The 144,179-nt window shown below is 34.2% G+C and overlaps 1 protein-coding gene across 1 annotated transcript; it reads left to right on the top strand.

The window, feature by feature from the left end:
* The first annotated feature begins 43,138 nt into the window (after window positions 1–43,138).
* Window positions 43,139–126,606, top strand: LOC132743686 (structural maintenance of chromosomes protein 2-like). Its single transcript, XM_060732240.1, has 7 exons — window positions 43,139–43,341; window positions 67,691–68,127; window positions 79,638–79,709; window positions 97,458–97,905; window positions 120,223–120,306; window positions 122,132–122,197; window positions 125,732–126,606. The coding sequence occupies exons 2-7, from the start codon at window positions 67,726–67,728 to the stop codon at window positions 125,830–125,832; spliced, it is 1,173 nt and encodes a 390-aa protein (XP_060588223.1). The 5' UTR covers window positions 43,139–43,341; window positions 67,691–67,725; the 3' UTR covers window positions 125,833–126,606.
* The last annotated feature ends 17,573 nt before the right edge of the window (window positions 126,607–144,179 follow it).

Below are 144,179 nucleotides of genomic sequence, written 5' to 3'. Positions count from 1 at the left end.
GACTATTGTATTTCATTTTATTAATGATAATATCTGTATTTCACTGTACAATTATCTTAAGGAAGGTTTTGGGAAAACTTGGCATATTGCTAGGAAAATTATAATAGAAGCATTTTAAGTGAAACAGATTTGGGGTCACCGCTGTCACTTCTGAGTTATCTGCCCTTGAATCAGACTTTTTTTACTAACATAAGGTCATTTCACGGGTAGATAACTTATACATATGTCTACATCATCTTTTTTTTACTTCTTGGTTATGTTTTTCGTCTTTCTAATGTTGATCACAATACATAATTACAGTTAATTCCATATCTTATTTCTGTTAAAATGTTTCAGTTCGAATAAAGGGATTTAATTTTTCTGTAAATAAGAAATTTCTTACCAAAAATGATACAGATTTAGGAAAGAAGAGGAAAATAGCAAATCCATTCTTTATTCTGTATAGACTTTTGTCACATGGACTTAAACAGAAGTAAACTGTACATAGAAATCAACAATAGGTATATTAGATATATTTAGGCTTCAAACCCATAAAAATTGTGTCATTAATTTGCCTGAGTGTGCATTTAAAGTCACTAGAAATTACACTTAATGCATTGCCGTTTTTATATCGGTTGATTAACTGTTGCACTTTGGCTCCACGTATCGGCGGAGGAGACCCTGAAGATTTATGTTACACCAGTTTCCCTATTCCATATCTGATTGTTAAATATCATGCGTGCATAGTCGTTGAGCCTGATTCATCTCGCTTTTTATATGGGCTTTGTATTTTTGTGGTATTTGGTGTGATCGAATCCTCGGCTGCTGGATGACTAGTCCAGCGTGGTACCACGGAACCGAGATTTCACTCCTGTTTGAGAATGGTCATATACACATGGTGTTTTGGCAAACGATTTGTTATAGACTAAGTGTTGCAGTATATGAAACCAGTTAGTATCGAGGATATAACACTGGTTGGCCGATATCGAGGGATGTTTCTGCTAAAAACATGTCAAAGCCTTAAGTCGCCCCAGCCAGTGTTATAACCCTGTAACTAACAAGTTTCATATATTTTAACTGTTTTATCATTTCATTTTTTGTAATAGAAATCTGTAAAAAAAAAACAACAAAGCAAAGCAAGGATCGCTTGTCATGCGGATTAAGATCCAGACAAGAGCAAGCAGTTGTTCTACTAAAGAAGAAACTTTACACTTATTATTTCGTACTGGTTTATTCAATGATTGTATATGATAGTGTTTCTTAAAGCTTATTGCTTCCTACACCAATCGAACTAAATAAATACTGTATAAACTAAAGTAAGAAAACAAATAAGAAATGCTAGGTCTTCAAATACTAGGTAAAACACGCAGGAAAATCTAATTTGATATAACATTAGTACAGAAAATTATTGTATTGATTGGGCTATTTTACTTCATTCTTAAATATGATATCAATTTTTATTATCAATTTTTACATATACTTATAAAGCAAAATTAAGGTTCTGCTAGTTCACGAAATTTCACTTTGTGACAATAATTGTCAAATTAGTTTTAGACAGTAAGGGAACTAATTTTATATAGAATTATTACAAGTAAGCCGATACTCTCCCTTTAAACATCACTGTAAGCTATTTATAAGTGGTGTATTTCTATGAAGGAGATGAATACGTAAATGTGAGGAATTTTAAGTGTCTGAAACAATTGTATTGATTAAAAAAACACTATAATTGTGATAAAGAGCTTTACATCCGGGTATCTAAAATACTTCATGTATGTCAATATGAATAACTTTTATTGAGACTGGATGGAGGGTGACTATATTAATTTTCACCTAGATGTCAAAAGCATTCCGAATTTACTATGGACGAGACCATCTTAATATTATATGGAGGGCGTTCGTTGCCAAAATTCCAGACATGTAAAGTGTTCCTTTTTAAAATGACTTTTGAAAATGTAAACTTGTATGCCTACCATTTTTTATTGTACCCGTGCATAGCACATAATATGCCTCTTAATTCAATCTTTTAATTGAAGGTTTCCGCCTTTATATAACAAGTTTACATATATATCGTAACAACTCACCTGACATCTAAAACAACAAGAAATTTACAAGTTCGTATCTTCCATTGCATGCAATACATATGCATGTTTGCACACTTATAGATCTGAGATATACAAATGAAATGTAAATCTTAAATACAGAAAATAGAGTTTAAGAAAACGTGTTACCAGTTGTAGAACTACAAGAGTACGTTAACCGATAACATGTTTAAAATGACAAAAGTAGATTTACAAAGTTAAACGATTTTAAGTCAAGCATAATGCCCCGCCCCTCTCGGAGTATTTACGAACTTCTATTGCGGACAGGTATAAAACAGCGTCTCTCCCATATTTCTAAATAAAACTGAAGGACAAAATACGGCATTTTTCATAACATATAGTTGTTACATTTGTTACAAACGTTTTGTCTTTAACAACATCACTTTAAAATTGATGATTTTATCATTTATGATGAAGATAACTTATGCATTAACTTATTATTTAACATCGTGTTCTTATCAGTTACAAATTATTTGTGTTTTGTTTGGGGTCCGCCTGGGCTCCTTGCCACTTGTTCTTGTTGCTGGGTCATATGGGGTTGCGTTCATTGAGCGTTGATCTTGTTTATCATATATTTCTGAGAAACATCGGCGATTAGGAAATTTTTAGGGGAAACTATGACCAACTTCAAGGGAGAAATTTTATTGATAATCTAAAAACCATCCAATATTTTTATTGGTATCATTGAAAAATGTATTGAAACAAATTTCATTTTCAACAAAAACTATGCAAATATTTGCAAAAATAGGATTCTAAAGCGGCCACCGAGATTTCCTTTCCGAAATCAAGAAAATACTTATTCGTACAAATATGTAAAATCTTTAATAAGATATTTTCAGTATGAATAAAAACTTTTTGCACTTGTTCATTATCCCTCATGTACAGACTCAATCAAACCGAGTCTGCAATTCTTATGTAAATTTGTTGTGATTAATGCTTCCGAGGGGATCACTTTGTTTCCAGATTTTATACTTCACAACAGCAGGTGTCAAGTGCTGCCAGCCGTGTGGCAGCTGTAAAAGTTGTCCCGTACTTCACTTTAGTGTTGTTATATTTTTCTGGTCCTTCGGGATCATTGATGCCAGCGCTATTAAGTGTTGAGAATTGAGTACCGTTCAAGCCGGTGCTAGGGGGCGTGAGGGGATGTTGCACATGTTCATTTTCCCTTATGTACAGACTCAATAAAACCGAGTCTGCAATTCTTATGTAATTTTGTTGTGATTTATGCTTCCGAGGGATCACTTTGTTTCCAGATTTTTAATATACTTGTTCAAAGCTACGTCTTCACTGTCATTCAATATTCATTTTCTTTTTTGAATAAAGTATCTGAAGGAAGCGATGTGATTTTCTAATACTTCTACGTAATCAATTTTCATTTTTAAGGCATCACTAGAAAGTTCATAAAGGATTCTTTTACTTGAGTCTAAAATTATCAAAAAATATTTATAAACAAGATCATCAAGGAAAGGCGGCGTTCAATGAATGTAGCCCCCACCCGACCCAGCAACAAGAGCCAGCGGCAAGGACCCCAAGAGGACCCCAAAGAAAAACAGGAAAGGGCACAAGACAGAGCACGGGCAGGCAAACCACAACATAAGAGTAAATAATTAGAAACTGATAAGGAACTAACAGAAAACAAATAAATAATTGAATATTAGGCCCATAAATAAATAATTAGGCCCCTTAAATGATCAAAACTGACCAACAAATGAAAAAAGTAAGTAGGGGCGCCATGTTTCTCTTATTGAATTTCAGAGTGTGTTTTGTTTTTTTACTTGGGGACCATATGCCGTTTTTCATAGTATGGCACTTACGTGTCACATTGAAGGTTCCATGATAATCGCCATATGAACACATCTGCGGATGTTTCAAAATTCAAAATTGTACCAGTTCATGTTGAATTTTGCTTAAGCCGGTGCTAGGGGGCATGGACGGTAACTTGCTCTTTTCATTACCGTCCATGAACAGGCTCATTCAAACTGAGCCTGCAACATTCTCAATTTTATCGTTTTGAGCGTTCTTCAGGGATTCTTATTTCTCTTATTTTACAGAAAGTAACATGATAAACTGTTTAACGAAAAGTTAATTCATTTTGATTCAATTCATTTTTTATTTTTTTTAGGTATTATATAATCATATATCATCAATCGTATGAAGCACACTTTTATTTTCAATCCAAAATTATCAAAATTGATTACGAAATAAAAAAAAAAGGTTTGGAGCGAACGCCGTCTTTTTCTTACCAATTCGAGAGTGTTATTTTTAGAGGAAAAAATGATATAAATTTTGAAACAAATATTTCAATACATCTATTTAATTCATTTTTATTTCCGAGGCACTCATAGAAAGCATATGGAGTAATCTTTCATTTGATACCAAAAAATATTTGACTTTTTATAGAAATAAAAAAAAAACAAAGTTAGAATGGACGCCGTGTTTTCCTTCACTTTATTGAGAAATAGGAGAGAGGCGACGGGTATTATACCTGTCCGTACATTTCTATAAAAGATCGTAAATACTCAGAGAGGGGCGGGGCGTCATGCATGACTTAAAATCGTTTAACTTTGTGAATCTACTTTTGTCATTTTAAACATGTTACTGTGTAAACGTACTGTTGTAGTTCTACGACTGCAAACACGTTTTATTAAATTATATTTTCTGTATTCGAGTTTTACATTTCATTTGTGTTTTTCAGGTACAGATAGATATCTACAAGTGTGTAAACATGCTTATGTATTATATGCATTGGAAGATACGAACTTGTAAATTTGTTGTTGTTCTCCATGTTAGGTCAGTTGTTAAGATTTACATATAGAATCTAAACTTGTTATTTAAAAGCGGTTGCCTTCAATTAAAAGATTGGATTAAGAGGCATATCATTTTCTGTGCACGAATACAATCAAAAAATGCTAGACATACATGTTCGCATTTCAAAAAGTAGTTTTCAAAAGGAACATATTACATGTCTGGAATTTTGGCAACGATCGCCCTCCATAATATTATAGTTGAATTCGCTATTCCTTTCATTATCTGTTTACATCAAATTGACATAAAGGGGTGACGATAATACTCATATAAAAGCTGGTCAAAGTGTTCAAATGACGTTGCACGGTCGCCCATATGGGCTTTCCGGCGGCGACCTTAACGTTACGTTAAAAATTTACGCCAATTCTTTAAATTATACGAAACGCTTTTCCAAAACAGAAATGTGCAGTTTTTAAACAGTGCGCACATCAGTTGTATGTAAACAAAATAGCAATTCGTTTCTGCGCTAAAAAAAATGATGACCGGTTTCCGCAGTTTCAAGATATGAGTACAATGACTCATTTTTACATTTTTTAAGGTTAAGTACAAACTGCACTGATAAACTTGTACTTGTAACATGGAACCTCGCTGAATCGTATCTTAAGTACCAAGAAAGAGATTTCAAGGAAAATATGAGCTAATAAATCTTATTTCATCTATTCAAACGACTCTTGACATATTGTCCTTGCAACAGAAAAAAAACTGTCAGGTATTTTATTTCAAGTTCCGAGATGTTTTCCAAGTATTTCTCTTTATTGTCGTGGTTGATATGTATATAAACTGGAATAAACATTTTAATGTTAACAGAACAAGGAAGATAACACATCACATGGATATCATTGTTTTATAGAACGGACACTCCAAACAAGAGTATATAATTGAGAGACAATTGTTACGTTTAGTAGATGTGTGCTTAAGACGCTTGAAGTTGTTGAAATCTCGTCCTGCTTTATATAAAATTAAGGGGAAAACCAAATTTCCTTGAAATTAAATCATTAAACATAATGTAAAGTAGCATGCCTTAAGATCCATACGTATTTTCATAACAATTAGGAAAAATGTATTTTAAAGTAAAATATTGTAAAGCGTACAAAGGAAGTTAATTACTGATTGCATACAATCCACGTAAATTACCAATAGGGCAAAAATAAGCTCCTACTGCATCAGTCACGCAGAAGACATATGGTGATATTTTATTTTGCAAATATTTTGCGTTATTTTAAATGTACTCTGTCAAGTCGTAATCGTTGTAATAGTTTATGCTAGTAAGTGAATGTCTGCGTTTCTTTTTAGTGAGATAAAACCCAAATCACTCAGAGTATATCACTCATGGCGTTGTGAACAAAAGTTTTTATCGATTTTTTTGTGGCCTACGTATTATTTTATGATACCGTAAATGTCCTAAAAATGCATTGTGTATCTTTAAATCATATTTTTTTAATTCAAGGACAATACCTGCGCTAAAAAAATAAGATTAACTTCTTTTGTTTTTGCACACTACTTAGTACGCGTAGCCGTTGGTCTGTATGAACTATTCATCATGCTTAAAAAAGTGTTGATGTTAATGTTTTTTACGTGAATATGCTATACGTGTATATGACCACACAACGACTTGATAAAAAACATTATTATGTTAGGGTGTTTTTGTGCACATTCATTTCTTGAGTATGTCATGATAGCCTGGCTATTTTCCGCAATCTTTTTGCGCGCTTTCATTTATGACATAATCTTGCGTAACAGTCAGGCGCTGTAAATGCGTTAATGCGTTAACCAAAAGTGCATCGGCAAAGATGAAAAGCTGCCACATATTCCGAATTCTGTTATAAGTATGATAAGTATGGGGCACTATGCGTTTATTTTCAATATATGCAAAAGTCCTACAATAGCGGGAAACATAAGCAAACTTGCGACATACATAAATGCATACATACATACATACTTACATAGAATCACATAACATAATGTAGTAGAAAACAGCTATTGAGATTTTCAAGAACAGAGCCTAACACATTCATATTTATTTAGGCTATAAAATTGAGCTGCGTATATATAATATAAGTGAAAAGAATAAATATTACAAAATTCAATCATCAAAGACACACAAAAAGAAAAAAGGTCATTACTTATCTTTTGCATATAGTAATTTAAGACATGATTTAAAATTGTCTAGTTAAACACATCAAGTTCTAATAAAATGTTGCATTATTTTCATACAAAAAATACTAAGATTCTTTAGTTTATTTGTATTTTCCGATGTGACCAGGCTTACAAATTTAAACATAGATCTACTTGGTCTATTTATGTAAAAATTATCTATTTTAAAAAAGTATCCAGACACGAGGTTATTAATCTGTGTAGGAAGCAAACAACGAACGAACATTCAATCTATCAGACATTAATAAATTTATAAACAAAATTTGTAGATGCTTTTAAAAAGGGTTTTTACAGACCCCCCTGTATGTTTCTGTACATATAACCCTATAAACAATACAAATTCATTTTTTACCGCTGGGAAAAAACCACAAAAAATTTAAATTTAAAATTGGAATTGTCCCTAAAATTTCCCGGGGCTATTTCCCTTTTGTAAACACGTTGTCCAAAACTGGTATGAATGTAAAATTAATCTTTCAAAAATTCAAAGGGAAGATAAACAGGGAAAAAAAAGACTGGGTTTTAAAAAGAAAAATACATTTTTTTAACAAAAAATTTCAAAAATGCTTCCTTGTATTTTATCTCTTTTCTAACACGATCCGCATTTTCCTCCATTGAACATAGAAGAAACCGAAATTGTGTATTATTATGCTATAAAAATCACAGTTTGACTTCTATTTTTTTGACATTGTGACGTAATCATTATACACGTGATGTAACCACTAAAAATGCGACGCGCAGAAAATAAGTACGGAAACAATTCAGGCTCAATTTAGCTGTTGTATCAGGTACGGCAGCATTGTTTGTTGATATCGTGTTAGAATCGAAATAATATATCCAAATCGGTGATTTTGTCGCTTGATAACATAACTGTTTGTCGTTCGGATGCGCATCATTATATCACTCGTTCTACGCCCTCGTTATATAATTCCTCGCATCCGAACTCAAAACAGTGATGTTATTGAGCAATAAAATCACTGTTTGGTATATATTATTTCTCAAATATCAACAGTTCAGTGGTCAATATTTTGATATACGTTTTAGAGATAGCTACTTTTCTTTATCCCATATTTGAAAAAGTTAGCACTTTACGCCTACATTATGAAATGAACTAAATAAGAAATTATATCCCAGTATTCAAATTACCAAGTATGAGTAACGTATCCGTTTTTTGTACTCATACTCCTTGTCCGAAGATTGACGGAAAAAGCCGAAAAACTGCGACTGATTTTCAGATTGAAAGATGGATGAGTCTATTTAAGATAGATAGGTAGGGGTTAAGGAAGCTTAAGCGGCCAAACGTTTGCTTTTAAAATCGTACTTTTTACATTATATTCATCCTAAATAAATCGCGATGTCTCACTTATGGGTCATCTTGTTATATCCTAAAATTGATAATTGACAGTTCCACATTTCTATTTAAATAATTCAGTAAGTTAAAAGTCCCATAAATAATTTAACATTTAATCCGCTGGTGACAACTGATATTACCCGTGCGATCAGTGCAGGCCAAGATCATCCGACATTCGTACTTATTCTATAAATCTCCCTACAATAATTAATGGTTTTGTCAAGAATTAAGAATGGACAAGTTCATCTCTGTCTACTGTTTCGGCGTTGAAAGTGTTAAAGGATGATTATGAGTCAACATCTTTTTTAATTAAACCTTATTTCTTCACAATGAACCAGGAACTCTTTCGGGTCTACTTACATGAAACAATAAGATATGTGCGTAAAGTTCATTTGCACACTTGTATTTATTTCCTGTCTTAAGTTATTTTCAAAGTAGTTCTCATTGTATGACCCGGATGATATATTTGTAAGTATTAACTGCTCCTTATAAATATAATAAGTAGGAGTTATTGTTAAAAGAGTTAGCGAATGACCTGAAACTTTGCACGTGGAGACCGATATAAAATTAATTAAGTATCTCATTAAAGTACTTTGGCACAGAAGTGACATTTGTTCGTTTTTGTATTTTCTGGTCGAAGATCAGTAAATACAAAGCTGACATTCAATCTCTGAAACAGCGGTTTAAAAACAAGCCTAACAACAAGTAGTTTTCAAAACAGCTTAAAACTAGCGATTCAAAAGAAAGAAATATTTTTATTTTGTTACAAGTATCCAACAACCTACAACGCATTCAAAGTTTAAAAGTAGCGTTGGTTTATAGCATTGTCAATCATAATCACAAATTACGCGGATGAATATGATTTTAATCAATGAAAATGCTATTTTTAGCAATGTCGATTAACGAATACTACACAAATAAATCTGACTGCCGAGTAGTAGAATATATAGATTCTACATGTCGAACTGTTTGGGCGGGAAGATTTTCGCTAAATTATTTACTTCAATTTTAAAACAACAGATTTATCCTGAACAATATACCTCGAAATATTTAGGATTACAAACCCGAAATGTAATGGAAATTCTAAATTTAGAATGACTTGTTTTTATTCAGGCATTGTTTGCATAACTTCTCCCTGAAGCAGGGTAACGCACTCGTTTAGTGTGTGAGAGGTCTGGTGTTCAAATCCCAGTCGAGGCAATTTTTTTAAAATTCCTTTTTAAGTGTCTTTTTTTAAGAAAGTAGCTATGATATGCAAGGATAAAGTGTGGCTGTCATAAAAAATGAACATAAATGATTTTTTGAGTATCAAACTCTGGTGCCCTGCAAGACGAATTATAGTACATAAAAATTGAACTTATACAGAAAAATACACACAGATATACAGTACGATTTACATTGCAAATTTCAGAAAATACCTCAGAGCTTGCAGCCCTTTGATTATTTTATCTTGTGCGCACGATATACTTTGTCGTTGTCACGATCTACTATATATAAGTCATGCGGACGAAATATTTCAAATTAGAAAAAAAAAGTTCATTAATGAGTGTTATCTCCCTTGAAATTGTTTAACAGACTGTCATGTTCAGAACAAAAGACATTTTCAAATCAAAAAGAGTCTTGATATTGTTTCGTACTTTTTAAAATAACATCGATCACACAAATGTAATGTTAACAAGATTGAACTAAGTACCAATCAAAGATTTAATTTAATACCAATCAATCTTGTACCAATTATATATTATTTTTCATGTAAACAGGTTTAATAAAATAGGGTTAATACACTTGCTTTAACAGTAAAAATAACTCCCAGAGGCCTATGGGAAATTAGCATTACGAAAAAAGTGAGGGGTAATAATAATGAATGTTATGGTTGTAGAAACAGAAAGTACAAATTAATTTTCTGTTGATATTTATTTGGATTTGGTTATAATCAGTGAGCATTTAAAAATTGATGATATTATTATTGTCAGACATGTGTTCAATCGAAATTTTACCGAACTAGATTTTATTTCCCTTTGGAGATTACACCCTCTGTGTTTACATCTAAACCCACGTGTTGAAACTACTTATAACGTGTTGAAAAAACCTGTAATACGTAATTAAATGATTTTTCGGTTTAAATGTTAGCTATTGAAATTGACTACATAAATTGACCTCATTTAAATATATCGTATCCGTTCTGTGTACCCGAATTTTGACGGAAAGAGCTGAAAATGCTTATGATGTCTCAATTGATGATAGATGAGATTGGCTTTTTCAGATAATTAGAAAATGAAATGGCCTTACATTTGCTTTTAAAACTGTACTTTGATGAAATGTATATTGATCCTAAATATAATGAAGAGTGAATATGATTTAGTTAGCCGTGAAGTCTCATCAGACTGTATACGTTTGGTTCATCTTGATATCCCTTAATTGATAACGGACTGTTACAAAAATGAAAGTTGGAATAGTCAATTTAGTAATTTAGTTGGTTGTAAAACATCAAGCAATTAACGATTAGCTTCCTTCTGACATTACATTACCCGTACGACCAATGAAGACCACGATTAGCCGGCACATCTTACAGTACTCGTGCGACCAGTGCAGGCCACGATCAGCTGGCATAACTTACATTAGCCTTGCGACCATTGCAGGCCACGATCCGCCGGCATAAGTTACATAAGCCGTGCGACCATTGCAGGCCACGAGCAGCCGGCATGATTTACATTAGCCGTGCGACCAGTGCAGGCCACGATCCACCGACACAACTTACATTAGCCGTGCGACCAGTGCATGCCACGATCAGCCGGCACAATAGCATTAGCCGTGCGACCGGTGCAGACCACGATCAGCCGGCACAACTTACATTAGCCGTTCGACCAGTGCAGGCCACGATCAGCCGGCACAACTTACATTACACATGCGACCAGTGCAGACCACGATCAGTCGGCACAACTAACATTAGTTGTGCGACCAGTGCAGACCACGATCAGTCGGCACAACTTACATTACCCGAGCGACCAGTGCAGACCACAATCAAACGGGCACAACTTATATTACCCTTGCGAACAGTGCAGGCCACGATCAGTTGGCACAAACTTACATTACCCGAGCGACCAGTGCAGGCCACGATAAGCCGGCACAACTTTCATAACCCGTGTAACCAGTGCAGGCCACGATCAGCCGGCACAACTTACATTAGCCGTGCGACCAGTGCAGACCACGATCAGTCGGCACAACTTACATAAGCCGTGCGACCAGTGCAGGCCACGATCAGCCGGTACAACCAACATTACACGTGCAACAAGTACATGCCTTAATAAGCCAGCACAACTTACATAGCCCGTGCCACCAGTGCAGGCCATGATCAGCCAGCACAACTGACATTTCCCGTGCGTCCAGTTCAGGCCACGATTAGCCGCCACAACTTGCATTTCCCGTGCGACCAGTGCAGGCCACGATCAGCCGGTATAACTAACATTTTCCGAGCGACAAGTGCAAGCCACGATCAGCTGGCATAACTAACATTACCCGAGCGACCAGTGCAGGCCACAATCACCCGGCATAACTTTCATTAGCCGTGCGACCAGTGCGATTTCACGATCAGCCGGCACAACTAACATTACACTTGCGACCAGTTCAGGCCACGATAAGCCCGCACAACTTACATTACCCTTGCGACCAGTGCAGGCGACGATCAGCCGGAACAACTAACATAACCCTTGCGACCAGTGCAGGCCACGATCACCCTGCAAATCTTACATAAGCCATGCGACCAGTGCATTTCACGATCAGCCGGCACAACTTACACTACCCTTGCGACCAGTGCATTTTACGATCAGCCGGCACAACTTACATTACCCTTGCGACCAGTGCAGGCCATGATAAGCTGGCACAACTTACATTACCCGTGCGACCAGTGCAGGCTACGATCACCCGGCATAACTTACATTAGCCGTGTGACCAGTGCATTTCACAATCAGACGGCACAAGTTACATTACCCTTGCGACCAGTGCAGGCCACGATCAGCCGGCACAACTTACATTACCCTTGCGACCAGTGCAGGCCACGATAATCCGGAACAACTTTCATAACCCGTGTGACCAGTGCAGACCACGATCACCCGGCATAACTTACATAAGCCGTGCAACCAGTGTAGGCAATGATCAGCCACACGACTTACACTACCCTTGCGACCAGCGCATTTTACGATCAGCCGGAACAACTTTCATAACCCGTGTGACCAGTGCAGGCCTCGATCACCCGGCATAACTTACATAAGCCGTGAAACCAGTGCAGGCAATGATCAGCCGGCACAACTTACACTACCCTTGCGACCAGCGCATTTTACGATCAGCCGGCACAACTTACATTACCCTTGCGACCAGTGCAGGACACGATCAGCCGGCACAACTAGCATTATCCTTACGACCAGTGCAAGCCACGATCAACTGGCACAACTTACATTACCTTGCGACCAGTGCAGGCCACGATTAGCCGGCACAACTTACATAAGATTATTAACCGTACTTATTCTGTTTTTTTTTCCCTTAAATGTTTAAGGGAATTTAAATGTTGTTTGATTTTTTTGTCAATAATTAACAATGGACTAGTTCATCTAAGATATTTTTTGGCGTTGTAAGTTTAACCAACGCATGATTTCTTCTTCATACACCCAAGAAGTCTTCCGGGTTAACATTCGTAAGACAATTAAAACATGTACGTAAAGTCAATTTGTACATTTCCTGTATCAACATATTTTCTAAGTATTTCGATTTCTTTATCTAATGTATATCCAGGCTGATTTACCGTTAAGTATTTACTGCGTTTTATAGATAAAATAAAGAAGGATGCGACAATTTGATAAGAATAAGTAGAGCTATCCTAGTCACCCGAGCGTTGGCGTAAAATTTGCGTACCACTTCAAATATTAACATCTGGCTATGAATCAAGTTGAAATTTTATACACTTCTTTAAGAGCAGTGCAGGCCACGATCAGCTGGCACAACTGTCATTACCTTGCGACAAGTGCAGTCCACGATCACCAAGCATAACTTACATAAAACTGTGCGACCAGTGCAGACCACGATCAGCCGGCACAACTTGCATTACCGTGCGACCAGTGCAGACCACGACCAGCCGGCACAACTTACATTACCCGAGCGACCAGTGCAGACCACAATTAGCCGGCATAATTACATTACCCTTGCGACAAGTGCAGGACACGATCAGCGGCACACTTACATTCCCGTGCGTCCAGTGCAGACCACGATCAGCTGGCACAATTTACATACCATTGCGGCCAGTGCAGGCAACGATTAGCCGGCACAACTAAACATAACCCGTGCGAAACCAGTGCAGGGCAACGATAAGCCGGCACAATTAAAATAACCCATTGCGACCACAAGTGCATGTACGAGTAACCGGCACAACTAACATAACCCTTGCGACCAATGCAGGCCACGATTAGCCGGCACAACTTACATAACCCTTGACCAGTACAGGCAATGATTAGCGGCACAACTAACATAACCCTTGCGACCAGTGCATGCAACGATTTAGCCGGCAACAACTAACATAACCCTTGCGACCAGTGCAGGCACGATTAAGCCGGCACTTTTACATAACCCGAGCGACAAGTGCAGGCCACGATCATCAAGCACAACTTACATTGCTTCGTACGACTTGTTCAGACCATGATCAACCGGCACAACCATACATTACCCGTAGACACTAACAGCTGGCATGTGCCGTACTTACTTTGTTTTTTCCCCCTAAAATGACGTAATGTTGTTTGATTTTTTTGTCAATAATTAACAATTGGACATGCTTATTTAAGATTTGGCGTTTTAAGTTTAACAAACCGCTTGATTTCTTCTTCATACACCAATATCTCTTCCAGGTTGACTTTCTTAAAACAACAAAAGAATGTATATAAAGTCAATTTCCACATTTGTATTTATTTCCTGTATCAACATATTTCTAATAATTTTGATATCTTTATCTATTTGTTCATCCCGTAAAGTAACTTTACTGCATTTTTATAGATAAAATAAGGAAGGATGTGACTTCTAGTATTTGATAAGAAGTGGAAGAGCTATCCTAGTCACCCAAGCGTTGCGTAAAGTTTGCGTACCAACACATATTCTGAGTCCATTGACATATGGATTTGAAACTTTGCACATTTGTTCATCATTATAGTCCCAACAGATCACTTATGGTGACAGAATTATGCTCCATTTTGACTTAAAATATACTTTAAATTTTGCGTACCACCTCAAATATTATCATATTGTATTGACATAATATGACTTCGAAATTTTGCAAACTTGTACACCCATCATGCCCCAAACCTTATAAACAGATGGAGGTAACTCTGAACAAACATTTTGACAGATTATGCCCCGTTTTGCTTAGAATTTATGTTAAAATGTGTGTGTCTTCTTATATACTTTTCATATTGTGTTGAAAAATGGCTTTGAAACTTTGAACACTTATTCACGAGCATGCCCCCAACCTTTTTAAAAAGACAGAAGGAAGTAACTCTATCAAGAAATCTTAATAGAATTACGTCCCTTCTTGACTTAGAATTTACGTTAAAGTTGGCTACTATCTCAAATATTTTCATATTTTATACAATCTGGCTATGAAACGAGTTGAAGTTTATGCACTTCTTTGAGAGCAGAAAATGACACTCTCTAAGGCCTATAAATGTAACCTGGATTTAAAAACAAAGCATTCGAGGCTCCTTTTGAACATTAATCAAGGCTATTCTGCTATTTAGCACTGAGAATAGTCAAGCGTGATGTCCTTTCCGGCAGCTCTTGTTTTTAATAAAGGAAGAGGACCGAAAGCCTAAAAACATAAAACTTGGAAACCTTAAATATATATCAAAACTGCAATCTATTAAGAAAGGACACAGTACATTTGTGAAACATTTGATATGTAAACACGTTTAAACACGCTTTTTATTTGCACCATGAAGAGTAATGAAGTTACGAATGATTTGAAATTTTGCACACAAGTTATAATACAGACCGATATAAAATGGTTTTCAATTTCTCGAACAAATATTTCCCATTCCGCCATGTCAGTAACCACATTGTCATACTGGACACTTCCCATCAAATAAAGTAGTGCACTTAAGAGCCGATAAGATTCATTAAGTTTGTGAGCACTTGAAGTTGTTGAACAGTTCATCATGCTCTAAAAACAATTTGCCATAACAATAGAAATTTCCCACATCAAAAGAGTGTTGATATTTCCCTGTACTTGTTCTTTGTTTGTGTCTAGAGCTTGTTTCTGTTAACTTTTGACCAACTTTTAAGATTTGTGGTTGTTGTTTTCATTATATTCACATGCCTTTTCATCTGTACATAGTTTTCAGCTTATCTAAATTCTTCAGAAATTGAAAGGGACTGTTGTTATGTGGTAACGACCGATAAAATCGAAGTGCTTATTGACCAAACGTACTCAAAATAGCTAGAATGCAGATACTTGAACAAGAAACTCAACACACCACATACAATATAAATTTAAGAAAGAAGATCAACAACACCACCAACACTACCATCTTCTTGCTATAGATTTAAAAAAAGGAGTTCAGGATACTTCTAACATGAAAGTTAAAGGATCGATTTTCCGTTAAAAAAATCAAAATGAAAGGATATTTCTAATCTACGACATGTACAGCAATTTTCTAACTTTCTAGCTCAATGGCTAAGATGTTTTAAGTTTGTTTGATTATACTCTCCGCACAAAACCTTTACATTCGTTAAGCATCTCATAAATTTCATGTGAAAATTTATTTTACAGAAAGAACTACTGCGTTGATTTTCATAAGAAATTCCGAGATTTGAAAATTTCTTTAAAATAACTAAACCACCAAGAACGTTCACGACCCTGCTAAGTGTACTCTCATGTATTGTTATCTCGAAAAAAAACACAACAATCACAAAAACGTAAACTTATCAAGGTACCCTGTAGTCTTATACGTTCAATCAGTGTCCAATACTGCCCCCCTTTATAACCACTCACTACCTAACCTCCATCCAGCTCTGCACTAAATATCTATAATTTTCATATATTATTTGCAATATTATCATTTTTTCCTAATATATATTTCTTGTGACTACGTTATGGACACGTTAGATTGGGCAACCTGAAAAGTTGATACCTACCTGTTTAGTGATCACATATTTTGGCCACGTTATCTCTTACGATACTGTATTGGATGTAGAAATTAGGTTTTCTTACCGGAATTCAAGATAGTTCATCCTAGGAACATCATTACAGTGACAAACAAGATAATAATCATATATGAAATCGTACCATTTATTATTAATGTCAATTTAAAATGTGATTTTTAACCTAAACACACAACTACCTTTTACATACAACACTCATACAATTCATACACACGGTATTTTCTCTATCATGGTACGTGTTACAAAATCCGTGAATTTATATACCAACAAAACGTTCTCATTTAGAACCTTCCTGTAAATTTATATTTAAATAAATTTTGATTGTTTACGTAATTCCCTACGCCACACACACAAAATCATTATATCTAAAACATAAACAATTTACATCGCGAGTAAAACATGAACTGTAAAGAAAATATTAGTAACCACTCAACTTACAATCACTCAGCAACTGGAATGTTAAATTTGACGTCAGCCAAGACAAGTCACGAAAATGTATGTTGAGATCGGGCTATTAACCACTTTTGGGTCCATCATCTAGTTATCAAACATGGCAGGCCACCCCACAGCTGCACACTGTCATTACAACTTACGCGCAAAAGTCAGTCCACGCCATCACCAAGCATCAACTACCCTAGACATCCTGGTGTAAACAAACAGCGCGTATATCTATCGGAGATTCAGCCGGCAACAACTGAAGTACTCCGTGCGACCAGTTGCAACCACGACCAGCCACCCACTACTCCCACTCTCACAACGACGACCATGCAGCCCCCAATTAGCCGGCACTAACTTACTAATGAACCTTGCGACAAGTGCAGACACGATCAGCGGCACAAACTTACATTACCCGTGCCGTCCAGTCAGACTCACGATCAGCCCCTACAATTGTACATTACCCAATTTGCGGCCAGTGCAGGCAACGATTCGCCGGCACCTAACATAACCCGTGGCGACCAGTGTCCGGCAACGAATTAAGACCGGCCCATTAACATAACCCAGTTGCGATCAAGTGCAGGTACCGAGTACCGCAACTTTACAATAACCCGAGCGACAATGGCAGGCCGCACGACATCAGTTCACAACTGTACATTGCTCGTACGACTTATTCAGTACCATGATCAACCGGCACAACTTACATTACCCGTTGACCACTAACAGCTGGCATGTCCGTACTTTCTCTGTTTTTTCCCTAAAATGATTTATGTTGTTTGATTTTTTTGTCAATAATTAACAATGGACATGTTTATTTCAAGATATTTGGCGTTTTAAGTTTTTACACGCTTGATTTCGTCTTCAATTACAGCCTAAGATTCTCTTCCAGGTTGCACTTTCTCTACCAACATAATAAAACATGTATATAAAGTCAATTTTCACATTTGTATTTATATGTCCTGTATCCATATTTTTCCTTAATAATGCGTTTGATATCTTTATCTATTGTTTCATCCCCGTAGAAGTATTTACTGCTTTTGTAGATAAAAGGAAGGATGTGACTACTAGTATTTGATAAAAGTGGAAGAGCTCCATCCCTAGTCACCAAGCGTTGCGTAAAGTTTGCGTACCAACCATATGCTGAGTCCTTGACATTATGGATTTGAAACTTTGCACATTTGTTCATCATATAGTCCCAACAGATCACATTATGGTGACAGAATATGCCCATTTTGACTTAAAATATACTTAAATTTTTGCGTCCACCAGAATATTATCATATTGTACTTGACATAATATGACTTCGAAATTTTGCAACACTTGTACACCATCATGCCCCAGAGACTTATAACAGAATGGAGGTACTCTGCAACAAACATATCTTGACCAGATTTAGCCCCGTTTGCTTAGAATTAAAAACAAGCCAGAAATGTTAAATGATAGTGGTCTCTATACTATACTTTTCTATTGTGTCTGAAAAATGGCTTTGAAAACTTCGAACACTTATTCACGGAGCATGCCCAAACCTTAAAAGACAGAAGGAAGTAAACTCTATCAAGCATCTTAACAGAAATACGTCCCTTCTTGACTTAGAATTTTATGTTAAAGTTAGCTACCATCTCAAATATTTTCATATTTTATTAACATCTGGCTATGAAACGAGTTGAAGTGTTATGCCACTTCTTTGAGAGCAGAATATGACACTCTCTAAGGCCTATAAATGTAACCTGGATTTAAAAACAAAGCATTTCGGCTCCTTTTTGAACATTACCAAGGCTATTCTGCTATTTAGCACTGAGAATAGTCGAGCGTGATGTCCTTTCCGGCAGCTCTTGTTTTTAATAAAGGAAGAGGACCGAAAGCCTAAAAACATAAAACTTGGAAACCTTAAATATATCAAAACTGCAAATCTATAAGAAAGGACACAGTAACAGGTTTGTTGAAACTTGATATTGTACAACCGTTTAAGGCGCGCTGTTTTATTGCACCATGAAGAGTCAGCTAGTTACGAAGATTGAAAATTTGGTCACACAATGTTATACAGTAGCAGACCGTATCACGATGTTTTCAATTCTCCGAACTAATATATTCCCATTTCTGCCATGCTTCAGTAACCACAGCTTGTATACTGGACACTTCAAAAATAAGTGAGTGCAATAAGGAGCCGATAAGATGTCATTAAGTTGTGACCACTTGAAGTTGTTGAACAGTTCATTCATGCTCTAAACAATTTGCCGATACACAAATCGAATTCCACATCCCCAAAAAGAGTGTTGATATCGCCGTACTTGTGTCTTTGTTTGTGTCTAAGCTGTTTTCTGTTAAATGTTTTGACCACTATTTAAGATGTGGTTGTTTGTTTTATTATATATGCATGCCTTTTCATCTGTACAATAGTTTCAGCTTATCTAAATCTTTTCAGAAATTGAAAGGGGCTTGTTGTTATGTTGGTAAACGACGATTAAAAATTAAGTGATATTGACCAAACGTTACTCAGAAATAGAGAATATGCAGATACGTTGACAGAGAAACATCACACAAAAGCCAGTTATAAAAATATTTTAAGAAAGAAATCAAAGATATTCTTAGGATAGTTCTTGCTATAATTCCAAAAAGAGTTCAGGATACTTCTAACATGAAATGTAAAGGATCGATTTTGCCGTTAAAAAATAAATGTAAAGGATATTTCTAATATAGAATGTACAGTAATTTTTCTAACTTTCTAGCTCAAAATGGCTAAGATGTTTAAGTTTTGTTTGAATTATACTTCCCCACAAAACATTTTACCATTCGTTGAGATCTCGAAACATTTTCATGTGAAAATTTTATTTTACAGAAGAACTTACTGAGTTGATTTTACATAAGAACTTCCGGAGATTTAAAATTTCTTTAAAATAACTAGACCACCAAGAACGTTCACGATCCTCTAAGTGTACTCATGTACTTTTAAATATCGAAAAAAACACACACACACACACAAACTGAACTTATCAGGTACCCTTAGTTTATGACGTTCAATAAGTGTCCAATACCTTATATGATCATTTATATGATCAGTTGATATAATATCTATTAATTTTTTCATATATTTTTGCATATTAATCAAGTTTTTCTATATATATATATATATATATATATATATATATATATATATATATATACTAATATATATATATATATATATATATATATATATATATATATATATATATATATATGCCTTGTGACTGCGTTATGGACACGTTAATTGGGCACCTGAAAGTTGATACCTACCTGTGTTAGTGTATGTATTTTGTCCACTTTATCTGTTACGTATTGGTGTTAGAAATTAGGTTCCCTTACCGAATCAAGATAGTTCATCTAGGAACACATGCTATTACAGTGTTCTATTTTTCAAGATAAATAATACCATTGATAAAATCGTACCATTTATTATTATGTCAATTTTAACAAATTAATTTTTTTTTTCTTTTTTTTTTTTTTTTTTTTTTTTTTTTTTTTTTTTTTTTTTTTTTTTTTTTTTTTACATAACCCACCGGTTTTCTAGCCACACTCCATTCGGCTTTTCAATGTGCGGTATTTTCTCTACAGGTACGTGTTTAAAAATCCGTGAATTTATTATACCAAACAACGTTCTCATTTAGAAACTACTTCCTGTAAATTTATATTTTAATAAATTTTGATTGTTTACGTAATTCCCTAACGAATCTAAAATATGCATTCATTATATAAACATAAACAATTTACATCGCGAGTAAAAATGAACTGTTTAAAGAAAATATCTAGTTAAAAATAAATTGTTCTTTTGTAAGTGGAAGTTAAATTTGACGTCAGACCCAAGAAAGTCACAAATGTATGTTTGTAGATCGGGCTAATGAACCACTTTTAGGTCCATCTCTAGTTATCAAATTGGTTGCTTGTAAACAACCACACACACCTAAACAGTTTCACATAGTGGTTCAAAGTGTTTTCTAGTTTATACAAATTATTTCTCAGTTCGAATTGTGTTGGAAGTAAGCAGCATTGGAAACAACTCTAACAATCACACTTCCTTGAACAACCAGTCTAAAGCACGTGATGTAAATTTCTTGCTCAAGCGCAACAGCTTGCCCCTGAAAGGTATGAGCCCATCGCGGTCAGAATCCTTAGATTACTAGTCCGACGCGTAACATTAATCACTCTGGCCATCGCCGCCACTCATTTCAAGTAATTCTGCCCAAGTTTGAATAATATATTTCAAAAGTATTATAAAGTAAATGCTAAAAAATCGTAAGAAATGGGGCACCTAACTAAAATGCTGTGAAAAATAGAAGTTGTGCTACTTTCTAGAGACGTACATATTAATATGCTTATAACTTTGTGTGCTACAAGACATGATTATGTCATTGTGATGCAAATATTTCTCACATTCTAACTTTGTATCGAAATCTTTGAAATAACATATGGAAATTAACAAAGTTTTACTTTGGGCCGAGTACTAGTATCATTTTAAGATACTTATTGTAATTTTTGTTATTCTACTTCGCAAAAATGATCAATAACCCACTTGACCCAGCGGAAATTATAGAAGTATCATTAAGAATATATCTGTAATGAGCAATGGATTGAAAAAAAGTGGGACAGTCCTTTTATATTATAAAGCAGATGTTTTTTGTTTGGCTATTTATCACTTGACATAGTAACCGTTTATTCGAGATCGCGCGGTCTACTTTGTTTGGTCAGTTACCAAACCACCTGCTCGGAACGTAATAGATCATTCATGTCACGTACGCGTTCGAAAGTAGTTTCAATAGATATATTTTAATAAACATTATTACGCATCGGAACTGCCGCACTTTGCTACTCGTACTTATCAGGGGAATTTATCGTTTTGATAACGGTGCTGCGTTAGGGCCAGTGCGTTTGTCTGAGAACGAAAGTGCAAAAGCATGATGGTGACAGTACGACAAGTAAAATAGCGAAACACGACAGTACTGTGGTGACAGTCCATCGTTTTGTCATAATCGTATGCCATACTGTCACAATCGTACTGTAAACACCCGGGTAACAGCATTTTCTTTCTGGATATTTTAAACTTGTCCTGTAATTTGTAAAGTTGATAACGATATTTGTGTTCTGTCCCTTAATGAGACGATTCCAAAATGAGATCATCCTTGTTTTAATTATGATAGATATTGGATACCTTCCAAGTTCGCCCATTAGCATGTATAGGGGGTCGATTTACGAGATTTGGTCATTTTACGTAGAAATTTATTATGAACTTTTTCTAATATATCTGCATTTTCAAATCCAAATATTTCCGAACCAGATGTCAAAATAGGTAAAACAGTGTAGTGTGGTCAAATAGTTTTAATAATAAGATCTAGCAGTAAGTCTGAGTTATTTGATTTAGTAAATAGTAAATACATTGCCTTAGTTGCTTGATGGACTACGTGCTTTCTAGCTTTAAGGAAGGAAACCATTGCAAGAGGATGTCACACCTAAGTAATGGTAAGAGTCAGATATCTCACTATTTTCATCTCCTAGGTAAAATCTAAAATTCCAAGTTTGTCTAGCACCAAAAATTACTATTGTTGTTTTGTTTATGTTCACCTTTAAATACCAATTTTTACAGTAATCATTAAAATTGTTCAAGCAAATTTGGAGATTGTCTGCAGTGTTCGATAACAGAATAGTGTCGTCTGCATAGAGAACTAATACTAAAGTCATGTTTTTGTTGATAATACATGTACTATTCTAATGACTGATAATTTAATTAGTATCGGCACGCGCCGCCGGTGTTAATCCTATTACGTGTCACTGAATAAACACATACATGTATGACCGATAATTTGATTATTTAACGACACGCGCCGGTGTTTATCCTATCACGTGTCACTGGTTTAAACACATACATCTATGACGTTAAACCAGCACACGGGTGATGTATGATGATAACTTATTAAAGTCATTTTCATTTTTGTAGTCAAAATATGTATGAAAGTGATTAAATGTGTATCAAAAATAAATCCTTTATTATTTAATTATTTTTTATTGGATACAGTTTGAAGCACGCTCATTCTAATTTTCACTTTGCAAAAACGAATTCTAATTGTTTTTGTAGTGAGTCATGTATATGTTTTGTAAATATCTGACAGACCAAGTCAATAAATATATCTTCAACTATATCATTTACCTATAATTACTGATATATGTTGTTGTTTTTTTTTATAAATATGGGTGTCAGCTTCCATAAATTATTACGCAGTCAATAATTACATTCCTGTAAACTATTACACACAATTCAATATTTCTTTCAGTATAAACGTTCATTGCCAATGTAACATTATTATGGCTTACAAAACAATAAAGTGAAGTTTACAAATTTCTAGTTATTATTAATAAAAAAAATAATTGCGAAATTGCTAATGCGAAATTATAAATTAGCACCATTACATTAAAAAATATAATAAACCACGGGACTTTAATCCGATTTTAGTACGTAATTAAACAAATGAAAACTGTGATTGGTTTATTAATCACCAAAATTAAATTTTAAAAAATGTAAATTTTGCAACTGATATTTCAGAAAAAAACATATAAATTTAAACAAAAAAAACTTAAAATATTATATTGTATGTCTTACAATATATTTCAAAATATATTAACGGGTCTTTTAAAGTCAACATTTAAAACAGGGGTCGAAATGTCTTAGTCAGTAGGGGTCGAAAAGTCATCTTACAGGGGGTCTAAGAGTCAAGGGGTCTTAGATGTCATCTTGATATCCTAAGGGGTCGAGAAGTCAAGGGGTCTAGATGTCTTAGGGCTTGCCTTGTGCCAGTCAGGCATGTTATTAGATACAACACAAAACCTGAAGTAACAAATGATGGTTAAAAGATCGGTCACTTTAATGGTTGAATATAAGTTAAATAATAATTTTTGACATTCCTTCATCTTCAATCAAAATGCAATCTTAAATTACTGTAATCATGAGTTGATAAGAGGCATGTTTTACGTTACTTAAGAGAGAAACATCGGAAAATAGCATTAAGGTTATGCAGTGGCTCACTCCTTTAGCTTAGTTGGGTTATGAGAAACACAATTGAAGGCATTAAGAATCATGGTACATTTCCTACATCCCCAAGAGCCTATATTTGAAAGACATGCAAATGTATGATGCCGACTTGCGAGAGATTTGTCGTAACCGATAAATTATGTGAACTGCTTTCAAAACCCTAACAATGTTGTTTGAAATGGGCTTTAACTGACCGAACAATTTAATCTTGAAGTAGACTGTACAATGCTTTTGTGAGGCAATAAAACATTTCTACCTTTTCGAATGGACGGGGAGCACTACTTAATTGCAGAAAACGAAGAAATAAAATAAACAAGAAAGAATAGCAATATATTTTCCATCTCATTGCAGTAAATAAACTTTGCTGTGTTTGTTTCGTTTTGTTCAATGATCACAAATAATTTAACTAATTTCTGTCGTCTGCAACTATTCAAGTGATGACTAACACAGTTCTTCCATGAGTAAGAAGAATAATGTATTACAAATATAAATGTTTGACATCAAAAGAAAAATAAAGTATTTGTATTTGTTGGTAAAATTATGATTGAAACTGTGTCTAACAATAATAATCAGTTTTAAAAATCACACAGATGAACAATTATAAACATATTCGAATTCATGACGACATGTAGACATAGAGGATATTTGTTTAGTTCAGTGTAAGATCGGAATATATTTCACCGAGTGAGCACCAAAAGGTATATTTCACGAGTGGCGCAGCCACGAGTGAAATATGAACTTTTGGTGTTCACAAGGTGAAATATATTTCGATCTTACACTAAACAAATTTTCTTTTTATTATATGCAAAGAAACGTTTTAAAAAGACATTAAACCTAATACTGAATGTAAAGCGCGCCAAATAATAATACAACGTGACGTCATTTACGACGTCACGTCATTAAGTTGGTACCCAGTTCTGTGCACGCTGGTATTTCACTGAAACAACGTAAGGTGCTTAAATTCAAAACAGTGAAATTATCAAAGTGGTAATTTCACTGTTTCAAACAGTGAAATTACCCGTTTTATATCACTGATATATTTCTATAAACCAGCGAAAAGCATGTAATAAATTTAGTTCGTTCTGTTTCTAAAACCATGACAATAAGTGTATAAACAAAGTTCTGTATAAATGTACTTAAATGAAATGGACTTAGATGTAAGGGACATATTCGAACTCTGGCCCGGTCAAATTTATAATTCTAACACTATCGGTTGTTTTTTCTATATAAACAAAGAAGGCCCGAAGCGTGCATTATTCTACAACAATGCACTCGCCGTTCTTATTACCTCCCTGTGTATTTTCACATTGAGGGCGCCATTTTGTTAAAAAAATCTGATAATTAAAAACATTTTTTGTCGAATTTTGTTGTGAAAGCTATCTAGAATGAAAGAAAATGGTCTAACTAAGAAAATAAATCCGAACACCAATATGTTTTATGCAGTCGTTAACGCTGTACAGACGTTTAAAGTGTTGTTTACGTGACGTCACATTATAGCGCCAAACAGCACGCGCAAAACAATCAAATCAAGTACGCTATTTATGTGTCGCAAACAAGTTAAGTTTTACATTTATTTCACTATTAAAAATTTGTATTTCGCTTGAAAAAATATAGAGTGAAATAAAATAAACAAACAAAGTTTTACCAACGTTTTCAAAATTTGTTATTCTCAAAATGTTTCTACACACGGTATATTTATCGACAGTTTTTTTCAACCCACTGGAATAGCCTTTAAAGAACGTTTCTATGGGAAACTCTGAGGCGAAAACAAATTTAAACACCAAACATAGAGTCCAACTTTATAATAATAATTATATTTTTTCTTGACGTGTTAGAATGGAAATAGATATTAATTCTTCGTGCATTATTGTATATTCTAACACGTCCCACATTTTCCCCTATTGAACATAGAAGAACAGAAAGTGTGTGTTATTATGCAACAAATGCACAGTTTGACGTTCTATATTTAGACATGTGACGTAATCATATATTTACGTGACGTAACCACTAAAAATCCGACGCGCTGAAAATAAGTACGGAAACAAATTAGGCGCAAATTGCTTATCTATCAAGTACGGCAACGTGTATTTGTTGATTTCGTGTTAGAATCGAAATAATATATCCAAATCAGTGATTTTATCTCTTGATAACATCACTGTTTGTCGTTCGGATGCGCATCATTATATCACTCGGGCTACGCCCTCGTGATATAATTTCTCGCATCCGAACTCCAAACAATGATGTTATTGAGCGATAAAATCACTGTTTGACATTGTGATATATTATTTCTTAAATAATGCACGTTTTTTCGTTCAAATGCTTATCCTATCGGCCTTCGTGATTATATTACTACGCATTTGAACTCAAACTACAACAATGCACTCAGAATTGATATCTATTTCCTAATTCTAACACTATCGGAATTTTTTCTATATAGACAAAGAAGGCCGGAAGCGTGCATTATTCTACAACAATGCACTCGCCGTTCTTATTATCTCCCTGTGTATTTTCACATTGAAGGCGCCATTTTGTTTAAAAAATCTGATAAATTAAAACAATTTTTTTCGAATTTTGTTGTAAAAACTATCTAGAATGAAAGAAAATGGTCTAACTAAGAAAATTAATCCGAACACCAATATCTTTAATTCAGTCGTTAACGCTGTACAGACGTTTAAAGTGTTGTTTACGTGACGTCACAATGTAGCGCCAAACAGCACGTGCAAAACAATCAAATCAAGTTCGCTATTTAATGTCGCAAACGAGTTTAGTTTTACATTTATTTCACTTTTAATAATTTGCATTTCGCTTGGAAAATTATAAACTGAAATAAATAAACAAACAAAGTTGTATCAACGTTTTCAAAATTCGTTATTTTCAAAATGTTTCTACACACGGTAGATTTAACAGTTTTTTTTCAACCCACTGGAACGGCCTCTAAAGAACGTTTCTATTGGAAACTCTGAGGCGAAAACAAATTCAACCACCAAACATAAAGTCCAACGTTATAATAAAAATTATATTTTTTCTTGACGTATTAGAATGGAAATAGATATCAATTCTTCGTGCATTATTGTATAATAATGCACGTTTTTCGTTCAAATGCTTTGTAATTAATCACTCAGGCCTATCGGCCTTCGTGATTATATTACTACGCATTTGAACTCAAAACCGTGCATTATTCTACAACAATGCATTTAGAATTGATATCTATTTCTTAAATAAGACAGAAGTTTTGAAGATAATTTATTTTTTCATTGAAATTCTTTGTTATTTATTTGTAGGAATTGGTCCGATTTTTAAGTAATTAACCGAAGCTTAACATCTTGGTTGCTTTGTATGTATTTGTGATTTCGAATGGATGTTTAAAAGTTGAAAATTAGGCATTGACAATTTGCACTAAACAAATAGAAACTTTGGATAAATTTTGTGAAAACAATCTACACATATGACTGACAGTTAATTGGGCATTTTTGAAATTGCAATTGATTGCACTGTGTGTAAGTGATATTTCTATGTGAATCGGGTAGTGTCTGGAGTATCCTGCATAAAGTATCATCAAGACGGCCCATATTGGTTCTTTATTTTAGGAACAATGCACGCAAACTGTTTTTTTTCGATGTATGTCCTATATCATTGACTAATACTGTGCAACTGGTTATCTGCCTGTGTAAAAGCTTTTTAAATATTTCGAATTGATTTTTGGCCACACTGAACTTGAAAATTGCTTATTTTTAGGTAAACTGATCTCCAACCCACCTTATCCTATGTTTGACGGAAAGGCCGAGAAGATGCCTTTACGGGGTAAATACTGATTAAAAGTACTTTTTACACATGAGTTTAGATGTAAATGAAAACAGAGAGTTTAATCTTTGATAAGGTATAACGAATGGATATATTTGACATACAGAGAAAAATAACGTCAGTGTTCCGGTAGACAATGACAGAAAATATTTCTGACACTCATGATTTAACAAATTACATCATTTTGACAAAAAGATATGCGTACTCCACTGGGTGTGACGTGGCGTTTAACTCAAAAGGGGGTCATGAGTGAATTTTTTATGTGTGATTTTCACAAACAAACAAAAACAAGAGGGCCATGATGGTCCTGAGTCGCTCACCAGAAACAACTGCTTTTCAGTGTTGGAAATTATCCATTGTCAATATTTTCTGATATCTAATTTGAGCTAATCAAATTAATATGAGCAAACTTGATAAAAGACTACCTAATAATGCTACAATGTTTGGTGATCATCTATCAATTATTTCAGTAGGGAATGATGTTCAAAGGTTTTTTCTATTTTTGGCTTTAGTGGCCCCTAAAAGGTGCCAATCAAATTAATATGAGCAAACTTGATAAAAGAGTACCTAAGATTGCTACAAACAAAGTTTGGTGATCATCCATCCATAAGTTCTTTAGAAATAAGACGTTTAAAGGTATTTCTATTTTAGCTTTAGCGGCCCCTGGCCAATCAAAGTAATATGATCGAACTTGATAAAAGACTACCCAAGAATACTACAGACAAAATTTGGTGATCATTCATCAATTAGTTCTGTAGAAGAAGACGCTTATTTTTTTTCTATTTCAAGCTTTGGAGTTCCCTAAAAGGGGCCAATCAAATTAATATGAGCAAATTTGATAAAATACTACCCAAGAATACTACAGACAAAGTTTGGTGAGCATCCATCAATTAGTTCTCTAGATATAGATGTTTAAAGGTATTTCTATTTTTAGCTTTAGCGGTCTCTAAAAGGGGCCAATCAAATTATTATGAGCACACTTGATAAAAGACTAACAAAGAATGATACAGACAAAGATTGCTTAAAGGGGCCAATCAAATTAATATGAGCATATTTATTAAAATACTACAGACAAAGTTTGGTGATCATCCATCAATAAGTTCTCTAAATATAGATGTTTAAAGGTATTTCTATTTTTAGCTTTAGCGGCCCCTAAAAGGGGCCAATCAAATTAATATGAGCATAATTGATAAAAGACTACCCAAGAATGATAGAGACAAAGTTTGCTGATCATCCATCCATTAGTTCTGTAGAAGAAGATGTCTAAAGGTTTTTTTTCTATTTTTAGCCCTAGAGACCCCTAAAAGGGGCCAATCAAATTAATATGAGCAAAGTTGACAAAAGACTACCCAAGAATGCTATAGACAAAGGTTGATGATCATTTATCAATTAGTTCTGTAGTAGAAGATGTTTAAAGGTTTTTCTATTTTTAGCTCTGTTGACCCTTAAAAGGGGCCAATTAAAATGGCATGAGCAAATTCAAGTATGACTGTCACAAGGATGCTACAGACCAAATTTGAAGTAAATCTGCAGAAGAAGTTGTTGACGCATGACGACGGACGACGGACGCCGGATTATCCCCCTTTGATACTAATAGCTCACCCTGAGCCTTCGGCTCTGGTGAGCTAAAAAACGTAAATAAATGTTCGAATATAATTATAACTATACTAAAACAAAATCCCCGTTGGTACATTTGTAGGGGCCATCTTGCCGATGTCGAGCCTCATGCTGTCTGAGAGAAGAAGATTCACTGGCAAAGAATTCACCACAAAATCGACACACATTCATTTTCTTAAATAAGATATAAATTTGACTGTAAGAAGTAATTTATTTTGAAATGTAGAGTATAAAAACATTATCAAGATAGACAATTATTCACCAGGTTTTACATAAATACCTAAACAAATTGCATAAATAAATGTTAATTCTAAACATTTTCTAGGATGTAGATTTTAAATAATTTTTCAAATGGGACACCCATGTAATCCGCTTTATCATTTTATAAACCTTAGACTGCTTCGAATAGAATGTACTTTCTATCAATTGCATAGTTATGTGTACGCAGTATCTGGTTTTTAGAGTGTACGCAATATCATAATCTCTGTTTTCTGTAAATAGTGCGTTTAAATACATTTTAAGTACAGATGAATAGGAACGAAGGTTGAAAATATATTTTTGAAAAGGATTCTACAACAGTATAACTTCCAGCCGTTTAAATCGACCAGTTTAATCGATATTTGCTCATTTTCTGTAACATATCAACGCCGGGTGTACGCACTATCCAGAATCAAAATCGCATTCAACGCGAAATACTGACAAAACAGGAAAGAGTTACTTCAAGACATTTTGTAGATAAAAACTAGAAGTTAGGACATCTTCTTTGCAAAACAAATTAAATTCATACCTTTTCTGATTTCTTCACACCACCCGTTTTTCTTCGAAATACCGGCCTATGAAGTGTTCGCAGTATCAGAACTTTAAGGATGCGCGCGCATGGATTAACCCCCTTGTATAAGATGGGACGAAATAGCTGCTTCGCTTGGAATTTTTTCCCACAATGTTCACCCTTCGTGCATTTTGGAGTGTCTGTAAAGATTGCATTTATACCTGAATGCTTTGCCACACTTTCCACATTTACTACACCATGAGGACACGCTACTGCAGTTTCTATAGCATATTCAGTAAAACTGTAGGTTAGGCTACCCCCTCTCCCCGTGATTTAAAATTAGAATTGTTTATTATGACGATTTACTTTATAAATACTACTGTTATATAGCAATTCAACCTTTTTTTATTTTTCAAGTACAAATGTTGCAAATTGTTTCACATTGTTTTGATTTAACATGCAATTGAATAAAAGGCAATCACTAAAGAACGTCCAAGACGGCAAAAAAATGAATTTTCCAGGGGGCCGTTTTATTAACGTGTCGTAGTCTACGACAATTTTTTGTCGGTGTCGTTCGTCTGCGACAACGTCGTACGACCGTTTTATGAAACGTGTCGCAGACGTTGTTTTTCTGCAGCCTTTGTCGTAGACAATAATTCACGCGAGACGCAGTCTAGTCAGTGCGCGCTTTGACGTCACATATGAAATCAAAGTACTAAAAGTACTGATGGGATTAACATGATTATAATCAAGCGGATAAATTTACATGATTATTATAAAACGGATAAATACTTTTTAGTGTCATGCAAAGAACAATTTTATTGAGAAAAACAGCTAATATTTTCTGCACTCGATTCACCCCTCAAAATATTATGCCACGCTACGGTTCCACCCTTAATGCCTGGTCTGTACTGAATTATGTCTCAGAAGCGAGTTTTTTTTCCAGAGCAAACACGCAGGTTTAATAACGTTTAAATAACGATTTTAAAGCAAGAAGTTGCTTATCACTTGAAGAAAATAGCGATGAATGTAAATTTGTTTGTAATAATTAACCAAAATGTAAACAGGTAATATTTGATTTCGATATAAAATACTAAATAACTATAACAACTAAATTGCCAAAAAATAACAGACGCAAAAGGTGGTTTATGTTAATGACCGATCAATCACTCTTGGAATTAAAACAGACAACTAAAAAATCAAAAGCATTTTAAGAAACGCCAAAAATATGATAGTAAATTAAAAGCTAGCTGTCAATTTTTAAATACCACCGGACTTTTCGCGATCAATCGTAACGTCACGGCTATTGTCTATAATAACCTCGAAGTTAATACGGACTGAAAGTATTTATACCACGTGGTGTCAGATGAGAGTGTAATATATGATAGTGTATTTAAAACGAATGTATATATATGATATCTAAAGGACAATAAAGTCTGTTTCTGTACAATTTTGATTGAAAACGTCCAACAATATTTTTTAATTTAAATACGCCCATGCACTGGTGTACAATGTTAAACAAACTGACTTAATGTCAACAGGTTGGCATTTTGTATTTTCGGTTTCTATATAAAAATAACAATCAATATGTAAATAATGTTTTGGTTTACTTGATATTGAACATAGCGTAGGATAGACCGAAATACCGTATCCGTTCTGTGTATTCGTACTATTGTGTTCAGAAGACTGACGGAAAGGGCCGAAAAGTTGCGATAATAATAATAATAATAAAGACTTTATTTACTTTATTTAACTAGAGAACTCATTTGAACAAACATATCAATCTTCCATGAGGCCCTCAACAAGGAACAATTTAAGCCTAACATTATCAATAATTAATATATCATGCAGTTTCTGCAGACTTATCAAATGCATTTTTGTTTTGCCTGTATTTCTGAAGAAAGTAGTGGTGAATGTGAAATTATTAAAGTTGTTATTGTAGCAAAATTTAATTTCCATACAAATACCGAAATCATTATCACCGTATTCGGCAAAAAATTAAAAGAAGCAAACGATAGTTCAGGTTATTGATCGACAAGTAACTAACGGAAATAATAATAATAATAATAATAATATATTAATAAAAAGCTTTTAAAAGATAAAGCATTTCTAGGACCTAATTGGCCTTTATGAACAATAGAACAGAACTGTTCTGTTCTGTTCTGCCTTTATGAAAGGATTTTTGTGCGTGTTAGAAACAATTATAACTGCTTTCTTAAAAAACGCCAAAATTATGTTTAAAGCACTGTAAATTAAAAGCAAGCTGTCAGGATAAAACCAATGATTTCTTTCAAGTGTGTGCATAATATAAATTACTTAAATGGCACCCAATTGTGAGGCGCACATTTTGCTCATTTTCCGAGGAATATAATACAAGATAAGAACAAGCTATTTCTAACTAGTTCTGTTCTTTCTCGTTGTTTGAAAGAAATATATATCATAAATTTTATAGATTTACTTTTGCTAATGTATCGAAATAATGAATTGCTGTTTTGACATTTTTTGTAAAGAAATATTAAGATGGTAAGGAACACGCACTGCTTTTTTAATTGAAACTTAACACGCTGTTTTTGTTTTGTTTTGTTCTGACTTGTAATTTATATGAAATATTTAACTTTAAAATGTAGTATGTTTTTTCTTTTTTTGTTGTTGTTGTTTTCGAAAAGCGGATTATTTTTTTCTTAGATATAAATACGTATATCTCATGTAGTAGTAGTATACTAAATATTCCCCCACAACCGGGATTGCAAATTACGTAGTTACAGTTCGGATTCTAGATTTTTAAAAAAATTAAAATACATTATTAATACACCATGTAAATTGTGCAGACTTAATTATTTGTGTATCTATACTGTGCATTGCAGTTTGTCACTAAATTTGATAACTTAAACATTAGTGTTTTTCATCCACGGTAACTTTTAGTTATTGCCGCCTTTTCTTGTTGATCGTTTTCATATTATAATATGTTGACTGAGTTTTTTTCATTTTTATTTTTTTTTCGGTTTCATGACCACGGTAACTTTTCGGTGTCCTTTACTTGATACCATATGGGTTTTCCTTAAAGAAATATCTTAATTGATGTAAAATCTAGTAAAGATATTATGATTTATCAAGATTTGAAAAAAAGATGTGAGTAAATTTAAGCGAAATTTTTTTAATTTAATTAATTTTATTTAATTTTTATTCTTTTTTTCCACAGAAATCTTTGGAACTCATTATTAATAGAATAGAGTATAACCGTAAGGGAATATTTCCTCCAAATGAACGATATTATAGACATTTTATGGGGTATAAAATTTGTATGTTCAGTTTCTTTCTTAAACTTAGAGCGCATGTATAGAGTCCCTATTTAGCGTTTGGCATTAAAAGAAAACAAATAAATACAATTGAAATATGTTTTTATTCTAAAAAAGTTATTTCATTAAAAGTAACGTGCTGATCATGTATACATGTAAACAGTGATCACCAGTCTTGACGTCACAGAAACGTCGTACGACAGCACCAACCCTGTCGTAGAGCTGCGACATTTTCTTAACGTTCTGCGACATGTCTGCGACAAAAAACTAGCCTACGACCTGTCGTAGAGCGTTGATAAAACGGCCCCCAGGCTCGGTTGGATTGAGTCTGTTTATGGCCAGAAGCTACCGTCTACCCGGCAACCCCCACCTCAGCACTCACTTTTGAAACAGATTGTTATTTTGTCTGTGTGTTAATGCTGAATATACTAGCAAAATTTCCATTGTTGGTTAATGTATGGCTTTAAATAAAAATTGTAAAAATCCCAACACTAGACGCCTATATTTTAAAGTTTGAGCATTTATAAGAATTGTAGGTGTCAAATTTTATTGTTAAATACATGCGCTTATATGATTTAAGCAATAATCATGGTTATAAATCTATTTAGCTGCATTATACATAAATCCATTGTTATTACTGCGGAAAAAAGTTCTAATAGCTGCAAGCCTCCAGATTAATGCTATTTCCAATGAAAATTATGAATATGTTTATAATAGTCTAATTTTATGGAGCAATTTACACATTTTATACGACAATCCATGTAAATTACAAACAAGTCGTTAAACAGATACAAAACAGCCCTTGCTCCGTTAGTCACACAGTCAAAAATATCGTAATAGATTCTTAAATATCAGTCATCTATCGCACATAAAATGTTGATCATAACTTGAATTTTAAATTATTTTATGTTTCTTTAAATTCTGAATTTTTCCTAAATATGTTTCTCAAATTTGATTTTCTTGAAATATTTTGGCTGTTCTGGAGACATGCGGCTAAGTAACTTTATACTAATATACATAACATATAAAAGACTTTAAAATGAATTATCAAATATAAATCACTTTAAAAATGAAACTCTTATATTCAGTTTGATGGCAATGAGGATATAACTTTAGTATTTTCTTCCTTAAAACTCTTTTGTTATCATTATTCCTAGAAAGATATGATATTTTCTGAGATAAAAAAGTTACGCGACCGAAACAGTCACTATATGTGTAACGTTATATATGATCAAGGAAATACATGTATCTACTTCATTATGTCAGCCAGTTTAAGACGGGGGACAGGAAAAAAGCTTTTATCCTCATTACATTGTTTGATAAGTGTCGAAATCTGAAACATTTATGATACATGCAATGATAATTAAAGTGTCTTAATTGTAACAGGATATGTTTTCAACCATACTTTCCTGTTGATCAGTTTGTAGTTTGCCGCTATATATTTCTGAACATAGCTTAGTTTATGCTATGTACAATCATTATAAAACATAATTTATATATATTGGATAAATATATATGAGAATATTAGTGTTATATTTTTCAAACATTATCTTATTACTGATATTGAACTGATACTTCTGTTTTACGCAGCAGGATCTCATATGTTACCTGTATCTAAATTTGGAGGATCGAATACAATTTCTGTATTTATTGCAGCAGTATCCATTGTGTGTCCTGTATTTTATTATCCATTACAAACTTTTTTAATATCTGCCTGCAGGAGCCAATATAATTCTCGTATTGAACGCTGCAAGATCACAAACATTACTTATAAATAACTGCCATATCTAATATAATTGCAGTAGATAAGGCTGTAAGATTACAAACATTTCCAGTATCTGACTGCAGGATTAAATTTAATTCTTGATCGGATCACAAACATTTCTTGTACTTAATGCTGCTATATTACATATATTCCCTGTATCTGACTTCATGATCAAATACACTTCCTTGTTAAACGTTGCAGGATAAAATTTGGTTTCCTGTATCTGCTCACAGGATATATTTCATGTATTTATCGCAGCAGGCTCAAATACCATTCCGGATCACATTTTTTTCTGTATTTGTTTGCAGGATCCAATATAATTCCTGTCTTGAACTCTGCAGGATCACTAATATTGCAGGATCCAATATATTTCTTGTATATTTTTCGCAATAGGATTCAATACCTTTCCTGTATCTGACTGCAGGTCCATATGCATTTCTAGTATCTGACTGCAAGATCCAATATAATTTCTGTAATGAATGCTGCAGGACTGCCTATATTTCCTGTATCTGACAGCAGGATCCAACATATATATTCTGTAGTTACGTTGCATGATTACATACATTTCCAGTTTCTGACTGCAAGGTCAAATATTATTCATGAAGTTACATGTAACATTGTATCTGACTGCAGGGGTCAATATAATTCCTTTAGTTAAGGCTGCAGGATCATATAAATAAAACGCTGCAGGATAAATTTTGTTTCCTGTATCTGCCTTCAAGATATATTTCTTGTATTCACTCTCTAAAACTCTCTCTTCATAATAGCAGGCTCAAATACGATTCCTGTATTTGACTGCCGGATCACAAATATTGTTTTTGTCTCCAGGATTCAATACATTCCTTGTTTTATCGCTGTAGGAACACTTATATGACAATAGCATTGAATTGGTCCTTACTGTCAAGGTCAAGTTATTGATTGACCTTACTTTGTTATTTACTTGCATATTATATTCATTTTTCGACTAAACAACACATGGCAAAACCAATATGAGTTTGACCTTTAATTGAACTTGACCGTGAAGTTAAAAAAAAGAAAAGAAATTTATTTGTTACAAAGAAATGATATTTTGTAGGAGAAGTCTTTACTATAAAAATTTTCCTCTGTTGTATTTTATTTAAGAAATAAGAAAAAAGTCTAGCGTGACCCCTTCTAGACGATGGCTCTTGCTAAAATCATTACAATAAATGAATACGTATTAGAAATACTAATATTCTTTCTAAATGTTTTAATAATAATTACATGGTATAAGAAAAGTTATTAAACGCACAGATTTTAGGAGCCTCGTAAGCCAACGATCGGTCAGGATGTGACGGTGTTTATAAAAGGTTGAGGTACATTTAACGGTTATCATTTGTACAAATACGGAAAAAATCAGGTAAAACAGTGATCTATCGTAAGGTAGAAGAAACTAAATTACATCAAAAATGTAGACGCAGTTTGTTCATGAGGAACAATGGACAAGTGCAACATGCCTAACACCCTAAGCGCTGTCTTAAATATTATTCCATCTATTAATTGGTACATATTTCATTAATATTAAGTCATCTATTTTATAATGATATGTAACGATTTAGTCAGCAAAGCAAAGCAATAATGAAATAATAAAAGTAAAGATGAAGCTAGTCTTGGTTTAAGTTTGTTTAGAAGATTTAATGCACTACTCCTTCAAAATATAAATATTTAAGCTAAGTATCAACAATTCTATATGTGTTTCATTTGCATACAGCTGAATCATTAGTTTGAGATTTTGACATAAATGTATTAAAAGTATGTAAGAATGAATGTTTGTTCTTTCTGGCCATAATTTCCGAACTTATAAACTTCGCATCAAGTGTGCTTACATTAAATTTGACACTGAGACATCTGAAACATAACAAAAAGTCTGAACAATTATTCAACAAAAGTTGTTCCATTGATGAATGGGGTTGTCTATATCGCGGCCCTATGTTAACATAATCTAAGCAAATTATCAACCTACACGAAGCCTGAATATCAATTTGAACTGTGCCAGATTTCAACATAATTATTTAAACTGAGACCAGTATCAACAGAATTTAGCTGGATATGAACATTAATTTAGCCAAATATTAGCATAAACTAAGCTGGAATTCAACATAAACTTAATCTGATATTAACATGAACTTAACACGATGGACCGATATCAACATCAACTAAGTCTGATGAACCAGATCAAAAATGAACTAAGTCCGATATCAACATAAACTAAGTCTGATATCAACATAACCTAAGTCCGATATCAGCATAAACTTAGTCCAATATCAACATAAACTAGACCTGATTGACACGATATCAACATATACTAATTTTGATATTATCATAGACTTAGTCCGATATCAACATATACTTAGTCTGATATCAACATAAACTAAGTCATATATCAACATAAACTAAGCCTGATATGAACATGAACTAAGTTCGTTGTGAACATGAACTAAGTCCAATATCAACATAAACTAGACATGATTGACATAATATCAACATAAACTAAGTCCGATATTAACATAAATTAAGTCTGATATGAAGATAAAATAAGTTGGATATCTTTAAACCTCAGCATAAACTAAACACGATGGACCCAATAACAACATAAACTAAGTTCAATATCAAAATAAACTAAGTCCGATATCACATAGATCAGGCAGATATCACCATAGATCTATTCCGATATCAACATAAATTAAGTCCGATATCAACATAAACTAAGTCCGATAGGAACATAGACTTAGTTCGATATCAACATAAACTAAGTGCGATATCACTATAATCTAAGTCCGATATTAACATATACTAAGTCCGATATCATCATAAACTTATTTTGATATCAACTTAACCTTAGTTCGATATAACCCAAAGCTAAGTCTGATGGACCCAATACATCAACATAACTATGTCCAATATTAAATAAATTGAGTCCGACATGAAACAATACGTCCATTATCAACATCGGCCAAGTCCGATATCAAGATAAACTAAGTCCGCATTGAAAACAAAGCAAGAAGTTTGAAATAATTTATAGGCTTGGATTTTCCCTTTGCTATATTTATAAATTTTCAAAAAAAAACAGTTTAGCTAATATGTGCATTATTATTATCATCATTAGAGATATCCATCTCTTTCCTTGAAAAGGTTTTACAAAATTTCAAGATTATAAACGATGTGCTGAACAATATTTAGTAATTTAAAATAAGCGTTTAAAATTATGCTACATAAACATCCTTATTGTCTTGATATTTTAAAGCTTAAGTTTATTTTGTTTGTATCAATTTACTTAATTGTATTACAATATTATATTTTCGTATAGAGAATAAAATTTCGTTCAGATAATTCAGATTGTATCTATGAAATATTTGCTTTCAATGATACTATTTATTTATATTTCACGTTCTTCTGCTAATTGATTTAAATTTGCTGTTTGCTTGTATATTGCAAATTTAAACAAAGCTGTACAACAGAATCTACAAGTACTGCAAACACTTAATCATTAATGGGATCAGGCATGTAAATTTCTCTTTAAACCGTGCCTTTTTTTATTTATTACAGAAATTTACCCCCACAATTTTATATGATAAAGATCTCCGGCAATCATCTATAAAATCAAATCTGGAAAGCATGATAACCCCTTGGAAGCAATATATAAGACATTCAGTGACTATCTAACTTGTAGTCAGAAGTAACATTTATCAGTCTTCTTGCATGCATTACTTATTGCAACCTAATCTTCCCAGATCAAAAAAAGATCCTGCACAAATTTGTATGTTTTAAGATTTAAAAAGATAACCATTTCAATTTTATATGGCATGCGGAAAAAGAGATAGCCTCATGTTTTGATTTTATATTAAGAATCGTCTTATGTTTTCTGTATCTGACTGCAGGACCCAATATATTTCTTGTATATTTTTCGCAATTATAGGAGCCAATACCTTCCCTGTATCTGACTGCAGGTTCACATGCATTTCTAGTATCTGACTGCAAGATCCAATATAATTTATGTATAGAACGCTGCAGGACTGCCTATATTTTCTGTTTCTAACTGCAGGATCCAATATATATTCTGTAGTTACGTTGACTAATCACATACATTTCCAGTTTATGACTGCAGGAGGGGTCAATATAATTCCTTTAGTTAAGGCTGCAGGATAAATTTTGTTTCCTGTATCTGACTTCAGGATATATTTCTTGTATTCATCGCAGCAGACTCCAATACGATTCCTGTTTCTGACTGCCGGATCACAAATATTTCTGTTTTTGTCTTCAGGATCCAATACAATTGTTTTTATCGCCGTAGGAACATTCTTATGACAATGGCATTGAAATGGTCCTGACTGTCAAGGTCAAGTTATTGATTGTCCTTTAACTTTGTTATTTGTTCGCATATTAGATTCATACTTCGACTAAAGAACACATGGTAAAATCGAATTATTCTGATATGAGTTTAACCTTTAATTGACCTTGACCGTGAAGTTCAAAAAAAGAAAGAAATTTATTTGTTACAAAGAAATGATGTTTTGTAGGAGAAGTCTTTACTATATAATTTTTCCTCTGTTGTATTTTATTTAAGAAATAAGAAAAAGTCTAGTGTGACCCCTGCTAGACGGTGGCTCTTGTTAAAATCATTGCAATAAATGAATATACGTATTAGAAAGACTAATATTCTTTCTAAATGTTTTAATTATAATTTCATGGCATTGTGGAAAACTTATTAAACGCATAGTTTTAAGGAGCCTTGTAAGCCATTGATCGGTCAGGATGTGACGGTGTTTATAAAAAGTTGAGGTACATTTAGCGGTTGTCATTTGTACAAATATGGAAAAAATTGAAGTAAAGGAATTATCTATCGGAAGGTAGAGGAAACAAAATTACATCAAAAATGTAGACGCAGTTTGTTCATGAGGAATAATGGACAAGTGCAACATGCCTAACACCCTAAACGCTGTCTTAAATAGTATTCCATCTATTAATGGGTACATGTTTCATTAATATTAAGTCATCTCTTTCATAATGATATGTAACAATTGAGTCAGCAAAGCAAATTAAGCAATAATGAAATAATAAAAGTAAAGATGAAGCTAGTCTTGGTTTAAGTTTGTTTAGAAAATTTAATGCATTACTCCTTCAAAATATAAATATTTAAGCTAAGTATCGACAATTCTATATGTGTTTCATTTGCATACAGCTGAATCATTAGTTTGAGATTTTGACATATATGTATTAAAAGTATGTAAGAATGAATGTTTGTTCTTTCTGGCCATAATTTCCGAACTTATAACTTCGCATCAAGTGTGCTTACATTAAATTTGACACTGAGACATCTGAAACATAACAAAAAGTCTGGACGATTATTCAACAGAAGTTGTTCTCATTGATGAATGGGGTTGTCTATATCGCGGCCCTATGTTAACATAATCTAAGCCAATTATCAACCTACACGAAGCCTGATATCAATTTGAACTGTGCCAGTTTTCAACATAACTATTTAAACTGAGACCAGTATCAACAGAATTTAGCTGGATATGAACATTAATTTAGCCAAATATTAGCATAAACTAAGCTGGAATTCAACATAAACTTAATCTGATATTAACATGAACTTAACACGATGGACCCGATATCAACATCAACTAAGTCTGATGAACCAGATCAAAAATGAACTAAGTCCGATATCAGCATAAACTTAGTCCAATATCAACATAAACTAGACCTGATTGACACGATATCAACATAAACTAAGTCCGATATTAACATAAACTAAGTCTGATATCAAAATAAAATAAGTCGGATATCTAAAAACCTCAGCATAAACTCAACACAATGAACCCAATATCAACATAAACTAAGTCCAATATCAAAATAAATTAAGTCCGATATCACATAGATCAGGCTGATTTCACCATAGATCTATTCCGATATCAACATAAATTAAGTCTGATATCAACATAAACTAAGTCCGATACGAACATAGACTTAGTTCGATATCAACATAAACTAAGTGCAATATCACTATAAACTAAGTCCGATATTAACATAGACTAAGTCTGATATCATCATAAACTTATTTTGATAACCTTAGTCCGATATAACCCAAAGCTAAGTCTGATGGACCCGATACATGAACATAACTAAGTCCAATATCAAATAAAGTGAGTCAGACATGAATAAATACGTCCCATATCAACATCGACCAAGTCCGATATCAAGATAAACTAAGTCCGCATTGAAAACAAAGCAAGAAGTTTGAAATAATTTATAGGCTTGGATTTTCCCTGTGCTATATTTATAAATTTTCAAGATAAACAGTAAATAAGCTTATGTGCATTATTATCATTATTATTATCATCATTAGAGATACCCATCTCTCTCCTTGAAAAGGTTTACAAAATTTCAAGATTCTAAACGATATGCTGGACAATATTTAGTAATTTAAAATAAGCGTCTAAAATTATGCTACATAAACATTCTTATAGTCTTAATATTTTAAAGCTTAAGTTTATTTTGCTTGTATAAATTTACTTAATTGTATTACTATATTATATTTTCTTATAGAGAATACAATTTCGTTCAGATAATTCAGATCATACGAGTATATATGAGATATTTGCTTTTAATGATACTCTTTATTTATATTTCATGTTCTTCTGCTCATTGATTTTAATTTGCTGTTAGCTTGTACATTACAAATTTAAAGAAAGCTGTACAACAGAACTACAAGTACTGCAAACACTTAATCATTAATGGGATCAGGCATGTGAATTTCTCTTTAAACCGTGTCTTTTTATTTATTACAGAAATTACAGAAATTTACCCCCCCCCCCCCCGGCAATCATCTTTTAAATAAAATCTGGAAAGCATGATAACCCCTTGGAAGCAATATATAAGACATTCAGTGACTATCTAACTTGTAGTCAGAAGTAACATTTATCAGTCTTCTTTAGTGATGTTCCGATTGTCGCATGTCGTCGATAATCAGTTACTGTTATGTAAAGCGACAATAATCGATTCACAAAAATTTGTTCCGCGACGTCGTCGAAAATGTTTAAAGTATCAAAGGGAATTAATTCTGACGGTAATTTCCTTTTAGGAACACCTTACCGATCGCAAAGAAAATATCTCAGAGACAATTTGGAGTTGAACAGGACCAATACGTGATGTAAACAATAGTTATACAATGTGATGTCAATGTTATTATTTGACATCCATTGGAAAATAAAAGCTTTTTCGTAAAATTATGACTATATAAGTTTAAAACTGTGTTGAAAAGAGCTATATGAAGTTCACGTAACTGAATATAATAAAGTGCCTTGGGAAGAATTGTTTCTTCCCTATTTCTTTTTAACGCGACTTTATTCGAAAAGTTATCGATTATGCCCCATCCGATTGAACCGATGATCGATTGGGACAAATACCATCCGATTTCCATCACTAGTCTTCTTACATGCATTACTTATTGCAACCTAATCTTCCCAGATCAAAAAAAGATCCTGCACAAATTTGTATGTTTTAAGATTTAAAAAGATAACCATTTCAATTTTATATGGCATGCGGATAAAGAGATAGCCTCATGTTTTGATTTGATATTAAGATTATTTTAATTTTTATGAGATAAACATTTACAATGGCAATACATTTTATCATGGTAAAATACGGAATTGAACATCCAATTTTGCCAGTGCAATGTTTGCAATTTATATCATTCTTGATATATGAAATGTTGAAAATGTAGATCTAATGATAGTAAATATATCCTGCGCTCAAATTAACCAATCCGCTTCGACTCACATACTTTTAAGCGTCGTCACTCTAAAGTATGCATATTGTTTGATCGAAAGCTGCTTAAGCAATAAGGAAGTTTTTTTTTATATACACACAGAGATTTTATACACTAAAATGACATACTTGTGCTATATATATATATGCTTTGGACAGTATGTAAAGTAAGTCACCCAATCAACAGAGGAACAAACTATTCGTAAAAAGAAAAAAAATTTTGTGTTAAATAGCGATGGAGGTAAGTTTTGTACAATTATTATTTTTAATTATAAACCTGGTCACTGGGACAAATCAATGATTATGTGTTTTATTTACTTTCAATGCCGCATAAACTTTTAAACCCCCCATTTGTTACCCTTCCCACCTTTTTGTTCATCTTGATAGCCCTTGTCCCTTTAATTCCCATATGGGTCCTTTTTAGTTTTTATTATTTCACACAGTGTCCCTTTTCTCCCCCGTTGCCGCGCTTGTCTACTCCTGGTTTTGGTTTGGTGCCTTCTGGATGCCCTGCTGTGGTGGCTTGGGTGTGTCGGGGGGGGGGGGGGGGGTGAGGGGCCGTGTCCTATGAACGTTGCCTTGTTGATCTTTGTTCTCGTTGTCTATGCAGAGTGTGACCGATACATTCAGTTATTAGATGCCAAATGCTGTATTTCCTTTCTGAAAAAGGTGGGTTCACAACCAAGAAGATGCATTTTTAGCTCACCTGAGCTAGCTCAAATTGAGCTTTTAAGATCGTTGAATGTCCGTCATCTGTCGTCCGTCGTCTGTCGTCTGTCCACACTTGTTTGTTAACCCTCTTAGGCGTTCACATTTTTGCCTCAATCATCCTAAAACTTTGTCAGGATGCTTGTCTAGGTAATAGCTCGGATGAGTTCGAACATGGGTCATCTCGGATGAAAAACAAGGTCACAGGAGCTTAAAATAGAAAGTTAGTTAGTAAGTAAGTATAACGACTTTCTTTTATGAGGCTAACACATTCAGTTTCCCGATCTTCCATGCGGGCCTCAGTATATACAAAACAACATAAAATACAATCACAATCAACATTTAGACAACATAAATATGTACATTAAACATCATATCAATACAATAAGTAAACATTTTCTTTTCTTCTTACATAGAGCAGTGACATTTTCATAACTTCAGCATGGAAAGTATATGTTCTTGAAACAATATGTACAAACAATTTGTTAGAAAATTGCCACTGGATATATCAGGGTATCAGAATTTCGAATATGTATTAGTATGCTGTTCTATACCACAGGACCAGAGTAATTAAGTGATTTTCTAAAAAATTCTGTTTTTGGTTTGGGTACAGTTAGTTTTTCTTTTTGTATAGATCTTAAGTTAAAGTCATGTTTGTCATTTACTGTTTGGCATTTATTTTTCATATAAATAGGAAAGGATGGTTCATTTATAGATTTATACATGAGGATTGCCTTGTTGTACATAATTCATTGGTCAAAGGACATCCAATTTAATTCTTTAAATAGAATATTTGATGGAGTATGAAAACTTTTGTCTAAAATAATTCTTGTAGCTCTTTTTTGAAAGTTGACAATTTGTGAAAGTAATTCACTACTGCAGTTTCCCCAAATAGTGCAACAACAGTCAATATGTGGCAAAATATAAGCATTAAAAAAGAGTTTTCTGGAGTAGAGATCGAGGTACTGTTTGATTTTAAGAAGCAAATAGAGCTGTGAATTGCATTTTTAGCTCGACTATTCGCAGAATTATCGAGCTAATGCAGTCACCCATTTGTCGGCGTCGGCGTCCCTGTGGTTAAGTTTTTGCGTGCAAGCTGGTATCTCCATAGCTATAGAAGGGAATGGCTTGAAACTTCACACACTTGTTCTCTGTGATTATCTTACATGATTGGCAAAAGTCCAATAACTCTGATTTGCTTTTTTACATAATTATGCCCCTTTTTAGACTTAGAAATTCTTGGTTAAGTTTTTGCGTGCAAGCTGGTATCTCCATAACTACTGAAGGGAATGGATTGAAACTTCACACCCTTGTTCTCTGTGATTAACTTAAATGATTGGAATAAGTCCCATAACTCTGATTTGCTTTTTTGCATAATTATGCCCCTTTTTCGACTTAGAAATTCTTGGTTAAGTTTTTGTGTGCAAGCTGGTACCTCCATAACTACTGAAGGGAATGGATTGAAACTTCACACACTTGTTCTCTGTGATTATCTAACATGATTGGAAAAAGTCCCATAATTCTGATTTGCTTTTTTGCATAATTATGCCCCTTTTTCGACTTAGAAATTCCTGGTTAAGTTTTTGCGTGCAAGCTGGTATCTCCATAACTACTGAAGGGAATAACTTGAAACTTCACACACTTGTTCTCTGTGATTATCTAACATGATTGGCATAAGTCCAATAACTATGATTTGCTTTTTGCATAATTATGCCCCTTTTTCTACTTAGAAATTCTTGGCTAAGCCTTTTTTGAACAATTTTATGCATTCATAATAATAAAGCAGTGATTTACTTGATAAAACATCTTAATAACAAGCTTTTGTACCTTTTCGGACAATTTTATGTATTCATATAGGTAAGCATTTTTATACTCAATGAAACACACTTGTGACAACTTTTCGAATAGTCGAGCGTTACTGTCCTGCGACAGTTCTTGTTTAATAATATTTTGAATTTGTGTTTTCCATTTAAGATTTTGTCAACCTGGACTCCTAGCAGTTTTTCAGTGTCTGTAAATTCTATCTCTTTGATTTGAAGGTGCAGAGTAAATGAAGCAGTATTTTTTGATTTAGTATTTTTTATAGAGAAATTTTTGGTGGTTTACTAAATCAAAGGCTTTTGATAAATCTAGAAAAAAAGTTCCGACAAGTTTGTCATCATTCAGCACACTGATCCAATTATCAATTATATTTGTAAGAGCTGTCTCACATGAATGATGTGCCCTGAAACCTGATTGAGCAGTGTAAAGTAAATGGTTTGTTTCTAAATAGAGCTTTAAGTTGTCTGATACATGTTTTTCAATTATTTTAGAGATAAGGGGAAGTACTGAAATTGGTCTGTAATTATTTTTGTCTCCCTTTGGTCCTTTTTTGTAAATTGGTGTTACCTTTGACTGTTTTAGCTGAGTTGGAAATTTTTCGACTTTTTATGCTTAAATTTATAATACTACATAGAGGTTTACTTATGACATCAGCTGCTGTTTTTAGGAATTTTGCACCACTCTAGTGGTCACATTTTTGACTCAATTGTCATCAAACTTGGTCAGAATGCTTGTCTAGGTAATTGCTCAGATAATTTTTTAACATATCTCATCTCGAATGAAAAACTAGGTCGCAGGAGCTAAAAATAGAAAAAATCTTGCTAACACTCTAGTGGCTACTGTTTTGATCCAAATATCCTGGAAATTGGTCGGAAAGTTTGTTTTGATGATTACTAGGTCAAGTTTGATTATGGGTCACTAGGGGTCACTCTATTAAAGTAAAAAGAAAATCAAGTCCTTTACACAAATATGCCACAGGAGCTAAAAAGGTCTCTAAAATTAAAATATTCTACTAAGGTATTACCATTTTAAGGGCTTAGATATTCTACTGAGGTACAACAATACCAAGGGCTTAGATATTCTACTGAGGTATAACAATACCAAGGGCTTAGATATTCTACTGAGGTACAACAATACCAAGGGCTTAGATATTCTACTGAGGTATAACAATACCAAGGGCTTAGATATTCTACTGAGGTATAACAATACCAAGGGCTTAGATATTCTACTGAGGTATAACAATACCAAGGGCTTAGATATTCTACTGAGGTACAACAATACCAAGGGCTTAGATATTTTACTGAGGTACAACAATACCAGGGGCTTAGATATTCTACTGAGGTACAACAATACCAAGGGCTTAGATATTCTACTGAGGTACAACAATACCAAGGGCTTAGATATTCTATTGAGGTATAACAATACCAAGGGCTTAGATATTCTACTGAGGTACAACAATATTAAGGGCTTAGATATTCTACTGAGGTATAACAATACCAAAGGCTTAGATATTCTACTGAGGTACAACAATATTAAGGGCTAAGATATTAACCAACCTCAGCCATTAGCTGGTACTTAAATAAATGATGATATAAAACATATCGGCCCCTCCTCCTGGTGGTCACTTAGTCTATATGGACAAATATAGGAAGAAGCTTTTTAGTCTTTTTGGATTTTTGAAATTTTAACTCAGACTGTAGACCTCTATAAAAAAAATCGTGTTCCTAGGGTTAAAATTGGCACGCTCGAGGGTTTCTCTTTGTTCATACATATATTTAATGGTAAATTCATCTTGAAAATATTTCTCCTGAAACTAAAATGCTCAGAGCAAAGATATCTGGCACAGATCATAACCTTTTGGTTCTATACAAAAGGAATTTATGTATAGTCTATGCCACTGGGGTAAGAATAACCATGTTCTACTGGTAATTTATTTTTAGCTCGACTATTCGATAAGAATAAGTAGAGCTATTGCAGTCACCCGAGCGTCGGCGTAACCACTTATGTTAAAGTTTTTGTAATAGTTCAAATATTTTCAAAGTCCATAGACATATGGCTTTGAAACTTTGCACACTTGTTCACCATCATGACCCCAACCTGTAGACAGGAGGAGGTAACTCTATCAAGCATTTTGACTGAATTATGCCCCTTTTTCGACTTAGAATTTACGTTAAAGTTTTTGTAATAGTTCAAATATTTTCAAAGTCCATTGACATATGGCTTTGAAACTTTACACACTTGTTTACCATCATGACCCCAACATGGAAACAGAAGGAGGTAACTCTATCAAGCATTTTGACAGAATTATGCCCCTTTTTCGACTTAGAATTTACGTTAAAGTTTTTGTAATAGTTCAAATATTTTCAAAGTCCATTGACATATGGCTTTGAAACTTTGCACACTTGTTCACCATCATGACCCCAACCTGTAAACAGGAGGAGGTAACTCTATTAAGCATTTTGACAGAATTATGCCCCTTTTTCGACTTAGAATTTACGTTAAAGTTTTTGTAATAGTTCAAATATTTTCAAAGTCCATTGACATATGGCTTTGAAACTTTGCACACTTGTTCACCATCATGACCCCAACCTGTAAACTGGAGGAGGTAACTCTATTAAGCATTTTGACAGAATTATGCCCCTTTTTCGACTTAGAATTTACGTTAAAGTTTTTGTAATAGTTCAAATATTTTCAAAGTCCATTGACATATGGCTTTGAAACTTTACACACTTGTTCACCATCATGACCCCAACCTGTAAACAGGAGGAGGTAACTTTATCAAGCATTTTGACAGAATTATGCCCCTTTTTCGACTTAGAATTTACGTTAAAGTTTTTGTAATAGTTCAAATATTTTCAAAGTCCATTGACATATGGCTTTGAAACTTTGCACACTTGTTCACCATCATGACCCCAACCCGTAAACAGGAGGAGGTAACTCTATCAAGCATTTTTTTTACTATCAAGCACTAAGAATAGTCGAGCGTTGCTGTCCTACCGACAGCTCTTGTAAGTTAACCTATACAAATGTATATGAAATATTACACTCAAGTCTTCATGAATAAACTACAATGCTTGGAGCTTGTATTAAGGATGCAACATTGCCTTGTAGACCTCTATATATCTTAATATATAAATCTTGCTCCGATGTCAAAACTTTCCCGTCCTGAGGTCACTTAATTCATCTAGATTTATATGTACATGTATAGGAATATAGACACAGATATTTGACTTGCTGGTCCGATCCTGGAGGTCATTTATTTTATCCAGATTTATATAGTAAACATGTCTAAAGATCTCCTTCCTAATAAAGTATTATAATTGTCCAGATCATAAAATAGATAATAATTAAATATTTGGCCCATTGCACCGACTTGTGGCCCTGACTCAAGATATATAAAACAAGTCCGAGAAATTTGGGTGATCATATAATAGAGACCTATATTCATTTGTGGAGGTACAATGCCTACAAATAGTTTATAAATCAGTCAGCAACTTGGGGCTAAGAATGGTACACGTAATGTGACCTTACAACTTACGTTTGCATTACAGTGTACAAGGATGTAAATACATGTATATCACGTTACAAATCATTGTGCGTTTGCATGATTTTATAATTAATGTTACATCCGATTTTTAAGTATTTAAGAGCTTTAACGTTAGACCTTAAATAGAAAAGTGTTTCCGCTGCCACTCATAAACATGTCAACTATACACAACATCTTTTACTTTAAACGATATTTAAATATCCTGTATGTTGTGATCAAGGTGGTAAACCACACTTAGTGAAATTATATATATGTACATAATTCTGCAAATAAAACAATTTTTAAACATCCAAGAGTATGTAAATATGCTCTGCAAATATTTATGCATATTATATGTAATCATTAAGATGTATGCATTCATTCTTTATTGTAAAATTTATCTCAAATTTATAGAAAATGATTTTTATTACCTCCTTTTATTTACATGAAATGTTAAATTCGGTAATATCTTTATAAATAATGCTTTTTGGAACCGACAATATTGATAAATCTTAATTTGAGCATCATATTTATAATTTAAAAACATAAAAAATTGTGTTACAGGATCTTTAAAATTTGTTCCCATACAGAAGTTAAATCTTCTTCAGCATGAAATATTTTCACTCCCCTCCTAGAGGACATTGATTTTTCTTATATGTATATAGTTAGGTATTCAAATTTTCTTTAAAAAAAACAATATGCTATAGATAAGATAAGAAGCATGTGAGACTATTCTAACTTGTATTTTGAAAAATTTTCAGGAAAGAGAAAAAATATGTTATTTCATTTTGATTTCATTTTTTTTTTAAAAATCCACAACCAATCTTATCAAAAAATAGAAGTAAGTTGTGTACATGTTCATTTTTTCAAGAAAAGTGTAAAATATGCATTTTATTGCCTACATGCTAACATAGCCTAGTATTGCACTAAAGTCTAGAAAAGCTACTTTTTCCAGAATATTTATTGTGCAAAACTATTCTATCTTAAGTTAGAATACTTTAACACTATAAAATAGGTCCCTTTGATTCCTAAATCTTGTGCAAAACTATTCTATCTTAAGATAGATTATTTTTGCAATAACTTGAAAGTTTAGAATATCTTTTATCTATCAAGTAAGAATATATGATTACTTTTTAAAAGTAAAATTGATTTCTTAAATAATATGTTGAAGGATAATTAGGGTTTGGAGCTGTTCTTAGACCATAATATATAACTATAATTTGATATTGTTACATATTTGCATAATTATTGGTAATTTATACCCTACTAAAATATATAGTAGGTACAAGTGATAGCAACCTTGACTTATTATCTCATACAAACACAAAAATCAGGTAATAATTTTCATTCCAGTCATTATCTTTTGTGTTTATACAAATTCTTAAAAGTGAAATCTGCAGATTCTTAATATTAATCCTCATGTTGAAGCAAAAGCCCTTGTTGCAAGTTTTTTATATGCATGACTTAGGGCACCATGTAAAAATAACTGATTGCAATGACACAAAAAATAAAATTATGAATATATGGTACTTTGTGCTAGAAAGCATGGCTGTGAATGCATCCTTGTTGATGCACAATTAAAGGACTGCTTTAACCCTCCATTATAGGAATTTTACTATCCTTTAAAGCTGCATGCCTCCAGACTCATGCTCATTTTCATGAAAAATTTGAAAATGTATTATAAAGTAAAACACTGTGAAGTGAAAAAAGAAAATAACTCACTTTGTAAACAGTACTTACAACCCATGTAAATTACCAAAAAGAGGTCAAAATATGCTAAAATAGCCCTTACTGCATAAGTAATGCAATAGAACTAAGGTTGAAAAATACTGCAAAATCGTCATAATTCGCACATAACATGGAAATTATTACATTTATCTTGAATCTTTTAACTTTTCATTTCAATTTGCCCCTTTTAGGGGTCAGCAGAGCTAAAAATAGAAAAAAACTTTAAACATCTTCTTCTATAGAACTAATTGATGGATGATCACCAAACTTTGTCTGTAGCATTCTTGGGTAGTCTTTTATCAAGTTTGCTCATATTAATTTGATTGGCCCCTTTTATGGGCCGCTAAAGCTAAATATAGAAATACCTTTAAATGTCTATTTCTAGAGAACTAATTGATGGATAATCACCAAACTTTGTCTGTAGCATTCTTGGGTAGTCTTTTTTCAAGTTTGCTAATATTATTTTGATTGGCCCCTTTTAGGGGTCTCTAGGGCTAAAAATAGAAAAACCTTTAAACATTTTCTTCTACAGAACTAATGGATGGATGATCACCAAACTTTGTCTGTAGCATTCTTGGGTAGGTTTTTATCAAGTTTGCTAATTATATTATTTTGATTGGCCCCTTTTAGGGGTCTCTAGGGCTAAAATCAGAAAAAACCTTTACATCTTCTCCTACAGAACTAATTGATGGTTGATCTCCAAACTTTGTCAGTAGCATTCTCGGGTAGTGTTTTATCAAGTTTGCTCATATTAATTTGATTGGCCCCTTATAGGGGCCGCAAAAGCTAAAAATTGAAATACCTTTAAATGTCTATTTCTAGAGAACTAATGGATGGATGATCACCAAACCTTGTCTGTAGCATTCTTAGGTAGTCTTTTATCAAGTTTGCTAATATTATTTTGATTGGCCCCTTTTAGGGGCGGCAAAAGCTAAAAATAGAAATACCTTTAAATGTTTATTTCTACAGAACTAATTGATGGATGATCCCCAAACTTTGTCTGTAGCATTGTTGGGTAGTCTTTTATCAAGTTTGCTCATGTTATTTTAGGGGTCGCTAAAATTAGAAATTGATATACATTGAAACGTCTATTACTACAGAACTAATGGATGGATGATCACCAAACTTTGTCTGTAGCATTGTTGGGTAGTCTTTTATTAAGTTTGCTCATATTAATTTGATTAGCCCCTTTTAGGGGCCGCTATGATTAAAAATAGAAATACGTTTAAACATCTTTTTTTACAGAACTAATTAAAAGATGATCACCTAACTTTGTCTATAACACTTTTGGGTAATCTTTTATCAAGTTTGAACATGGGTCATCTCGGATGAAAAAGTAGGTCACCGGAGCTAATAATAGAAAAACCTTGTTAACACTCTAGCGGTCACATTTTTGCATCAATCATCATCAAGCTTGGTCAAGATGCTTGTCTAGGTGATAGCTCGGATGAGTTCGAACATGGGTCATTTCGGATGAAAAAGTAGGTCACCGGAGCTAAAAATAGAAAAACCTTGTTAACACTCTAGCGGTCACATTTTTGCATCAATCATCATCAAACTTGTTCAAGATGCTTGTCTAGGTGATAGCTCGAATGAGTTCGAACATGGGTCATCTCGGATGAAAAAGTAGGTCACCGGAGCTAAAAATAGAAAAACCTTGTTAACACTCTAGCGGTCACATTTTTGCATCAGTCATCATCAAACTTGGTCAAGATGCTTGTCTAGGTGAAAGCTCGGATGAGTTCGAACATGTGTCATCTCTGATGAAAAAGTAGGTCACCGGAGCTAAAAATAGAAAAACCTTGTTAACACTCTAGCGGTCACATTTTTGCATCAATCATCATCAAACCTGATCAAGATGCTTGTCTTGGTGATAGCTCGGATGAGTTCGAACATGGGTCATCTCGGATGAGAAACTAGGTCACAGGAGCTAAAACTAGAAAAACCATGTTAACACTCTAGTGGTCACAATTTTGACTCAATTGTCACCAAACTTGGTCAGGAAACTTGTCTAGGTCATTGCTGGGAATAAATTGAACATGTGTCATCTCTCGAATGAAAAAGTAGTGGTCACAATTTTTTTCGAACATCAATTATCATTCTTAAACTTCGGTGCAGTGTACTGTCACAAAATTGTACGGAGCTAAAAGATATAAAGTCTTAGTTAGGACACTTCTTAGGGTGACTGAGCGTTCTTGATAACAAGTTGGTCCTGGGAATATTTTGTCTGTGAAAGTATATTTGAGAATGAGTTTTCTTAGCGTCAAAGTATTTGACATTAATGATGTCACCACCTTTGTGAACGTTAAACCAAAACGGGGATAGGTTTCGCACTAGACTCAAATATGGAACTATCCTGTAGTAGTACACACTGTACTGTCGTCCATCATTTATTAGTTGTATGCTCCTCACCTGTCATTGATCGGTACATGTCAGTCTCAAGAATAGCTCTATACATAAGAGATAAATTGTTTGAGTGCACTGTGTACATTGAATATATAATAGTACATTGTGTAAGGATCTGACAATCTAGCGGCTCATCATGGGCCTACTTGTGTTTATCTCTCTCGGTTATTAGATCTATTCATCTCGTTTCCTCATTAATCTGTACTGTTCTGCCATTACATAATACGAATTTATTTCAGTCTCATCTGAGAGTTGACTGTCATACAAAATACATGATGTTACAAGACATAGTATCTTGATGAAACATTAATCACATGTAAAACTTATTTATCTCGAACAATAATATGTGAACTTCATGTGTTTTAATATGAATGCGCCAGAACTCTCAAGGTCTTGATTTGTAGATAATCATAGAAAGAATGATGATGGTTTATGTGTTTCTCCTGTGCTATGTGTACAAAGCACTTTTTACTCATAATGGGTATCTGCTTGTAATTCAGTAACAAACTGTTGGAGGAATTCCTCTCCAGCTCCGATATGTACTTTTATACATGAAGTTAGATTAAGCATTCTAATGCCTACATATCTCCTTCACTCCGCACTTATCAGGCAAGATGAGAGACAACCTCTGCCAAGCATATCTCGATACTCAAAGTAGAATAATTTAAATATTAATTTCACTGGTCCATCTAAAAAGCATGTAATAAATGGAAATATTGTGAGAATCACTTAAGTTTATAGATATAATGTGATAATGCATGAGAAGCATGCTTATAAATATGTTCCTTGCAGATCATATCTGTTAAAAATCAAGAGCATATAAGGTTACATAGAATAATTGAACTTACTAATCTCAGATGGCGGATGTTCTCTAACTACTATGATTATGTCTCGACAATCGAAATTAATTAGTGGTCATATAAGTATGTAAAGCAAGTAAGATGACAATAAAATAATAGAACAGATGATAAAGGGATACCCACATTACATAAAAAACTAATTCAAATTTGAGCTATGTGAACCCTCTAAAAAAACATAGGTTCCGGAGCAATAAGCATGGGGTTAAAATTTGTTGGTATTATTTTGCATTTTGTTTATTAGAAATATGGCTTAATAATCATATTAACATAAACATATATCACGTGGAGTTTCAAGTTTAAAGTTATATGTACAACTAGTTCGAAGTAGCATAAACACACACAGCGCAAATGTGTAATATCATTTAGACCAGCGGTTGGTGGGCCCTGCTCGTGTCAATTCAAAGCACAAATAACTATAATAAAACATTTATTTTACATACATTAAAAAAACACTCTAAGTAATAAGCTATTCTGTGACAGTGAATATGAATACTACTATTTTTTATGATATCTAGAGTAGTAGGTTTCTACAAATCTATAAAGAAATGCGGCTCTCAATATAAATAACGTAACACCGAACTTTAAAGATACTGGAATATCCTATTATAGTTCTTAAAGTGTCGTAACACCAGTCTTGATATCTACTTCTAATGAGAAGTAATTAACAAATATAAAATTGTACATCAGGGAACACCTCATAACCTTATCGCCTATATAACTTTGCAATAAATAGATGAGGACAACTATTGAAACATCAAACCTCCAGAAAAATGGTTGTGAATCTCTAGAATTACTTGATACACAGAAAAGTCACTTGGTATTGAGTTACAAAGTTTGCCAATCAAATAAGAACAAACTCATAACACACAATTTCTTAGAAACTGACACATCTCAATTAAACAAGAAAATGGGGTGATTATAATTGAATAAAATAATACAAAACAAACAAACAATTACCTGGATAGACCAAGTTCTCTCTATATACAACTTTAGAAACCTAACATGGTCTTTAGTTCGTCATTTGGAGTTGAACTCTGTCATATATGACTCTAAGCTTTTGTAGTATTTACTATAAACAATAATTATGCATAATGTAAATGAAAGAGATGAGTAGACTTGTATAGCACTCGTGGTAAACAAATTCAATCTCGTGCACCCGAAAAATATTTAACTAAAGTGAGAAAAATAAATATAACCGAAAACAATCATAAACAATTGTCACCAAATACATTAACAAGTGGTTAGTCTAGAGTAATAACTCAATAAATTACAATGAAGAGTTTTAGGCACAAGTTTTCAAAACTTAAAAATTTGCTCAAGAGAAAATCTTCAGGACAGATGGTGCATAGCACAATAAAACTACTGAAGTTAAATTGTGTTATAGTTTTAGATTAGTCTCAATCAAGTACTCCTGAAGTATAGCTATTCTGTTTATCAAACATACAAAAGCATATAAGGGCGGGGTGAAGGGACCCAGATAGTCCTCGACGGGAAAAACCAATTATATGTGACTAGGCGAGATAGTTGTGTAATAAAACACCTTAAATCAATGCTATTTAAGCGTGGTAATAAAAATAAAAACGAATTCTTTAGTAAGTCCTGATAGTAAAAAATACAGCTGTGGTAACATAAATTAGAGCAGATGATCTAAGGATCTGACGTGTTACACGGCATCTCACAAATTGGTTCGTCTATACGCTGATCTCGGTAAGCTCCTTTCCACCACAGCACTTATCATACTCGGTGCTACTGTCAAACAAAAATATGATTTGTGAAAGCAGATTATTCAAAAATATGGCCCAGCTCCATGGTTTCCGGGGTCATTGAACTGCTTTTCCTCTCTAAATTATGTTCTTATGGCGGATCTTGATAAAAATATAGTTTATGAGAGAAACTTAAAAAAATCTTTCTTTTAAAGAACTCAAAGAGCTATGAAACTATAATAGATACTCTCTAGCATGAAACATGATATACATTAACTGGTGTTAAAACGAAATTTCTCTCAACAAGTTTGTCGTATAGACAATATAAGAGGCCCTGGGACGAGCAAAATATGGTTCTGTCAAAACCTCGCCTCTCCGTCACCTCACACGATGGCCCTGTGCCTCATGCAGTCTTATCAGTGTTAATCTCAGCTGTAGTTAGATGTTATATATGTCAAAAACTAGAGAACGAACAATCTTGAAATTAACAACCAAAGATGCAATGGGACTGCAAAATAGTAGCTAGAGATTTTAGATAATTTAAACAAGACATTCAGTTAAAACAACGTACATTCTTATAAAGTTTTTGATTGTCATAAACAAACAAGAGGTTTTGGTTCACTAAAATATACTGCAAGCAACTTGGCTTGAGTAAATACAGTATAACAATTCACCCCTCTGTGGCTCTCACTCACCCGCATGGGAGTCAGTGATTGCAATGACTTGTTTAACAAGTGTGCTATAAGTTCTAAATGCAGCTCATAGTTCAATATACAAACTGGGTACATGTGCTAATCTTTTTTAAGGAAAACTTCCAACAATAGAACTAGAAGTATCTAGACATATATAGAGTCGTGATGAATTACAGCCTTCGGTCTGTCACTCAGTCTGCGAACCGGCTCCGTGGACCGTCCTACAGCGCGAGGTTGTATGTACTATCAAGAACTAAATGATAGACCTTTGTTCTGTAATCGGAATATTGAGCCTAAAAAGTGACAAAAAATTGCCCCTGCCCTTGAGAGAGGCTGGGGGGGAAATGGGAAGGCGTAATTTTTTTACGTAATTAACATACTTGTGTGTAGTGAAGTAGACGACCTACATAACTTGTCATAAGCCCACAATACTTACTATCATGTGTGCTGTGCGGGACAGGGTCTATTGCGCAAGATAATTAGTGTCTACAGCATGACCAAGAAGGCTCACATGTGGGCTTAACTAAACGTAACCTAGTCCGGTGTCCATTGTTCAATAACGAAAAAACAGAAGATGATAGTGACGCTGACTCAAGAATAAAAATGAATTACACCAACTCAGAATGACCATAGAGTAAGAACCTACTTTCTAAAAGGTCAGACAGCGATATGTCGTATGAGCCCTCCTCGATAAGGTATTAGATACTCATAACTTAGGAAAGACCAATTTGTAACACAGATTTTGTTTGTCTTCGTGCATATAGCTTTACTTTTTAGTGCATTGAGTATTAATTTTTTGACCTCGCTCCCGACAGAAAAAAAAGTTCAGATCGGGACCTGCAATAATGTTTATCCTCTCGGCTTAGATACCGTCAGTCCGTCCGATCACTACTCCGTGATAATCGTGGTCTCGCGCCGACACACCATAAACAACTTTTTGTACTTTCTGAAGTTACTGATTATTAAATTACTACGGATTCACGGAGGAAAAAAAATGCTATATACGTATTCTGTAACATCTCTGAGCCGACGTGTCGCGCGCAATATTTGGGCTGGTCAGTTTACACACTTGAAGGTTGCATGTGCCAGCACAACTGAACCTTTGGCACTGTTAAAAGTCGGTGTTATCTGTTATACATGTATTTGTCCCGGGTATCCATTAACTTTGTGTGAGTTTTGCCATAGTCGGATTTTTATTGACACAATACTCTTTTACACAGGATATAGCGAACTGCACTACACACAATTTGAGGACGATGTGTCGCGCCGCGAACTCTGGGTTCGCTTTGGTCACTTGAAGCCGCGGACTCATTCTCCAAAATATTTTCCACAGCTTACCGTATTCTCAGCTAATACTAAGATGCAGTGTTTAATACTTTTGTCTTCACAATTTATCACTCTGACGACTTAGTCAAGTATGAGCGAGATTTAAAAATATTTTGGCACAAGAAACTGTGTATCAACCATATTGAGATGAATGGACAGTGACACTCTGATCTTGCGCGTGGCTACGCAACATTAGGTGTGCGAGCTGGATGACCTGCAAGGGTGCGAAGCACAAAGCGTCTACCATGACAGGGTCGAAGGTCAAAGGCAATGAACCTATGCAGCAAACAAACGTATCGGCCCATTACATTTTGTTATTTGAAGCGGATTTTAAAAAACTTTTTCACAGGAATGATCACCATATTAGACAATGTGTTGTGCACAATATTAGGGTTGTTTTTTCAGTTTGAACTTTGTCTGTGGCATAACTCTGACACAACAAGAGGTATACCTTCCTGTGTCCAAAACCTATTCGGGAAGCATCACCAGGTTCAACCGGCTCTTGTTTTAATAGTTTTCTTATGGTCATTGTGTTGTATCTTTTTTATCTGTATTCGTATTATCATTTCTGTTCTTTAGTTATTGACAATGGACAATTGTAAGAATTTATCTTGGCGCTGTGATTTATTCATTAACCCTGTCCCGCCAAACAGAACATATTTGGGCTTAAAACAAGTTGTGTCGCGTCTACAACCAGGTTATACTCACCAGTTTAGATTTTGCTTTTTAGCTCAACTATTCGATAAGAATAAGTACAGCTATTGTAGTCACCCGAGCGTCGGCGTTGGCGTCCGCGAAGGCGTAATCACTTATGTTTAAGTTTTTGTAATACCTCAAATATTTTCAAAGCCCATTGACTTATGGCTTTAGAACTTTGCACACTTGTTAAACATCATGACCCCAACCTGTAGACAGGGGGAGGTAACTGTATCAAGCATTTTGACAGAATTATGCCACTTTTTCAACTTATAATTTACGTTAAAGTTTTTGTAATACCTCAAATATTTTCAAAGTCCATTGACATATGGCTTTGAAACTTTGCACACTAATTCACCAGCATGACCTTAACCTGTAGACAGGGGGAGGTAACTGTATCAAGCATTTTGACAGAATTTTGCCCCTTCTTCGACTTAGAATTTTCGTTAAAGTTTTTGTTATACCTCAAATATTTTCAAAGTCCATTGACATACCGGTATGGCTTTGAAATTTTATAATCTTCTTTGCGAACATAATTGGACTCTCTCCAAGGCCTTTATCTGTAATGTCATTTACCCTTTTCTTTACTTAAATTTTTTTACATTATCAAGGCTTTTTAACTATCAAGCACTAAGAATAGTCGAGCATACTGTCCTACCGCCAGCTCTTGTTGAAGTTCCAATGCGGTACCCTTATGCTTTTTCCTCAGTCACATGTGCTTGTGTCTTAATTATTGTGACATGTTCTGTATGGTGACACATTTTATGATGTCTTATGTTGTAAATTGTTTTCAGCGGTTTAAGCAGCATTGAATTTCAAGTTTCATTCATTAACCATCTTTTGCTTACCAAAAATTTGTCAAATTTGTCCCCAAGACAGACCTTGATTGATAACTGTCACGGTTTTTGACAGTTTTCTCCCTTTTCGTTTGTTGCCTTTGTGTCATCTCCCATGTTTTAGCTCAGTACCTTTCTGGGTGCCATGCAAGGGTGGTTGGGTTGTGTCGAGGCTGCGTTTTGTTTATGTCACATTTCCTTATTGACATTCTTCTCATTAAAGAAAGACTTAGTAAAAAAAATCTAGCTGTGAGCATTAAAAAAATCAGGAATTCCTCTCGTGCTTTTTTCTGCTTTTCTTTGGTAGAACTACACCGCAGATATAATGTTATCTCTTGTCAAGACTTTCAAAGAGTGTTATTTTAAAGAAAATTTAAAATAAGTTATAATAAAGTTATTGTGCATTGAAGTGCCCTTATAAGTTTAATATGATGTTTAATAGTTCAGTCTAGTTGACAAATTACTATCCCACGTGTATATGATTGCAATATTATTAAGAATTCTAAAACAAAACAAATACACGTGCAAGCTGACATTGCTACTATAAATCAGTAAAGTAGGTCCTTTATGTCTTTTCTTCTTTTGCATCTGCTTTACATACTAAACATAATTTAAGCGACAAATTAGTGTTAGCTCACAACTAGTCAAATATTGTAAAACTAACACCAGTGACTGCAGAGAGAATACACATATAAACACCATTTTTTTCTTGTTGTGTGCATGTTTCCAATAATGAATCAGTCACGGGAGTGTGTAAGATAAAAGTAAGATATCGCTGCGATTTCACATGTAATATGCAGTACCTAGTCAAGAAAAGCCAACTCATTAACTTATATATCAAACTGTCTGCGCCCTTTACATGAGTTGAATTGTATCATATTTCTTAGTCTCTCTTATAGTGAATCTAATGGATAAATAATGTAGTGACAGATTAATGAGCGTGTAACTTATTAAACATTGGCATAATACGTTGTCAATCTAAAACTTTATTTGTAGGCACTTTACTTTGTTTTGCCTGATAAGAGACAAGCAACTAATGTATGAAAGGACTTCAGTTATTCCCCTTTGGTAGTTAGATGTTATGATTAACTTAGTTAAAAAAAAACAATTTTAGACTTCCAAATTCCTGCAAGTGCAACACTAAATTTCTGGATATGATTTACACATTTTGCTTGTAGTAATGCCCTGTGGACTTCAACAAGAACGATATTAATCTAGCCCCTCTAATCAGTATTGTAAAAAGAACACATTTAAAGTATTAACATGTGATACTATAGAGCTTATATAGTTGACAAATGCTATTGCCAAGTAGACCTATCATTTATAACTCATGCATCTAGAGTTATAATACAACCACTATGGGTGTTCAATTGATTCTCCCCTAACTGAAAGAATATTTGAGTTCGCTCAAAAAATGTTGTTGTTTATTTAGGTGCCCTTGCTTACTTCAACAAACTTTGGTCCAATCATATTTCTTGGGTCAAAAATAGTTTTGCCCTTTGGTCAGTTATTTGTATGAAAAAAACACTAAAAAAATTTTCTCAATTAAAACGAAGTTAAGAGCACAGATATTGTGGGTGTTATTGCAAATTCAACCACTACAAAGTTCATTTGAATAATGATTGACCTTGCGTAGAGTCTATTTTGAAATACCTTTATTGGCGTCCGCGCCGAAGAGCGACGCCGTTGATGGAATGATATCAGATTTTGTGAAAGTGAAATTGGAACTTCTTGGACATTTTCGTCGGTCATAATAGCCTATCATTCCGATTGGTACTAGTGTGTTTAATTATCAAAAAATGAAATGTCGCGATATGTACAATGAATAGCTAACTGGAGAATTTCGCAATGCAAACATATTTAAATGAAATTATATTAACCGTCAATTAATCGCGATCTTCGGGACTTTTTATTAATCATGTGGATTATTATGTATCTGTATATATTGCTGTACCTTTAAATAGAATGATGACCTCAACATCGTGAAAGTCCGAAAAACTATTTATAGAAGTAGTTTTAGTTTAACGAAACGGTTATTCGTGTCACGCTATGGTAATAAATAACGAACTGGAGAATTTTGCAGGAAAAAACAGGAACAAAACAGGACAAAAATAAGTTTGCCATTTTTACGAACTGTTTTATCATAGTTTTATCATTTTAAAATTGTCTTTTCCGTAGTTTTTTTCCGGTTTTCATTTATACGTTCCTGATTGCACTTATGACATTTTTACCGTGAATATTTAAATAGATTTAGTTCATAACTTTAAATGTCACTTTAATTTTGATGTTGTGCGGCAGTTAACATGTCTAGAAGTAGTATACTATAAAACAAATTTGCTGTTCAAGTCTCTAGCTAAAATGGATCCTGATTTCCCGGATGCTTGCTTTTCTATATTTTTGTTGTAGAGAGTCGAAATTATGGTAGTTTGCGTGGAATGTTGATCTGCCGAAAATTGTGACATTTTAACAACAGAAACTTTTGTCTGCAATTTTAACCTGAGTTGATATGGGTTTATTTATAGAAATGTAAACACACTGGTTTTAGAAGTAATTCATTAAAATAGCAGATTTGCCTCCCAATAAATAAATTGACAGACTTTGTTCATTTTGACTACTATTGTGTATGTTCCAAAGAAAATACCACATAAACTTGAAATTCTATCAAAAAACCAATATTTATGATAATATCCCAAAATAACCCCATACAGTGTAAATAAACCTATACCATATAGGGGGTATATTTTGGATATTTAAGACCTGTATATTGTATATTATCGTTTATATTTATAAAATTTCAAGTTCCTGTGGGGAAAAAATAATATTATAATCTCTAGCATGCCTACCAAAGTTCATGATGAACAATGTCTTTCGTTCGCCTATTCATAAATGATATACACTTCTGGTATAAACCAATTTACCATTGAAAAGTTTATAAGAATATCTGGTCATCAGATGTTTACTAGTTCATCTTCACTTTCTGCATTTTTTGCTTGGACGTCCTTGAATGCTTTGCATCAAATTAATTGCTGTTCTTGTTTTTTAAATGTTACATGCTTAAACGTCCATGCTTGGTATGTATCATCGTCTAATAACTCAGATATCAGTTGATCATGATTGTTCTACCTGAAGGCTTTTCCTCCACATTTCAGTTTTTTTAATCATATACACAATAAAGTATTGGTCGCTTAAATGTCATAAAGACTTGGTCGCTAAATAAATGTTATAAAATCTTTGTCATTAATAATAAATGTTATAAAGTCTTGGTCGCAAAATAAAAGTCACTAAGTCTTGGTCGCTATTTTTTTTATAAACAATGTAGAGTCTTGTTAAACTTACTTAATTAAAAAAACTCTAAGCACTTTTTAGCTCACCTGTCACAAAGTGACATGGTGGGCTTTTGTGGTCACTTTTCGTCTGGCGTCCGTAAACTTTTACTTTAAACGACATCTCCTCATGAACCACTAAGCCAATTTCATCCAAACTTCACAGGAATGGTTCTTTAATTGTTACCTTTAAAATTGAGCTTAAATATTTGGCACGAAACATTGTCCGATAGGTGTGTACCAAGTTTGTCAAATAAAAGCTCTGGGGTCAAATTGGCCCCGCTCCGGGGATCATTGATTTTCCTTATATGTATATAGTAAAAACTTAAAAAATCCTCTTTTAAAAAACCGAAAGAGCCAGAGCTTAAATATTTGGCATTAAACATCTTCTAGTGAGTGTGTATCAAGTTTGTTCAAATAAAAGCCCTTGGGTCAAAATTAACCCCACCCCGGGGTCATTGATTTTCCTTATATGTAAATAGTAAAAAATCTTCTTTTTAAAAACTCAAAGAGTTAGAGCTTAGATATTAAGCTTGAAACATCTTCTGCCCTCTTCGAAGCCCTTGGATCAAAATTGTCCCCGCCCCGGGGTACTGATTTTCCTTATATGTCTATAGTAAAAACTTAAAAATCTTCTTTTAAATAACCCATAGAGCCAGAGCTTAGATATTAAGTATGAAACATATTCTAGTGCGTGTCTTCCAAATTTGTTCAAATAGAAGACTCAGGGTTAAATTGGCCCCGCCCCGGGGTCTGATTTTCCTTATGTGTCTATAGTAAAACTTATAAAATCTTCTTTTAAAAACTCCATAAGCTAGATCTTAGATATTTATTATGAAACATCTTCTAATGGGTGCCTACCAAGTTGGTTAAATAAAGACCCTGGGTAAAATTAGCCCCGCCCCAAGGGCCTATATACAGGTGAGCAATTTCAGGGCCATCATGTCCTTCTTGTTTTGTAATTGAATAATTATGTAGATATCTAAAGATATGTATGTTGTACTTAAAGATGTAACAATGTGTGAGTTTGTTTACCCTTGCCACCGGAAAGAGACCATATTGGCGAGCATGAAAATTGAAGGGTTTGTTACCGGGATAAGGATGTAACAACTCTTAAGTGAAATTTTATATATGTTCATAATTATTTTCTAAAACAATTTCCAAACATCCAAGAATATGTTAATATGTCCTGCAAAATGTTTATAAGCATTATAAATATTCACTACGATATGTGCATTCATTTTGTATTGAAAATTGGCTAAGATATTATGGAAAATAAATTTTTAATTACCTGCCTTTATTTACATGAAATGTAAATTTGGTAATATCTTTACAAATAATGATTTTTGGTATTTGCAATTTTCATAAAATTTCATTAGAACATCATATTTATTATAAAAACAATTAAATCAAAGCACAGAAGGCGCTGAATTTGTTTGGGTCTCAGAATGTCAGAAATGTGAAGGTTGTGAGATTATAAACAAATTTGTTTTGGTATAGTGCCACCAATGCGTTTTAATTGTAGTAAATTGGCTGTTAGACTAATTGCAACACTGATATTCAATTCAATGTTTATTTGACTTAAACAATTTGAAAAACAAAGAGTTGCCTTAACTGGAATTTGAACTCCAGACCTCTCGCTTCCTAAGCGAGCGCGCAAAACCCTCGGCCTCGGTTAAGTTATATGTTAACGGCCTGAAGAAAACCGTATTATTCTAAATTAGGGTTTGTAACTCTTATTATTTCGACTTTAACACAGATGTAAATAATCATGGAGCTTACTATAAGCATGTATATCTATAAAGAATAAAACAATATTAGAAATCTTCGACCATTCGGGAACTATTTTGCTTGAAAATTAATGCGCCTGTCATTTGACCATCTTTACGCAGTGATCTCCCCTGAATTATTCGGCGTTAGTGTACATATAAAGGGAAGTAACTGCTTCAAAAAAGCGGACTACTTACGGCATTTGCAATTAACAGCATCAGGGTCTGAAATTTTGCTACCATTAATTGTTTGGTCTGACGACCCAAACAAATAAAAATCAGTTAAATTGTTACCTTAATAACAAAAGATAATGATGAATAATTAATGTTCATGTTTAATTGTCCTCCGCCTGTTTAAGGTATTAGGACCCTAATGGGCACTATCAGGAACTAAAGAAATGACATCATACATTGTAGGTCAGATGTATACCTTAAAGTACGCCTGTATGCAAAATTTAAACAAAGTTTACCGTACGGAAATCAAGTTATGGCCACTTTTCTGAACTCAAGCTAGGATGTTATGAGGGCCCTTTTTTAGAAATGAGGAACCTTTAAATAATCTGCAATAACATTCTAATGAAAAATGTTTTCCCATGAATTTTTGGTAAGAAACAAATAGTACCATTCAGCTAACAATCCACATAAGCAAAATTATGGTTTCTACTTAAAATTTATGAAATCTGTATAAAAATGTTACCCTACCCCACCCATTTTTACCACATGTCTGACCATTTTTCTACTAAGGGAGCCTAATTCAAAAAATTCTTAAAATTTACCCAAATGAGTGCCTGTTTTCAAAGTTTCCCTAAATTTTTTAAAAAGTATATTGGTTGATCTTGTAAAATATGAAATACTTTTACCGTCTAGTTTTGATTATATTACACTTTGAAAATATCAGGTACCATATTTATTACTAGATTTAGCATAATTTAGCCAATAAATACCTATATAAATTAAAAATTCAAAATTAAACACTTTTTTCTTTCCATATGGGACATGAGAGATACATAAATAATGTTAAAAGAAAAAAAGAAAGAAAAAAAAAGTTGACCCTTCTGGGGATTGAACCCATGGCCCTCATTTTCAATGTAGTTAACAGTAATTCTAGCCTATTTGAATACTCTTCAACGCGGAGGTAATGCATTAGGGTGCTAATACCTTAAAGAAAAAGGGGGATAGTAATAGGCCCCGTCTGTCTGTCTGTCCGCACTACCAAATAGGGATAGGGGGCCATCTAACTGTAAACAGAACAAAAGAGAACAATATAATTCATTCTGTAACAATAGAGTAAGGGGCCATTGGCCTTCTATTAAACAATAGAAAATTACACAAGAAATTCCCCCTTATTCCATTTAGGTCGGATGTCCATCCGTCCGTGCGTCCATCCGTCACACTTTCGTGTCCGGTCTATAACTTTGTTATTTATCAAAGGAATTTAAAATAACTTGGCACTAACTTTTGTTATAATTAGTAGATGTGTCATACGCAACAACCAGAACCCTGCCTCCAGGGTCAAGGTCGCATTTGCTCATTCAAGGTCAACATTGAAGGGTATATGTAGTGTCCAGTCCATAATTTTCTTAATTTTGAAGAATATTTGTAAATACTTGCCACAATAGTTCAAAATGATAAGACAATGTATCCTGCCCAACAACCGGTCACCTACCTTCAAGGTCAAGGTCACACTTTGAGGTCAAAGATTAACATAGTCTGTTATAGGACATATTTTGTGTCCGGTCCATAACTTTTTCATAGATGAAAAGATTTTGAAATTACATAGCACAAATAGTCACTATAATAAGACAATGTGTCATGCGCAACACCTGCACACCTACCACCAAGGTCAATGTCACACTTAGAGGTCAAATGTTAACACACACTTAGAGGTCAAATGTTAACAGAGTGTGTAATATGGTATATTTTGTGTCCCGTCCATATATTCTTCATCAATCAAGGGATTTTGAAAATATTTGGCACAAACAATCACAATGATAAGACTGTTTGTCATGCGTAACACCTGTGCCCCTACCTCTAAGGTCAAGGTCACATTATGAGGTCAATGATTTACATATTCTGTTATAGGGTATATTTTTTGTCCAGACCATAACATTTTCAGAGATCAAGGGATGGATTTTAAAAATACTATGCACAAATAATCACAATAAAAAGATGATATGTCAAGCGCTATACATGGGTCCCTACCTTCAAGGTCACACTTAGAGGTCAAAGATTAACATATTCTGTTATAGGGTATATTTTGTGTCCGATCTATTAATTTTCTTCATAGTTAAAGGATTTTGTTAAAACTTGGCACAAATAATTACAATGATAAGCTTATATGTCATGCACAACACCTGCACCCCTAAGTTCACAAGACAACCACCTCCATGGTCGAGGGGTTAGAGTCGATGACTTCTAATCCAGTTACCTCTCTGGCGTGGGTTCGATCCCCGGGAGATGCTTTGGTAGTTTAGCGCGGAGGAAGGAAGTCCAGTACTGGTTTAACTCTCCAGGAACGATGGTTAGGAAACTACCCGCCTATATGAAATACTGTTAGGAAAAAGCGTAAAAATCAAACAAACAAAATCAAAGTCACACTTAAGGTCAATGCTTAACATGATAGATTTTTAAATTCTGTGTTTCATTTTATTTCTTTAGAAAAATTATTGTTGCATTTCTAGATCTAGCATTGATCATAATTTTGGACTAAAAGTCTTGAGATCCATACCTCAATCTTTTGAAATGGCACAATTTTATGCTTCGCATAAAACTTCCCTGGGGCGGAGGACGTTTCTAACTCTGTTACAAATTCTTGTCATGATTTATGTCACCCTCTATTATTGTTTACCAAAATTCACCAAATAGGGAATAATTATTATCCCAGACTTCAATAAATGAGATTCAATTTAGTTCTGTATTTCTTTTACTAGATATTTATTTAAATTCATCACATAAAATGATTATTGAATCACTTATATCTTTAAAATACAGTTATTGTTATTCTCTATAAAATGAGTTAGATTAAAAACGTCTTAGTATGAATAATTTGACAGAAACACAATCTGACAACAATTTTAAAATATCGATATAATTAAGATAAATTGTATATATTATGATTACGATTCAAGCATAACTACATGTATAATAATGTGTTTAAAGCAATTGTTTAATTTATAAAATGACTTGTACATTACAGATGTGGCTATAATATAGATGTAATAGATCAACAAAATGGCAACAGGAGGTCAACCACAGACGCCAGACAACCGTATATTTTTGTTTCGGTTACAAATACTAGTCATTGATGGTGGCCTCCTGGTATTGAGAAATATACTGGACCAGTCCCTGGCATCTCAATGCATAACGTTCAGTGCTTGCTTGAAACAAGAAAAGTCAACAATAACCCATTTGAAAAGGCATGGCGTTATAACCCCGGTCCAATATGTCCTATTGTTTCCAGCGGGTGGTAAAGTTCCAACATCGTCAGATTTGGACATCACGCTGATTATTTGTCTTCTTAGAAACCTGAAATGTTTTGGGTTAAATAAAAAATTTGACTGGAGGGCAACACCAGCGCCAACCGATGTAACAATGGAAGCAGACATATGTCGGTTAAAGGATTTCCGAAATAAAGTAAGTACATTCGAAATGCAATCTTTAAATTCCTGCCTTGGCAATATAGAAGAAATAAAAATAAATGTATATATTGGCAATATAAATAGCTACGTATATTTAAAGTAATGAAATTCTGCAGAAGTTTAACTTAAAAAATAATTTAATCAATCATCATACTTAAACACATATGATAGTACAACATTGAATAGTATCTAGACAAGAACTTATCCGGTGTGATGCATATTTTCACAGTAGCTGTGCAGTCATTTTGAAAAGGTAAAAACATGAACATCTTTAACATGAATATTTTAGAAATTTTTTATCCTACATTTCCGACGCATTTTGTTCGAGCTATCATAACTGTCATGAATAATTCCGGAATTTAATTCATGTCATGAAATAAGCAATCACGGCATTATCCGAGATAATATTGTTATCATCAAATTGGCTAAGTAATTATTTCTTTCATGAAAATAATTCAAATGAAACTGACATCATGACCAATCTAAGATAACCCTGCTGCCATGTAATTACTGTCGTCATGAAACAATCCTAGATAATACTGCAGTCACGAAACAATCTGGGATATTCTGCAGTCATTACACAAGATATAACTGAGATAAAACTGTCGTCATGAAACAATTCGAGATAAAACTGTCGTAAAAAAGAAAACGAGCTAATACTATCGTCATGAAACAATTCGAAATATTACTGCGATCCTGAAACAATCTGAGCTAATACTGCCGTCATGAAACAATTCAAGATAATACTGCCAAACTGAAAAAAGAGAGATAAAAATGCCTTAATGAAACAATCTAAGAAAATACTGCCGTCTTGAAAAAATCAGAGACAATACTTACACAAAAAAAACTTTCTGAGATAAAACTGTTGATATAAAACATAGACAATAGTGCCACATGAAACAATATGAGATAGTTCTGAAGTTATCAGAAATAGAGATAATACTGCCGTCATGAAACAATCAGAGATAATTCTGCCGCAAAGAAACAATCCCACATAATACTGCCGTCATGAAATAATCCGAGATATGACTGCAGTCAAAAACTTATGGAAGTAATATTGCCGCCATGAAACATTCCAGGATAATACTTCCCTTATGGCACAATCGGAGATGATACTGCAAACATGAAACAATCAAAGATAATACTGCCGTTAAAATGAATATTTTTTTTAATTTTTTACCCGACATTTCGGATGAAGATTTTCGAGATATAACTTCTGTCATGAAAAATTTCGGGCCTTTATTCATATCATGAAATAATCCATCACGACATAATACGAGGTGTTCATACTAGATCTATCATCAAAAGAGCAAAGATATACCACTGTCATAAAAATAAACCAAGATGAACTGCCGTCATAAAATAATCCGAGTGGAAACTGCCCCAAAGAAACAATGAGAGATAAAAATGTCGTCATGATACAAATTCAAGATAATACTGCCGTAATGAAACAAATGGAGATAATAGTGCCACAAAGAGACAATCCGAGATAATACCGCCGTAAGGAAACAATTCGAGATAATCCTGCCGCCAGGAAACAAACCGAGATAATACTACAATCATGAAACAATCAGAGATAATACTGCCGTCATAAAATAAATGGAGATTATAAATATACGCAAAGAAACAATCCTGTATAATACAACCGTAAGGAAACAATCAGGGATAATACTGACGCAAGAAACAAGCCGAAATAATACTGCATTCAAGAAACAATCAGAGACAATAATGATCTCAAAAAACTATCAAAGATAATACTGCAGTCATAAAACCAATAGATATAGCACTGCCATCATGAAAAAATGAAAGATAATATTGTCGTCAAGAAACAATCCAAAATAATATTGCCTTCAGAAAACAATCCGAGACAATGCTGGCGTCATGAAAGAATCCGAGATATCAGTACCGTCATGAAACAATAGATAATACTACGTCAAGAAACAATCAGACATGATACTTCCGCTATGAAATACTCTGAGCTAATACTGCCGTCATGAAAAAAATCGGAATAAAAATGCCGTCATGAAAACAATCAGAGCTAATACTGCCGTCATGAAACAATCAAAGGTAATACTGCCGTCATGAAAAAAATCAAAGATATAACTGCCGTCATGAAACAATCAGAGATAACACTACCGTCAAGAAACACTCCGAGAGATAATACTACCCTCATAAAACAATGCTAGATCATACTGCTGCAATGAAACAGTCTGAGATAATAATGCCGCCATGTAAAAAAACGGGGTATTACTGCAGTCATGAAACAGTTCAAGATAATACTGCTGTCATCAAACAATCCGAGAGTATACTGCCGTAAAGAAACAGTCCAAGACAATAATGCAGTCAAGACATAATTGGAGATATTCATGCCGCCATTCATCAATCCGAGCTTAAACTGCCACTATGTAACACTCTGAGATATAACTGAAACAATCCATGATAAAACTGCCGTCATGAAACAATCCGAGCGAATACTGCTGTCATGAAACAATCCGAGATAATACTACCGTCATGAAACAATCCGAGATAATACTTCCCTCATGAAACAATCCGAGATAATGATGCTGTCATAAAACAATCCTAAATCATTCAGCCGTCAAGAAAACAATCCGACATGACATTGACATCTTTGAAACATTCCAAGATAATACTTCCCTCATGAAACAATCAGAGATAATTCTGCAAACATGAAAATATCAAAGATAAAACTGCCGTTAACACGAATATTTAAAAAAAAAATCTGACATGTCGGATGAAATTGTTCGAGTTATCATTACTGTCATGAAATAATCCATAACGATATGATACGAGGTGTTATTACTATTATCAAATATGCAAAGGTATTTCTACTATCATAAAATAATCCGAGATGATACTGCGTCATTAAACAATACCTTGATAAAACAATCCTAGAAAATACTGCCGCCATGAAACAATCCGAGACAATACTGCCATCATAAACCACATAGAGATAGTACTGCCGTCATAAAACAATACTACATATTACTACAGTCATAAACAATCGGATATAATAATGTTGTCAAGAAATAATCCGAGATATTACTGTAGTAATTAAAGAATTTGAGATTATACTGCCGTCATGAATTAATAAAAGACATTGTTGCCATCAAGAAACTATCCGAGATAATACTGCCATCATAAAAAAGTCCGAGATAATACTGCAGTCATGAAACAATCCGGGATATAACTGCCCTTAAGAATCAATCCGAGATATTACTGAAGTCATAAAATAATCCGAGATATAACTGCAATAAAGAAACAATCCGATATAATACGTCCGCTATAAAACAGTCCGAGATAATACTACGACATGAAATAGTCGGAAATAATACTGCCGTCATCAAATTATCCAAGATAATACTGCCGAGATATAACTGTTGTCATGAAATCATCCAATATATAACTGTTGTCATGAGATAATCCAAGGTTTTAATGCCGTCATGAAACAATCCGAGATTTTACTACCGTCATGAAATAAATTGGGATACAACTACAGCCATGAAATACTCCGAGATATTACTGTCGTCATTGAATAATCCTAGATATAATATCGTCATGAAGTAATCTGATATATTACTGCCGTCATGAAACAGTCCGAGATTTAACTGCCATTATGAAATAAATCGAGGTATAACTACAGTCATTACATAATCCATGATATAACTGCCTACATGAAATAATCCGAGACATTACTACAGTCTTGAAACCATCCGAGATTTCACTTCCGAAATGTGACAATCAAAGGATTTACTGCCGTCAGGTAACAATGGAAGCATTTACTGGCGCCATGAAACATCGAAGCTTTTGATGTCGTTTTAAACTTCTGTAAGGTTCTTCTGCAACCATGAAACAATCGGAGCTTTACTGCCGTCATGAAATAATCTGAGATACTACTGCAGTCTTGAAACAATCCGAGATGTTTTGAGTGATTTGGTTCCTAGTGGTATGGACGTGTAAAACCGCATTTTTTTTTTGTACTTTCTAAATGAATTTTCGTCTTGCTTTAACACAAAAGCCCTTTTGACAAAATCATTAAGCATACTGTAACCCAACGAATATTCGCGACCAATTAATATTCGCTTTATTCGCGGATGGTCACGAAGCGCGAATATTTGTTTGTGCGAATAAGTCCGCACGATTTCGCGAATAAATTGGAGAGACATTTTTCATGCAAAGCTACTTGACCGGATATATTCGAATTTTACGGGCACCTGTTAGGAAGTAATGAATTGTTATGAATATTCCCATAAAGAAATAAAAACACAAACTAAGTAAACTACTACTACAAAATGTATTTTATAAATATCAAAAGAAATAATTTGCCTCATGTCCTCAAGTCCAGTGACCTCGACCTGTTTGGAGCCTATAAAATAAATGTTTGAATAAATCGTATGACAAAAGTGGGAAAACTATCGAGCATCACAAAAGGCTATTGTTTTCTGGATCCTATAAAATAATTGTTTGAGTGAATTGTTAAGACAAAGGTGGTATAAACCTATTGAGCATCACACAGTGAAATACAAAATAGTTTCATACTAGTATCGATTTTTACCCGACAAACTTAACAGCCTGTATAGTTCAGTTGTTTAAATTGGTTAGATTGCGGACCCATATAACATAATTTTCTCGGTGTTGGTTCGATCCCTGATTGGAGAAGGTATTTTTTTATGAAACGCTTAAATTGAATTTCTTAAAGACTTTTCTAGATAAACTGTGTTCCATAGTCCAGTTACCACTGCATTCTTAGGGTTTATTTTTTATCAACCACCCTTTTAACGACATGTTTAGAAATGAAGACGAACGATGCGTACATGTACATATATAGAGAAAATGTTTTGCTGAATTGTGATCACAATTCACTTACCAATACAATATAAGGCTAGCGTATTGTTAATCCCATTTATGACAGCAATAATGACCTCAATTATTGAAGATTAATAGTCGGCTAATGGATTTTACGGCCCATCGGACTTTCCAATCCGCGAATTTTTTTTTCGGAAATCAAGAAAACGCGGAAATTAATATTTGCGAATATGTCAGACCTCGACAAAACGCGAAAATTTGTATTCGCGAATATAAATTGGGTTACAGTATAACATTTAACTTGATCTTGACTAATAAATTACCTTGACCTTTAGGAACAAATGATCGGATTTAGCTTAGTTTTTCATAATTTTGTAGTGATTTTCCTTTTGTACTTTTTCCATTAAATGTTTTCCATTTGACTAAGTATGGGCTTTTAAACTTTGTTAGTTATTATGTCTCATTCATAAGAAGTGTATTGTGATGTTCTCTACATATTATACTCTTTGAGTGTTATACCCCACATTTTGTAAATACACGTATAAACAAATTTGGCATAATTATCCCCCGCCGATGGATGTAGTTTTGGCGTTGTCCGTCCGTCCGTTCGTCCGTCCGTCCGTCCGTCCGAATTTCGTTTCCGGAGTAGTTATCTGCAACTAATGGCTGGAATTCAACGAAACTTTATGGGAATGTTGATCAGCATGTGAAGTTGTGCACCTGGGTATTTTCGTCTGGATATTTTTAGCTCACCTGACCACGAAGTGGTCAAGGTGAGGTATAGTGATGGGGCTATGTCCGGCGTCCGTCGTCGTGAGTCGAGCGTCGTCAACAATTGGGTTCTTAACAGTCTAGCAGTCACAGTTTTGATTGGATCATCATCAAACTTTGTCAGAATGTTTGTCTCAATAAAATACAGATCGAGTTCGAAGATGGGTTATCTCGGGTCAGAAACTAGGTCAAAGGAGCTAAAAATAGAAAAAGCTTGTTAACACTCTAGAGGCTGCAGTTTTCATCCAAATATTCTGGAAATTTGTCAGGAAGGTTGTTTTAATGATATCTAGGTCAAGTTCGAAGATGGGTCATCTCCGGTCTAAAACTAGGTCACAGGAGCTAAAAATAGAAAAAGCTTTTTAACACTCTAGTGGCTGCAGTTTTCAGCCAAATATTCTGGAAATTAGTCAGGAAGGTTGTTTTGATGATATCTAGGTCAAGTTCGAAGATGGGTCATCTCCGGTCTAAAACTAGGTCACAGGAGCTAAAAATAGAAAAAGCTTGTTAACACTCTAGGGGCTGCAATTTTCATCCAAATATTCTGGAAATTTGTCAGGAAGGTTGTTTTGATGATATCTAGGTCCAGTTGGAAGATGGGTTATGTCCGGTAAAAAACAAGGCCCCAGGAGCTAAAAATAGAAAAAGAGTGATAACACTCTGTTGGCTGCAGTTTTCATCTAAATATTCTGGAAAATTGTCAAGAATGTTGTTTTGATGATATCTAAATCAAGTTCGAAGATGGGTCATGTCCGGTCAAAAACTAGGTCACAGGTGCTAAAAATAGAAAAAAGCTTGTTAACACTCTAGTGGCTGCAGTTTTCATCCAAATATTTTGGAAATTTGTCAGGAAGGTTGTTTTGATTATTTTTAGGTCAAGTTCGAAGATGGGTTATCTCCGGCAAAAACTATGTCACAGGAGCTAAAAATAGATAACGCTTGTTAACACTCTAGTGGCTGCAGTTTTGACTAAAAAATATTCTGGAAATTTGTCAGGAAGGTTGTCTTAATGATTTCTATGTCAAGTTCGAAGATGGGTCATGTCTGGTCAAAAACTAGGTCACAAGAGCTAAAAATAGAAAAAGCTTGTTAACACACTAATGGTTGCAGTTTTCATCCAAACATTCTGGAAATTTGTCAGATAGGTTGTTTTGATGATTTCTAGGTCAAGTTCGAAGATGGGTCATCTCAGGTCAAAAACTAGGTCACAGGAGCTAAAAATAGAAAAAGGTTGTTAACATTCTAATGGCTGCAGTTTTCATCTAAATATTCTGGAAATTTGTCAAGAAGGTTGTTTTGATGATATCTAAGTCAAGTTGGAAGATGGGTCATCTCCGGTCAAAAACTAGGTCACAGGAGCTAAAAATAGAAAAAGCTTGTTAACACTCTAGTGGCTGCAGTTTTCAGCCAAATATTCTGGAAATTTGTCAGGAAGGTTGTTTTGATGATATCTAGGTCAAGTTCGAAGATGAGTCGTCTCCGGTCAAAAACTAGGTCACAGGAGCTAAACATAGAAAAAATTTGTTAACACTCTATAGGCTGCAGTTTTCATCCAAATATTCTGGAAATTTGTCAGGAAGGTTGTTTAGATGATATCTAGGTCAAATTTGAAGATGGATCATGTCCGGTCAAAAACTAGGTCACAGGAGCTAAAAATAGAAAAAGCTTGTTAACACTCTAGTGGCTGCAGTTTTCATTCAAATATTATGGAAATTTGTCAGGAAGGTTGCTTTGATGATATCTAGGTCAAGTTCGAAGATGGGTCATCTCCGGTCTTAAACTAGGTCACAGGAGCTAAAAATAGAAAAAGCTTGTTAACACTCTAGGGGCTGCAATTTTCATTCAAATATTCTGGAAATTTGTCAGGAAGGTTGTTTTGATGATATCTAGGTCATGTTGGAAGATGGGTTATGTCCGGTAAAAAACTAGGCCTCAGGGGCTAAAAATAGAAAAAAAGTGATAACACTCTGGTGGCTGCAAGTTTCATCTAAATATTCTGGAAAATTGTCAAGAATGTTGTTTTGATGATATCTAAATCAAGTTCGAAGATGGGTCATGTCCGGTCAAAAACTAGGTCACAGGTGCTAAAAATAGAAAAAAGCTTGTTAACACTCTAGGGGCTGCAGTTTTCATCCAAATATTTTGGAAATTTGTCAGGAAGGTTGTTTTGATTATTTTTAGGTCAAGTTCGAAGATGGGTTATCTCCGGTCAAAAACTATTTCACAGGAGCTAAAAATAGATAACGCTTGTTAACACTCTAGTGGCTGCAGTTTTGACTAAATTATTCTGGAAATTTGTCAGGAAGGTTGTCTTAATGATTTCTATGTCAAGTTCGAAGATGGGTCATGTCTGGTCAAAAACAAGGTCACAGGAGCTAAAAATAGAAAAAGCTTGTTAACACACTAATGGTTGCAGTTTTCATCCAAACATTCTAGAAATTTGTCAGAAAGGTTGTTTTGATGATTTCTAGGTCAAGTTCGAATATGGGTCATCTCAAGTCAAAAACTAGGTTACAGGAGCTAAAAATAGAAAAAGCTTTTTAACACTCTAATGGCTGCAGTTTTCATCTAAATATTCTGGAAATTTGTCAAGAAGGTTGTTTTGATGATATCTAAATCAATTTGGAAGATGGGTCATCTCCGGTCAAAAAATAGGTCACAGGAGCTAAAAATAGAAAAAGCTTGTTAACACTCTAGTGGCTGCAGTTTTCAGCCAAATATTCTGGAAATTTGTCAGGAAGGTTGTTTTGATGAAATCTAGGTCAAGTTCGAAGATGGATCATCTCCGGTCAAAAACTAGGTCACAGAAGCTAAACATAGAAAAAGCTTGTTAACACTCTATAGGCTGCAGTTTTCATCTAAATATTCTGGAAATTTGTCAGGAAGGTTGTTTAGATGATATCTAAATCAAGTTTGAAGATGGATCATGTCCGGTCAAAAACTAGGTCACAGAAGCTAAAAATAGAAAAAGCTTGTTAACACTCTAGTGGCTGCAGTTTTTATTAAAATATTATGGAAATTTGTCAGGAAGGTTGCTTTGATGATATCTAGGTCAAGTTCGAAGATGGGTCATCTCCGGTCTAAAACTAGGTCACAGGAGCTAAAAATATAAAAAGCTTGTTAACACTCTAGGGGCTGCAATTTTCATCCAAATATTCTGGAAATTTGTCAGGAAGGTTGTTTTGATGATATCTAGGTCATGTTGGAAGATGGGTTATGTCCGGTAAAAAACTAGGCCACAGGAGCTAAAAATAGAAAAAGAGTGATAACACTCCGTTGGCTGCAGTTTTCATCTAAATATTCTGGAAAATTGTCAAGAATGTTGTTTTGATGATATCTAAATCAAATTCGAAGATGGGTCATGTCCGGTCAAAAACTAGGTCACAGGTGCTAAAAATAGAAAAAAGCTTGTTAACACTCTAGGGGCTGCAGTTTTCATCCAAATATTTTGGAAATTTGTCAGGAAGGTTGTTTTGATTATTTTAAGGTCAAGTTCGAAGATGGGTTATCTCCGGTCAAAAACTATGTCACAGGAGCTAAAAATAGATAACGCTTGTTAACACTCTAATGGCTGCAGTTTTCATCTAAACATTCTGGAAATTTGTCAAGAAGGTTGTTTTGATGATATCTAAGTCAAGTTGGAACATGGGTCATCTCCGGTCAAAAACTAGGTCACAGGAGCTAAAAATAGAAAAGCTTGTTAACACATTAGGGGCTGCAGTTTTGTTTCAAATATTCTGGAAATTTGTCAAGAATGTTGTTTTTGATCTTTCCTGGGTCAAGTGCTAAGATTGGTCATGTCCGGTCAAAATCTAGGTCACAGGAGCTAAAAAGAGAAAAATCTTTTTAACACTCTAGTGGCTGCAGTTTTGATCCAAATTTCCTGGAAATTGGTCAGGAAGGTTGTTTTGATGATTTCTAGGTCAAGTTTGAATATGGGTCGTGTCCGGTCAAAAATTAGGTCACATTGCCCAAATATGGAAAAATCTTTATGACACACTAGAGATCACATGTTTGACTCAGTCGCATCAAACTTGGTCATGATGCTTGTTTAAGACATTGCTTGGATGCGGTTGTGTCAGGTGAGCGATCGAGGGCCATCACGGCCCTCTTGTTAGTATTTTCAGAGTTATTGCCCTTGACTTAGTAAAATTTTGTAATTTTCAACTTGTGTCGCATGTAACTCAAAAAGTATTTGACCTAGAGTCATGAAACTTTACAGGAATGTTGATCAGTATGTGTAGTTGTGCAACTGGGTATTTTGTCTGGATATTTTTAGTATTTTTAGAGTTATTGCCCTTGACTTAGTAAAATTTTGCAATTTTCAACTTGTGTCGCATGTAACTCAAAAAGTATTTGACCTAGAGTCATGATACTTTACAGGAATGTTGATCAGCATGTGTAGTTGTGCACCTGGGTATTTTAGTCTGGATTTATTTAGTATTTTTAGAGTTATTGCCCTTGACTTAGAAAATGTTTGCAATTTTCAACATGTGTCGCATGTAACTCAAAAAGGATTTGACATAGAGTCATTAAACCTTATTGGAAAGTTGCTCAGCATATTTAGTTTGTTCCTGGGATTTCGCTTGTGGATTTATCCAGAATTTGTAGAGTTATTTCCCTTGACTTAGTAAAAACTGTTTCATTATGTTGTTATTTGATCCTTGAGTGCTTGAGTTAGAATCGACCAACTTTACAGGAATAATGATCAACATCACTAAATTACAGGAATAATGATTCACCTTACTGTGAAGCTATGAACCTGGGACTTTGCATGTGGATTTTTTTCAGTTTTGTTAGAGTTATTGCCCTTGAATTACAGTAGTATAAATTTGCAATTTTCAACTTGGGGTTTGCTTGGGGATTTATTTAGAATTTGTAAAGTTCTTACCCTTTACTTAGTAAAAAAATTTTTAGTTTTCAAAAAATATTTGACCTAGAGTCATAAGATTGACAGAACAGTGGCGCGGTGGGGGCACCCGTGTCCTATGGACACATTTCTAGTTTTTATTAAAGAAGAATGAAAACGATATGTTACAATAACATTTAAAAATGTTTGAAAATTGTGAGATCCCTTTCTTGATGCCTTGAAAATGGCAATAAAGTCTGGAGATTAAGATGTTTATACATCTAGGTGAGCTATTGTGACCCCCACCTTCCGTCGTCGTGCGTTGCAGCAATTTCTTTAAACAACATCTCCTCAGAAACAAATGACTGCACAGCAACCAAACTTTACAGGAATTATCCTAGGGTGGTCCCCTGCCAAAGTTGATGAAATGGTTCCGGTTTGTTGCATAAGTAGGTCACAGGGCCAGAAAAGGAGTTTCAAAAATGCAAAATTAAAACATCTTGCCTTAAAGTACAAGGCCTAGAGCTTTGATATTTGTTATATGATATAACCTATAGGTCCTCTACCAAAATTGTTCAAATTTTAGCCCTGGGGTCAAAATTGGCCCCATTCCAGGGGGTCATAAATTTTCCTTATATGTATATAGTGAAAACTTAAAAATTCTTCTTGTTTGAATGAACAATGCTTCAAGTTCAAAGAATATTACAGTTTATGCCATGATTAATATATAAATAAAGCCTTATGTCTTCAGTTGTTGTGTTAATAATAACCAGTACTCGGCGGGGGATATAAATTCAACGAATTTGCTTGTTTACATTCTATCGTTCTTATTACTGCGGACGTAAAAGAGGTCTTAAATCTATCTGATCAACAAATCTGCCATACTTTCATATTCAAAATTATCAATGTTTCCCTTGACAAAATGGTTTAAGTTGTTATTGGGTTGTTCGTTTTTGAAGGGGGTAGTCTGGAGACGGGAGTAAGGGTGGGGTTGCTTTTGTTACTTTTGATTTGGTAATTTGTGCTCATATTTAATGAGAAACATATTGTTTTTATTTCAGATAAGTCATATATCAACAACGACTGCAATACAACAAAATGATTTTACAGCTTGGCGGAATGATATTGAACAGGTGAGCACATTTCGCTTTCATAGTAGTATTGTTATCTTTGTAACCTTTGTACGAGTTGATTAGTCGATACTGTACACATTTCCAAGGGAATCTATCATGCAGTGAAAGGGAATATTGAGAATTATTTAATTTTACACATGAAATATTGTCACGATCTAGGCATGTGACATTACTGTCTTCGCTGGTGTTTATTTACTTGGTAATGAAAACTATACCTATTCTAGATAGTAACACATCACAAAGGAGAAAGTCGTAGTTAAGTTTATAACTTTTAATAAAGCACTGGGTATAAACAGTTAAACATGAAGTATTTCTAACACATTGATATCAATTCCTAATGTTCTTCACAGATTGATAATGTAATCGTACAATTCACACAAGAGAAACTCAATTTATAATGTAATCTTGCTATTCACACAAGAGAAATTCACTCTTTGATTATTATATATTACCAAATGAACTTATTATTAATATAACTAGTTGCTTTGCATCAGAAATATCACTTAAAACTTGTGTTAACACTTCTTAATAATTGTTGCCTTAAAACTTAAATAATTCGCAATGCTTTCCTAATTGTCAACTTTCTAATTTTGATAACAGTTAAAAATACGCGCGAGAACAAAATGGCGCACCAGTGAACCGTGACAAAAATAGCAGAAATGTTTATCACTGACAATTATAAAATATGTATAAATATTTGTTTACAAATGAAACAGCTTATCAAAACTCTGAAGTGAATAAAAATGTCTATTTAGATAAAATAGCCCGCTTATATTTAGTGAAAACTTAATTTTATTAAGGCTAACGAGAATTTAAACGAGCGTAGCTTTACGTTAGAAATTCTGACTTATGACTCCCCGAAATGCGGCAATCCCAGCCTATTTATACTAAATCTGCAACCGCAACCTAAATGCACCCCAAAAACTGACTGATCACCCCAGAAAATGGTTGCAGGTTAATGCACCCCAAAAATAGTCTGCTTGCAACCAAAGTGCACCCAAAGAAATGGTTGATCGCCCGTAAAATTGGTTGCAGTCTTAGAGAATTAACAGAGACTGCTTAACAATAAAATATGGCCATCTCGGCAAGGTCTACACTACTGGTTTAAAGTACAAACTATACAACATTGCCATGTACATTAGGCAGGTTTAAATTATCGATTTTCTACAGTACATAGGTTCAACTGCACTTAGTTACCATAAACAAATACCACAATGCTTTGCAAACAACATGGCGTCAATGTAAAGTTAGTTAAATGTGTTTACAACAATTTCTAACATTTCGAGTTAAATACATGGATTTAAACCAAGTTACATGGTGCTAAGGAAACATAAACTGTTCATTTCACTATTGCAATAACACTTCGGCACAATGTTAAAGGATTTACGCAAGGAAATAAACAAACAGTTTAAATATACATGTCCGGAAAATTCGGATACACAATCAACTGAGATCAAGGATCAACAAGGATCTCCACAAGCATGTACAGGCAAAACTAGTTTATAAGCTACTTGTATGAGGTGTATGTTTTGTCATTCTAAAGCGAAATATGCCTCATCTTGTGTTTTATAGCTGGTTATATCACCAAACATGTTTGTCAAGAATTAATGAAATGTACCTATATGCCAACGTGTTAGACTCAAGGTAAGTGTTAATAACATTAACTTGTAGACCTCTACAATACCCCCTTGTTTCTATGGCTAAACTCCTGTTGCCATATCTATAAATTGACTTAAACCTTAAACAAGACTTGTAAACACTAATCATAAAGACCTCATATTGCTTTACACTGTTAACGCGAAATTTTACATTACTTAGCACAGTCTCTATTAAACACAAATCTTAATGTTCAGAAATCCTTAAATGTTTCACTAATTTAACGCGATAAGTAAAGTCACACTATACGCTTATGTCCGATAGTTATTTCAAACCATTTAAAAAATGTTTAAAAGAAAAAAAGTTTGTTCTCTCGATATCCGAGACGTCTCCGTGGTAGACTGCTAAAAAAATGGTCATCCGTATATTCCTTGTCCTACCCTCACAATGCCTTACATCCTGGACTAGCATTGAGAGGGCTCGCTAACATCTGCGAGCGACTTATCCGCACATTGTCTTTGCCATTGTCAGACAGTGTGCGGACCCGCCGAAGGCGAGCGCTGTTTTGAAGGGTAGCCGATCGTTAGACACAAGTTCCAATGTATTAGAATGAACACAAATTGGTGCTGCTGCCAAAGATGGGTTTGACTTTCTCTCTATGTTCAACTCCTTTTTTAATGTGTCTATTTCTTCTTTTACATGTATTCCATCTTTATCGTCGAATATTCTTTCCCGCGTTTGTCTCATGTTATTCTTTAGTTTCATCTTGCGTATCTGTTGTCTCTGTTGAATCTCTTTGAACATTTTCTTCTCTGTCTTAATTTGCTTTTTATCATTACTTTTCTCCTTCCATCTTGACTTATAATCTAATTTCAGTTCGTCCATTTTCTCATCATTTACATTTATATCTTTGTGAGCTTCTACTATTAATTCTGCATGTTCTGTGTCTTTCTGTGCTTCTTCTCCACTATCTCTCTCAATGGTTTTGGTCATTTCAACTTCACATTCTTTACTTTTTCCATGCTTTTGTATGTTTTGTTCCCTTATTTCATTTCTACGACCTTTCACCTGCTGCAAGGTACCATTCAAATCTTCATCAGGGCCTTTCAAACAACAACATTCCTCATCTTGCACTGTATATTTATTTAATTTGTGTCCTTCATTTGCACTTGCGCCTTCAACATTCTGGCTTACTGCAAGATATACAGAATTTGGCATTTCATTTCTTTCAGCGCACCCATCTGCGAGGGCTTCTGCCTTCCCAGGAATTTGTTTGCTGCTGGTCAGTTTCGTCCTTCTAGCTACAGTGTTTCGTCCCACTTGAAAGCAAGGGATTTCTATGCCATCCAAGATGATCTTATTTTGACTCAGCAAAATGTCTGCACATTGGCTACCTCCAGCAAGGACATCAATTCCTAGTAGCACCTCATCATCTATGTTGGCCACAATAGCCTCTATGGATCTCGCATGTGTCCCCAATTGCACAACAAAATGTCCTGTCCCGAATTCTTGGATCGGCAACCCACTAGCACCTACTAAGCTTGACGAACTTCGTAGTTCTATCTGTTTCCTTTCGGCTACCCTGGTGAAGACCTTCGTAGAGATGACAGTTCTCGAAGCCCCTGTGTCCACGGTGAATTGTACCGGTACATCCTCTACAGAACCTTTGATGTACACACCAGTACTGATTCCCCTACACTGCTTCACCCTTGTCCTATCCTCTACTCCCTTTGGTCTTTGCACTTTGTCGTCTTCTGTAGCCATCTCCCTAGAGGTTGCCTCTCCGACATCATTTGCTTCCAATATGCTCTGGCCCTCGACCCCTCTTACATCCTGCTGGACCGCCCTTTGGCCACAAGAGCTGGTCCCTTGTAGTTTAAAGATGGTTTTCTCTTGTGCTCGGACTTGTCGCTCTGTTGGTGTCCACCCTTGTCATTCTGACGGTCAGCACTTTCTGGACAATTACGCGCAAAATGTCCAAGCTCGTGACAATTATAGCATTCTGTTTCACTTCTACCTTGTCTGCGTGGATTGCTCTCCAGCTTTTGTAATATATCTAGTATAGATTTCAAGATTGTTTGCTGTTTCTCATCATTTGTTATATTTTCCGTTACTTCAAGGTCCCGTGGGCTACTTGACCACTTATACAGAGGCTTAGTTTCATCACAATATACCTCTTTTATTTCTCTTACCGATCCATCCTCTTCTGTTTCTGACCTCGTTCCACCTGTCCATCTGATGTTTTCTTTTGACCTCCGATCTCTGCTATCACGGGTGTGAATATAGTTCACTACCTGGATCACTGCATTGTCTATGGTTTCAGGTTCCTTGTTATACTCGACCTCGAACCGTATGTCGTCATCTCTTAAGCCATCTAAGAAACGTCTGACCAAATCTTCATCTCTTGTCTTTCGATCTCTGAAACCATGGGCTTTGTCATAGAGCACCTTTAGTTCTGCAGCATATTCCTCTGCTGTTTCGCCAACCTTCTGAGACCTCTTACTAAACCGAGAGGCGAAAAGCCTTGGCGTCTCTATGACTCGATACCGGTTGTTTATTTCTGCCTTCAATTCAGTGTAATTACAGTACAGATAACGAGGAATATGCAAATTTCTCCGAGTATCAAGTAATCTCAAAAAGCGTGACTCTGAGTGGATTATAAATTTCTTGTACACAAAAGAGTGACTCGGCGTCGATAACGAGTGACAATTAGGTCAGCGGGACTCCGTGAATCTCCGAGCCAAAAAGAGTGACTCCGAGTTTGCTAAATATTTATTCATTTATTAATATATTTTTATGCTCTATCTCTAAACTAATATCATTGAACGCATGTATTATTCATTCAAAATAAAAATGTTGTCAAATATTCTTTGTTCATGATGTAAAGTATCACAAGTGAAAACAAAAGTAGACAACTTGATTCATTAATATCAAAAGGAAAGATTATATAACCGATGATTTCCCACACCGATAAGTGTCATATTTATCAGTTCATAAAGATGTAAACATACCGCGAGTGATAAAACGGAAGTTCTAGATGGAAAACCAAATGTGTACTTTTCCATTCTTAAAATAGAAAATGCTAAATTTAGACTGGAGATTCCAAGTCATACTTTTCGTAAGCCAATCGTGATTTTCTTGAGCCAATTTAATTATATTGGAGCCAATTTGCTAATTGGCTCCTGCCAGCATGAGCCCTGATGGTAAATTGAAAACAACAACCGTAACAAGAGCTGTCGGTAGGACAGCAACGCTCGACTATTCTTAGTGCTTGATAGTAAAAAAAGCCTTGATTAAAAGGTAAAATTTTCTAAGTAATGCAATAGGCAAAATTTTTCTTTAAATCCATATTACAGTTATAGGCCTTGGAGAGAGTCCTATTATGCTCTCAAAGAAGAGTATAAAATTTCAACATGTTTCAAAGCCTTATGTCAATGAATTTTGAAAATATTTGAGGTATTACAAAAACTTTAACGTAAATTCTAAGTCGAAAAAGGGGCATAATTCTGTCAGAATGCTTGATAGAGTTACCTCCTTCTGTCTACATGTTGGGGTCATGATGGTGAACAAGTGTGCAAAGTTTCAAAGCCATATGTCAATGGACTTTAAAAATATTTGAGGTATTACAAAAACTTTAACAGAAATTCTAAGTCGAAAAAGGGGCATAATTCTGTCAAAATGCTTGATAGAGTTACCTCCTCCTGTCTACATGTTGGGGTCATGATGGTGAACAAGTGTGCAAAGTTTCAAAGCCATATGTCAATGGACTTTAAAAATATTTGAGGTATTACAAAAACTTTAACAGAAATTCTAAGTCGAAAAAGGGGCATAATTCTGTCAAAATGCTTGATAGAGTTACCTTCTCCTGTCTACAGGTTGGGGTTATGATGGTGAACAAGTGTGCAAAGTTTCAAAGCCATATGTCTATGGACTTTGAAAATATTTAAACTATTACAAAACTTTAACATAAGTGGTTACGCCGACGCTCGGGTGACTACAATAGCTCTACTTATTCTTATCGAATAGTCGAGCTAAAAATCATCTTTTTTTTCGAATCGTAACATAAAATGAAATGTAAAATGAGATTGCACTTGCATTTATTTACACCAGCTAGACACCGACATGGAGTTACGCGGTAATTCTCTCTCTGAGTCACGCGCTCTTATTTTCGTCTGGGAGTCACTCTCATCACACGTTTCTCACGCGGAGTCACTCGTTTTTATGGACAAATACTCTCGCGGAGTTGCGAGTGGATTCCTCGATCCTCCGAGGATTTTGCATATTCCTCGTTATCTGTACTGTACGTAGGGCTGCTGGGGGTAATTGTGAAAAGACAAACTCAGCAGCTTGACCTTCTATTCTTGGTAGTATTTGATCGAGCATATCATTCTCATTCCATCCCATTCTCTCCGCAATTGTTTCAAAGCGCGTTATCCAAACCGTCCAATCTTTTCCAGTGAAAGATGGAATTTTCACATGACTGGCATCTCTGGGGGTTCTGAATGTATTTACCGGTGGGGGTTCACTGTAAAAATGACCTCTGTTGGAAAGATTATATGGCCTATCTGAGTAAAATGCTCGATTGTCATTTCTATCACACATGTTGACTTCATGGGGGGCGTAAAAATACTGGTTGCTATGGTGATAGGTGTCATCTCTGTACCTTGGTTTGTTTGTTTGTCTGTGTGCTTCCCAACCCCGTCTCTCATGTAGTTGCGTAGCCAATCGAGGTGGTCCTTCGGCAAGGTTTGAATAAGACCTATTACATCTCAAGGTTTGTTGGTCCGACTGGGCATTGTCTCCACAGTCTGGCTCAGTCTCGCATGGTCTGGGCCTGAATGGCTCTGCATCAGGTGACAACTGTTTGTTCCTACAACTCTGAGTATGGATTTCAGCCTGTGTGGTTTCTACGATACTTGAAGCCTGCTCTGGCTGTTTGAGCTTTTGAAGCTCCTTCACCACATCTTTCAAAATACCAGTCAGCCCGCTCACCATCTCTACCATTTCGCAAATAGCCCTTTCGCTTCCATTGCTTCGTGTGTCAGATGAACAAGATTTATTGCTTATTATTGACATGACCTCTGACCTTTCGTCGGCTGTCCCCACTTCTTTGTGTTCCTCTACCACCTGGCCTTCATCGGATCTGAAGGCGACTATACCCTCACTATCTACTGCCTCTGGGTTGTTCATGTCAGCTCCGCTTTAAATATGGCCAAGATATAAATCTTAGCGTGGACTCGATACTGTAATATTTACAGATCCAACTAGGCTGCCACCATAAAATATGTCACGATCTAGGCATGTGACATTGCTGTCTTCGCTGATGTTTATATACTTGGTAATGAAAAACTATACCTATTAAGTAAATAGTAACACATCACAAAGGAGAAAGTCGTAGTTAAGTTTATAACTTTTAATAAAGCACTGAGTATAAACAGTTAAACATGAAGTATTTCTAACACATTGATATCAATTTCTAATGTTCTTCACAGATTGATAATGTAATCTACAATTCACACAAGAGAAACTCAATTGATAATGTAATCTTGCTATTCACACAAGAGAAATTCACTCTTTGATTATTATATATTACCAAATGAACTTATTATTAATATAACTAGTTGCTTTGCATCAGAAATATCACTTAAAACTTGTGTTAACACTTCTTAATAATTGTTGCCTTAAAACTTAAATAATTCGCAATGCTTTCCTAATTGTCAACTTTCTAATTTTGATAACAGTTAAAAATACGCGCGAGAACAAAATGGCGCACCAGTGAACCGTGACAAAAATAGCAGAAATGTTTATCACTGACAATTATAAAATATGTATAAATATTTGTTTATAAATGAAACAGCTTATCAAAACTCTGAAGTGAATAAAAATGTCTATTTAGATAAAATAGCCCGCTTATATTTAGTGAAAACTTAATTTTATTAAGGCTAACGAGAATTTAAACGAGCGTAGCTTTACGTTAGAAATTCTGACTTATGACTCCCCGAAATGCGGCAATCCCAGCCTATTTATACTAAATCTGCAACCGCAACCTAAATGCACCCCAAAAACTGACTGATCACCCCAGAAAATGGTTGCAGGTTAATGCACCCCAAAAATAGTCTGCTTGCAGCCAAAGTGCACCCAAAGAAATGGTTGATCGCCCGTAAAATTGGTTGCAGTCTTAGAGAATTAACAGAGACTGCTTAACAATTAGATATGGCCATCTCGGCAAGGTCTACACTACTGGTTTAAAGTACAAACTATACAACATTGCCATGTACATTAGGCAGGTTTAAATTATCGATTTTCTACAGTACATAGGTTCAACTGCACTTAGTTACCATAAACAAATACCACAATGCTTTGCAAACAACATGGCGTCAATGTAAAGTTAGTTAAATGTGTTTACAACAATTTCTAACATTTCGAGTTAAATACATGGATTTAAACCAAGTTACATGGTGCTAAGGAAACATAAACTGTTCATTTCACTATTGCAATAACACTTCGGCACAATGTTAAAGGATTTACGCAAGGAAATAAACAGTTTAAATATACATGTCCGGAAAATTCGGATACACAATCAACTGAGATCAAGGATCAACAAGGATCTCCACAAGCATGTACAGGCAAAACTAGTTTACAAGCTACTTTTATGAGTGTATGTTTTGTCATTCTAAAGCGAAATATGCCTCATCTTGTGTTTTATAGCTGGTTATATCACCAAACATGTTTGTCAAGAATTAATGAAATGTACCTATATGCCAACGTGTTAGACTCAAGGTAAGTGTTAATAACATTAACTTGTAGACCTCTACAATATGGTGCTTTACGCCACTATAATGAATGTAGATCAACATTATTTAATTATTTAATTTTACCCATGAAATAATGTGCTACATTAGTCAAATATATTTCATATTTGTAAAAAATAAATATGAAATATAAATATAAAAGTGGGCGAAGTCGAAACTCATATTTATCACATAAACTGCGGCGCAGGAGTGTAATAAAGCCATTTAATAAATAGATATTACACTAGACGATATTACACTAGTGTAATAACACTTTGACGTCACGTCATTTGCGCTATAAACATAGCGTTAAAGCTAATGTTAGCGTTACACTATAGGCGCGTCAAAGAAAAAAGACTCTTGATAACAGTTTACCGTTTTTGTGTCGCCTTGAAAAGGTGACATATAGGGGTTACTTTTGTCGGCGGCTTCGGCGGCGGCGTCTGTGTCGGCGTCTTCTTAAACTTGTCCGGAGCATAACTCAGTCACTTTAAGTCTGATTGACTTCAAACTTGGTATGCATGCTTCTTTCAATAACCCAAAGTGCAGTGCACAAGGACCGGTACTCTGCTTTTCTTATTTTTTGAGTTATTGCCCTTTGTTAATTTTCATACTTTAATTTTGTCCGGGCCATTTCTCTTCAACTAAAAAAGCTATGGACTTGAAACTTCATAGGATGATAGATCTCATTAAGAAGAAGTGCAATGCACAAGAACCGGTACTCTGTACTTCCATTTTTTTTTAGTTATTGACCTTTGTTAATTTTCATACTTTAATTTTGTTCTGGCCATTTCTCCTAATGTATAAAAGCCATGGACTTGAAACTTCTTGGGATGATAGGTCTAATTAAGAAGAAGTGCAGTGCACAAGAACAAGTACTCTGCATTTCTTATTTTTTGAGTTATTGCCCTTTGTTTCTTTTCATTCTTTAATTTTGTCCGGGCCATTTCTCTGAAAGTATAAAAGCTATGGACTTGAAACTTCATAGGATGATAGATCTCATTAAGAAGAAGTACAGTGCACAATAATCGGTACTCTGCATTTCTTAATTTTTGAGTTATGGCCCTTTGTTAATTTTCATACTTAATTTTTGTCCATGCCATTTCACCGAAAGTATAAAAGTTATGGACTTGAAACTTCATAGGATGATAGATCTCATTAAGAAAAAGTGCAGTGCATAAGAACTGATACTCTGCATTTCTTATATTTTGAGTTATTGCCCTTTGTTTATTTTCTTACTTTATTTTTGTCCTGGTCATTTCTCCTCAAGTATGAAAGCTATGGACTTAAAACATCATAGAATGATAGATCTTATTGATAAGAAGTGCAGTGCACAGAAACTGCTGCTCTGCACTTATTATTTTTTAGTTATTGCCCTTTGTTATTTTTCATATTTCATTTTTGTCTTGGCCATTTCTCCTAAACTACATTGTTCACAAGGCGAAACATCCGAGTCGTTGAGTTCTAGTTATATTATATATGTGATAAATAGAATATTGCATTCGTGTAGATTCAATACTAAATTTATTGAACTCGTTGAATAAAACAATATTATGCTCGCCGTGCCGATTTTGCGACTCCGTAAATATGGTATTGCACGGCCGTGCATATATTTTAACGTGACGTCATTAGCGTTATACAAACATAGTGTAAAGACGCGCTAAATGTTAGCATTATCCTATAGGCGCGTCAATGAAAAAAACTCTTATTTCACTTCAAATGGTTTTTATTTTGCGTATGTGATAAATAGAATATTGAATACTTGTAAGTTCATTACTGAATTTTATTGCACTCGTTGAATAAAATATTATATTATGCTCGCCAGAGGCTTGTGTAATACAATTTTATTCAACTCTTGCAATAAATTCAGTATTGAACTTACACTCATTCAATATACTCTATTTATTTTAAGGGACTTCTTTCGCCATTTTGTTTCAAAAATCTGATAAAACAATTTTTTGTTGAATTTTGTTTTGAAAACTATCTTCTACTTCTACTTCTATGATGATCTCGTCTGTAAATCCGCTGTGCAGACATCAGCGACGAGTGGTGATGTGAAATGTGCTCCATAAAACGTGGGCTAAAAACCTGTCCCCCATGTGCGGCACCAGGCGTTCGAGTTAAAATAATTAATGTGAAAACGTAGTGTGAAGTAAAATCCAACATGTTTGTACACTATACACGATGTTTAATAATTTACACATATACGTATGACTGGACAGCAGTTTTAAAACCGTCCAGGTTGTCCACAGTTGTGATGTTAGCTGGTAGATTGTTCCAATAAGGTACAGTTCTTGGAAAGAATGAATGTTTGTACGCATTAAGTCTGCAGTGATAAGTGACGAACTTTACCGAGTTTGTGTATCTTGTTGATAGTTGTGGGTGGTATTCAACTGGTACAGCCACCAAGTTATTAAACACTTTATACATGAGAATTAAGTCCGCACACTGACGACGTTGTTCAAATGTTGGCCATTTGAAGTCGTGTAGCATTGATGTTACGCTAGATGGATTGTTACGATTGAATGGTTTATTCATGACGAATCTTGCCGCATTCCGTTGTATTTGTTCAAGTTTCTTTGATGTATTAAGTTGTTGGGGATTCCAGATTGGTGACGCATATTCCAGTTTAGGTCGAACCAAGGTTTGATAAGCTCTTTCTTTTACTGTGGTCGGGCAATGTTTTAAGTTCCGTTTGATAAAGCCAAGAGTACTAGAAGCTTTTGCTGTGATTGAATCGATGTGTAGGTTGTATTTCATAGTATCTGCTAGTTCAACTCCCAGATATGGATGGTTTTTAACAACATGTAGTGATTGGTTTTTCATTTTGTAGTCAAATACAGATTTGTTACGTTTATTTGTTATTGACATGGTCGCATTTTATCGACGTTAAATTCCATTTGCCAGATATTACTCCAATCAACTAAAGTGTCCATGTCTTTTTGTAAAATATTATGATCTTCACTGGTGAGTATGGGTCTATAAATTACACAATCGTCAGCAAATAGGCGAATTGATGACTTAATATCCGAAGCGATGTCGTTTATATATAGTAAAAACAATGCAGGACCAGGCACTGTTCCCTGGGGCACGCCAGATGTTACCAATGACGGTCTTGATGATTCTCCGTCTACTACTACTTGTTGATAACGACCGTTAAGAAATTCATTAATCCATAAGTTGGTTTCATTACATATACCATAATATTGCATTTTCACAGAGAGACGCTGATGTGACACTTTATCAAAAGCCTTAGAAAAGTCAAGCACCGCCATATCTACCTGGTGACCAAGATTAACACTACGAGCAATGTCATTAGTAGTTAATAGAAGTTGAGATTCACACGATCGTTTAGCCCTGAACCCATGTTGGTTTTCATGAAGAATGTTCTGGCTGTCTAAATGGTTCATTACTTGCGAAACTATTATATGTTCAATCATTTTAGAAACAACTGCGGTTAAACTTACAGGGCCGTAGTTCGATGGTTTGGTTCTGTCGCCTTTTTTGAAAATTGGTACAATGTTAGCGTTTTTCCAGTCCAATGGTACTTCAGATTTATCAATTGACTGTTGGAATAAAGACTGTATAATTGGTGCTATTTCAGTTACACATTCTTTCAAGACTATGATAGGTATTTTATCTGGCCCAGAAGCTTTCTTGGGATTAAGTCTGTTAATACACTTAACAACACCATTTAATGTAACGTTTATCTTTGGCATCGAGCAGTATGGCGAAGTTCCTTTATTTGGTAGATTGTCCAAAGATTCTTTCGTAAATACTGAACAAAATTGGTTGTTAAGCATTTCTGCCTTATGACTAGCGGATTCGGCGATTTGACCGTTGTTTTTCAATGTTCCAATATTCACGCTGTCTTGTTTACGAGACTTTATATATTTCCAAAAGGATTTCGAAGATTTATCATTTTCTGGATCTAGGAGATTACTAATGTAATTGTAGTAGGAAGTATGTAATTTATTCCTTACAGTTTTGCGGAGGTCACTAAATTTTTTATAGTCACTTACGTTATTACTTTTTCTTGCAATGTTATATAAGTAGCGTTTCTTCTTAATAAGCCGTTTGATATTCTTTGATAACCACGGTATGTCCGATTTCCCTTTTACAGTTTTCTTCGGTATGTATTGTTCCATTGATTCTAATAATATATGTTTAAAATTGTTCCAATTTACATCAACTGTGTTGTTATGTATATTACGCAGGAACTCGTGTTGAAATGATAGCACACGATCTTTAATTTTCTGCCAGTCGGCTTTTCTATAATTAAACACGGTTCTCGGCGGTAGTTTGTTAATAACCGGCTTGATAAATGTTGTTACGGATAAGATATCATGATCACTAAGCCCGATAGGTGGTCCGACTACGTGTCGTTGTATGAGTGTTGGATGGCTCGTAAAGAATAAGTCTTAAACCCTACCCTTACGTGTAGGGGTTCTGTTAATTTGTTCAATAAAACAAGTTGAAGTTATATCGATTAATTTATCACAAGAAGTCTTATCCCTAGCATTAGGCACTGTACATCCGTTATCCCAGTCCACGTCTCCGAGGTTGAAATCACCTCCTAGAAATTTCGTCATATTTTTGTATGGAGAAGTACAGTTCGCTTTAAAATTTAAGAGTGAATTTTCAAGTTCATCTAATGTTTCTAAAGTAGCCTTTGGTTCACGGTAGAAAGATCCAACTAAAACTTGTTCATTTTTATCAATTTTGATTTTAATCCATTTTATTTCACAGGCAGAGTCTAAATCTGAACATTCCTCAGCTGGTAAGCCAGGTCCAACCATTATAATAACACCACAGCCGCGTTTGTTCACTAATTCTGACCAATCTTTCCTGAATATTTGATATTTGTCAATAGATGGGATATTTGTTGGTAGGAGTTCAGCACTCAGATCCTCATTATTCAAATGCGTTTCAGTGCCTAAGATAACATCTGGCGCTTTACTAGCTATAATGTTGTATAACTTTGTTTCTTATTACGAATACTCTGAAAATTTATCACTTCAAATTTCAAGTGAGACTTATTAACGTGGAGTGATTTAGAAAGTGAATGAATACTATCCACAGATGGATTAACACTACTTGATTCCATGTCACCCAAAAATGATGATGTAAGTTCAGATTCAACACTACCCGAATGTGTTAATGTTACGTTAGAAATATGTGAAATGTTACTATCCAGATCGGTAGATGGTAGTAATACACGCGGTGTTGATGCTACAAACGATAAACTATCCGGTTTCAAGGGACGCGAGATTCTCCTCCGAGGTGGGGACGATGATAAGTTAATGTTTACTGGTGGTACTGGTTACGTACTGCTAATACTAACAGAATCTTTCACTAATGGTGAGAAAGTATTTTCTAATAAAAAGTCATCTAAATCAAAGGAGCACACTCTAGATAGGTTTGGGATGCCACAATCATCCTTTTTACAGATCCAAACTACCTCAGAAATATCAAGGTATGCAAGAGTTTCACTACTGATTTTTGCACAGCTAGCATGATACCAAGTGTCACAACATTCCAGGAACCAATATTTTTATTACAAATTCCACAAGGATATTTCAAGGTTTTAGGTCCAGGATTAATTTCAATGTCACCCGACTGGATCAATAATAAACACAATATAAAGTTTGTTCCAACATTGTTTTTAATATATAGCATGCGCTTCGCCATTTGATGGTTCTTGTAGCAATTTCAAGCTTCATAATACTGGGTTCCGAGGGTTCAATCAATGTCTGGAAGGAATTAGTAGCATTTAGTTCGCTAGACAAAGCTATAACTAGTAAAAATAGTGCTAAACATAGCAAATGTAAAGTTCCCTTGTTCTTCATGGGCGCGGCAATTGTTGCTGCGCAGTAGGATGCGCGCGCTTATCGATTTTTGGAATCCTGCGCAAAGTGATGCGCACTCAAACTAATGTAAAAGTAGGTGGGTGGGATAAGGTGGTCGTAATTTTCCCCCAAAATTACACGCAAAAGTTACAACAAATTTCAAAAGTTCCTTTTCCAAATGATACTATCGATCATAATCCACGTTTTGAGCAAGTGTCGTCATCTATCTTGCAGTAATAACCATGAAAAAAATAAATTAAATTAAATTTTGTCGGAGCACATTTTCGAACGCCTGGTGTCGCACATGACGTCACATCTAGAATGATAGAAAATGGTCTAACTAAAAAAATAAATCCGAACACCAATATCTTTAATTCAGTCATTAACACTGTACAGACGTTTAAAGAGTTGTTTACATGACGTCACAATTTAGCGCAAAACAGCGCGTGCAAAAACTGTCAAAACAATATATAACTGCGCGCTGTACAATTGCAGTTGCGTAGCAAGCAAGGAGATTCGTCACCATTTTTATTTCATAATGAAATTTGAAAAAAAAATATTTTTTCGCTTTTCGTGAAATATGGCATATATTTTCACTCAACATGATAAAATCTTTATGTCTTCTACGTCAAGAGGGCAATACATTACTACCTTACTATGATCAATTGCATAGTAAATCCAATCCGGGATTATGCGCGTGCCCTTGTATTTTTTTTTCAGGATGGTGAATTGGTCATAAATCCTAAGTTTAGGACAAAAGATAGGACAGTTGCTTGAAGCGGACTTAAGTGCAAAAACTTTTTCTCCTAAAGTTGGTCATAAGTCCTAGGATTTAGGATTAACTTAGGACTCTCCATGAAACGCAGTCCTGAATTATACGACTCTCTATCATATGTGACAAGCGAGCCTAATTGTCTGATCCCAATACATTGCTTTGTCTGATTTAAACGACTTTCACACCTTTAAATTGTCCGTTAATCATAAATAATACCTGTTTTAACACCTAGGGAAACAAAATAATTAAGTCCAATTATAATCCAATAGTCAGTACTCTTCAAACAAACTCTACACACCTCGGATTACATGTATACAGGTATCAAGAGACGTAGCGTCTGGAGTAGTACTGCCAAATATGGTAAGCATGATGCAATCGATGTGTTTTAAGAAATTGAGGTCACAGGTGTCATGAACATAATGAACTGAGTAAACTGGATTAAGACTTGTGTTTTAAAAAATTTATGGAGTGCGAATAAAAGATGTTTAGGCAGCATTTTTTTTACTATGCATGAATAATACGGAAAAATGTTGATACCAGACTAGAAAAAACTTTGGATATGGATATGTTTTTAAAAGTATGATATTTATTTTAAGGATTCGAATGCATCAAATTCAAGTTTATTTTGTACCATAATGATTCAATATAAATCTAAAACAACAAATAAAATTAAATTTTATATGATATTCATGCGATTATATTTGCTTTACAGGGATTACATCAAATATTTAAAGTGCCTTTGTGTATTTGCAATTGGTTAGATACTATTCTTTCACTTAGTTATACAGTATATACATTATGTTAAGTCACAATTGTATATAGACAGATAGATGGTATTTAAATCTTAATTTTCTATGAGACTCCCTGTCATATGTGACTTTTTCCTGAAAATCCCTTGGAAAGTCACATATGACAGTCTTGACTGTAATTGTAAATTAATGTTTGTACATTTTGGAAATCTCCAACACGATGTGAATTATTTTGACTTATCTCTGCGGAAGCTTAGTGTGTTTAGACTTAAAAAACATTGACACTTTCAAGTATCAGTACTTTAAGAGTGTCACGATTTCCGGGTGCCAAGTGCATTCAATGCTTCACAATTTTCAGGTGTGGGTGTCAAGTACTTTCAGTGCATCACATTTTTCAGGTGTCAAGTACTTTCAATGTTTCACGATTTTCATGTGTAAAGTACTTTCAATGTTTCACAATTTTTAAGTATCAGAACTTTGAGTGCGTCACGATTATTTAATGTTCAGTGCTTTTGGTATTTCACGACTTTAAGGTGTCAAGTACTTTCAGTGTTTCACGATTTCAGGTGTCAAGTACTTTCAATGTTTGACTAATTTTCGATTTACAATTATTTCAGTGTGTTACAATTTACAAGAATCAGTGATTCAATCCTTCATAATTTTAAAGGACCGATTATTTCAGTTCGTCACAATTTTCGGTAAATTTCAATGTGTGTAACAATTTTCAGGTTTCCCGTTCATTCAGTGCTTCCCAATTTTCGGGATTCAAGTAAATAAAAAAAATCATGATTTAAGGGTTTCCAGTACAATGTTTCTACAGTGCGTCACAGTTTTTAGGTTGTGCAATACTTTGATTTCTTCACTATTTTCAGGTTTTAGTTACTTTCAATGCAACCAAATTTTGATGTTTCTAGCAATTACAAACTGCTTCCAAATTTTCAGGGTTTCCAGTACATGCAGTGCTTCACAAATTTTAGGTTTTCTAGTACTTTAGGTGTGTCGATGAGATAGCTTAGATATTTTACATGAAACATAGTTTAGAAGACGTCCCTGGTGCTAAACTTGCCACGCCTCGGGGGTCATGGATTTTCCTTATTGGGGCTTGAATCTAATTGCAACCAGTGGATCAACAATCGTCACTTTTGCCAATTATTAATGACTTTTATAACAACCATTGTCTTCCATAGCAACCGGTATCTTTCATAGCAAACCAGTTATTTCTGTAGCAGCAATTGACTTTCCAAAGTAATTATAATGCATAATTCATGAGGAAGAGTAACCAGTGACTTCAAAAACGACCATTTATATTCCCCAGCAAAGAGCCAATTCAACAGCAGCCGTTCTTTTCCTGAAAAAACATGTGTTTATTAGCAACAAGTAATTTTCTTCAATTATTGATGTAAAATTAAGCAAGCAGTGATTTCCAAGAACAAATGATTTTTTATCAATCTGTCACTTTCATAGAAGCCATTGACTACCATTGCATTTATTGATTCCCATAGCATACAGTGACTTTCTATATTTCCATAGGAACCATTTTCTATCTTAACTACCATTAACTTTCCATAGAAACTATTAATTTTTAATCGAGGAATCAAATTGACTTTCATAGAAACCACTAACTTCCAAAGACACCAATAGTTTTGTAAAGCCACCAGTGAATTTTTCAATTACGAATGTTTTTTTCTCAGCAATAACAACCTGTAAACGTTTTTTACATTTGCACGCTTTCAGATAATGACCTTTGTGATCAGTAAAAGATTAAGACTTTATATCTGTTTTTATTGATAGTAAACAGTGTTAATTGTCCCTTGTTATCAAGAGCCTTTAAAATAAGTAGAGCCATCATGACTCTTGTTCAGCAAATTTTGTTTTTCATGTAAAATATTGTATAAACAGATAAATTGTTGGGTCAACATTTTCGTTAAACACTTAAAAAGACCAAACATCCAAACTTAAATGATAAAGTTATTCATTTCCGGTTTTAGATACTTGTTCGTCGAAGTTCTCCAGCTTTGAATATTCAGCAAGCAATCGACGAATTCGAAACTTGCCCTCTTGATCTGGAAGAAGAGAGAAGAATACAGAAAGAAATAGAAAAGTGGAATGACTATGAAGATGATGTTGACCGACTAAAACAGGAAATGACAGACGTGAAAGAAAATGTAACTGACGTGAAGAAAGACATTGAAGACATAAAGGAAAATGTAACTGATGTGAAGAAAGTGAAGAAAGACCTTGAAGATGTTAAGGAAAGTGATACTGCAGTGAAAAGAGACCTTGAAGACATAAAGGCAAATGTAACAAACGTGAAGAAAGGCCTAGAAGACGTAAAAGAAAATGACATTGCAGTGAAGAGAAACCTTGAAGGCATTAAGGAAAGTGTAACTGATGTGAAGAGAGACCTTGATGAGATCAAAAGACGGCAAGGGACAGGTTTGTTACTTTTTAAGCTTAAATATTTTATTGTTTAATGAATTCTTCATTATGGAGATATCTTTAGAAAGGCTGAGAAAAGAATATACTAGAACATGTAGAATACTAACAAATACTATGACACTTTTATGGATTTTCATGTCAACAGCAATAATTCTATAAATCAATGAATACAAGCATGTACTTCTTTAGCGTTTTGATCCTGACGTTTCCAATTTGTGATAAGTATCAACTCTTTTATTTTTTCGTAAATTTCTTTGACAAACTTTACAAATCTACGCTTGTGGGTTTGATATGGTAGATAATTCCGGTTCCAGACCATTGCCAGAATATAACAATATAACAGTGTTTAAGTAAAACGAAAATTGTCTCTTTCGAAGATTATAATCGATTCCTTCCACTTTGCAAATATAACACATGTAATATCTTTCGGTAAATATTAAATGTAAATCTACAATTACTCTAGGTTTTTAGTCACAAGCAACTTCGCGAAATTCTAAAAATGTGCCGCAGTATCTATCAATGTAACCGAAATTTCATAACATTTGTGTGTAATTTGTCAAAAGATGCATGCACATCAATCAATCCCGTGATAAATTACTATTTAATAATTCTTTAAAATAAGATCCTTTAACTTATTTTATATGGTTTCATATCATAAATATGACGCTCAAAATGAAGATTTGTCAACATTGTAAGTTCCAAAAATAATTATTTGTAAAGAAATTACCGAATTTAAATTTCATGTAATAAAGGGAGGTAATTTGAAATGTATTTCCTTATAAAGTCTAAGTCATTTGTTTCAATCAGAAATGAATGCATATATTTTAATGAATATATGTAATGTGAACAAATAATTGCAGTGCGTATGTTTTCATATTCTTCGGTGTTGAAAATCGTTTAAGAAGCACAATTATGTACATATATAATATTTAAATTTTCATTTAAGTGTGGTAACAACCTTATTTTATAACATACAAAATCTTTAATAATTACAACAAAACGGAACGGTTTCTTTCTGCCTCGTAATAAATATGCTCATTAAAAGCCTTAAAATGAACTGTCAACATTTTACACTTATAATTAACCATATAACCCCTTTCAACAGGAAATATTTACTCATTTATTATTTACATAAAAACTTTATGTTATTTGAGACTTATGTATATAAATGAAAGATCAACCATTAGTGTCCTTATATGATGTAACTCTATTGATAAATACGCACAACAAAGTTGTAAGAGGCCTTTGACGCCGGCATGAATAATCAGACGGTTTCAATGCACTGTTGATTGCTTACTTTTGACATAAGAATTATTTTCGTGAAAGAAAACCAGCATAAACGCATGTGTACCAAAAAAGACAACAACAATGGCAAACAAAAATTATTTCGTAAGTGCCGTCCGCATGGATAATTTTTAAGATGAGGTCGAGTTTTTGTTTTCTTTTGGTTTAAATTAACAATACTGCCCGTTCACAACACTGGATCCTTGATAACGCATTATGTACCAAACTTAATTTTATTAACTTAAAATATGGTTATATGGCAGTCTGGGGATAATCTCTCCTTTTCTTCTTCCTATGTTGAAAAAATTGGTAGTTGTGGCAACAAATAGACTCAAAATAATGAAAATATTTTAATGAAACTTGAAATATGGATAAATGACAGTATAGAGAGTATGCACATCATTTTAGTTTGACTCTGGGGAGTATATTGAGATGTGTCCTACTCATCTAGCGTCGGCAACCGCCTCCTGGTTTTGACAGATTTTACTCAGTAAAATCTATGTTTCAGTATAACTTTTTTATTTCTCAAGGTATAAACTTTAAAATTTAAATTTAGGTTTCTTATTATCAACATCATGTGTGACAAGGATCATAATTTTAGCAGCAAACCTATCGGAATAACCCCCTTAAACTTACAACTTTCATAAAAACCAATATTGTTATTTATGTAACTTCTTAATTATGCCCCCACTTCGAAGAAGAGGGTGTATATTGCTTTGCACTTGTCGGTCCGTCCGGTCTGTCGTCCGTAGACCAAATGGTTTCCGAGTGATAACTAAAGAATCCTTAGGCCTAGGAACTTCAAACTTTGTATGGTGATTGGTCATGACCAGAAGATGACCCCTATTGATTTTGGGTCAAGGGGTCAAAGGTCAAGGTCACATTGACCTTGTAGGTAAAAATGGTTTCCGATCAATAACTAAAGAACGTTTAAGCCTAGGAACTTTAAACTTGGTATGATGATTGCTCATGACCAGCAAATGACCCTATTGATTTTGGGGTCAAGGGGTCAAAGTTCAAGGTCACATTGACCTTGAAGGTAAAATTGGTTTCCGATCAATAACTAAAGAACCCCTTAGGCCTAGAGACTTCAAACTTGGTAAGATGATTAGTCATGACCAGCAGATGACCCCTTTTGATTTAGGGGTTAAGGGGGTCAAAGGTCAAGGTCACATTGACCTTGTAGGTAAAAACGGTTTCCGATCAATAACTTAAGAACCCGTAGTCCTAGGAACTTCAAAGTTGGTATGATGATTGGTCATGACCAGTAGATGACCCCTATTGATTTTGGGTCAAGGGGTCAATGTCATAGTGACCTTGTACTTAATGACCGTTTCTGACCAATAACACAACAACTAAAGTTGCCTTGGTTGATATTTTTATGTGCTTTTGGTATACACATTTGAAGGTCTTATGTAATATAACAACTTGGCTGTCATTAATGAGGCCTATGTGATTCATAAAAGTTATGTATATATTATTTGGTAAGATTTTTAATAACTTTAATTGCTGCCCACAACCTATGGGGTCACAGTAATTATTACCTTGTGACAAGTCATGACCAGTAGATACTAGATAACCCTTTTTAATTGCTTGTTCACTGGGTCAGAAGTCATGCATAATAACCTGATCACATGACAAATTGGCTGCCGATAGGGGGCATACATGTTTTACAAACATATCTTGTTTCTAAATGTTTCTACTTGAAACTTTATTAATATCTGTCTTATTATCACCTACATTTATTTCTTTTTTCTTACTTTCTTTCTTTCTTCCTTTCTTTCTTTCTTCTTCAAACTTCAAGTATATGTTACTTTTTGTTACTAATTTCATGTGTGAGAAGATTCAATACTCTAGTTTGACCATTTCCAGAATTATGACCCCCTTGAACTTAGATTATATTTCTTGAAATTATGATTTCTTTACTCAACTTTCTTGATTTCTTAAACGATTTACTTCAAACTTTAAACTACCATATCATAATAATATGACAAGCTTCATCAATCTAGCGTCCATATATCAAAAATTATCTCCCCCTTAAACTTTGAATTTTCCTTATTTATTCTACAATTTTCTTATTTCTTCGTGCATTTACTTCATATTTCAAATACATTTGTATATGTTCATTATCAACACTAAATTATATGTGAGTAGATGTATAAATCTAGTGCCTGGATTTCCTTGATTAATATTATTCTGAACTTCGAAAATTGTTATATATATACATATTTTTTTAATTTTCTGCTTTGTTACTATCACATGTATATACGTTACCATCTGCTTTAGACTTAAGATATTTGTTCTTTGGCACCACTCACATCATGTATGACGAGGCTCAGAAGTGTAGCATCTTCATTATAAGAGTTATCGCCTCCTTGGTTTAATGATTGTTCTTTTAAAAATGTTATATACTGGTTTAAAACAGGGATGAATAAAGGTTTGCCCTCTGTTTACCCGTCCCTAAAATCTGTTTCACCAGATTACGTTTAACGAACTATGTATAGGAAGCTGCGTTTCCTTTAACAGGACATGTAAAGTTGGTATTTTTCTTTAAATTACTTGGCGGTAAAATAAACAAGAAGTATCTTTAAAAAGATACTCGGATTTTACTTTCATAGGTTGTTAATGAAGAAATGTTAACTCGTTTTAAAAATAACTGTAAGTTTTAAATGTGCAAATTCTCAGTCGCTGAAGGCCCTTTTTCAGACTTTGAAATTGGATTGACCTGAAACACAAATACTAAGAAAATTACAAAAAAATGCAATATTTGTTACACAATTTCCATTTATTTACGCAGTCTTTACTGACTAAACGTTTTCTTAATATGATTATAGTATGATTTATATTTATCATTTTTGTGAATAAAGTTAACAATAATTCGACTAAACGGGGCGCTTTATTAAAGAAATAAATCGTTTGAAATGTTAAAAACCCTGATTATTTGACGGCTTGTGCACACGTCGGCTAGTAGATATGCATTCATCCATTCAGCAACGGGGAAAATTTAAGTTATTTTTGTTTTAACAAAATAACATTGGGTTCAGATTCTCTAATAAAATATTTTTGGACAGGGGACCAGAGAAAAGCACAGGCAAAGGACACATTGTCCATGTCAATAATAGTCAAATTAACATAAAAACACCCCTGGATCATTAACAGCATAATTACTATCCAGCACCCGTTACTATGTAAAAGAAAGAGCATCGAAACATGAGGTTATCTGATTTACGAGAGTATTAATCAGATTGCCGAGTGTTATGATGTCCTTTCTCTTTTGTCATAGTCAAACATTAAAACACGTTCCCAGTTGTCACAATATGAAACCCCGGAGAAAAGTTACCAATGAACGAGCATTTAAATATGATATTTCTGTCGCTTTCACTTTCCATGCCGTCCCAATAAGTAAACCCCAGCAAAAATTAGCTAATCAATGGGCATGCTCTGGGGTGTGGGTTACTAATACCTGCACTCCAGTTAACGCGCAGTGATATGTATACGATTTAACTCAGACACATTTTCAACAGAAAGGAGCCAAAACTATGATACAAATAATACATATACAAGGTATGTTACTTAACGTAGCGAATTCATCCGATACAGTCAACATTTTCCTCTCGTATTTTTTAGCTCACCAGAGCCGAAGGCTCAGGGTGAGCTATTAGTATCAAAAGGGGATGCTCCGGCGTCCGTCGTCCGTCGTCATGCGTAAACAATTGTCTTCTTCTCTGAAACTACTAAGCAGATTTACTTCAAATTTGGTCTGTAGCATCCTTGTGACAGTCACACTTGAATTTGCTCATGTCATTCCCATTGGCCCCTTAAAGGGGTCAGCAGAGCTAAAAATAGAAAAACCTTTAAACATCTTCTTCTACGGAACTAATGGATGGATGATCACCAAACTTTGTCTGTAGCATTCTTGGGAAGTCTTTTATCAAGTTTGCTTATATGAATTTGATTGGCCCCTTTTAGGGGCCGCTATAGCTAAAAATAGAAAAAAACCTTTAAACATCTTCTTCTACAGAACTAATTGATGGATGATCACCAAACTTTGTCCGTAGCATTGTTAGGTAGTCTTTAATCAAGTTTGCTCATATTATTTTGATTGGCCCCTAAAATTAAAAATAGATAAACGTTTAAACGTCTATTGCTATAGCACTAATCGATGGATGATCACCAAACTTTGTCTGTAAGAATCTTGGGTAGTCTTTTATCAAGTTTGCTCATATTAGTTTGATTAGCCCCTTTTAGGGGCTGCTCAAGCTTAAAATAGAAAAACCTTTAAACATCTTCTACTACAGAACAAATTAATGGATGATCATCAAACATTGTCTGTAGCATTCTTGGGTAGTATTTTATCAAGTTTGCTCATATTTATTTTATTAGCCTCTTTTAGGGTCAGCTAAAGCTAAAAATAGAAAAAAACTTTGAACATCATTTCCTACTTAAATAATTGATGGATGATCACCAAACTTTGTCTGTAGCATTCTTATGTAGTCTTTGATCAAGTTTGTTCATATAAATTTGATTGACACCCATTTTGGAGCATCTAAAGCTGAATGTCCCGGGCCATGGCATGTCTTCAAATTATAGTTTAATAATGAAAGGAAAATAACTCATGTTGGAATGTTTCTATACATGTGTACATGCATACATGTGAACTCTCCCAATTTGAGTGGGTGAAACCTCTTTCTAATGTCAAATTTTTAACTGTTTTTCTTAGAATAAGGGGTGTTTTAAAAAATAAAGAAATCTCCCTAATTGGCCCTCATTAAGCATAGAAAAGAAGAAGTCAGATCAATAATTAATCAGGCTCTTAAAAGATTATGCACGGGCGTCATTTTCTACAAAACGGCATTAGCAGGTGTCTTCCATAAAACCATTTTTGCCACATTGAATAATCAATGTTTCGACTTACCTACTACACCCCGTACACTTGCTAACAGTTTTACATCTACACCCCGTACAAAACCGTGCTAGACTCTGTACACTAAGCAATGTCTTTTTTTCGCAAATTTTGATGAAAGCAGCTCGATTGATGGATGACCACTCAAATACAAGTAGAAAGAAGTCTGTATTTTATATTAAATATGGATTTTGATACAACAAATGCCTTTTGGGTCTTATTTACACGTAAATATCAACATCGTTCGCAAATGTCAACAAAAACGGTACAATTTATCGCCGATTTAACAAAAAGTATTCAATTTGCAGAGAAAAGAAAATACTGCTCTAAGCCCCGACATATATACCTTCACAAAATTGTAAAGTTTGGAAAAATTGATGGAGTTATGATGGAGAAATAAGTTGAAACATTACCTTGGGTGAACTCGACGTAAACATTTTACTTTCGTTTCGGAGTTTTGAGGGGCTATATCCGGTGGACGCTGTACAACAGTGATAGTACAAAAATACATTTCTAGCAGTAGCAGTAAAAACTATTTAAAACACTGAAATTATGATAATTTAGGACAAATGTGGACAATACATTGTTAAATTGCCTTTACTCTTATTATTCCAATTGATTTCCATAGGAAAAGTGCCCAAAATTCATTTCATAAAAGACAGGGGCTATGGACTTGTAAACAAATATAGCAGCTGTACATTGACGAATAATGTACCGTATAGATCGTTGTTTGTTGTCGTAAAAAAATCAATTGATAGGAACATTTATCTCTTCAAATTTAAATGGGTATCACACATGATTAATTAAAACATACTAACCTGTCTAATATTATCGATAAAATATCTCAAAAATTAAAAAAAATGTTTAACGACATTGTAACTAAACTACCGTAATTTGTAAACGCACCTACATGTAGATCTACATTCTTAAGAAATATACTTTGAAATAAATTGAAAATCGTATTTTTATGCTTTTCTTAGCCTAATTTGAAGTGAAAAGCGTTTTTTTTAAACGCTTTTCAGTTTAGGTCAGTTTTTTCACATTTTGAATAATTATTCTGGAAAAAAAAACGGTGTGCGGAAAAAATATTTCAGTCCCATCATGTCAAAAAAACCTTAGTGAAGTCCCTTTGAATATTTTTCGGGTACGTGCAAACCCAGATTGAAAATGGTAAAATTTTAACTAATTTAAGGGCAAAAACTCTAAAAAAATACTAAATATATCCACATAAAAATACCCAAAGTGCACAACATCACATGCTGATCAACATTCCAGTAAGGTTTTACGACTCTAGGTCATATATTTTTTTGAGTTACGTGCGACACAAGTTGAAAATTGGCAAATCTTTATTAAGTCAAGGGCAATAAATCTAAAAATACTACATATATCCACATGAAAATATCCAGGTGCACAACTTCACATGCTGATCAACATTCCTGTAAGGTTTCATGACTCTATGTCAATTAACTATTGAGTTACGTGCGACACAAAAAGGGAACTGACGAACGGAAGGACGGACGGACAAGGGTAAATCTAAATGCCCCTATAGTAGGGGCACAACAAAGATAATTAATGAAATGAAATTCACTCTCATTTAATCAAAAAACCTGTACATCCGGCTGAATGAATTATTTCCACTGAAAAAAGCCCTTTAATTGGCAACAGTGTTTGGATGTCTTTTGTACATTTTTTACGGCAGCGAAAACAACTTGAAAAAACTGCCTTATATTAAATAACTTGTAATGTAGCTAACGATTATAATTTATTTATTTTATTTATTTATTTTTTTATTTATTTATTTAAATTTAACTTATTATTTTCTATACAAAAAAGAAAACATTATGCCATTGCGAAAAAAACAGTTTATTTTTAGCAGAAACATCCCTTGAATGTTCGCCCAGCCAGTGTTATATCCTCGTAACTAACTGCGTTCATTAACTATAACTTTTTTACGTTTAACATAATATTACATGTACAATACAAGTCATTGAAGTTGGATTTTTTGTTGTGTGGATTTTATTATGGCCCTGAATTTTAAATATCTCAAAATTCCATTCATGTTTGAAAGAATTTCTATCGGGTATTTTAATTAGCATCATTCCGTTATTCCATATGTTTTAAGGGACAGGCGCATCGTATTCTTGCGAAGAACAGGCGAGTAAACGTTACTTGGTATAAACAAGGGGGCCATGGAAGGCCCAGAAGTCGCTCTACCTGTATATAGGCCCAAGAGCGGGACCAGTTTAAATCCCAGGGCTTTTATTTTGTAGACACCCATTAGAAAGATGTTTCACCTCAAAACAATTAACATCCTAAGGTCTAGCTCGTTGGGTTTTTTAAAAGAAGATTTTTCAAGTTTTTCTTTACACATATAGTCTAAAAACAATGACACACCCTGGGGTGAGGCAAGTTTGTCTGACCCCTGTGCTTTTATTTGAAAACAATAATTTGTAGACAATTACTAGAAAAATGTTCCATGCTTAATATCTTCAACTCTAGCTATTCGGTTTTTTCAAAGAAGATTTTAAAGTTTTTGCAATACACATATAAGAGGAAAATCAATGTCCCCTGGGCGGGCCAATTTTGATCCCATGGCTCTTTTTATAGCAAAACTTGGTAGACATTTATTAGAACATGTTTCATGCCAAATATCTTAGCTCTAGCCTCTTTGGGTTCTTTAAAAACGAAAGGACTTTTTTAAGTTTTTACAATATAGTGCAATAGGAAAATCAATGACCCCTTGGGCGGGCCAATTTTGACCCCAGGGCTTTTATTTTGAACAAACTTGGTAGACACTTATTAAACATGTTTTCATGCCAATTATCTTAGCTCTAGCTTTTGGCCTCTTAAAAGAAAGATTTTTTGGGTTTTACTATATGCATAAGGGAAAAATCACATGACCCCCATGGGGCGGGCCAATTTTGACCCCGCAGGGCTTTTACTTTTTTAAGTTTTTACTTTGGGTTGTCATGGCAACCAAAGAGTTCTGCAGGAACAACTTTGTTTAAGTGCTTCACACAAAAGAACATCCGTGAAGTTTTATTATGAAACTGCCCTTATGGTTTCAGAGAGGAGTGTGAACGGACGACGGACGGAAGAGTTATCCTAATAGCTCACCCTGAAGGAATATGTTCAGGTGAGCTCAAAAAATCCAAATTGTAATGTAAAACAAGAGGGCCAATCGAAGGCCCTGAAGTCGCCTCAAACCCTGTAATATGCCCCCCAGGACAGGGCCAGTTTAAACCCCAGGCTTCTATTTGAACAAACTTGGTAGACACCCATTATGAAGATATTTCACGCTAAACGTCTTAGGACTAGCTCGTTGAGTTTTTTTAAAAGCAGATTTTTAAGTTTTAAACTATTACAACAATAGTTAACACAATTCAACACCCTAGGGTGGGGCCTAGTTTTGGCCCCAGGGCTTTTATTTTGAACAAACTTTGGAGACTACTACACTAGGAAGATGTTTCATGCTTGATAATCTAAAACTCCTATGCCTTGATTCTGAATTTTTTTAAAGAAGATTTTTTAAGGGTTTTTGCCTTTACAACATATTAGAGAGAAAATCAAAAGTCCCCCGGGGGCAGGGCCAAAATTTTGACCCTAAGGGCTTTATTTGAACAAAACTTTGAAGACCACAAACTTGGAAGATGTTTTCATGCCTAAATATTTAACTCTTAAGCTATTTGGGGTTTTTTTCAAAGAAAGATTTTTAATAAGTTTTGTTCTATAACCAAAATCAAATCAATGACCCCGGGGGCAAGGGCCAATTTTTGGACCAAGGGTCATATGGGAAAAAAACTTTGTAGACATTCACCAGAAATGTTTCATGCTTAGTTAACCTAACTCTTAAGCTATTTGGGGTTTTTTTTCAAAGAATTTTTAATTTAAAGTTTTGCTTACACATATATGGAAAAATCAATTTACCCCTGGGGAGGGCAAATTTTTACCCCAGGGCCCTTCTTATTGGAAACATGGTTCAATGCTAAATATCTTTAGCTCTAGCCTTTGGTTTTTAAAAAAAAGATTTTATAATTTTTACTATATGCATATAGGGAAAAATCAATGACCCCTGAGGTGGGCCAATTTTGACCCCAGGGCTTTTATTTGAACAAACTTGAAGACACCTATAAGAAGATGTTTCATTGCCCTAAAATATCTTTAGCTCTAGAATCTTTTGGGTTTTTTAAAAAAGAAGATTTTATTAAGTTTTTTAACTATTTGCAAATAGGCGAAAATCAATGAACCCCCGGGCGGGGGTCCCATTCCGACCTTTTAAAGGGCTTTATTTGAACAAACTTTGAAGAACACTAACTGAAAGATGTTTCATGCCAAATATCTTAACCTAGCTATTTGGGTTTTTTTTCAAAAAAAATTTTTTATAAGTTTTTGCCTTATACACATAAATCAAATCAAATGACCCCGGGGGGCTCAAGGCCAATTTTGACCCAAGGCTTAAATATTTGAAAAAAAACTTTGTTGACATTTCACCAGAAGATTGTTTCATGGCCTTTAGTACCTAAACTCCTAGCTATTTGTGGTTTTTTTCAAAAAAAAATTTTTAATTTAAAGTTTTTTGCTTTAAACACATAATATGGAAAATATCAATTACCCCTGGGGGCGAGGGCCCAATTTTTTTACCCCGGGCTTCTTTATTTGAAACATGGTTCATTGCAAAATATCTTAGCCTCCTTAGCTCTTTGGTTTCTTTAAAAGAAATTTTTATAAGTTTTTTACTATTTTCTTTTTTTTGCATATAGGGAAAACTCCAATGAACCCCTGGGTGGGGCCAATTTTGAAACCCCAGGTGCTTTTTTTATTTGAAACAAACTTGATAGACAACCTATAAGAAGATGTTTCATGCTAAATATCTAGGCTCTAGATCTATTGGGTTTTTAAAAGAAGATTTTTATAAGTTTTTACTAAATATGCAAATAGGGAAAGATTTCAATGACCTCCGCGTGTGCGGTGCCCAATTCCCGACCCTAGGGCTTTTATTTGAACACAACTTGTGGTAGACATTCATTAAGAACATGTTTCATGCTAAATATCTTAGCTCTAGCTCTTTGGGTTCTTTAAAAGAAGGGATTTAATAAGTTTTTAAACTATACTGCATATAGGGAAAAAATCAGATGACCCCTGGGGTGGGGCCTATTTTTGACCCCCAGGGCTTTTATTTGAAACAAACTTGATAGACACCTATTAGAAGATGTTTCAGATGCCTAAATATCTTTAGCTCTCTAAGATCTTTGGGGTTTTTTTAAAAGAAGATTTTATAAATTTTTTTACAATATGAAAATAGGAAAAATTCAATGACCCCCGGGGCGGGGCCCAATTTTCGACCCTGGGGTTTTTAATTTGAAAAAAATTTTGGAAAAACATTCATTAGAACATTTTTTCATGCTAATATTTTTTAGTTTCTAGCTTTTTGGGTTTTTTAAAAAGGGAAGTTTTTAATAATTTTTTTAACTATATGCAAATTGGGAAAATCAGATGCCCCCTGGGGCGGACCCTAATTTTGACCCAAGGGCTTTTAAAATTAAAACCAAACTTGGAAAAACAACCATTTAAGATTTTCATGTTTAAATATTTTAAACCCTCTAGCCTTGGGGTTTTTTTAAATTAGAAAATTTTTTAAAATTTTTTCTATCGCTTTTCCCAAAGGGAAAACCAATTTCTGCATGGGAATTAAAAATTCTTTGAAACAATTTTTTAAAAAGGTGACCACCAAAAAGGAACATTTCCTGTGAAGTTTGGATGAAATTGCGCTAAGCCGGTTTTTAGAGGAATGTCAATTTAAAAAGTAAAAATTTCACCGGATGGACGACCGGGAACGGCGACGGACGCCGGGACGAAAAGTTATCCACAAAAGCTCAAGGACCCGTGTCACTTTGTGACAGGTGAGCACAAAAACTTGGAAAAAGATGAGAAGAAAACGGTCTGATACTTAAGATGAACTTTATTCTCTCACGAAATAATAATTTTTTGGGGAAAGAAAGATCCAAAGTTAACTTTTGATTCAAATATAAATACATCGTTCGTATTGTCTTGTTTTCATTGACCTGTCAATTATAATAACATTATAAGGCACTCATTTAAATATTCACCCATACTTTCGGTTTGGTCCGTGTAAGTTTTACGAGAATTAATGTGGAGTATATAAGTAAATGTTTTGAAAGTCAGGCCAAGCTTTAATGTGAAGGTTTTCCCGTTAATTCGCAAATAGCGGCAGTCGGTTAAGAGAAGGCCCCGTGATTTAATCTGGAGAGGTCTGTGGTTCGATCCTTACTGATGAAGTCCTTTTAGACTTTTAAAACTTTCTTCCTCTATTTTTGCAGTATATTTTAAATGGAACCAATTTTGTAGGGTGTTTTTACGGCATTGAAAAAGACATTTATTTGGTTTTACCTCGTTTTAATTTAAACATGAATTCTTAAAAACGTGTTATTTAAAAGATAAAGACTTTACAAAATTAAAAGCAAAACAATAATTAAACAAAACGAACAACAAAAAAAAAAAATAATTTCATGTTTAGCTTAATTTTTATTTTTTTTTTTGAAATATTAATATTAAGAAGGAAAAAAAACATGGACCAACGCGGTCTCGAACTTAAAAACATCTGTGGCCCAAAACTTAGATTGTAAACTCGTGCTTTAAACCCTATTGGCCGCATAACGATCAAGTAGATTTAGTTCATGGATAAAAATCAAATTTTAGATTTCCATACCGTACAACGTTAACGTACCTCTCACACTGAAACTTTCCGAAAATCTACCGAAGATTAATAATATCGTGTGCATCGACGGTGTAATCATATGTAATTGACAGGTTAATAAAAACCAAACAAATACTCGGTTTACAACATATTCATGCATGCTATTCTTTTCAATCCATTGAAAAAAAACTACAAAGTACGTTTGATTGAAAAATAAAAAAAAAATCTATAAGTGAAAGTCACCCTTAAATATGATAGAATATTTATTCAAGAAAAAATCGAAATCCTGTTTATTATTAATCATGGTAAGAAAACAAAAAGCACTGAGTTTAGAAATCAAATTAAATAAATAATGTATTTTTTATGAGAAATTGTGAATAGGGAGTAAAACTAAAAAAATGAAAAGCAAATATTTTCCAAACATTCCAAAAAAGTACTATGCGCCCTTCGGGTTATTGTGTCAAAAAAGAAATAACATTATTAATTTTGTCTTTAATCAAATGCTCTTCCCAAAATGGCGGACGATGAAAAAACAATCAGTTTGTTTATGTAAATCTGTTCGCTATAAAAAAAAAATGATACAAGGAACTAAATTTCGCTTATATGCTTAATAGGGGACTCCGGTTATAAGGAACTGATCTTGGATGTCTACAGTAAATATAAAACTTGGTTATACTGCAAAGTGCAGAGGGAAAAAATTGCCTCTAAAGTTCACTGCCAATGGTAACTTTTAGTTATCAAATTGTCACTTTGCGAAAAATTTACAGCTCTGGAAAGTTCATTTTCACTAAAAGGTTAAAAGATAACAATGTTACCCAAACTGCGTAAACAGCGACCAGTGAATTTTTTTTTACAAAATGAATAACGTTTTAATTATCCGGTAATTGTGGTCCTAAAACCGCCAAGACCACTCTTAATTAATTATTTTTGTTCCAAAAATCTATTGAACAGGGCTTGAAAAACAAATGGAAAGTTTTATCGATAACTTAACTGACGAAACTCCTAGAATAAGCTTGTCCCCTTCCCCCTGCTTTTCCCAAGCTCCATTTTTACACCAAGAACGAAATATTTATCGTCTGTAATTTTCGAAATCTTCAGTGGTCCACTGTTAATATATTGCGCACACCAAAATCCACACCGGGTATTACCGCGGCAGTTGAAGCTGAAATTTACTGCTCGGTAAAGTAAGTTTATAAATTTGGGGTTTGGAAATTAATATGCACAAATAAGGCCCATTTCATTGCTAATGAAACTATGTCCCTTTCTTTTTTTTTATTGTCCATTGACTGGAGATACGTGTTAAGTATTTTTTCTGTTTTAAAGGTAAACTATTTTGAGCAGGAAAAAGTGACAGCTTCGGAAAAATCCGTAGAAAAAGGTCTGTTTTTTGTTCCCAAAACATCCTCACGTTTTGACTAAAGGGCAGGTTTCGTGTTATAATTACTAGATCGACGTTCATTTCCAATTGGGGTCACGCAAGCCAACTATCTTACCCCGTGGAGTCCTTGTCTTGAAAGTTTTACAGACGTTCAATCTGGTCCGGTTGAAGAAAAAAAATGCTTGCCGTTGTAAGGCAATACTATTTTAAAAAATGCCTGCCGGTGTCGATTCAGAAAATAACCAATGAAAGTGTAGCTAACATTCTGACAGAAAACCACAGGTCAATCTTTTAATCAATTCCTCTATTTCCCTTTGTGCCCTTTTTAGTGCGGAATTGAGACTTTTAAACAATCATTTCTAATATGTTCTCAAAAAGAAAAAGTAATCTTTAATACGGTAAATGTGCCATCGAAAAAGCTTTTAGCAACACCAGATACAATAAAAAATGTGATGGGATTCCGTTACTTTACCAAATTCACCTAGGGAACGGTGTTTTACAGTAATCCGTTTTTCGGTAACAGTTATAGAATTTTCAAGAAAATGGAGGATTATTTTATGGGAAAAGAGAGGTAGGTGATTTTTTTATTCAGGTCCAATACTACAATAAGTTTTAATTTCTAAAATATGTTTTAGTGCTTAGCTCTTGTAAGGGGAACAGAAATCCGGTATCTAGTATATATATTTCTTCAGACCTGCACCGCAGATTTATCGCTATAATTGTTTCATAAATATGCAGAATTTTGACAGTTGGGAAAATTTGGAATCGAGAGACCAAACGCATTTTTCTCCAATTTTCGACATTATTTATTCAATGGGCCCAGAAAAAGTAAAATCTGCCAAAATCGTAGTCCTTTATTTAAAAAATACGGTTTTAAAAAAATAAAAATTAAACCAGTTGAACCTATTCTCCTGTTCGTTTAAATGCGTTTAAAAAATAAACAATGTTACAGATAGAATGAGGTGAAATTTGTGCCGGGTTTTACAGCAAGACCTTGCGATTTTTTTCCGCCCTCCGAAATTTGTTTAAGTTTATACCCAGATTTCGGGTTATCAGTTTTAGAGACTTTGAAATTTTCTATATATACTAGGTAAAAAATTTATGAATGTTACATAAATTTTTAAAATTCTGTGTGCTTTTGGTCCGAACCCTAAATTCGTCCGTCGTCGTACACATGTGTGGCAAAATCTTCACCCGCCCTCAGTAAACTTACTTGACTAAATGGGTTTGAAATTTAACAGACTTTCTACCCAATTAAATTGTTCAAATGGTTTCGCGTTGCCCAATCGGATACGAAAAAACCGAAAGCAAATAGATTTTGAAAAAAAATGCCATTTTTTAAAGACCCTTCGTCAAATCTCAACCAAAAAGCCATTCAAACAAATAATGGAATCATGGGTTCATTTCCGAATTCTTCTTTTTTGAAGTTTACGATTTTTGTCATTAAATTAAATTGTAAAAGTCTTTTATTTTTATTTCAGACATCCGGTAATAGCCAAGATTTTTATATTTCGAAAAAAGAAAATAAATATTGAAAAGTTTATAGGAGTATAAATTAAGGTCACAAAAATACAATATCTTTCCAGTGAACCTGAATTTGGGAGGTATTATAAATAATGGCAGAAGTCGGGATAAGGACCATGACTTCAAAATAGATCTTTCATTTACAGCCTGTATTGAAAATCAATCAATGACTTTTGGATTCTTTGTATGTGAAAGGAATACTATCAAACGCTTATATACGGAAGTTTCGGTGGTCCAGTCAGGTGCCCGGTTTTTCGTGTCTGAAATGTTTCACAAAGGTATCTGGGGTCTTTCCCTTTACACTAAAGCAGGAATTTTTTCAAAAAATGGACCTCAGTGTCGTTGAAACTATAAAATCCAAGAAACCAAACTTAAACAAACCCTTTTTAAAATGCTTACAATACACTTTTATTATAGACGGAAGGTCCTAACTGAAAATAAAATTAAAGGTCTCAATATTGCTCAGTAAAATAGGGGCCTTAATTCATTCTTAGGGTATTGCCTGCTTTTAAAATTGTGTCTTTTGGACAGCAATCTCTATGGTTATTCACTTCCCTAACCTCCATCCCCCCCTTTAAATTTTAAATTTTATTTAGTTTCACTTTATTGTATTCTTTGTTTTTGGGCCACACGTAATTTTTAAAACCCGGGGTAATATGCCGTTTTCCCTAAAATGGCCATAACGGTTTCACATTGAAGGTTCCATGATAACCACCACAGATGGTGGTAAAAATTCATAATAGAAACGTTGTACACCAATTCTAGTGGCGACGTAATGTGAATTCTGCTGAATATCATGGTCCAGTCTCCTAAAATATAGGGAAGACGGCGGCAATACTCGCAGACGATAAGGCTGCAGCCTTACCGTCACTACCTCCAAGAATAGACAGGTTTAATCAAACGAGCCTGCCAACATTTTCATGTTGTCAGTGTTTGACTTCCTGTTAAGGTTTCTTTTTCTCATATTTTATTACTAATTGGCGTTATTATAATGTGTAATGAAATGAAGCCTCTCAATACAATTCGATAAAAGTTACTGTTATTGTCGTGAAAACAGTCCTTACTTATTTTGCAAAAAGTCTGAATCTGAAACTTAAAGTAAGAAAAATAGCAAACTATCAAACTATAATTAACTTTTCTGCTGGAGAAAAACGTAATACAACCTTTCAAGAATGTATTAAATATAAAGGTATAGGTTATTTCATAAAAAAAATGGATATACGAACTTGTTTTGAAATTTGGCAAGTATCTAAACGGTAACCGAAATCTGGGTATAAACTGTAACAGAATTGGATCAAAGCCGCCAGGTCTATGCGTGTAACCCTTCAAAATTAACCTCGCTCTATACTCTGTAACATTGTTTATTTTTTCAAAACGATTTTACCAACAGGAAAATAGGTTCAACTGGTCATTTTCTTTTATAAACCTATCTAAACACAAAGGACTAAAATTTTGTAGATTTACTTTATCTAGGCAGGCTTAAATGTCGGAATGGGAGAAAAACGCTTTCTCTCGATTTAAATTTTCAAACTGTCAAATCTGCACATTTATGAGACAATATAGAGATAAATCTGCGGTGCAGGGTCCGAAGAAATATATTACTAGATACCGGATATGTTCCTTACAAGCAAAGCACAGAAACATCTTTTAGAAACTAAACTACTAGTAGTATAGACCTGAATAAAAATCACCTACCTCTCTTCCCATAAATAATCATCCATCTTGAAAATTCTATACTGTAACCGAAAAACGCGATACTGTAAGACGTTCCCTACGGTGAAATTGTACTATAAATAGAGCAATTAAGATGAAGAAAGTAATTCAGTTTTCTATATTCATGCATGTGTGCTTGATCTGTTGTGTCTGTCAGTTACATGCTTACAATACCATAATTATGTATCTTAAGTTTAGCAGCGCATAATTCACTGCGTTTTAAAGACATAACGCCATTTGCATATTACAGAAGTGGATATTCATTTCCTTGCATATGACATTATTTCTCGAGTAATAATATTCATCGCCTTATGACATATTAAAATCTGAAATTTTACTTAGTCGGCGCTAATGCTGCAGAATATAAGCTATAAATCGGCAGGTAATAAAGGGGAGGACTAATTATCTTGCAAACTGACCAAGATCTGTTGGACATCAGCTGTATCATAAAACAATTGTATGCTTAATTTAAAATGCGAGATTAAGATAATATTTATCGACAGTTCAAATATTTTCCTATATTATCAAGTTCTTGTAAAACACGACAACGTGGATTCATTTCTTTAAATTTCATGTTTGAAATCGCGTTGTCCACCTTTACTGTTAGTACTGTTGTTAATATTTTAATTTAAGCATACTAAATGTAAATTCAAAGGGCAAAACTACAACGCGATTTCAAACATGAAAATTTAAAATTAAATCTTATATATTACCATCGATTTAGTAACTTATATTTTGCAGCTATTAGCGCCGACTAAGTAAATTTTAGGCTTATATCGTCATAAAGCGATGAACTCAAGAAAAACAAGTTCATTATGCTAGCAAATGAATATCCCACTTACTGAAGTTACAAGCTGTTATGTCTTTGAAAAAAGGCAGTGGACTTATGCGCTGCCTAAACTTATAGATACATAATTATTGGTATTGAATTTGCATGTAACTGACAGACACAACAGCATTCATTGCACACATGCTATGAATGATAGAAAAATGAATTTCTTTCAACTTAATTTGCCTCTACTAATAGTGCAATTCAAGTGGCGCGATTACAAAAACATGGATTCCTGTGAGGGGGGGCGGGCTGACATATGGGGGAAGATTTTTATTAAAAATAACGCAACAGGCGAAAAATTGCTGCATGTTTGAAGATTAATAAAAATTGTATGAATGTGTTTTTATAGCTCATCCTTAATAGCTGGCAATGTACTTTGCTTTTTGTATGTGTATGCTTATGCCTTTTTAAAAAAAAATATTTTAGATGATATGAATAAGAAAAATATATGTAAATTGGTGGGCGTAGGAGGGGTGTCCCCTCCCATAGACTGAGCAAAATTTTGAAAATATGAGGTTGTAAATGTGTTATTTTCTTGACTTTCTTGTGCTGTTTATGGTACCTTTTGCATGGTTTACATCACATTATATTTTGTATAGGTTCAAGTGTTTGCAAAGTCTTTCAAATAGAATTCCTCGTGTGGCTTTTAGTAGTTAAGCATTTACAAAATAACAGCACACTTAATTACTATTGTATGCACAACCGTTGATAAAAAATAATTTCAAATTACTTGATCATTTTTTATATGAATTGAATTAAAGTGGTATTTAAAATACTGCCTTTCTATGGTACAAAAAAAAATTTCAAACACTTATATTTTCAATAAGAATTTTTTCCATCAATGAATCCAGAGGTCACTACATTTAAATTTTATTATAAAAATATAACTGTCATAAAAAGTTATTAAATGTAAATGACCAATCCATTTCATCTTAATAAACAATATATTAAATGCGATCCTTTAATATATATATTCATTAAAAACTCGCCAATTTTTAATTTACAAATAAGAATTTTCAATTTCTTTAATTATAGGGCTTTCGTAAAGAAAATTGGAAAAATTAAGATAGTAAAAATATAATGTACACATCTGTTTTCCACTATCTGTGATATTAATTTCATTAGATTTTTGGAAAGTAATAAACCAATCAATTATGCATTTTTAACATTTGAAGTCATTCAAGCATGTTGATAGATAAAGATCTCTGCCAAACCCCCAAGGCATGAGATTTTACAGCTGGATGACAGCCCAATAAATATTTTGAATAAGGCTGAGTACACTACAGCAATAACGTTTGAAAACTGAAAAATTATTCCAGCCCAGCTGGTAAAGGGATCCTTGCGGCCGAGCTGGGGGGGGGTGCTGCAGCCCTAGCTGTAGCCCGCGCGCTGAATCCGCTACTGGTGAATTTTTGGTCATATTGCATCATCACTTTTGTATTGTTCTGCGCTCTTGCTAAAAAGCTTTTTCGATGCACCATACCGCATTTAATTAACTTTGCTATCTTGAGAAAATATTAGAAATGATAGTTGTTTAACGTCTCGCAATTTCCGACTAAAAGGGCCCGCAAAGAATAGAGGAATTGATAAAAGATTGACCTTTGATTTCTGTCAGAATGTTAGTCACTTTCATGGTATTTCTGCCATCGACGGCAGCATTTAAAATAAGTATTCTGCCTACAACGCAGCATTTTCTTCAACCTGACCATGATTGAACGTCTGATAAAACTTTCAAGAAAAAAGACTCACGGGATAGATATTTGGCTTGCGTGACCCAAATGCATGAACGTCTATATTAATAACACGAAATCCTGCCATTTTAGTTAAAACTTGGAGATAGTTTTTGAACAAAAAAAAACAGACATTTTCACGGATTTTTCCGAAGCTGTCACTTTTTAAGCTGTCACTTTTAACCTGCTCAAATAGTCTAAAAACAGAAAACTAGTCAAAAAATTACCTAATAGTTTTCCAGTCAATAGACAATAGTTTCATAGCAATGAAAGGGGCCGTATTTGTGTAATAATACCAACCAAAATTTATAACCTACCTGAACCGCAGCGGGTAAAAGTTCAGCTATCTGCCATCACTGCAGTGATCTGCAATCACTGCTGCGGTAATACGGTGTGATAATGGTTACCGTTATATAACTATGACACACTTAAGCGTACACTTATCCAAAAAACACACGATTTATGGTGACTGTTATCAAACAGCACATTTTTGTGTAACTGTTATCATACAGCACACTTTTATTGGTCACTAAGCTGATATCAAACACACACTTTAATTGTACCTGCTTATAATAAAGCACACTTTTGTGGGTAACCGTTATAATATATCACACTTTTATGCGTAAATGTTATCATACAGCACATTTTTATGGTCAATGTTATCGTACAGCACACTTTAATGGTTACTTTATCATATAGCACACATTCATGGCAACTGTTATCACGCATCACACTTTTATGGTTACTGTTATCATACAATCACAACTTTTATGGTTACTGTTAACATACATCACACTTTTATGGTTAACTGTTATCATACATCACACTTTTATGATTACTGTTATCACACTTTTATGATTACTGTTAACATACATCACCTTTTTATGGTTACTGTTAACATAAATCACACTTTAATGGTTACTGTTATCATACATCACACTTTTATGATTACTGTTATCACACTTTTATGATTACTGTTAACATACATCACCTTTTTATGGTTACTGTTATCATACATCACACTTTTATGGTTACTGTTATCAAGCATCACACTTTTATGGTTACTGTTATCACGCATTACACTTTTATGGTTACTGTTAACATACATCACACTTTTATAGTTACTGTTAACATACATCACACTTTTATGGTTACTGTTATCATACATCACACTTTTATGATTACTGTTAACATACATCACACTTTTATGGTTACTGCTATCATACAGCACACATTTATGGTTACTGTTGTCAAGCATCACATTTTTATGGTTACTGTTATCACGCATCACACTTTTATGGTTACTGTTAACATACATCACACTTCTATGGTCACTTTTATGATACATCACAGTTTTATGATAACTGTTATCACGCATCGCACTTTTATGGTTACTGTTAACATAAATCACACTTTTATGGTTACTGTTAACATACATCACACTTTTATGGTTACTGTTATCATACATCACACTTTTATGATTACTGTTATCACGCATCACACTTTTATGGTTACTGTTAACATACATCACACTTTTATGGTTACTGTTATCATACATCACACTTTTATGGTTACAGTTATCACGCATCACACTTTTATGGTTACTGTTAACATACATCACACTTTTATGGTTACTGTTATCATACATCACACTTTTATGATTACTGTTATCACGCATCGCACATTTATGGTTACTGTTACCATACATCACAATTTTATTGTAACTGTTATCATACAGCACACTTTTATTGTAACTGTTAGCATATATCACACTTTAATGGTTACTGTTATCATACATCACAGTTTTATGGTCACTGTTATAATACATCACACTTTTATGGTCACTGTTATCACGCATCACACTATTATGAATACTTTTATCATACAGCACACCTTTGTGGTTACTGTTATCATACATCACACTTTTATGGTTACTGTTATCATTCAGAATTATAATTGTAAATTCTTAAATGCGATTTGTGTGGCTTATTTTATATTCGGTCACATTCCCCATTGAAAATAGTATTAGTCATTAAGTAAACAGTATTATGTCTTATTTTCAACAAAACTTCGCTGAAATTCAAGGTGTATAAGTAATGTTCCAAAAATACTGGAAAAAAACCCGGTTCTTTTAAATAGCACACATTCCATTACAATGGTTCAATTCTTGGATAGTGCGTATCATAATTCTTAGAACTGATTTAATAAAAGTTTAATGTTTCAATTATTCTTCAGATGAAACAAGGCAGGACAGACAGAAGAAAGGAAACATTTTTCAGAGGTTTTTTGAGAGGAGACGTTATAACCGGAGGAAAACAAGTAAGATTTTGCTTAAATACGCTATGCATGTGACTTCCATAATTGATACACAGTCAAACCTTTGTTAGAGACAAACTCCGATTTGAGACTACCCTGTAAATAAAGACCACATTTTGCCATTTTTTCATTGAAAAAAGAATATTCCGAATAAAGACCTTTTGTCTATAAGGATCATGCATGTTCTCACTTTGGATGGTCCTCATTTACCAGTTTGACTGTACTGTGTTGACAGATTGACTTTTCGCGGAGAAAAAATCAAGCTATTGCTACATGTTTTCCATTCCCGTTCCCGTCCGTAACAACATTTAGTTGTTATTGTTTTGTTGTACAATATTCATCCTCCGAAAACTCAGAACATTTCGAGCGTAACTCCGCTAGGCGGTTGTTCTTACATACTATATCTTCACCTGCAGAAAAATAATACCTGAAAACGTAAAAAAAATTTTAATAATATTTATTTTTATGTACAAGATTGCTTATGTTTTGTATCAATAAAGTACAGGAAAAATCAACAAGAATAAACTCACCTCGCCTTGCAATAATTGAAAATAGATGTCATGCTTAAAAGTTGTTTAACGAGAAATATTTGCAGTTAAAAGGATGTATACATCAATATTTTTTTTTCGTACGGACACCCATAATGTGTAAAAGTTGTTGCTGTAAAATTGAGGTGTATTAGCTATATTTTTCAAAATATCGACCATATAAATGCCAGTCGATCAATAACTGATAGATATGTAATAATAACAATAATAATAAATGTTTAGGATATATAATATTAACTGCCTAAAATATAAAAACTGACAAGAATACGGACCAAATACAAAGTTCTGGTAGCACAGACGAGGACACAATCAGGGTCTTTTCGATTATTGTCTTAGAAAACGGAAATAGAGAAAGACAATCGAAAATCTGTGAAAAATATGTTAGGTATATATTGACCTAACGGAGTAAACACTCAGGAATAATGCGACAGACGGCATACAACGACGCGACGGGCGTCGCTCAATGACGTTACGTCACTTCCTTTTTGGTTTGTTTGAATTATACAAACTGCCCAAAATATATAAAGATTAAGCTGGCGGAATATGATATTTGTCACCGGTATGGGGGCATAGGTGACCAAAATGCTTAGATAAATTGCAAACCTTATTTAGAAATTAAGTAAGAGTGACAAAGTGGCAATTTTCATAATTTTGGCGGCCATCTTGGACACCATCTTGGATTTCTCTGTTCGCCACAATATATGCCAATTTATGCCGGCAGATACATTTGAGAACATTTTGGTACATGACATGTCTTGTTAAAAAGGGTCCGGTAGCCCCTATAAATAGATTAGTTTCTTTTCGTAATTGTCACCTGACCATATGGCATATCAATTTTTGAGTTAATTTCTTCAAGTAGGTCAAACTGAACTTTATCTTGGCGTTCATACAAACTTGACTGGCATATGTTTTTTTTCCTCACAATTTGACATAATTTTTTTATCAATGGAGTTCTAAATACTCGGACAAACCATATAGATATCGTGTTAAGCAGATCAAGTATGTCATTGACCTTACATTGACCTTAACAGGTTAGGTCAAATCATTGAATTTAGCTAAGATTTGCATAATTTTGTAATTAATAGACTTATCTAATTTACATTGGAATAAATACCGCCAACAATACAATCCTCAAGTGTATGACATTGACCTTTGGAGTCAAATGATTGAAATTTCATACATTTGGCCAAATATATATTTAGAAAAGAATAGTTTGGAAAATAAGGGGATGATATTGATTTTTTTTCAATATACTATTATTTTTTTGTATTTCATAACAGAGAAAAGTAACGAAACCGATTCATCAGTACAAACAGAGGAGAGAAAATATCAAAATCACAAGAAGGGTAAGTTAATTCTGCACAACCATCTGATTAAGTAAAACAGTGCTCTTTGTCTGTCGTCTTCCTCGGAGTGTTGGAGTTATTAGCATCCTTCTTGCTACAAAATCTTTGCGATAAAGTGGCATCGAATCAGGTGATAACATGGACAAGGGCGGCTCTGCCGTCCAAATAATTTGCCAGATTACTTTTCTCCGGTTTCCATACGCTCCCTTCGCAGCTCACTGAATACACTTACGTTACTTCAGAATTTGAGTGATAGTGGAACATTCGACCGCTGCGCAGGAGAGTACGGTTTCCAATGCGACTTTGACATAAAAATGTGTTGATAAGTTGTGAATAATTCGTGTCTTACACATTAAGATTACTAGTTTTACAAAATTTGCTGGTAATATTTGTTGCCTGTCAAAGTCACAATTAATTTAAAAAAGTGTTGTTCAAAACTATTCATTGACGGTATGTATATTAACAATTATATATGTACGCGTCTAAAATTGGGGTGATCCCTCAGGAGAAAAGTCAACAAATTACACCAACATTGCAGACTCCGTTTGATTGAGTCTATTTATGACGGAAAATAGAAAAGTGCAACATCCTCTGCGCCTCTTTTCATCGGCTTTTAAAGCGGTATTCAATTTTCAACATTTAATGTGCTAGGATCAATGATCCCAAAGGGCCTGAAAATATAACTGAAAACTACCAACATACGATCATATGTAGTGATTGTAAGTGTTTGATTATATTTAATGAGTTTGTAATTATTTATAGAAGATTGCCTAAAATAAGGTAAAATAAAATGTCCGCATAAGATAATATCGAAAATATATTATATGATATAATAGCACTTATTGCAGCCAGATGATGTGAATTTTAAACGAAGGTAACGTTAAAAATACCTTTGTCAGTTCATCAAAAAAGCTACATGAAAACATCAAAAAGTCTGGGAAACAGAGCCATTTTCCACGTCAGATTTCAAAATTTTCTATGACAGGGGACTGACCTTTTAACAGATAATAGGTACACATTACCGGTTCAATGTCCGAAATTATGTGATGAACCTGAGATGTAACACTTATTTAAAAAGACAAAGGCCAGTATTATAGCAGACTTTTTAACTGTGACATCCATTTTACTTCATTTATCTGTCCTTTTATGTACCTTGAGTGTTGGTAAGCTTAAACTATTTCGACAAATTTCGTAAACTTTTTTATAAAAAGAAAGGCTATACTATTACCTATAATAATGGCAATTAACATATACATGACACTGTTAATTTCCAAACAATTACTCTAAACAATCTTTTTTGGCAATGTATGAAAACACCTGTTTGCGATTTGAATACAACGGTATGAATATAGCCTCTTTCCGCCAGATGGATAGAACGGTTCGAAAAGTATAAGCTAGTACCGGCAGGTTAAATATAAAGGTTATTATAGCCTCTGTCCGCAAGTTTGATATAACAGTCTGTATAGTTACATATAACGATACTTTAGCGTCTGTTGGCGAGTGGGTTATAACGGTATTTACTAACTCTGTCAGCAAGTGGGATACATCGGTATTTACTGCCTCTGTCAGCAAGGGGGTCATTACGGTGTTTATAGCCTCTGTCAGTAAGCGGGATATAACGGTATTTAATGTCTCTGTCAGCAAGTGGGATATTACGGTGTTTACTGCCTCTCTCAGCAAGTGAGATATAACGGTATTTACATCTTGTGTCAGCAAGTGGCATATAATGGTATTTATATCTTTTGTCAGCAAGTGGGATATAACGGTATTTATAGCTTATGTCAACAAGTGGGATATAACGGTATTTATAGCTTCTGTCAACAAGTGGGATATAACGGGATTTAAAGCTTCTGTCAACAAGTGGGATATAACGGTATTTATAGCTTCTGTCAACAAGTGGGATATAACGGTATTTATAGCTTATGTCAACAAGTGGGATATAACGGTATTTATAGCTTCTGTCAACAAGTGGGATATAACGGTATTTACTGCCTCTGTCAGAAAGTTGGTATAATGGTATTTATGCCTTCTGTAAGCAAGTGGATTAAAATGGTATTTGCTGTCTCTGTCAGCAAGTGGGATATAAGTATTTATAGCTTCTGAAGGCAAGTGGAATATTTCGGTATTTACTGCCTCTGTCAGCAAATGAGATATAACGGTATTTTTCTGCCTATGTCAGCAAGTGGGATATAACCGTACGTGTATATTCTCTGTCTGCAAGTTTGCAAGTTGAATATGGCAATATGTTTATTGTTAAGCTTAAATAGGCAAGTCGAAAATAGCATAAATGTATAGCTTATTTCGGCAAGTAGGTTATAACTATATGTTTAGCTTGTTTAGGCTAGTGGAATCACTATATGTTTGGCTTGTGTAGGCAAAATCACGATATGTTTATCTTGTGTAGGTAATTGGAATCACTATATGTTTAGCTTGTGTAGGCAAGTTGAATCAATATATATTTAGCTTGTGTAGGCAAATGGAATCACTATATGTTCAGCTTTGTGTAGGCAAGTGGAATCACTATATGTTTAGCTTATGTAGCCAAGTGGAATCACTATATGTTTAGCTTGTGTAGGCAAGTGGAATCACTATTTGGTTAGCTTGTGTAGACAAGTGGAATCACTCTATGTTTAGCTTGTGTCGGCAAGTGGAATCTCTATATGTTTAGCTTTATCGGCAAGTTGAATCACAATATGTTTAGCTTGTGTCGGCAAGTAGAGTCACTATATGTTTAGTTTGTGTAGACAAGTGGAATCACTATGTTTAGCTTGTGTAGGCAAGTGGAATCAGTATTTGGTTAGCTTGTGTAAGCAAGTGGAATCACTATATGTTTAACTTGTGTAGGCAAGTGGAATGACTATATTGTTAGCTTGTGTAGGCAAGTGGAATCACTATATGTTTAGCTTGTGTAGCCAAGTGGAATCACTATATGTTTAGCTTGTGTAGGCAGGTGGAATCACTATATGTTTAGCTTGTGTAGGCAAGTGGAATCACTATATGTTTAGCTTGTGTAGGCAGGTGGAATCACTATATGTTAAGCTTGTGTAGGCAAGTGGAATCACTATTTGTTTGGCTTGTTTAGGCAAGTAGAAACACTATATATGTAGCATATGTAGGCAGCTGGAATTACTATATGTTTAGCTTGTTTAGGTAAGTGGAATGTTTTTTTTCCTCACAATTTGACATAATTTTTTTATCAATGGAGTTCTAAATACTCGGACAAACCATATAGATATCGTGTTAAGCAGATCAAGTATGTCATTGACCTTACATTGACCTTAACAGGTTAGGTCAAATCATTGAATTTAGCTAAGATTTGCATAATTTTGTAATTAATAGACTTATCTAATTTACATAGGAATAAATACCGCCAACAATACAATCCTCAAGTGTATGACATTGACCTTTGGAGTCAAATGATTGAAATTCCATACATTTGGCCAAATATATATTTTGAAAAGAATAGTTTGGAAAATAAGGGGATGGTATTGATTTTTTTTCAATATACTATTATTTTTTTGTATTTCATAACAGAGAAAAGTAACGAAACCGATTCATCAGTACAAACAGAGGAGAGAAAATATCAAAATCACAAGAAGGGTAAGTTAATTCTGCACAACCATCTGATTAAGTAAAACAGTGCTCTTTGTCTGTCGTCTTCCTCGGAGTGTTGGAGTTATTAGCATCCTTCTTGCTACAAAATCTTTGCGATAAAGTGGCATCGAATCAGGTGATAACATGGACAAGGGCGGCTCTGCCGTCCAAATAATTTGCCAGATTACTTTTCTCCGGTTTCCATACGCTCCCTTCGCAGCTCACTGAATACACTCACGTTACTTCAGAATTTGAGTGATAGTGGAACATTCGACCGCTGCGCAGGAGAGTACGGTTTCCAATGCGACTTTGACATAAAAATGTGTTGATAAGTTGTGAATAATTCGTGTCTTACACATTAAGATTACTAGTTTTACAAATGTATTGTTCTTCAAAATTTGCTGGTAATATTTGTTGCCTGTCAAAGTCACAATTTATTTAAAAAAGTGTTGTTCAAAACTATTCATTGACGGTATGTATATTAACAATCATATATGTACGCGTCTAAAATTGGGGTGATCCCTCAGGAGAAAAGTCAACAAATTACACCAACATTGCAGACTCCGTTTGATTGAGTCTATTTATGACGGAAAATAGAAAAGTGCAACATCCTCTGCGCCTCTTTTCATCGGCTTTTAAAGCGGTATTCAATTTTCAACATTTAATGTGCTAGGATCAATGATCCCAAAGGGCCTGAAAATATAACTGAAAACTACCAACATACGATCATATGTAGTGATTGTAAGTGTTTGATTATATTTAATGAGTTTGTAATTATTTATAGAAGATTGCCTAAAATAAGGTAAAATAAAATGTCCGCATAAGATAATATCGAAAATATATTTATATGATATAATGCACTTATTGCATCCAGATGATGTGAATTTTAAACGAAGGTAACGTTAAAAAATACCTTTGTCAGTTTCAAAAAAAGCTACATGAAAACATCAAAAAGTCTGGGAAACAGAGCCATTTTCCACGTCAGATTTCAAAATTTTCTATGACAGGGGACTGACCTCTTAACATATAATAGGTACACATTACCGGTTCAATGTCCGAAATTATGTGATGAACCTGAGATGTAACACTTATTTAAAAAGACAAAGGCCAGTATTATAGCAGACTTTTTAACTGTGACATCCATTTTACTTCATTTATCTGTCCTTTTATGTACCTTGAGTGTTGGTAAGCTTAAACTATTGCAACAAATTTCGTAAACTTTTTTTATAAAAAGAAAGGCTATACTTTTACCTATAATAATGGCAATTAACATATACATGACACTGTTAATTTCCAAACAATTAATCTAAACAATCTTTTTTGGCAATGTATGAAAACACCTGTTTGCGATTTGAATACAACGGTATGAATATAGCCTCTTTCCGCCAGATGGATAGAACGGTTCGAAAAGTATAAGCTAGTACCGGCAGGTTAAATTAAAGGTTATTATAGCCTATGTCCGCAAGTTTGATATAACAGTCTGTATAGTTACATATAACGATACTTTAGCGTCTGTTGGCGAGTGGGTTATAACGGTATTTACTAACTCTGTCAGCAAGTGGGATACATCGGTATTTACTGCCTCTGTCAGCAAGGGGGTCATTACGGTGTTTATAGCCTCTGTCAGTAAGCGGGATATAACGGTATTTAATGTCTCTGTCAGCAAGTGGGATATTACGGTGTTTACTGCCTCTCTCAGGGAAGTGGGATAAAACGGTATTTATATCTTGTGTCTATAAGTGGGATACGACAGTATTTTTTCTTTGTGTAAGCAAGTGGGATATAACGGTATTTATATCTTCTGTCAGCAAGTGGGATATAACGGTATTTATAGCTTCTGTCAACAAGTGGGATATAACGGGATTTAAAGCTTCTGTCAACAAGTGGGATATAACGGTATTTATAGCTTATGTCAACAAGTGGGATATAACGGGATTTATAGCTTATGTCAACAAGTGGGATATAACGGTATTTATAGCTTCTGTCAACAAGTGGGATATAACGGTATTTACTGCATCTGTCAGAAAGTTGGTATAATGGTATTTATGCCTTCTGTAAGCAAGTGGATTAAAATGGTATTTGCTGTCTCTGTCAGCAAGTGGGATATAAGTATTTATAGCTTCTGAATGCAAGTGGAATATTTCGGTATTTACTGCCTCTGTCAGCAAATGAGATATAACGGTATTTTTCTGCCTATGTCAGCAAGTGGGATATAACCGTTCGTCTTTAATCTCTGTCTGCAAGTTTGCAAGTTGAATATGGCAATATATTTATTGTTAAGCTTGAATAGGCAAGTCGAAAATAGCATAATGTATAGCTTATTTCGACAAGTAGGTTATAATTATATGTTTAGCTTGTGTAGGCTAGTGGAATCACTATATGTTTGGCTTGTGTAGGCAAAATAACGATATGTTTATCTTGTGTAGGCAAATGGAATCACTCTATGTTTAGCTTGTGTAGGCAAGTTGAATCAATATATATTTAGCTTGTGTAGGCAAATGGAATCACTATATGTTCAGCTTTGTGTAGGCAAATGGAAGCACTATATGTTTAGCTTATGTAGGCAAGTGCTTTAATCACTATATGTTTAGCTTGCGTAGGCAAGTGGAATCACTATATGTTTAGCTTGTGTCGGCAAGTGGAATCACTATATGTTTAGCTTGTGTCGGCAAGTGGAATCACTATATGTTTAGCTTGTGTAGGCAAGTGGAATCACTATATGTTTAGCTTGTGTAGACAAGTGGAATCACTATATGTTTAGCTTGTGTAGGCAAGTGGAATCACTATATGTTTAGCTTGTGTAGGCAAGTGGAATCACTATATGTTTAGCTTGTGTAGGCAAGTGGAATCACTATATGTTTAGCTTGTGGAGGCAAGTGGAAACACTGTACGATTATCTTGTGTAGGCAGGTGGAATCATTATATGTTGAGCTTGTGTAGGGAAGGGAAATAACTATATGTTTAGCTAGTGTAGGCAGGTGGAATCACTATATGTTAAGCTTGTGTAAGCAAGTGGAATCACTTTATCTTTAGCTTGTGTAGGCATGTGGAATCACTATATGTTTAGCTTGTGTAGGCAAGTGGAATCACTATATGTTTGGCTTGTTTAGGCAAGTAGAAACACTATATATGTAGCATATGTAGGCAGCTGAAATTACTATATGTTTAGCTTGTTTAGGTAAGTGGAATCACTAGCGGTAAGCTTGTGTAGGCAAGTGGAATCACTATATGTTTAGCTTGTGTCGGCAAGTGGAGTCACTATATGTTAAGCTTGTGTTGGCAATTTGAATCACTATATGGTTAGCTTGTGTAGGCAAGTGGAACCACTTTATGTTTAGCTTGTGTAGGCAAGTGGAATCACGATATGTTTAGCTTGGGTTGGCAAGTGCAATCACTGTACATTTATCTTGTGTAGGCAGGTGGAATCGCTATATGTTGAGCTCGTGTAACCAAGTGGAATCACTATATGTTTAGTTTGTGTAGGCAGGTGGAATCACTATATGTTTAGCTTGTTTAGGCAAGTGGAATCACTATATGTTTAGCTTGTGTAGGCAGGTGGAATCACTATATGTTAAGCTTGTGTAGGCAAGTGGAATCACTATTTGTTTGGCTTATTTAGGCAAGTAGAAACACTATATATGTAGCATATGTAGGCAGGTGGAATTACTATATGTTTAGTTTGTTTAGGTAAGTGGAATCACTAGCGGTTAGCTTGTGTAGGCAAGTGGAATCACTATATGTTTATTTGTTTAGGCGCGTGGAGTCACTATATGTTTAACTTGTGTAGGCAAGTGGAGTCACTATATGTTTAGCTTGTGTAGGCAAGTTGAATCACGATATGTTTAGCGTGTGTATGCAGGTGGAATCACTATATGTTTAGCTTGTGTCGGCAAGGTGAATCACTAAATGCTTTGCTTGTTTAGACAAGTATAATAGCTATATGATTAGTTTGCGTAGGCAAGTGGAATCACGATATGTTAAGCTTGTGTAAGCAGTTGGAATCACCATATGTTTAACTTGTGTAGGCAGGGGGAATTACTATATGTTTAGCTTGTGTAGGCCAGTGGAATCACGATATATTTAGCTTGTGTATGCAAGGGGAATCACTATATGTTTAGCTTGTGTAGGCAGGTGGAATCACTATATGTTTAACTTGTGTAGGCTAGTGGCGTCACTATATATTTAGCTTGTGTTGGCAAGTTGAATCGCTATATGTTTACCTTGTTTTGGCAAGTGGAATCACTATATGTTTAGCTTGTGTAGGCAGGTGGAATTACTATATGTTTAGCTTGTTTAGGCAAGTGGAATCAAGATATGTTAAGCTTGTGTAGGCAGATGGAATCACTATATGTTTTGCTTGTGAGGCAGGTAGAATCACTATATTATGTTTAGCTTGTGTAGACAAGTGGAATCACTATATATTTACATTGTGTAGACAAGTAGAATCACTATATGTTTGACTTGGTTAGACAATTAGAATCACTAAATGTTTAACTTGTGTAGGCAGCTGGGTTATAAATATATGCGGACGGCACTTGCAAAACAAAACAAACCTTTTGGCTTGCGTTCCTGTTGCAAGCCTGGTGTAGCCGACTTAAATGGCTATTTAGTTATTCACCAATGAATGCGATTAGCAATATGTTTAACCAAGCAGAGACACGCATTAGTAAAACTTATAATTATGTTATTTTTTTTCTTTATAGGTCATATATACGAAATATCTTATTCTTAACTGTTTAAACTAATCCATTATAAGGCGAAAGCAAAAATTTTATAGATGTCATCTGTCATGATTGTAAATATTGTACTGGTAACAAAGAGAATGTTTGTTTTACTAATTGTTGTAGCGTTTTAAGTTATTTTTTTATTTCATAGGCATGAAATTTGCCTATGGATTTGTAATTTGAAACGGGTAATAATAAACATACAAAGTACCTACCACCTGTTTGACTATGTACTAATAATTACAATAACAACAATTCTTACTACAATAACTCATGTACAAGAATAAAATATATCATCACAGTTCTATCTATTATAAAGCATGTATAAACAATATAATCAAACATGCAAGAATGTTATTTGACTACGATTGTGATGGGGGCGAGCGTTCTTGCAACCTGATGAACATAATATGTCATCATGATTCATACTCGCTCTGGTAAGTGTAGTATTTATTATTAATGCATTTATTTATTTAAGAATATAATATACTTTTGTCCCATGGTGCTTTTTTCATAATAATGTATAAATAAGTCATACTTAGTGATTGAAAATTATATAAAAACACCGATTTTATTTGCCGCGCCCGATTTGCTTTATAGTTTATTTGATCCATGTTGTTAATTATTCGCGTTGTTAATTATTGAAGACCCATGGGTATATGTCTTATGCTGTTGATAAGCAGACGACTTTTTACGACATAAATACATACAAAAATTTATGCCCTATTGTAGTGTCAGCCCTACTAGGCCGTATTGAACACCGAAGTGAACAAAGTGTGCACCCTAGTTTTTGTAGTGTTGCTTATAGATTATTTGTATAATATTATATGATTGTGTTATATCTATGTATTTATAAGTGTATTTGTTTTATCTCGGGAAAGGGCTTTACTGCCGCCTGATGCACAGACGCTTGGGGGTCAGATCCTGTCCCCAAACGTGATACGCCCCTATTAACATTCTATTAAACTATTTTAATATTTAAACACGAATGGGACATCTATTACAACGATAAAAATGGTTTTCAAACAATTTTTACATATGTGAAAAAAAAACCCGTATACTATCAAGTCTCAATAAAGTACTTGAAATTATTTGTCATAGTAATGGCTTAGTTAATGACGTATCCATACTGCTATAGGATTGTATTCAAACCTAACGCCAGTGTCTTTTTCTTATCCAGCTTAATTCGCCGCGCGTCGTGTTGTTGGTTGTTTGTTCTCTATGTAGCCTGATAGAGAGGTATGTCACCTTTATACACACCTGATTTCTTGCTTGCAATGATTCGTATAGTAAAAGTCATAAGCCTCGATATTCAGCATCGTGGCAGACGATATTTTTACGGCAACCATTTAATGTATTACCGGGGTGATGGCGATAGAGAAATTATATAAATTATATAATATATATAATTTCTATATTTAATAAATATTGTTACGGTGGTATAAAGAGGCCATCAGAAATATTTCATCTACTTCGTGCGCACGTGATAGCTAATATGTGCTATCAGCGTTTCAATTAAACAGTTGTTATTAAGAAATTGGTATTTATAGATGGCATTAGGTAATGAAATATAAATATTATATTCTTTTAATTTGTGGATTATTCTTTTCACTTAATTGATAGTTCAGTTCTTGGTATAAATTTTATCAAAATGCGTAATGTAACACGCTCCTTATTTACTACATATCAATGAAGTCATATACGGCTGATTAGACAACATGTGATCATGAAATCATTAAATGAAATAATTTAAAATAAGTAATTAAAGAATACCTTTGAATCATATCTAGTCAGCATTGACAATATAGGTTAGCAAAGTTACATTCCACTCTTATCCCAAAACTATGCTGGCTGATTTGGTACATTGCGCGTTGCGGTTTCGGCGCGTTGTCGCGCTGTCGTCTTGTCGTCATGTCTCAAGCGAAGCACACCAAACGACAAGTTGTCGTGCGGTGCGTTATTGCCCTGTCGCTTGGCTTATAAGCCAATACTTCGATTTGAACCTTAAAACAATGTGACATCGCGATAACACGCCGCACGACAACGCGCCATTTGGCCCGAAGATCGAAAGTCAAAATTTTTAAAACCCGAATTTCGAGCTGGAGTTGAATTTCGAGCCAGCTTGAAGATCGAAATTCCAAATTTAAAAAGTGGAATTTAGAGCTGGAGTTGAATTTCGAGCCCGCTCAAATATCGAAATTCAAAATTTTAAAGAAAAAACGAATTTCGAACTAGCGTTGAATTTCGAGCCAGCTCGAAGATTAAAATTCAAAATTTTCTAAACCCGAATTTCGAGCTGGAGTTGAATTTCGAGTCAGCTCGAAGATCGAAATTCAAAATTTTCAAAACCAGAATTTCGAGCTGAAGTTGAATTTTGAGCCAGCTCGAAGATCGAAATTCAAAATTTTCAAAAACCCGAACTTAAAGCTGGAATTGAATTTCGAGCCAGCTCGAAAATCGGAATTCAAATTTTCAAAAGCCGAATTTCGAGCTGGAATTGAATTTTGAGACAGCTCGAAGAACGAAATTCAAAATTGAAAAAAAGCCGAATTTCGAGCTGGAGTTGAATTTCGACGAAATTTTCAAAAACCCGAATTTCGAAACGGCGTTGAAGTTCGAGCCAGCTCGAAGATCGAAATTTAAAAAAAAACAAATTTCGAGCTGCAGTTGAATTTCGAGTCAGCTCGGAGATCGAAATTTAAAAAAAACCCCGAATTTCGAGTTGCAGTTGAATTTCGAGCCAGCTCGAAGATTGAAATTCAAAATTTAGAAAAGCTGGATATGTAGAGCTTTGGATTTTAAAATCGGCGACCCAGGCTCGACTCTCGTTTTGATCCGTATCGATATTTCCTATCAAATTTCATTTCGCTTGTAAAGCAGTTTTTTTTCCTTTATGCACAGAGCAGTTTAATGTTGAACTAGAAGCTAATGTTAAATCTTGCCCAGCTAAATCAATATTTTAAGTTTGTCACAGCCAAAGCGATAATCATCATCAAAGTCATGAATTACTAAACCCGACAAAATGTCGTTTTATTAAATCTTCTAGTTTTGTACACTATACATGTACTTCACTTATACAAATAAAGACAAAATACATACGACATAGCAACACAATATAATAATACCTTGAGAAGAATACTATTTTAAACTCTACCATTTCCATTTTATTCAGCAGTTCTCTTTACGTAAAGACCACTACAGACAAATCAGTAGCTCCTTGAAACACAACGCTGATAAGCTGATATTGTCATTCATTTTACCAGTGCTATTCCATTCATGAATTTGGTGTATTCTAAGCTTGTTACACTTAAAAAGTACCCGATGAGTACATGTACATGATACATGACGAAAATTAAATAAACTCAGTCTTTGGCCAGTCCTACGTCTCTCCCTCCCTAAAAGGTAAGGCCTCAAAATGCTATCATTTTTATTTCTAAAAAACTTTCTGTTTTTTTTGGTATCATGTTACACTTTCATTGCCACATACATAAACTTTCTTTACTCTTTTGTCTCTGTTACAAAGTGGTATAATCATAGTAAATGAACATTTTGTATGGAATATAACTTTGTTTGAATTTTGGCTACCTTTATGAAACATTATCACATACCCGTGCCGATTTTGCAGCTCCGTAAAAATGGTATTGCAAAGCCTTGTCCTATATATACCGGAAAACGGTATTTAGTGTGGTGCTCCACTCAGTGTAAAGACGCGCTAAATGTTAGCATTATACTGTAGGGACGTCAATAAAAATGGTTATTTTTCACTTTAAATGGTCTGTATTTTTGGTATGTGATAATTAGAATATTAAATTGACGTAAGTTCATTTAAGAAATAACATCGGCCTAAGAAGTGTATACCGGCTATTTAACACCGGTTTGGAGATTTGATGCGTAGGAATTGACCACGAAGGCCGTAGGCCTGAGTGGTTAATTTTGTCGCAACAAAACGACAAAACCGGTGTTAAATATCCGATATACACCTTTCAGGTCGATGTTATTTCGATTCTATCACGATAAAATAAGGAAGATCACTAATGTTATTTTTTCAAGCGGAAGTAACTTCCGGTGCCGATTTTCGTATAACGCTGTTCGATTTTCGCACCCTCCTGTTGCAAAGATATAGAAATTATTAAACAAAATGAAAAATAAGAAAAAAAGTTATTTTATTAAGTTTTCAACAATAAGCTGACGTTATTTCATACATACAAGAATGATAAATGAGGCACTGATGTAAACACAATACGACGTAAGTTTTTATTGTTGAAAATTGATAAAATAACGTTTTTTTCTCTAATTATTTCTTTTGATTAATAATTTCGATATCTTCGCAACAGCAGGGTGCGAAGATATCGAACAGCGTTATGCGAAAATCGGCACCGGAAGTTATTTCCGCTTCAAAAATAACATTAGTGATTTTCCTTATTTCATCGTGTTAGAATCGAAATAACATCGGCCTGAGAGGTGTATATCGGCTATTTAACACCGGTTTTGTCGTTTTGATGCGACAAAATTAACCACTCAGGCCTACGGCCTTCGTGGTCAATTCCTACGCATCAAAACTCCAAACCGGTGATATATAGCTGTTATACACCTCTCAGGCCTACAAAATATTATTTTGATTTGATAAGGTTGTCTGTAAAATTAACCATGGCAGTCACTAGACAGTCATCTAGATTTTTTGACTTTGAAATACAAAGTGAATAAAACTTATTGTGTTTTTTTTTATTTCAATTGCTAAATTTAGGAGAAGTATAATTTTATGGTACAGAATTCAGCATCCAGCTGTTTACATCTATTATCAGTTAATTGCTTTATACACTCTTGACCAACATGTGTTTAGGTTAGCAATAAAAATTAAATACTGATAACACAGATAATGTTTGTATAAGTTGCAAAGATATGATAACATGATATTTATGCTGACATGTAATATTAGAAATTACTGAATGGAATTATCATAAACATTAATTCACTTTTAAGGTCTTGAATACATGTATATCCTTCACTGTATATAACGTAAATCAAACCCTGCTGTTGATTTATTTAACTCCAGAAGAGATTTCTGTAATCTCAACAAGTATCTAGTAAATGGTACAATATATGTAGTAAATGGTACAATATAAAGATCTCTGCCACTCTAGGAAAATCTTTCGGCCATATATTCTTAGAGCAGATATTAAAGCTTGTCCTGTTAGCCTCGTTCTGAGAAATCTATGAATATGTATAAGGTTATATTAAGAAAGGTCTATTACGGTGCTTACGGATTCGCGCCGTTTTGTCAAAATATTTATAAACTGATATGGATCAAATATGTGGCGTTAGTGTATGTGAGATATTATTTCGGTATTGTATGAAAAGAAAACATTATAAGAACTGAAAATATAAATAAAAATGTTTTTTATTGTTGCTTTAAAAGGCTTTGTAAGCTATATAATCGAGGGTAAAAACATAATAGCCGCATATACAAGTAGTTTATTGGCAGTTTAACACCGGTTTTTTTTCCTTCTTTGTCTATAGTGACAAAATCACGTGAGTGTCAGAATTAGATATGACACCACACCCCCGTCTTATATATTTCAATGGATTTTCAGTATCATAACACATGATGTTGTCTACAGCAATGTAAAAATATATTTCAAGCTAAGTAAAGGACGTAAAACTTATATAGTGATAGAATACTGAATTTATTGAATACGTTGAATAAAATACAATGTAATATTATGCTTATCAGAGGCTCACATAATTTAAATTTTTTCAACTCGTGCAATAAATTCAGTATTGAACTTACACTCATTCAATATCCTCTATTTATCACACACCTGTGCCGATTTTGCGACTCCGTAATATGGTAACTCCGTAATATGGTATTGCACGACCGTGCATATATTTTGACGTGACGTCATTAGCGAGTATAGTGTAACGCTAACATTAGCGCGCTTTAACGCTATGTTTATAGTGCAAATGACATGAATTTATAGTGAAAAGTCAAACTGTTATTACACTAGTGTAATATCGTCTAGTGTAATATCGTTTTTATTAAATGGCTTTATTACACTCCTGCTCCACGGTTTCTGTGATAAAATACTTTATTATATATTTCTGATGCATAATGTGCCATAAAGCTGTTTATATCGTTAATCTTTTTTTATTATGCTTTGTATAATTTCACTGTTTTATCCCCGTTCACATACCTTACAAGTATGTGTTCAAATACTTTTTACATTTTAGAGAAATCTGAAATTCACAGACATTTTCAAAATAATATGTATTTGCACCTGTGCAGCTCACGTTATGAATAACGTCGTGAACGATCCAATAAGATATAGTACCCACGTAGCACTTTTTACGAGAACCGTTGCCCATATTAACTCCGGTACCAATTGCGTATAGTGCAGCACCATTCTGCATCAAGGCTTAATCTAATGTTGTAATATCTTGTTGCCCAACCCATTTGCATTTGATATATACGTGTTACCAGATCGGATGTAAATCATATATAAAGAAATATCTTTAAAAAAAAATTTAACAAGACCCTAAAATATCAGGAATTAAAACGAACCTTTTCTCGTTTATCACAAAGCAAGGGTTATATAAACTCACATGGTAGATTTAAAAAAGTCATGTGACTTTATTTTTATTTTAAAACTGAGATTGCTATTACAAAAAAAATCTATTTTCAAAGCCTCTAATGAAAAAGAAAGAAAAAACTGTCATGTTTGCAATAATAACTCGAGTCCCGAGAGAATAGTCAGATTTTTAAATTTGGGATTTTCAATGCCCTGTTATGAACACAACGACTTTATAAAAAGTTAAACATCGACTCATGAGAAACTCGACAGAATGACACAGTCGTAATAAATAACAATAACATATGCCTTTAGCTTTTATGAAAATTAAATATAAATTATCACTATTGTAAAAACAATCAAAGAGCATCAATCGTTGTATGGTTATATTAAGTTAAGAGATTGTCGGTATTTCCTATGATACGAACAAGCCCTCGTCGTTTAGGAATATATTAGTAACCGGGGATAAAACGTCTAAATAGTGTTTGTGCTAATCAAGTATTCTTCCTGAAAGCTTCCAAAAAGTGATAATGAATGAAAGTAGCAGTTTCTTGTCACTGTATAACATTGTATACATTGGAGTATATATGCTTGCAAGACAAGATACAAAAAATATCTTTATCCACTGGAAGCTTTGAAATTCGATCAAGCTTACTTTGAATTTTTATTTAACTGAAGTTCAAAGGTCACAACTTTTCCAACTGGATTTATCAGATTAATGATAATATAAATATATTTCTCGGGCTGTGCGCCGTATATACAGTTGAGAATGTAACCGCGCACAAATAACATGACTTCCTACATTGTAGACCTAGATTTTTGCGTTTTGTTATTTTTAAGTCAAAATTATTAACTTCACCGATAAAGAAGAAAAATTCATCGCAATGATAACTATATATACTTGGACTATTTTTGTTCGGAAGCATTCGCAAGGTGTGAGACTGTTTACAATGTTGGAGCCCCACAATAAATATTATTTTCTGGTATATTCCGGAGGTTCCTGCGGGTTTATACATGACTCGTTGGTTATTTTTGTGTCCCAAAATATACATGAACATTTTCTTCTTGTTTAAATGCCTTTACAAAATACAAAGTTAGCTCGATGAAAACCAAGTTATTCCATATAGTTTGTGTGTGTGTTTTTAGGTTTATTTTAGCTCGGCGCCGGAAATTCCATATGTCCGAGATCTCAGCGTCCATGCCGGTCCACTCTAGTAGTCTCATCGGGGACGTCTTTTTCATGCCGATCTTCCTAAGTCCTGTTCTTCGTTCGATGGAGGAAAGACAATACCGGAAAATCATCAAGTTCCGTGACGGCTGCAAACAGGCGGTTAACATAAAACGGCTCTTGTTAGCGCCACCCTCCAGAGTTAGTCACGACAGGTCAACCAATCACCTCTGGTACTTAAGATGACTTGACCTTGACCTGCCGTGTGCCTTCTCCGCGACGTGCACGCCTCTGGAGGGATTTGGAGAAGACCATATAGTTTTCAATTACTCTAACCTATTAATACCAGCAGGGACAGAGTGGAATTCAGCGCATTTACCCTGAAATCGCTTTCATTCGCTATTGAGGGAAAAAACCAATGAAAAAAATTATAGTATCTAAATACAGTCAGTCTACTCCACTTATAATGAGATCGGTTTTAACGATGTATCGCTTACAACGTACATTCTACTACGGAATACCGTTAGGGCCATCGTGGTTAGACTTTCTAATCCAGAGGGCGTCAATGCGACAGTGTGCGATAGTGCGATGACGACAATACGACAGTGCGATGACGACAGTGCGATAGTACGATGACGACAGTGCGACAATGCGATAGTGCGATGGCGAGAATAAGATAGTGCGATAATACTATCGCGTTGTCGCCATCGTACTGTCGCCGTCGCACTATCGCATTATCGCATTGTCGTCATCGCCTTATCGCACTGTTGCCATCGCACTATCGTATTGTCGTCATCGCGTTATCGCATTGTCGACTATCGCCTTCCGGTGGACAATTATAAACTGCTGACGAATAAGCTGACGGTATAGAATATGGGAAAATAATTTTACTTTTATCAATAGATTTTTTTCTTTTTCTTTTTTAGTTTTCTTTTCTTTTTTGTTTCTTTTGGCTTTTTTTGTATACTGAAAACGTCTAAATAAAATTATTAATCAAAAGATAGGGGAAAAATATTGCCAAAATCGATACTTTAATTAAATTCTTAGATAGGGGAAATACTTATATAAAAACCACGAACGTGTAATAAACTGTGTGAAACTTTAAAAAAAGTCGAAAGATCTCAGATGAAAATGATGTTATGTTGACATTTAAAAGATGCAAAAGTATTTAATTGGTCAGTAGTACATAGAGGATATTCAAGTTTTTTTTCTATAAATGCAGGATTTATTTTAATCGAGTAGTATGAAAATAAATATCCATGGGTTGCGCTGTTATTATTTGCATGTACTTATTTGAGCCGTGTCATGACAAAACCAACATAGTGGGTTTGCGACCAGCATGGATCCAGACCAGCCTGCGCATCCGCGCAGTCTGATCAGGATCCATGCTGTTCGCTTACCAACCCTATTACAAGTAGAGAAACTGATAGCGAACAGCATGGATCCTGATCAGACTGCGCGAATGCGCAGGCTGGTCTTGATCCATGCTGGTCGCAAACCCACTATGTTGGTTTTGTCATGACACGGCTCATTTCTATTTTTGACATTACTGATACAATTTGATAGTCTTAGCCTTAAATTTTGTATATCGGCTGAATCTAGAAGAAAGTAGTCCGGCAAGACACAAGTGAAAATACGGAAAATATGTTTCACTGCAGTCAAGAACCAATTTTTCAGTGTAAATGACAATACGCATTTAATTTCTTATTCATAAGTTTTCTTTATAATTCTTAATATCGTTCATAATAAATCTAACTGGTCGGAAGTTTTCTCTATAATTCTAAATATAGTTCATAATAAATCTAACTGGTCGGCTTTGTTTAATATAAAAAAATATTGCTATTTCTATTATATTTTTGATTGGTCATCAGTGGCTTTATTGTTTTGTAGAATGTAGAATTTATCATATATTCTAACAGTGTGAAACAATAAGAAATGTATGTTAAACTTAATTTTCTCTGTATATCTAATATATGTGGTCAGCAATTTTCACCATAAGTTTAACTGTAGGTCAGCATATTCTTCTATGTGTTTGACTGCTCTGCATATTCTACTTACGTTTAAGTGGTCCGCATTTTTTTTGCATGACGTTAAATCTTCTGACCATATAGAATAAGAAGAAAATACGGCAAAAACCACACAAGCAATTTCTTTTATATTTTAGTTTCTCAGCAGTGGTTTGATTGGTTTGCGAGATGTAGAATCTGTTATATTTACATTATTAACATTATGCTGGCAAAATAACATATTTCTCTACGTATCTTATTGGTCAACTGCTTTGTAACTGGTCAACATTTTTACTATATGTTTTACCTTTTACCTCATATAGACGTGTTTTCACGCCTTTTTCACAAAATGCGTATGCGGTAATGGGCCAACTGGTCAGCAGATTCTACTATACATGTGTAACTAAAGCACCGTGCGTTAAGTCTGCTGACCATATAGTATAAGAAGACAAAATGGCATAAACCATAAACCAATTTTTACTAACATTGCAAAATAAATTAGTACTTCACTGCAAATATCATTTTCCTCTGTTCATAAGCAGTTTCTCAAGGTTGAGCTAAAATCACTTTGGCTATATATAAAACAATTGGACACAAATATCTAGTATATCTTTAATGTTTTTATGCCCCCGCCATATAATGGCCGGGGCATATAGTGTTACCCAAACACCTCACAGTGTTTACCTCCCTTGGCAGAATTGTAATCACTGCCTTCACAGACGTCACATGATGATGAAAGTCACATGACGTAACGTCGAAATTCAAATGTAAATATCGACCGTTACATAGAAAATCTAACGTAATTTTTCTCTTTCTGTTTTATTTTTAACTTTTTGTACCTATGTCCGTTATATTTTATCAAAAAATTATCAAAAGTATACAAAATAATGAAAAATAAATTAAAAAGATAAAAAATATAAATATCAAAATATTGATATTTCAATGTTTGTGATGGCAGAGATCTCTGTACTGATAAGGGGAGATCACTGCGTAGGAGATTGGGCAGAGATCTACGCCAAAGAATTAAAGGGAGATCACTTTAGTGTTACCCTGTTCCGTCATTCCGTCCTTCCGTCATTCCGTCATCATCAGTTTCCGTTCATTATCTTAGTAACGGTTGCACACATTCAACTCAAATTTGACATTTTGATATGCCATGAGAAAATACAGGTCAAGTTCGAATTTGGTAATGGTTCGATGAATTTTGGCAGAGTTGGAAAAAACCATTGAATATAGTATGAAATTTTCAGTTTCCGTTCATTATCTCCCAAACGGTACAACACATACAACTCAAACTTGACATATGATATGTCATAAGAAAATACAGGTCAAGTTCGAATTTGGTTATGGTTCAATGATTTTTGGCAGAGTTATGCCCCTTTTACTTTGAAAATTATATGAAATTTTCAGTTTCTTTCAGTTTCCATTCATTATCTCCCCAACGGTACATTACATTCAACACAAACCAAACTCCTCACAGTGTTGACCTCTCTTGGCAGAATTGTAATCACTGCCTTCACAGACGTCACATGATGATGAAAGTCACATGACGTAACGTCGAAATTCAAATGTAAATATCGACCGTTACATAGAAAATCTAACGTCATTTTTTTCTTTCTATTTTATTTTTAACTTTTTGTATCTATGTCCGTTATATTTTAACAAAACATTATCGAAAGTATACAAAATAATGAAAAATAAATTAAAAAGCTGAAAAATATAAATATCAAAATTTTATATTTCAATGTTTGTGATGGCAGAGATCTCTGTACTGCTAAGGGGAGATCACTGCGTAGGAGATTGAACACAATTTGACATATGGATACGTCAAAGGAATGGGCAGGTCAAGTTCGAATTTGGTCATGGTTCAATGGTTTTTTGCAGAGTTATGCTCCTTTCACTTTGAAAATAATATGAAATTTTCAGTTTCCGTTCATTATCTCCCCAACAGTATTACACATTCAACTCAAATTTGACATATAGATATGTTAATCGAATGCGCAGGCTAAATCTGAATTTGGCCATGGTTAAATGATTTGAACTTAAAATGAAAAAAAAATATAATTTGTGCAAACAAATTTGAACTAAATATTATAATATCTGAAATTTTGGCTGCATGCGGGGGCATCCGTGGCATGATGACACATTTCTAGTTTTTTTTTATTATTTAATCGTATTTATTTACTATCTTTAGGAAATATAAAAGCGTTATGTTCACCTAGCACCAAAAATGGCTCCATCTTAGATATTGATAAAAATCTAAAGAAGCGTCAATTTGATAGGTAGTTTGTTATTCTAAATCCCCCACTACCTACCGGCAGGTAGTTTGTAATTCGAACTTTGCATGTTTCCCTTAAAAACACTAACAAAAAACAACAAAAATTAACATCAAGACTTTTTCCGGATTAAATATAATGGGTAGATGTGTTTTTCAACATTGAAACACAATGTCTCACTATGTCCACCAGCGGAATCAGTTGGCTATAGTACAATATGCTGACCAGTTAAACTGCTGTCAAGTTAATCTTAAAGAAAAAAATTGTTGACCACTTATGTTAGATATATAGAAAAAATTGTGTGTTGACGTAAATTTCTAATTACATGTATCTTTATTTACGATGTTAGTAATATTATACAGTTATTTCATATATGATTTGGGAACAGTCAAACTGTTGACCCGAGGTGGAGGAGATAGTGTTTTGAACTGTTGCCCAAAACCGTAGGCCGAGGGCAACAGTTCAATACACTTTCCCCGACACCGAGGGACAACTGTTTGACTGTTCCCAAATCACATATGAAATAACTGTTTTATTACCTGATCAATTACTGTTTTAACAGTACTTGCAGGAGAGAAAAGGAACAAGTAAATAGTTTTTCAAATATGTTAATAATTAAACTTTCCGAATTTAGCAATCGTTTTTAACTACGTCACGTCACGTCAGGTTTTGACGCTCAAAGGAGGAATCCTCTATGACGTCAGAGCACGCGAGGGAAACAGTCTAAACTATTGACCGGTCGACAGTTCACGACCGTGGACGTTTTAGGAATTTAAGAAAATAGTTAAAAATACCAAATGACATTTATATAAGGTATCAGGCGTTAGGCCGAGGGCAACAGTTCAAAACACTATCCCCGACACCGAGGGACAACTGTTTGACTGTTCCCCAAATCACATATGAAATAACTGTTTAATTACCTGATCAACTACTGTTTTAACTGTACTTGCAAAGGAAAAAGGAACAATAAAATACTTTGCACATATGTTCATAATTAAACTTAATACTTTAACTATGTCACGTCACGTCTGGTTCATGATCAAGATCGATTGAAGCTTCAAGTGGGAATCCTCCATCTATGACGTCAATGACGTCAGAACACGCGAGGGTAACAGTCGAAACTATTGACCGGTAAACAGTTCGCGAACGTTGACGTTTTTTTAGAATTTCAGAAAACAGTAAAAAAATACCAAATGACATTTATATAAGGTATCAGGTAATAAAATAAATTGAGCCGCGCCATGACAAAACCAACATAATGGGTTTGCGACCAGCATGGATCAAGACCAGCCTGCGCATCTGCGCAGTCTGATCAGGATCCATGGTGTTCGCTATCAGTTTCTCTACTTGTAATAGGGTTTGTAAGCGAACAGCATGGATCCTGATTAGACTGCGCGGATGATAGTGCGCGGACGATAGTGCGATGACGACAGTGCGACAGTGCGATGGCGACAGTGCGATAACACTATCGCTCTGTCGTCATTGTACTATCGCGTTCTCGCATTGTCGCCATCGCACTGTCGCATTGTCGCCATCGCACTGTCGCATTGTCGTCATCGCACTATCGCATTGTCGCCCTCTGTATTTTAACGTATAACCACGATGGCCCTAACGGTATTTCGTATTCTACTGTGTCCTCTATTTTCCT

The sequence above is a fragment of the Ruditapes philippinarum genome, unplaced genomic scaffold, assembly GCF_026571515.1.
Source record: "Ruditapes philippinarum isolate M1 unplaced genomic scaffold, ASM2657151v2 ctg3432_1_1_1_1, whole genome shotgun sequence".
NCBI lineage: Eukaryota > Metazoa > Mollusca > Bivalvia > Venerida > Veneridae > Ruditapes > Ruditapes philippinarum.
Note: the sequence above shows the minus strand (reverse complement) of the source record. Positions and strands in the feature narration are given on the sequence as shown.

Coding starts and splice junctions, on each gene's coding strand:
- LOC132743686 (XM_060732240.1), top strand. CDS start 67,726: ATGGCAACAGGAGGTCAACCACAGACGCCAGACAACCGTATATTTTTG. Junction 68,128..79,637: donor TAAAGGATTTCCGAAATAAA/GTAAGTACATTC, acceptor TTTTTATTTCAG/ATAAGTCATATATCAACAAC. Junction 79,710..97,457: donor GGCGGAATGATATTGAACAG/GTGAGCACATTT, acceptor TTCCGGTTTTAG/ATACTTGTTCGTCGAAGTTC.